Genomic DNA, 113885 nt, shown 5'->3' on the forward strand with positions numbered 1-113885 from the left:
CGTGTCTTCAACGATGATTTTGGCAGGGGGCAAGAATTCCACACGAGTGTGTTGCAGGCTAGCGAGGGCGCGTGTGAGCTCGATTAGCAACTGGTGTATAGAGTATGGAGGGGCCAAACGGCGTTGTTGTTAATAAAGATAGACTAAGACTCAAATCAAGTAGGCCTCGATTATCAGATACCAACCATTATTGAAAGTATCACTTGCTTTATCACCAGTTTCACAAACAAACTATTGGATGCTTCAGTATTTCGTTTTCAACTAGTTTGCTGGAGTCACATTTCCCTAAAGGCAAGCGCACAGACCAACCCCAGCGTACTTTCAATGTGTGGACGGGAAGAAGAAAGGGGTGTACCGAAGGGTCCAGCAGTCGTTTACCACAAGAACTTCATTTACACGCCCGTTGGTACGAAGCGGCGCGCGAAGCGAAAATTATGAAAAAATAAAATTTTTACGACTTTTCAACTCCGCGGCAGCTTCCCCCGCACCCGCGCCGGAGTTCACGCCTCCGGGCGCTCACCCGGGAGCTAGCCTCTCTCATGACTTCGCATTCTTCATGACCGGCCGCAAGACGACACTTGCGTTGTGACTGAAGTGTTTTCGTTTCCCTCCACGATGGTCTTCTGTTTCGCACCAACACACGGTCTGTTTGAGCGCTTGCGAAGGTCTGCCGATCCTATCCCGCCGAACGAAGAGGATCGTCTTGTTGTGTGTCGTTGTACGTCGTTTGTCGCGGAACAACGGTGAGGAAAAGTCGGTCCCACACACAGGCACACACATATACAGACGCATACAACAAGGGTTGATCGGATTGCATCAGCCGAGCCGTGACGCCGGATGCATGTCTGTGTGCGTCTTCGTTTAGTAAAACGATCTTCGCGCTCGAGGCATTGTGTTGCCCCTCGTACGCATGTATAGGTGCGCGGAAAAGGAACAGTCGGCAGGGGTTTTTTATCTGACGAGCTCCGACAGAACCCCACCGGTCGGCGAACGGGATCGATTAGTCGTCGGCCAAAAGCGTTTGTGACAAGACAAATCGCCGGAGGAAAGTTGAGTCTCCTTCGTTCAGTGAAGCAGTGCAGTAGTGGAGTACCGTCTTTAGAAACTGCGACAGTGGAAAATTCCATCAGAATGGCAAACCGCAGCCGATCGTATCCCGTCCAGGAGGGCGCCAACGACGAACCGGCCGGCAAAAGAGCGCGCCTCGAGTCGGAATCAGCTGACGGCGCAAATATACGCATGTTTGACTACGATCCAGACAGCATTATCGACTTCGATCCGCTCGCTCCCGGAGGTAAGGAAGAATCGATCGGAATTTTTGAACTTCCTCGTCGCATCCTGAAAAGTGCCCCCCAAGTTTCGTAGTAGGAAAATTAGTAGGTAAAAGTGAAACAGTAGGTGAGTGAAAGAATAGTCCAATTCTAGTGCAGTGTGTTGTGCGTCGTGAAATTTGAACCATTGTCTCCACATTCTTGCTCCTTCCCTCCCTTCCCCCAGTTTTTCCTTCTCTTCGCGATCGGATTTTATCGAATTTGATTGCAAAATTTGCATATCGGTATGCTTAGTTTCGAGCGTCTCGGAAGAAACGAATGGGAAGTGAGCCGCGCTGCCCTGCCCTGGTGCACATTAGAGACGTATGGCGCGAAGATCGTCGCCCCCCCCCCCTCCCCCCCCCCCCCCCCCCCCCCCATCTGATCGGTAATGGATTTTATTGCCTTCAAACGAGCGCGCGGCGTAACTAATTTGGTGTCGGTATTCCATAGCAAGGATCGGTGTTTTCGTTTTTTTTCTTTCTGATACTGCACCGGTGCAATTGTCAGTGTTTACGATGTTGTTTAAGCTGCTTAACGCAGCTGCTAGACACAGTTTGCCTTTTCCCAGAAAACCTTGAATCTTTTTGCGGCATCATTAGCGTGAGGCGGAGGCTTTTTGTAGGGAGAGTAGGGGAGACGTTTCTTTACAATTAGAAATCGGCAGATGTGCATTGTGATCGCCCTCTCCCCCCCCTCCTACTCCTCCCCCATACCTTCACCCTTCTCATCCTCCTCCTTCTGCTCCATCTCCATCAACACCTCTTCCTCTTCTTTCGCAAGGCACTGAGTCGCTTTATGACTTACTGTTGTGGCGTACTGTACTGCGGAAAAACTTTACTCGCTCAATGAAATCGCCACGCGTTTGACAGGAGATATTTTTAGCTGCGTATTTAGCTGTGCATTCATTCCAGGTTGCAGGCATTAGAACAGATTAATCAGCAGAGGGCATAATCAAATTTCAATCAACCATGTTCTATCAAACCTATCAACCGTGTTCCATCAAACATTTTTTTGCTGCGCACTGTTGTTTGTTTACGCATAGCTTTAGATTCAGCTGAGTTTAATTGATTGGTTTTGTATTCTACGTGTAGTTTTATACATCGCGTTCCGCTTGGTACTAAATTTAGGAATATTTGAGTAGCAGCAAGAAATAGATAAAGATTTTAGTTATTTTTAAGAAGACCTTGAACTGATCCGATGTAAATGTTCTCAAATAGGGTGGAAGTTCTAACGGAAATATAAAGTGGAAGTAAAGCAGTTTCGCGCGGTTAGAACAACAAAATACTTAGCGGGGGCACATCCAGGCGCCGTAAAAAAATCGTGTTGAAACTTCATCCCACTGCGAAATAAATGTATCATCAACCTCATCCGGTTTACTCACAGCTATCAACTCCCAACATTCAACTCCGGACGATGGTGAAGGCAGCAGGAAAAGGTTACAAGTTTACACCGCATACTCCACAGACATTCCTGGAGTTCAACGCATTGAGCCTGTGTCCAGCGTTCGATTGGTGTTGAACGCTAGCAACACCACAGGCGTAGCAAAGTTGTCGACGCTATTGCTCACTACTAGGAATGCTAACAGTATGTGCCAGCGGTGCCAGGCGTGCATCGCTGCCAAGCCGTTCCAGCCACCCGACACCAATCTGAATTTAAGGTCAGTTCGACACTCGGATGCACAATCAAATGGAACGGTTGGTTCCCGGATTGGCTCGAATGAAGTAAACGACGCTGCAATGTCCCCCAACACCGAACCATCGAACGATAACGAGCCTTTGAGAAACACAATCAACGGTCAGGAACCATGCGCGGAAACTTCGCACTCTTCCGCAGGTGCCGTAATCGGTGCTGATGAGGTAGAACAATCAGACCATTCGTCGCAAGATCCAGTGTATCTACCTGATGAACTCGAATCTGTCAAACTAACTTCACGTCCGCCATTAGAAACTTGTACAGGTAACGCCAGGCCAGAAGAAACAGCCATCGGTATGCAGAGGGAATTAAATGCTATTAGGGATAATAATTCTAAATTAACTGTAGATGAACAGTCGAAGAATTTCGATGGCGATAATAGGGCAGATGAAATTGCTTGCACGTCTACATTGAAGTCAATGGATATTTCCATGGGTGGAGCTGTTTCCAGTAACTCTCTCAAAAATATTCACAAAAGCCCCAAAGATGGAAGAGAAAAATCCCCTTCTGTTGCAACAGCACTTTTACAACCGATGGAAGTTGACTCAAAAAATACTACTAACTGTGAGCCTTCCCAAACTTCGGGTAATGTGAAATCATGTCCCGATATAGCCAATGCTTCAAAAACAATTATTTTTCCTGGAGGGACAAATTTTCCGAAGCCTTCGGAATCTGTAGCTTCAGCATCGAGTGGCGTAGACAAACATCCCGGTCTATATGAAAGATCTTGTGTTACTATCGCTACAAAACCACCTTTGAGCACCCTTCAGCAATCAAGCTCAAATCAGCAATCAGGATCAAAAGAGTCTGCGGTATCTCCTCAAACTTTGGAAGAAAATGAATTATCGGTAGCAGAGAACCCTGTTAGGTTAGTTATAGATCGTTCCATTCTCCATACTACAATAAGTTCTTCATTGGTCACCGAACGAGTTTTGAGTGAACCGGAAACACATGCGGTTCCGGTGCAATCTTTAGAGATTGGTGCTGAAATTGTCATCTTTCCTAACGATACGCAAGAACTTGACTTGATATCAACTTTGACCTCACAATCTAGTTTAGACGAAGGCATAAGAAGACCAGCCATACATGAAGACCATGCTTACATGGTAATGCCCAAGCCATCGAAATCTATAGAGAAAGAAGCTAACACTGCTGAATCCTTGGAGGAAACGGAGTCTGTTAAATCAATTATTTTAAGTGAACCAAAGGAACTCGATGTGATTTGTAAAACTAATCCTAGCACTGATACTGAGATCCTTTGTTCAGAGTTGCAACATACTGATACCCCCTTCACTCCTGATTTGAATTGCGTACGTGCTGAACAGAGTGAAGAATTTCATACGATCATTGATCAGAATTCCAATGCTAAATCGCCAAACCTAGAAGAACCGGGCAATTGCAACTTGGAATTTGAAAATGAAGAATCCAGTGTTGTACCTGTTTCCGACACATCTTCTTCAAAGTCTCGGGATTCTCAGGATTCTTCTGAGCTGCATTCGCAATCCGATACTCAAGATTGTTATGGTAGAGATATTTCTGACACATCTTCATCAGAAGCTCAGAATTCGGACGAGATCTGCAATGAGTTGCATTCGCCATCCAATATTTGTGATTTTTATGATGAAGTTATTTCTATCTCATCGTCATCTGATGAGCACTGCTTAAGCAATCCGTTGATTCCTCCGAAAACAGAGATTGTGTCCTCGCGAACTGCTACCAACTATGCACAGGATACTTCCTCCTCAGAGTTAAGGTCTGATACATCCGAGGCACCAATTTGCCACTCTCAAGTGCCTATACCAATGGTTCAAACCCCTTTATCTTGCTTACCAAATCATGAAAACAACCAATCTTTGGACAAAACCCAGCCTGCATCTCAACCGATGATGCGAGCTGAAGATGCTTCCTCAGATTCACACAGTTTTTCTGATGCTTCAATGGAGTCTTCAGTTCAAGCAGCAATACCACAAAAGGAAAATGTGTCCTCGCGTGTCCAAATAGAACCTGTTAGCAACTATGCACATGATACTTCTCCCTCAGAATTAAGGTCAGATACATCCGAGGCACCAATAAGCCACTCTCAAGTGCCTAAACTGATGGTTCAAATCCCTCTATCTAGCTTAACAAATTATGAAAACAACCAATCCTCGGAGAATCGGATGGACAGTTCATCTAACTTTGAAAAGGAGCCATCTCAACCGGTGATGCAAGCTGAAGATGCTTCCTCAGATTCACACAGTTTATCTGACGCTTCAATGGAGTCTTCAGTTCAAGCAGCGATACCACAAACGGAAAATGTGTCCTCGCGTGTCCAAATAGAACCTGTTAGCAACTATGCACAGGATACTTCCTCCTCAGAGTTAAGGTCTGATCCATCCGAGGCACCAATTTGCCACTCTCAAGTGCCTAAACTGATGGTTCAAATCCCTTTATCTTGCTTACCAAATTATGAAAACAACCAATCTTTGGACAATACGCAGCCTGCGTCTCAACCGATGATGCGAGCTGAAGATGCTTCCGCAGATTCACACAGTTTATCTGACGCTTCAATGGAGTCTCCAGTTCAAGCAGTGATACCGCAAACGGAAAATGTGTCCTCGCGAACGGAATCTGCTAGCAACTATACACAGAATACTTCTTCCTCAGAGTTAAGGTCTGATACATCCGAGGCACCAATTTGCCACCCTCAAGTGCCTAAACTGATGGTTCAAATCCCTTTATCTTGCTTACCAAATTATGAAAACAACCAATCTTTGGACAATACGCAGCCTGCGTCTCAACCGATGATGCGAGCTGAAGATGCTTCCGCAGATTCACACAGTTTATCTGACGCTTCAATGGAGTCTCCAGTTCAAGCAGTGATACCGCAAACGGAAAATGTGTCCTCGCGAACGGAATCTGCTAGCAACTATACACAGAATACTTCTTCCTCAGAGTTAAGGTCTGATACATCCGAGGCACCAATAAGCCACTCTCCAGTGCCTATACCAATGGTTCAAATCCCTTTATCTTGCTTAACAAATTATAAATACAGCCAATCTTTGGAGGATCTGATAGCCAGTTTATCTGACGTTACAACGCAGCCTACATCTCAAACGATGATGCGAGCTGAAGATGCTTCCTCAGATTCACACAGTTTATCTGATGCTTCAATGGAGTCTTCAGTTCAAGCAGCGATAACACAAACGGAAAATGTGTCCTCGCGTGTCCAAATAGAACCTGTTAGCAACTATGCACAGGATACTTCCTCTACAGAGTTAAGGTCTGATCCATCCGAGGCACCAATAAGCCACTCTCAAGAGCCTATACCAATGGTTCAAACCCCTTTATCTTGCTTACCTAGTTATGAAAACAGCCAATCTTTGGAGAATATGCAGCTTACATCTCAACCAGTGATGCGTGCTGAAGATGCTTTCTCAGATTCACACAGTTTATCTGATGCTTCAATGGAAACTTCAGTTCAAGCAGTGATACCACAAACGGCAAATGTGTCCTCGCGTGTCCAAATAGAACCTGTTAGCAACTATGAACAGGATACTTTCTCCTCAGAGTTAAGGTCTGATACATCCGAGGCACGAATAAGCCACTCTCAAGTGCCTATAAAGGATCAAATCCCTTTATCTTGCTTACCAAATTATGAAATCAACCAATCTTTGGAGGATCTGATAGGCAGTTCATCTGACGTTCAAACGCAGCCTACATCACAACCGGTGATGCGAGCTGAAGATGTTTCCTCAAATTCACACAGTTTTTCTGATGCTGCAATGGAGTCTTCATTTCAAGCAGTGATACCGCAATCGGAAAATGTGTCCTCGCGAACTGAACCTGCTAGCAGCTATGCACAAAATACTTCTCCCTCAGAGTTAAGGTCTGATACATCCGAGGAACCAATTTGCCACTCTCAAGCGCCTATACAAACGGTTCAAATCCCTCTATCTAGCTTAACAAATTATGAAAACAACCAATCCTCGGAGAATCGGATGGACAGTTCATCTAACTTTGAAAAGGAGCCATCTCAACCGGTGATGCGAGCTGAAGATGCTTCCGCAGATTCACACAGTTTATCTGACGCTTCAATGGAGTCTTCAGTTCAAGCAGCGATACCACAAACGGAAAATGTGTCATCGCGTGTCCAAATAGAACCTGTTAGCAACTATGCACAGGATACTTCCTCCTCAGAGTTAAGGTCTGATACATCCGAGGCACCAATAAGCCACTCTCCAGTGCCTATACCAATGGTTCAAATCCCTTTATCTTGCTTAACAAATTATAAATACAGCCAATCTTTGGAGGATCTGATAGCCAGTTTATCTGACGTTACAACGCAGCCTACATCTCAAACGATGATGCGAGCTGAAGATGCTTCCTCAGATTCACACAGTTTTTCTGATGCTTCAATGGAGTCATCAGTTCAAGCAGCGATAACACAAACGGAAAATGTGTCCTCGCGTGTCCAAATAGAACCTGTTAGCAACTATGCACAGGATACTTCCTCTACAGAGTTAAGGTCTGATACATCCGAGGCACCAATTTGCCACCCTCAAGAGCCTATACCAATGGTTCAAACTCCTTCATCTTGCTTACCGAATTATGAAAACAACCAATCTTTGGACAATACGCAGCCTGCGTTTCAACCGGTGATGCGAGCTGAAGATGCTTCCTCAGATTCACACAGTTTATCTGATGCTTTAATGGAGTCTTCAGATCAAGCAGTGATACCACAAACGGAAAATGTGTCCTCGCGAACTGAACCTGCTAGCAGCTATGCACAGAATACTTCTCCCTCAGAGTTAAGGTCTGATACATCCGAGGCACCAATATGCCACTCTCAAATGCCTAAACTGATGGTTCAAATCCCTTTATCTCGCCTATCTAAGGCAATACTGTCTCAGATAATGGAGTATCAAAACCATCACGCTTCGGAGAACCAGATGGATGGTTCATCTGATACAGAACTACCGAGAAAGGAAAATGTTAACAACGATAATTTGATCAACGCTACAGACAACATCCTCGAAGATGCTTCACCTTCGGTGGATAGGATAAGTGATCAGTCGATCGCTGAAAATAAAAGACATGTTCCAAAAGCATTGGAACTATTCCAACAACAACTACAGGAAAGGGTGGTGCCTGAAAGCATACCATTTCATATTATTGAACCCTTTAACACCCCGGAAACGCTTTCTCACGATAATGTTATGACTGAAACTAGCGAGTTGTGCAATGATGCATGTCACTGGGAAATTGAAGAACTGGTTAGGAATGAAAATGTGGCAGATAAAGTTAGCCAACCATTTTCACCAAACACTTCTGAGCAAGATCTGAATATCGCTGAAGGCAATGTGGAAGCAAATCGATTGATAGTGGATCTCCCAACCGAACAGCATGTCAACGTACCCCTCGGTTCTGAATCTTATACCGATCAAGAAGCCGCTCGCAACGATAGTAAAACGACCGAGCCTGTTGCACTTCCTGAGCCAGCGGTTAATGCAGACGAAAACGTTTGCCAATTTTCAGAGAATCAACGTGCAGAAAACGATGAATCCATTACTGTGATAGGCAAGGTGCTTGAAAATGTGAAACCTCTTCTGCACAAACCAGAAAACCAGTCGATTGCTCGACGTAATACAAAACTTGTTACCTCAAACATTCTCACACCGCGCTCAATAGCAATGCAGGATACATTTTACGCGGTGTTGTTCAATAGAACTAAATCTTCTTTCAAACCATTGGCATTTGTCTGCAAAACAGAAAGACTGGATAAATCAAAGGCACAAGCTATCTTTAAGCTGTACAAAGGACATAAACAAACTGTATTCACATCAAAAGAATTAAATCGTGCTTGTCCGAAACCTGTTAGCACTTCTAAAAACATAACAGTGAAAACAGATTCTGAAATGATTGAATGTGAAAGGGTCGCTGTGCAGCACGTGACGCAGGTTTGTGAAATCAAACCACAATGTGTAGTGGCTCCAAAAGCCGTTGATTCTATTTCGTTGGAAAATCGAAAAGGCGAGCTTCGGGAATTACGTAAGCCAGCTAACCAATTTTTTGAAGAAACTATGGAATATGAAGCGAACATTCATAGTTCCACTGTATCGCAAGGCAGTAGTCTGGAACTTTCCACCACTTCAACAAACATTCCTTCATTGAACACATGTTCGGCAGATCAGGTGATCATTCGTAGGGACCCTGAAACGGTTCAATATTCAAGAGAACCTGCGACACAGGAGACAGGCGTTCGTGAAAATGATCCACCGCATGTGGAAGCGCCTTTTGCAGCCCAAAATTCGATTCGTTTCGATAATGAGACAGATGAGATTTACGACATGCCACTTTATGAAACATTCTATCAACAACTCAACTCATTTGAACATAGCATCACGGTATCGCAAGGTAGTAATCAGGTATATCCCACAGTTCCAACAAAGGATCCTGCATTAAACGCACTTTCTGGGGATCAGTTATGGGAGATGCGTAAAGAAGTTCTTCAAGACTTCAACATTGATACACCGTCGTTTGAACCGATCCAAAATATAGCGAGCATTTCTCATGCTGCGCATACTTCTCTTTCACATGTATCCTCTAACAGTAAGACAACGGTCCCACAATGTTTTAATTCTGCCGTTCCCACCGCTTCATCAACCGTTCCTACACTGAACACTATTTCGAAAGATCAGGCGACCGTTCCATGTACAAGAGTACCTGCAGAACATTATGAAAATGAACTACAAAGCTTATCATCGAGTGAGCCAGGCCCTTCTTTACCAATGATTAGTGAGCAGGATGAGGTTTCAAACATCTCTGAACCTCTTAAGGCACCTGTTCAGTCAAGCTCTGTTAGTAGCGGGCAGCAATATCCGGCTGCATTTAGCGACGTTGTATCTAGGGGGTGCTGGTATGAAGTGAAAATTACTGATGAATTAAGCCACTATTTGGGCAGGCGGTCATTTCGGTTCCCGGCACAACTGTATGCTTCATGCAAAATACCGGAATTAAATTTCCCACCTCCCTTTTTATTCAAAACATTTAGGATACGCCGGACGAAGCTATTCCGACCGTATAATGCACTCAACCCCGATAAATAAGATGATATGATTTTATCGCCACTTTGGGTAAATACAATCGTGTTTCCGATAATCGACAGTTCTGTTTTCTGTAGACAGTTCCACCCGTAAATCATAATTATTGGTTCCATCGATGTTTCTTCTACTGGTTTTCGCAAACTGAACACGAAAATCGTAATTATTAATCCCATCGGATGCCCTTCGACTGTTTCTGTTACCTTAAAAGTATAAATTGTTATGATCGAGCTTTGTACAACCCTCATAAACTAGTAGGGATCATCATGATTCAAAATATACAAGTTTCTGATGAGGGACTGTTACATTAAAACAAAATAAATTTACAATAAATGTAGATTAAAAGCAATTCGGTAACTCTTACGCTTAGCCACGTAAGATAAACGTTTAAAGGTATGTACATGTATAAGGAAATAAACATTATTCATGTTATTTATGTTCATAAATGTATAATCTATTTCCCAACCACTTTACTGAATTTCATAATTATAGTTTCTTTTTTAGTTTAGATTCTTTCACTGGCAAAGTGAAGAATTCGAACTGGGCGTTGGTGTTTGTGACCCCGAAACTGCAAAATGGCGAATGTCCTCCCCGTGGGAGAAGGAAGAATCGCTTATCTAAGCATTAAAATTCTAATTAAATTATGGATTTTAGCATCCGCCTTATCTCGGTCTTGACCACGTACGAGAGGATCGTGCGTGAGTGTGTGTGTTTGTCGGTCAGATGCCAGAGTCTTGGTGTTCTAGTTGTTGCTAAATGCAGTAGAGCATAAGAGCGCCTGCCCTACGTCGGAACCGTAAGAAGTCGGTCAACTTTCTTAAAGGCTCATTTGCCTGCCCCCTTTTCCGATGGACCACGCCACTGTGGTGGTGTATGCTCCATTAGGTGCTAGCTGGCCGACGTTAGCATCCTGTCAAATGGGGAAGAAAATTTCACCCAGCAAAGGCGGCACCCCTTACCAACACCGGGTTGAACGTTGCCCGACGTTTATACCCTTTTCCCGTAAGACCGAAGATTAGTGGTATGTGCTAACGAAAGCGAGTCAGACAGCAGCCCTATCTCGGGCACTATCCAAGCACTTTTACTATCTACCAACATCCATCGACATTGCCCCGGACGAGCAAAGCGACGTTTAGGTAAGGTAATTCGTTCGTCTTGGGCCGTTGTTCGTCTCGAATGTGCCGCCTCGGTACGATTGTCTATGCGTTTGCTGATCTTTTCCGTTCGGGCTCGTGTAAACAAGGTCGCATTTAAACTGCCCCTTTCCATCTCCACCCACCAACCCTCTCCCATTTCGTTTCCCATTCTTACTCCCTTCGGAACTTTACCCTGAACCAGAATTAATAAGACACATCCAAGGCGATGCATGTATCGTGATCAATGTTTGCACAACTTGAAGATATCGGGATTGAATAGAGTGGGTTCGGGAGAGAAAAGACCCCCGTTTCTACTCGGGGACGACGCGGCAAGGAACAAGCCGTTCGTAATCCACTCAGCATGAACGCTCATGTGAAGACATTTGTATGATGTACCCGATTTAGTGCCGGAGGAAAAACTTTCTTATCTATGCGCCCCATTCTGCACCCCCCAAGTTTGCAGTGGAAGAGTTTGATAGGAGCGTTGGCTGGAAGGAAATGGAAGAAACTTCTGTGCGTTATCGCCGCTTGGCAATCGTACGACATAGTTCCCACCTCATTTGGGAATTTGTTTGAGGTTGTGCAGAAAAGGGCTGGCGCTGTTGTTTGCCTAGTGTTCCTCTCTGAAGCGAAATAATTGTAAAATTTTAAAAGAATAGAAAAATCTACCAACCAACCGTTTTGGAATGGTTTGGTTGAGACGCAATAATGAAGTTTTTTTAATGGAGGCGCCAAGTTGTTTGTACTCACGTTCAAGTCTCTTTGCTTTTTGTTTTCTATTTTGTCTCATAATGATTAAATTAGGGTTGTAATAATTTTTTTTCTTCTATAAATATCTTGTGTTTCCTGAAACATTTTCAATTGAGAACCATTGAGGGATTGTTTCAATTGTGTTATTTTTAATTAAACAATTTACTTAAAATTGATATAATTTATACAAGTTAAATTTCTCTGCACACAACTCATAGCTGCACGAAAATCATTTGCTATTTGGGAATAAAATACGATTAAAATCTGAAACAAAATTATCTCTTCGGTGTTTTCCCTATTTCCCAAAGTGGAGCAAGAGGCAGTCTGCAGCCGGACCCTCCTTATAAACGGCCGGTTTCTTGGCACGGAGAGATAAAGACGATAGAAAGTAAACATAATTTATATGTGAAGGAAATGGGTGGAAAGTGTTCACACATGCCCGGTGTGTGGTGGAGTGTGGGGACAGCGTCTGTGAGAAGGATCAAAGCAAAGGCGGCTGGCCCACTCATATCGCAATCTTTGCTATTACACACGCCGTTCAGGAAGACTCGCATGACACGGCCGAAGGTGATAGAAGGGGGTCCCAACCTGAGGAAGGTCGGGACATACACAGGCATCCACACAAACACTCGTTATCCTCACCAGAAAGGATATGTGGTGTTAGGAAGCGAAGGGTGGCCGGCCGCCTCTAAGTGCAGATGAGATAAGGGTTCTTTTGGTTTCGTTTCTTCAGCATAACCTTGCCTGAATCTTCTTCGGTGCCGGATGTCTTCTCTGGCTGGAAAAACCCCGCCGGGAAAGCTGTCGTTGGCCAAACCACAGACATGCTGCTGCGTTGCAGCAGACGTTGCCCAAAGGAGGACGGGTGGAACAACAACATCCATGTGTCTGCGGCCTGCAAACGCTTGCGCTTGCGATGGCAGGCTGCTGATACGCTTTGACGGCGCTCGACACACGGGGTTGCGGGTGCGAGGTGTACCTCATGCCAAAAGTATGCGGGCAAAGCAAAGCCGCACCAACGGTGCCTGGCCTCAACCTGATGGCAGGTGACAGAGAAAGAGAGAGAAAGTGCGAGACAAAGAGTGAGAGAACGTTTCTTGGGGCGCATCTTCTACGACAACCATTCATCGGCCCAAGTTCGGTGATGATTGGTGAGAGCATATTGGGCGGGACAGGGAAGGGGTAAGCATGATGACGGTAGGGGGCGAAGGGGAATGAGCATTCAAAAATATAAAATTAATGGTTTATAAAGTTTTGGAAAATATAAACCTGTAGCCGCTTATCGGTTGGGGTTTCTCCTTTTTCTAGCAAGAAGTGGAAAAGTGAGTATGCGACGGGAGGAAGGCTGGGGAAGGCGAAGAGTACCGTTATCGGTCGCCCTGCGTGATGCCAACGGTATCGTACCCAGTCACATCCCCTGCGCACACATACACACCCGCGCGCGCAGGGACCAAGCAGAATTCTGCAACCGAGGCGTACCCTTATGGTTCGTTCGTTGAAGGCAACTGTCTGGCAGAGATATGCACAACCGTTCGTCAACACCGGGACTCCTTCGAACCTCATTCGGAGGCCCCCTCTTGTGCCTTTTCCCCGTCCCACAAGCTGTTCAGTTTGGAGATCCCGTCTGGGAAGCAGTTTTCCTCGGAGGAATGGATTCTTTACGAAAATTCAACCCTTCCAAACTGACACACACGGTATACACATACACATACATCTGGGTGAACCTTAGAAGTAAATGGTTAATGAGGGGATGTGTCGACAATGCGTAATTAAGTGTGACAAAGTAGCGCACCCCCTGCTCCCCTTGTCGGCATAAAAATAGGCACAATAATTTATTATTTTCTTAACACGTTGCTTGGAAAATTTCATTCATACATACTGCCATTTTCGGAGTCCCTCGTTTTGGGGATATTTTATATTACAAATATTCGACTTCCCAAAAAGATTCAAAATATTTTCGTTGGGGATTTCCGCGCCAGTATTAAATGTTTTATTTTATGTCATAAAGGTACAGCATCATCAAAGGTATGCTACTTTATGGAGCCGCCTAGTTGGCGTCAACTGTCAGCCGACGGTGGTTCGATTTCGAAATCGACTGATTAAGGTGCACCACACCAGAGTGTTGGTGTTTGAATCCCGATTGGGAAAAATCTTTTATTATGCGAATGAATATGTTTTCTTTAAAATCGACGCTTAATACGATCCATGTAGCTATATTTCCTCACAATTTCTAATTTGTGCTATGGAACCTTGATAAAACTACGGCCTAGCGCTTTTTAAACCTTTGTTCGAGCCCGATTTCCACTTAGAACTCATAAAAAAGCATGCTTCACATCCAGTAGTATAAATTAAGTAAAATAGTAGGGTATATTGTCTCATTGTCACGAGACTTTGAATCTGGGGATTATAAAAGTAAAGAATTTCCTCCAATGCATAAGCATGGTTACAAGTGAGTAAACCCCTTCACAGAAGCGGATGGAATGTGTACTGCTTTGCCCACACGTTTTTTGTCACACGTTTTGTTTTTACTTTTGTTTCGCGTCGTTTATTTCGAGTGTACGAACACGCGGACACGCGACAACCAACTGAAGATCTTTTATTAATCATCAACAGCGTCATCAACGGCCGTTATCGACGTACGTGACGTTGTACTAAGAGGCCCGTTCATTTTTAACACCGTAGCGATAACGGGAGCAAACACGCCTCTGGGGTTACGGCGTTAGAATACCTCGCATGTTATTGCACTTTTCTTTTGCGAAGTCATCATTTCATTTAGACCCACTGCACTCGGGATTGAGAAATAGAGATAAAAAGAAAGAAAGAAAAGGGGTTGCTGAATGGATACAATATTTTATGTATTCGATGTAAGCCTAACTATGGGCGAACTAACGCACAAATTATAGTGCACATATATTTACACAGCAATCCCACCAGAAACAAATAAAAAAACACTCGATTTCACACTAAAGAACACGACAAATGAAAAGAAAGGGAACGTTATTCAACGATCAATCGGAAGACACGAACGTCGATTCCCAGTGTCTCTGTAAATGGAAATGGAATGACGTAACCACGTCCCTCTGCCATATTTTGTTAGCGATGTAGTTTTCTTCGCGATTTATCAACCACGCTATAAGAAAGCCGCACTTCTTGTTTCGGATTTTCTAGGTCAAGGTTAATATTTGTATCCAGTTTTATATTAAAAAACAATCATTTATCGACAATGTTGGTCACACCTACACATTCCTTTGGCATTGATTTTATTAAAGCCAATTTAAGTAATAACTTAGTAACAATGTAGACATTTCAGTGTCACACACCAAAAACATCGCGGCTGATCCATGGCAGCCCGGTCAAGGCCACGGTCGACATCCAACCGAGGCTCCATCTTGTGGTCCGGCGTACGCCGCCGCTAATCAACGTCGCCTCGAATAAGAAGGGGTTATGTGACTGCCTCTCTAGCGTCACACTTGCCAAAAATCCGAAGGTTGCTGTTGCCTCATCGATTTCTTCCGGGAGGCCGATGCGGCGAGTGTAGGGAACACACATTCCAACATGGTTCAATACCATGCACAGCTGATCTGGTTGGTACAGCACGGCACAGTTTGCAATGACTATTTGTGGTTCATGCCATTGCGATGCAACGCGAACAATTCCAATGAAGAATCTCTCACTCACTCGAATAAGGATCGCTTGAATAGGGACCCCGAGGAATAGATCCATTATCACGAGATCAGATAAGCGTTCTTCAACAACGAAGGCCTGTGGTTGACTGACCGCCATACTGAAGCGGTGTTCTAATCTACTCCACTAACACACTCATATCTGCCCCCGTAAGAAATCTCGTTCCACTCCACTAATACACCCCTAGTTGAGATCCTCCCTTTCCCCTACTACCCGCACAGGTGTCAACCTGTTGAATGCATGTTTACCGGTAACGTTAAGGTTAGCATAAAACATTATACTTTACAAAGTGTACACTCACAAATGTTTTGTTTCTCGCCCAATTTTCAACACCTCCTTTCGGATGAAACGTCAAAAGATATAAATGATCCTACCTAATTCAGGTATCCTGAATGACAGATCCAATGTGGGGCTGAGCTGGCTGAGTACCGCGTGAGCGGAATCGACTTAGGTGCGTTCTTTGCTGAGTACACAAAATGTCGACCTCACCAGGTTTGGGAGTTGAACATCGATCACTTCCGTTGAGTAAAAGTGGTGAGGGCAGGAAACAAGAAGAGGGGCATCACAATTATTTTTTCTAGTTCAAGTAAATTGTCGCATTCACTTTAAATTTGCTGACACCACTCACAAATGTCAGTGGTGTACATTTTATACATTTACATTTTTCATGCTTTGCGGTCACTATAACATACACGTAAAAACTAGTTTTCCTTTTCCTTGTTTAAGTTACATACGCCACACACACACATATTGAAAGCTAGAGAGGGCTGCTGAAGAGAGCTCAAAGAAAAGATGAGACGCCATCTGGAATTGCTTGAATCGATGCTGAGCCAGATTTCATCAGATTTCAGACATTTGCATAGATAATCACTCAGCTCCGGCTAATGCTGCGTCGCACAAATGTGATATAGCAAAGCACTTGTCATCCGAACAGCCCACATTTTGCACATATTTCCTGTCTTTTTCCACTCACTCATATTTCTTTCAAATACCCCATATATATATACCCCGTAAAATATTTCACATAGAAATTGTTGAACCATAATCTACTTCGATTGTAAAACACACGATTCATACATAAAAAACACACGCGGTATAACGCATCCCTAGTTATCTTTCGTGCAATGATGTAATTAGTTACGGCATCGCGAAAACTGTACCACTATTCAAATTGTGTGCTCTTTATATGATTTGTAGCACTTAGGAATAACACTTATAACATTTCTACAAATCCGGCAGAGTAAAATCAAACCGCCGACACTCTGTTCCGATGATTCCGAGCAACTGATGACTAAGGTGCGCAAAGAAAACGATTGACCATGTCTTTTGAGAGACACGTAACCGGTCCTACTTCGACCAACTAAGCGTGTTTTCGCTTAGGAATGCTGCTTCATTAATTCTTGTTGTAGCCCAGGGATTGGCATTTTTTGGGACGCAGTTTTGAATTGGCATAATTTTTATGATAAATGGCAATAACATTTTAACAACAAGATAATTGTACAATAAAGGGTTTGAAATGTAAACTTGAAACTCAACTTAATTTTCTTTCAAATCATCGTCAAAAAAGGTATACGTGCATTGGAAATGTCCCCCCTTTCATTCTATCATACACAAATGCTGTAAAACTATTTCGCCGTCTTGTTTGGACTTTGCGCTCCATCTGATGATGCAAAGCTTAACGCCGCGGTCTACAACACAACCCACGTCTCACCTGATACCGCATTATCAACGTAAAGCTGATCTCGCTTACTTATTCCTTCGTCGATATATTCACATGCTACATTAATCTATTAATTTTAATGAATTTATTTGGTATAAAAACTATTGTTTTTTTTTGGGTTAGCTCTTTGGGATGGAGATCGGTACGTTGCGCATCACCAATTTAGCTTTGGTTCAATTTTCGAACAATACCGACAGTCCTTGTCAGTTCGCGGCATTATTGATTGTATTAATTGGCCCGCTCACGTATCGTACGAAAGTTCCATCCGAATGCAAATATCATGCAAAATCCACTCATAAGCGGTCCCGTTTCGTAGTTCCAGTTCCACAATCTGCCATTTTGGCAGCTGACGGTCATTCTCCACTGTATGCGTACGTCGGGTAAGAAAAGCACGGCTTGCGCAACTACTTCGTCGTGTTGCTCTGAGGTACCACTTCCGGTCAGCCATCTTAAACCAGGATAATCGATCGCAAGCCGACCGCTCCAACGAAGCTCCAACGGTGTGACAAAATAATTTTGTTGATAGAGTTCGCGACACAGGCGAACGAGTGTTTGCAAATTATTCACACACTGTACTATATTCTCTATGAAATCCATCTTTGAAGACCAGGCTCTGTCTGGTGTCAGGCTCGTCTGAGGGCTGTGATTATACTGAAAGAGGTGCGCGACACCTTCACGGCACTTATCGAAAAATAACAATCCACCAATACCTACGTGCAGTTCGACCAAGGCCACCTTAATTTTTGAAAAAAATGCAAAAAAGAAAAAGCTGTGCGTGGAGAGATGTTGTGGAGACCAGAAAATGAATCGCCCTGAACTTGTTCTTTCGCAAACGAAAGTGAGAATGAATTCGATTGGCATTTTCATTCATTGTCTTGCTAAAAATGCTTGTGGGTTTCAATAAGCCTTTTAAAGTATTAATTTGAAATAACCTTTAGTTTTGTATAATTTACAACCAACTGAGACTTTAGCATAGCTTTGTTTGTCTTGCTTATTTGTTTTTAATGATTAAAACCCTGCAATATTTCTTGCAATATGTAATACAACATATTCCACTTGAACAAAATAATAGAACAACGCACCCACACACACACACACGACGGCGACGGCGAGAAACCTCACGCAAGTGATGTGTGCTTCGGAGGAAAAGTGGGAGGCAGTTGGTGCTGGAATGCGGGCGATTGCAACGAAGCTGCAGACCAGGTGGAGAGAGGAGCAGAGGCTGGCCCGTGTTGGAGTGGGTAAAAGCCCCACACTACCCTAGTGTGTCGGGTGTCCTGAAGATTTAATAAAAAAAAACACACACACATACACACACACACACACACACACACACACACACACACACACAGAAAAGAGAGCACACACCCATCGTTCGATCGTCGCGTGTTTCGTTATAAAAACCGATCGGTGACGCCATGCTGACGGTTTTGTGATGGTTGTTTTTGTCGATGACGCCATGCTGACGGTTTTTGTGACGGCATGGCTGCGTGCGTTGTCCGACTTTAACGCCGTTGGTTACCTGTTTGACCACCACATGTCTTTGGTCAATTTCCGTTCTCGTCTCCTGTCCACCGTCTCCTAATTCGTTACCCCTATCCCGTACCCGTTGTAACTCCTCCTAGTTTGTGTTTATCCCTCTGTTAAGTTTTTAAGTTTGGACTTTGTATAGCCTCATGGCTAACAATTTGAAAATAAATAACAATAACAATAACAATTATCGCCCTGTCAGACTGCAGGCCGGTTTGTTTTGGGTTTCAAAGATGCAAATTGTGTACACAAACATATATGGTCAACCATTCGAAAAAGACGTTACTGGTTATGTTTTCCGGTTACACGATCCGATACCGGAGTTCACAGAGGCGATCAGCATGTTCTATGCATAGAAAAGGCTGTACTGTATTCGATTAGTATAGCTGACTATTTAATAATAATTTATTAATCCATTAATGTTTGTTTTTTGTGAACAGTAACGTCTTTTTCGAATGGTTATGGTTATAGATGTATGTTTACACAATTTGCATCTAAGAAACCCAAATCAAACCGGCCTGCAATCTGACAGGGCGATAATGAAGTTTAAGGATATCATATTCGACTGTATAGAATCATTAATGAAGGTCACAAACGCGATGAAGAATTGCAAGATGTCATATTCCGTTTTCAAGGTGCGATAACGGAGTTCACAAAGGCGATCAACGCGTTTCAGCTTACGCTATCCATCGTAAAAGGCTGTAAGGCGCGCTGTGTTGCGAACTCTCGGTCAAATACCTGTTGACGGGAAACGTGATATTTATGTTTATTTAGCTATGGTGGTTCTTGCGCTTCCTCAAAATCCTAATTATATAATTTATAGATATATTTTATTTAGCCAAATTCCATTTTCTCCTTGAATTACCTTTTACTGCATGAAAGATAACTATAAAATAAATTGGAATAAAATGAAGACTATGAAAGAATTTTGAATGAGTAAATATAATAAATCCGCAAACGTAATACATCAAACCAAATTGATCTTATTCTCAAACTTCGAAGATCAAACTATCGTACGATCGTACGTTATAAGTAAATAAAGCCGTGTTAGTAGTGTTGGGTCAAGTATAGCTTTTCAGTGAGCGGAGCGAAGGCTCACGAAGGATCGATGAGCGAGGGGTAGCTCCATAGTGAGCGAATTGCGATTCGACGAGCGCGCGAGCGTAAGGAGCCCGCGAGCGCAAGGAGCCCGCGAGCGCAAGGAGCCCGCGAGCGCAAAGAGCCCGCGAGCGAAAGGAGCCCGGGCGCTTTCTGCCAAAAACATGCTGCAGACACCGGCAGTCGTGGTACCGTTATAAACTGGCGAAGTATGCGTGTATTGAGTTACTCGAGTCTTTTGTCCACCGTGTGCGCATGTATCGATCTACGCTTGGTTTTTTTTTCGTGTAACGGTAACGACGAAACAATCGAGAAAAGGAAATGCTAAAATAATGCAATGGTATTCGTGGTGATTGGTGATGAAAATGTATTTGCCCATCGCTTCGTGTACTTCATGTGCTCTTGCGCTCTTTACGCTCTCGGGCTCCTTGGGCTCGCGGGCTCCTTGCGCTCGCGGGCTCGTTGCGCTCGCGGGCTCCTTGCGCTCGCGGGCTCTTTGCGCTCGCGGGCTCCTTGCGCTCGCGGGCTCGTTTCGCTAGCGCGATATTTGAAGAGCGAATCGCTCGCTGCGGAGCTGCCTGGTTTTAAGTAAGAAGCGCACTGAGCGCGCTCAGTAAGGTGAGCGGAGCGATTAAGGTAGCTCTTTCGCTCGCGACCCAACACTACGTGTTAGTAACAAGCCTCCGATGAACCTCCCTTTCTTATATTTTCTTTTCCTATCGCGACGAAAGCATTCGGAGGGCATTCATTTCGGCAAGGGTTCGGAAGGCATTCACTCAAATGACAGTTATGAATTGATGGAAAATTTCTCCGATATGCTTATCGAACCGACCGACAACACTGAATGGTAACCGTTGGTATTTTCCTTCTCTCATCGACGTTCGTATTGGTAACGAAGACCAACTACCATTACTAATTCAGCTTGAAAACACAAACGCCTTCATTATGAAAAATAAAATGTGTAAAAAAAACATCAAATGATCGTTTACTACTGAAGGTTCCTAGGATTTTATAAAATCACAATATCTTTAGATTTATATCAAGGGAGGCCAATAACTGAAGCCTGGAAGCCAAAATAACTGAACTGAAATATATTCGAAGAACTTAATTTACATAACACCATGCCCACCAACACGTTGCACACCTCATCATTGTGAGGCCATCGGTCGCTCGTCGCATTCCGGTTTTGAGACTCTGATTCGATATGACCCACTTCTGCTCTCTGGGCTCGAACACGAATCATTTCCCTTTGATATCAGGTTTGCTAACATTGACACTAAACTTCTCGTTTTTTTTTTTCATTTTAGGTAAGTCTCACCCGGAATTTTTGGTTCATTCGTTTATGCTAATGTTGAACCTGGTAGAAACCGGTTCTGATGAAGATGATCAGTTTTATAAAATACATTGAAAAGTGAAAAACAAGCAAACGAAAGTTACAACCTCCATAAAATGCTCACGACACATGTAAAAAGGTAAACTTTCCCTGTTTTGTGGAATATTCCTTAATTTATTGATGGCTGCGATTTGCCAGCTTTTGTAAGATCGGTTCTCTGTTCTGCTTTATTCACAGGACAGGGCTTTAACCTCTTTTCTACACTACAACTGACTAAGGGGGTAGCATATGCATATTTTCATGACACACAAATAAACTATATTTATAACTAATACTTTTAAAATGCGAAACAAAAACCTTGTCCAATGAATGGCATTTAGTACTTTGGATCTGGTTGGTCCTATCTAAGATATGCTTTGTTTATCAAAGAAAATTCACAAACGGTCCGAGGTCTTAAAAAAAGAGATTGAGAGTGAGCTGATGTGGATTGAAGTATGCGAAAACACAACACACACAATTGCACAGGATCTTCATATCAAGGGAAACAAGCGATCCTACGTAAAACTCTACCATCCCGTGATTCTAATTCGATTGGACGGGGTAGAAAGTACGAATATTATTGCTGTACAGATGTTACCTGTTTCTCTGGTCATCGGAATATGTTCTTTCTGTTTTCGATGACAAGAAGCCAGACATACGAAAATGTGCACGTTTGTTCGCCCCTTACTCGCCGCGTTTAAGTTTGATTAAATTCTAGCATTTAGGTCTCCACAGCCAAAATTGTTTGTACTAAATATTTCGCAGGAAAGCAGACACAAGTTGCTTCCGTTTGTGTGGTAAAAATTGATAACATAAATTTAATACCATAACAAAGCGTAAAGAAGGAAATTTTGATTAAAAAAGTCTTTTTCCTCCTTCGAAGAACCAAACAGCATATAAATATTTACGCTTCCTTTCGACGGAAGTAAAGCACCGTTCGATGTTTATGGATCAAACGATAAGACGAATCGTAGAGCCGGGCACACAGGCACACAATCTTTCCTCGTGTTCTTTCCCAACTGCAACACGCACCCGAAACGTACCGTGCATTATGCAAAACACTTGATACCCACTCTAAAGGTGAAGAAAAATTCCCCGTGCAAGATTAACATTTCCGTTCGGGAATGCATGCGAGATCATCGTGCACGAACGAACGACTTCAAGTTCTGCAATGTTGCAACCGACAGTTGTTCAGTTTTCTCAGATGTCTGCAACCTTCTGGCGAAAATCTATCACATCCAGTTTTTTGTAAAAAATTGAAAGAATTTCGACGAATCAAGCAAGAGGAATGATATATCATTGGAGGAGAAGCATTGAGTACAAAGAATGGAAATGCCAGAATGGTCCTTATTTATCTGCACCACAAGCTCAAGATTTTGCCTTATTTTGGCAAAGACTTCTACAAACAAACAGATGATTGTTCTGGTGAGAAAATGCGGGAGGGATTTAACATCCTCCAATAAGCGTTGAAATCTCTCCTTAGATTTATATTTCTTTCTCCTTCTATTCGTAAATAAATTACTCATTTATCTAGCCTGTGGAAGGTATTGAACATCATGTGTTTTGCAATAACTTTATTTAATTGTACACACAACAGACTTTATTATCTGAAAAGATTAGCACGTCGAAAGATGCTAAGATCTTTTTCCCAAGCCAATACGTTTCTCTACATGTTTTTGCCCTGTTGGAGACCACATATAATGAGTTTTACTTTCGTAGTTGTTTTACAATGTATTGAGCTTGGTTTTCGGTTTGAAAAAATAATTTAATTTCGCAGTTGTTGCTAAATTAATAAACCTTGGTTTTCACATGCAGTGTAAAGTATTTTGCAGACGACGAACCTCAATTTCAAAAACTGAAACACCGCAACTCAAAATGCTAACACTCAATGCAGCATTTTTCCTGTTACAAGGAATCCTATTCATGTCAATGTGATATTTATTGGCCTTTAGCTTGATTCCCCGCTCGCACTCTGACCCGTTCCCGTCCCCGGAATCGAAATGAGGAACTGTCTCGAAACCGTCACCGTTTGATGGAACGACCATAAGACGAATGTTTCATTTAACCATCGACAGTCGGATCCATTCGCATTCCAGCTAAGACCGTAAGACTGCAAGAGGTTACTGAAAAGTGTTAAAAAAAAGCGAAACTTAGCGACAGAAAAAAGCGTCCACTTTCGCTCGGCTATCGGATTGATTCATTTCCATCCATCCCCGGCTGCAGCAGAAGCAGACAGTTTCTTCTCCTTTGCATCGCCAGAGCGTAGGTAAAAGGCTATCGAAATGGTTCCTCACACACACACATACGAGAGAAATAAATCGTCCCGATCGAGCAGCGGGTAGCATGTTTTACGGTGCAAGTGGCGCATTGGCCACGGTAAGGATACCGCCGTCGGCAGTCGCTTTCGATCGATTCACGAGGACGCATATTTCACAATGCATCCGAAGGTGTGCGAAAGAAACAAACCCGAAAAAGGAAGTTGGTAGGAAATGGAGGTCTGTCCGCGTTTCCTTCGTCGGAAGCTGTGTGCTGATTTCCCCGCACCACGTAGCAACTCACGACATTCATCTTTCCGTTAGAACCAATTTTCCTTTTTCACATGTTCCATGCTTACACCGAATCCGAAACGGAAAAGGATAAAGAAAACTGAAATAAAAAAAACCAATGTCGCAATGGCAGCAGCAGACTCGCATGAGGAAAATCCGTTTCACTAATTCCCGGGTGGCGTTTTTTAACACCTTTACATCGGATTGAAACTCGCTGCCCGGTCTACTTTTCTTTCGATATGGTGAATCGGTAGCATATAGGAATGCAACAAAATCTCCACCTTCTGGCAGGGTCTCGGGAGAGAATAAATTTTATTATCAAAAATAGATTTGCATACCATTCTTGTGGCTAAGGTGTGAGGCACTTCCTTTCTCCCTCAACTAGAATCGTTGAAAGTTTTCCACGCCCTAAAATGTCTCCCCCTTTCCCGCCGTCTTTGAAACGTTCGATCTATTACGGCGATCGTTGCGCAACCGTCGGAGTCCAAAAGGCAAACGCAAGTAACCGCTTTCGGAGCACCCCTTTTTTTTGAGGAAAATAGTTGGTGTTAAATTGTCGGATTTGCGCCAGGGGGTCTTTCGGGGTGGGTTGAGTGTTGAGAACGGCCGATCCGCTGACTAATGGGTCAAATCTAGGACCGACTCGTCGGATTCGATAATTTCGACGCTCTGAAACTTAATGATCGTAAATATTCGAAATGGTTTTGCCGCACCCTGGAACGATTAGGGTAATTGATGTGGGACTTTCGGAAATTCGCACGAAGCGTAGGTCAATTAATTTACGATGCCTTTTGCTCCACTCCGTCGAGATTGAGAGTGTGAGCCAGCTAATTCCGAAGCCGTTATGATCTTTGGTGATCATTGCACGGGCGTACAATGTTGCACCGAGAATCTCCGATGCAGGCGCTCGTAGAAAATCATTCCACAAAATTAAACAACCCACAAACACACACATCCTCGTGGACGCGTGTGGTCGGTAGCGTTTCCTAGAAATTGACATGCATCGACCGTCCGGAGCAATTGTTAATCCTTCTCCCGGAGCGACCCAATCTCGGCCAGGATCATGAAGGGCATTCAGGGAAGGAAAAGGAAAAAAACACGCTGAGCAACCGACACGGCGTGGGCGTATTTGGAAAAGCAAATCCCTTTCCGCGGGACCTCAAGGCTTGAAACTCTTCCACCATCCCATCACGCGAGGGGTGTGGAAAGGCCGGAAAACTTGCCCGATAAGTACATCACGATAAATCGACAACCTTCTGCCCCACGCTGCAGAAGAAAAAAAAAACCTCGAATATATGTAACCGAAAGCGACGCGGTCCAAAGACGGAGAATCGAGCGACGGGAGAATAAGATCGCGGAACGATCTTATACACCACCACCACCACCACCGGCGCGTTATTGTGGCTGCAATTTGGTTTGAGCTTCCCCGTTTCGTCGACCGGCGGAGGTGAAGAGGTGAAAGGGAAATAAAGACACACTCCCCGGCCCTTGAGGGTGGTGGTGGTGGTGGTGCTGTCCATTGAATCGCAAATCCAATCCAATCCTTTTGCATGGATCCGACCATTCATCCGGTTTTCCCGTTCCGGGGCAGTCAGTATCGATATCATTAGTTCACCCGTGCAGCGTTTGTACCGGAGGGTTGTGTTGACCAATTCGATAGTACATTTGATTATTTTAATGAGCAACAGACAACTCTGCAGCACACACCGTGTGTCGATCGCCAAGGGCCTCGCGGACAACGACGACGATGATGATGATGATGATGATTGGGATGGGGGATGATGGTGGTACGACCAGCCACACAGGCAAACATGTGCATATGCGCGCGCGATTCGATTGTGTTGTCGATTTGGAGACTCGCTTCGCGTTGCGTTATGAGTAACACACAACAGAAACACAAGACAGGAACAGACACGCGCAGCATCAAAGGGGTTTGTCGAAGCAATGGGGAATCTGAATGGTAGCAAGAAACTACGGTGCGATTTGTTCAAGACTTGGCCCGTACTTATTAGTTTTTTCGAACCAAATGGATTAATTTCATTTTTAATTACATCTTTCCCTTTTTGCAAGACATGATTCTCAAATAATCTATCAATAGTTCTGTAAACTAAGCTCAAAATGTTGGTTAGTAGTGGAAAGTTAAACGCATCAACAAGGTATCCATACTCTGTATCTTATTTGCCAAAACACAAAACTGCTCCGACAGGTCGTTTGTCTAGCAGCAAAGCAATGAGCGTACGGGTTTTTCAGCTGTATGACGAAATACCCAAATTACCTAGAAAAAGCCGATACTGCAAGCCTACGGCATACGGTGAGCACGTTGGGCGGTTTAAAAGTCGCCTTTGAGATCATAGTTGATCAACCGGTTTAAAATTCAAATCGTAGTCCAATAGAGTTTAAAGAAGCGCTAATTGGTGGCGATTTTTTTCTGGGAACAGGATTTTCTTTATTTTTCGATCAATCTATGTATCTTTACAATATTGCAGGATATCGATATGACTATTCGAAACATTTGTTTTTCGTCCCTATCACATTGAATGTTTGCAAGTTGATAGTTTTTTGAGAGAGTAAAGTATATTGTTTCGCTATGGTGCTTCAGTAATGTCATTGTGTGTGTCACGCTTTATCTTGGGAGCATATTCTTCCTTTTTTTCTATCTAATATTAAACCGAAGGCTCCCACCGAACATAGAAATAAAATCAATCGAAGTATTTCATCGCATTTGGTAGCAGCAAACCTATCATGTTCCAGTAGGACATAACCAAATCCAACATCTAAATCTCACGTTCTGCTCACCACTACAAATACACTCCCACGGCCGATAATTGTTCCGTGCTGGGTTTCTGTGGCATCGATTAATGTACAGCAAGACGTCCTGATCGCGTTCATTTTTGGCAACATCGGTGCCGCGATGATTATCAAACCGGTTGTCGAAAAACTGACGTCGACCCCGCTTGTTCGATCACTCGGTTCCAATCCGTCGGGAGTCGAGATCGGATGTTGTACAATCGGGGTGTCCCTTTGAGAAGCTCAGCTCACTGCTGTTCGATGTTGGTACACGATGTGTAAGCAGAAATACCTACAAGAACAAGCAGTTCGTGATGTGTGTCGGTTGATTACACGGTCTCGGCAAAACAGTCTCCATTTCGACAAACGGAAACGGTGAAGGTTAGGAGGGGGACTGGGGACCGCCTCGCTTCGACAGAAAGGAAGCAACGGCAGAACATGACTCCACCTATCTTCACGCTCGCCTTCTTTTCGTGGTGTCTGCTTTCGAGGCCTCCCTTCCATCCGCCGGCGGAACACGAAGCAAAACGAGGAAGCGTGCACGGAAGCGTAAAACTAGCCGCCCAACATTAATGCTTTCCTAGACTCGCTCGGTCGACGTGCGAGGAGCAGGGGGTGATATTTTTAACCCGGTCGTACGATGTTTCAACAAATCACGAGCGTTGGGCCACCGAGTGGTGGTTGACGCATGCGGCCTGCAAACGGTTGCAACGGGGGTTGTGTGGAGGGTTGATGTGCGCGCGCGCGAACCTCGGAAGGCCACAGTTATGCAGCCGCACGCATACATCCCATCCATCCGTTGTGCGGGGAGTGAAATATTTCGCCGATCACGAGGCCGACGGGCGTTGTCGAACATCGCAAAGGAAAGTCATCAATCGAGGGGACGACGCGCCACCGACGGGGAGGCGAAGCGGTGGGGAATTTATATTCAATTTTCCTTGCGAACCGCTTACCCAAACCCTTCCAAACACGAAACGACGAACCGCGATCATGCTGGTGCCCACCTGATCAATCTCGGGTTCATCGTCTGTGTCCTCCTACAACTCCAGCTGGAAGATCGGAGAAGAAAAAATTAAAACAAACCGACACGACATGGACATGCAAAGAATGTCCTGGAAAACGGTCGGATGCGGCACGGGGGTGCATGCTGCGAAGGGTGGAAAACGAAACAACGTCCAATAAGGGTAACTTGTCGCGAGGACGCGGGACCGACCTACCTGCCTGTCATCGGGCCTGTTTGTGATAGTTTCCGTCGGATTTTAACGACTTTTCTTGCAGCACATTATTCACCGATACTTTTCCATCAGCCTGCAATCAACGAAAGTATCGCAATCCGGCCGGCGAATTTATGCTTCCGATTAAAACATAAAGTTCAGCGCAATCTGCATTCCAAAGCGAATATTGGCATTGGGTTGAATGTTTCGTTCGACTTTTTCACACTTTCCTCGAACACACAAGAAACAAAATAAAGTTATGTACCCCGTTATATATCATGAAAAAATAATAAACTTATACAGAATGTATAGGAAACTTAAGCAAATAACCAATTTAAGCTAGATCCATCATAAAGCAGTGATTAATAATAAGACCTTCAAAAGCAATCATTTTCAAGGTTGAGTTCAGACTCTCCAATAGCCACATCTTCTTTGACGCCCAAGACCAACCGTGCTATCATTTTTCTATCACTCTAATATCGTCCCAACGTCACGCGAATAATAAACAGTCAACCATCGTAGCCAGTTTTACACTTTTTTTGTTTTCGTCTGAGTATTTTCTGCTCTTTTTCATCGAACGCGCGGACAAAGACGGTAAAAAAATACACTTTGTTGAGTGCTCGCATGATGTAGTGCAACATCGGCTGATGTTGCACCCGATCTTCACATGATCTTCTTTCTTTTCTTCCCCTTCGCTCTTTCCTCTCCCCACCGCCAACTACCACTCTCCTAATGCTTGATTTTATTTTGATGAATTGGAAGGGACGATGACATCATCGCTAAGTATGCATCTTTTTAAACAACAAATCGCTACTCTCGATACTGCTTGTTTGTCGTGTTCGGCTCTAAATATAACCTGCTCGCACACACAATTACTACCGAGTGCGTCGGGAAGTGGATCTTTATCTCTTCTGTGTGCCCGGCGCATACTTTCAATATTTATTCAACACAATCGTTGTGGCTCCCAGTTGGGGAAACGTGTGTGTTTGGTAAATAGGAACATGGTGTTGAGCACAATAAACATACACTGGCAGTCAATAGCGGGCCCGTAAAACTACTGTTGTCCAGGTGTGGCCTATGAGATGGGGTGTTGAAAAGTGCAAAAGTGAAAGTAATTCCATCCTAAGTTCTAAGGAAAAACCCATCTGCAGCAACCCAATAGTTTGGCACAACCGGATGCGTGAGATGGTTTCTTCATGCAAATTTTATGCATATATTATTGACGGCAACCACTTTTTACGCATCTTTCATCTCGGTCCAACTCAGTAGTTAGTTGGTTGCGTGGATGGTTCCATTAATTCATAAGATTCCTAATTCCAACGATGCGTTTCCGCTAAACATTTAACAACGTAACTCATATTTTCGTGAGCACACGCCGTTGCGCTCGATTCGCGCTTCGGTTGTTAATAAATTGTTTTACGTTGGCGAAACACATGGCATTTGAGAACAAAAGTAATCGATGTCGCCGAAACCGCCCTGTTTTACGCACACGTACGCGGCACGGATTAACTTTACCTCGATACGAACTTTGGACCGGAAACGAAATCACTCGTACGACAAACCCGTGGCAAGCGTGAACGTGGCAAGTTCTGCTAATTATTTCACGATGCACAAAAGAGTCCCCTCGGCGGTTTCGGCGGTCTCGGCGAGAACCCAACCAATGCTGACGAGAGCGCACGGACTTCATCTGCCTCCTTCCAAACTCACATCGCCAATCGCCGATATCGCTCTTCCGTTCGAGCTACCAGCTTCGAGTTCGTGGAGACGGTGTTTGTTTGGAGTAACGTCGTCAATATGGAAAATAAATTTCCCACCATCCTTCGGCGGTGTCGCGTTTCATCAGCGGAACTGGTACTGAAACGTTTGGAGAAAGGGTTCTTGCTATGGAAGTCATGAACGCTTCAGATATCCCAGGTCTTGGCGCTTACGGTTTAGCTCAGCCTTCATCCGGCGAAAGTGCAATCTTTTGTCGACAGCTCTGACGTTTCGTTCCGTCCGATGCTTCCGGCAGAGGGAAGGCCAAAGGATCCCATAACGCCGCCGGTATGCCGTATTCGCGATACTGACCAGTGATTAAAGTGAGACACTTCTGGATGCATAGAGGATTGCGGAAGTTTTAAAGGATTTTGGTAAGAGTGAATCCAGCGTCATCTTCCCTTGGAGGCTGCGCGCGTGTGTCCCCGATATTCTGAACTCCAATACAATAAGGGTAGGTGTGACCGACTGGACGCATTATTCAGCCTAGAGCAACATCACACCTAGAACGAATCTTTCAACGCGGCAACGTAGAACGTATCGAACGAAATACTATCGGGTTCCGGAGAAAACTGCACCGTGTGGTCAGTTTCGGGGGGATTGAATCTGATACCGCGCCACACCCGGTAAGTCACTGATGGACCCAGCTTTGTTAGCCGCCGTCCTTTCCTAAGCCGCGCGGTATTGTTGAGTCCATTCTTCTACTTGACGGCCTTTCTAGCGGATATGCCACGCTTGAGCAAACATCTTCCATACTTTCGAACCCACCTTGTGTCGAACCCACGCGGCGTGGAGTGAATTTAATCAGGCCCGTTTTTGGCACGGATGCTTTATAGAATGAAAAGCTTTCATTCGCGATCCTGATGTCTCAGGGGCTCAGGATGCAGCAAGCGTTATGCGAGAGATATTTGAAATATAGCACTAGTCAGAAAGCGGGATCCAAGTACGTTGTTTCATAATTGTGTTGGAACACTAAGTCAGCAGTCAATTTGACTTGGTAATACAAATCATATCTCTGAGATCTGGTAATCGGCATTTGTCATTTCCTGCAAATCCTTCCACTTGCGACAGCTCACTCAGTTGACTCCTGGCGGATGACCGCATTGCATTTGCTGCCTCTTTGGCCGTTGTTTTTACACCCATTCTCGTTACCCCTCAAAAGTCCACATACGTGTAAAAATTACCATTCCATCCTCTCTTGTGCCAGGTGCGTAAGGCGACAAAGAACCCACGACGCAACCTTTTCTGGTCTGGTAGGGAATTCCCGTTCTTCGTAGTTATATGCTATAGCGACTATAGTCGCCACTAGCAACACCTGGCTATGGAACAACTGCATTGCTCATGTGACCAGGAATAGGTTATCCATCAATCCAGTCGTAATGGCTATAAAGAAGTAAAAACGTATGAGTAAGGGGTTCTAGCAGACTTGTAAACATAAAGCCAAACAGCCAACGATTATACCACGTGACTCATTAAATTTGCAGATTCTTCCTTGGAATGTTCTGTACGTATTGAGCTTACCTATCGTACTATCTTTCATAAGAATTAGTTACTTATGTAAGTCTAAATGGTTGTCCTATCTTCAATATTCTTTTTCTTACGCACTATTTACCGACCACTTGTTGAAGTCTATTGTTATCATTATCATTTTTAATAGCATGTTAGTCTCTTTTGCTTCACTAGTTTTTCTTTTTAAATACTTAACTGATTCTTCCTTCGAAGAAATTTACCACTGCCACTGTCTAATAGGCCCATCCTCCTCAAACCGACCTGCTCGTGTCCGGTCCGGTCTAGGCAGGAATAAAACCATGCCCTCCGTCCGAGCGATGATGGCAACTAATTAAGGTACTCAGCCGACCCCGTTTGGGATCAGCCGAGATGCCGAGTCGATCGTGTCCCCACGACGATCACGCCGGGAGGGCGCAGCAGCATCCAACGGAAAGAACAAATTGCTTCGCACCTCCGCTTGCTGCCGGCCCCGGCACCGGGATGGAATCCCATTTAGCAATCCGATCCCGTCACCCGTGGCTAATTTCGCATTCCCAATCGACCTGCAACCAGATGTACCAGAAACGGAAGAGAAGAGCTGCCAAAGGGGAATGAATTTCCTTGGGGTTTGCAGCTTTGTAAGAGGGTATGTTTTTCCAGCCCGGAAAACGAACTGAGCCTCAGTTGATAAACGTTCCTTTGCGCACGGTTAGGAAAGCCCGGCCGTGGGACAATCTTTCGACCGGGAACAAACGCAAAACGACAAACGAATGCACAAAACCGATCGTGCATCAACTCATTAGTTTATTTGTTCTTCACTCATTTTTGCCTCGCTTTTGCGGCATGGTTGTTGCCATTTTCTTTGGTTTTCTTTTCACTAATTTACCATCCCTGGTTGCGATTGTCCCGCGGGAAGTGGTTGGACATAAATTGGAGCCCCGTTCGTCGTTTCTCCTTTCGGAAATCGTTATCTTCTCCTCCCCCCCGGGAGCACCGGGAACTGCGAAGCGGTGGAAAATTCCGCCCCGGTTGTAGCAAGAATAAAACAAACCCGAGTGGAAGGCTCGAGAATTGGCTTCTCCCAGGGGCAGGGAGAATCAATTCAATCTTCGGTGAAGATCGAGCTGTTCGATGTGTGCATAATTTCGTGTATGTCGGCCCGCTTCACCCGCGTTTCCCGTCGGAAGATTTTGTTTTCCTCCATAACGTGACGCTACCATTTTGCTCAGCGAAACGCGCGGCTCGTGTGACTGCTTTCGTGATCTTTGTGGAACGCTCTTCTGAGGTGGAAGAAGTAGAAGCAAACTGATGGTAGCGATTCATTTCATGAGTAAAAGAAACGTCAAAACTCGAACACAAACAAGATGGATAAAACAAAACCAAAACTCTCCCCTCTTGTGCCTTGTTATGGTTTAGCTTGATATGGTACATTTGATTTCTTCCATGTGTTGATGACTGCTGCTTCTTTGCCTTAGAATTTACGTCACGTGCGTTTGGGAATTGCCCATATATGGTCATCGTTCAAACAACGACCAGAATCGATAGAACTTCTGTATTGGTTGAGGAAAGCATCTTAGTGGCAGCTTAATATTCACTTCATCAAACTACATATTTGCATAAATCCTACAATCCTTTACTGTTGCTAGTGTTATTATTTCATCATCTTTTCTCGATCCTGTCTGGTCTAACCGGTATGTTTTAATGAAATTTTTCGGAATTGTGGAAACTTGACGATAAATAACACAATTTCTTGGAAAATGGTAAACCTACCTAGGGTTAGGAAAAAATAATGTGGGAAATGATAGGCTACTTTCAAGGAATGAAGCAACCATTGCCCACGAGATATTAAATAGAAAAAACTCGTGGTAAGTTTCATTTCGTTTTGCCTGTGAAATTAGATGCTACAGTCAAGTAGAAAATCAAGTAGTTAATCTTCCTTCGTGCATTCGATATTCTAGTAGCGCATGCGTAGCAGATGATCTAGCGTGGATTTCTTTTGTAAAGTTCATGACTGTAAGATCACCTTAAAAAGATGATGTTATTAGATGGTTGTAATCGATAATAAAATAGTTCCCGCTTACGCACTGGTCTTTTTTCACTGGTTTTTCCATGTCCGTCCACGTCGTACTGGTGTGTTTGTCGCTCAGAGATCATGTTCTAACATGATTGAACCGTGTGCTAGTAGCAACATGACCCCCTGCATCCCCTTCCGGTATGGATCCGCGGTTTGTTTCCTATGCGAATGCTGTTACACAATAACTAACACACAGGACACACGAGCCTCTTGGTTAAAAATGGTGTCCTTGAGTCACTGTCAGAGATGCGGCGCAGTTTCATAATAAACGTGCCTCCAGTTCCGCTGACGATGAGTGTTTCTGCTACTTCAACCTATGTTGAGAAGGGGGGAAACAAGTTCATCGTTTCTGTAAGGTATCCGCCCCATTAAGACGCTTACAGTGACGCTGCTGTTTTGCCCCAAGGTAGTGGGGCCTGTGAATCAGTGCCGGTGGTTGGTTCTCCACAAACGGCGATTGAAAGATCGTGCGTCTTGCATGGTTTGCAAGGGAGGAGTGGCAAATTTAGTCGGTAACATCTTTGACCCTAGATAGCTTCGAGCCGTAACGCTTGAAACGATGAGAGGGAAAGTAACGTTTCAAAAACTGACGAATGTGTCGCTAACATTGTTTGGCGTCACTGTTCCCGCAAAGTGATAAATCTCTGTGCTCGGCAGACCGTCATCTCTGTGCTCGGCAGACGCTGTGCTCGGCAGGCCGCGTCATCGCTGTGCTCGGCAGGCCGTCATCGCTGTGCTCGGAAGAAGAAAAAATCTGAAAATCTAATGACGACGCCGTTCGGTGGCTTGTTTGCGTTTGCTTAGCAAATGGAAAATCTAAAGAATTCATGACGCGACCCCGCTCGCCTAAGCGCCAAGCCAAGCCGACATAAACGGCCATCGATTATTAATTAACACATTAAGTGGACGAAGTGAACACCCCGTGAATAAGTTCACGCTGTGACCAAGAGTCACCGCGGCCTGGGACCTGCTGCGAAATGTTGACTCACAGTGATGCTCCGGGGTGGTCATGCATGTTCACGGGGCGGAGCTACGACGGCCATTACTATCCGGAATGAGCACCAGTACGCGCCTCACGGTACTTCATCATTTCGCTAACTACATCATCCACATCGTTGGAAACAACGATCGTGTGATTGACCATAATGTTCTGGCGTGTTCTTTGTCCCTATAAGAGGACAGTAATTACCATACCAAATCCCATGGATTCTATGTGTTACTTATTATAAAAACTCGCTGTATAAACTGTACAAATAAACATTATTTTACAAAAAAAAGTGTACCTGCTTCGAAAACACGTGCTTAAGTGTTTGTACACTTTTATTCATACATTTGACACAATTGAACCAATTTTTTGCATATTATCAGATCAACATTGCTGATCATAATCATAAATAACACATATACAAACTGACCATCATTCAAACAATAAAATCCAAAAATATTTTAGAAATTTTTTTTTTTTCTTGAGTTCTAGACTATATACTAAAAAACCAAAAACTATATAAAAATATAAAAAAAAACAGTGTGACAATTATTTGAGCCATTTTCTCGACTTGGCAGGACTATGATGTGGTTAAACAAGCACACCACGCTAACTTTAAACCGCGTGCGCATTGTTTCATGCATGTTGAAACTTAAAATGGCACGCCCTTAAGTTTTCTTTGTGCGTATTTTGAATTTTTGTTTGTGAGTATATTTAGGAAGGTTCCTAGCGGTTTATGTATCTAATAGATATAGATGAATAGCGCTGTATAGCTGATGTAAAACCACGCAATAGCTTCAAATGAAGTGATCTTTAGGCAAAATGATCATCATTTGTAAGTTGCCAATACTATGAATATATTATTTATGGTACCGAAACTATTATTTTTCCCATGGTGTCGGAATCGGTAAAATGAAACAAGAACAAAATAGTTATGTTGGAAAAACCTTACAAAGTTACCTACTGCATCGCTCCAATATAGCGACAATGGAAGATAAAATGAAAACATATTGAAATTTGGCTTATCGTTAAAAATATAAGCTCCTTTAATCAATCATTAAACGACATGTTCCTACCGAACAGATTGTTGCGATTCTCTTCTGAGATTCAACAATTTACTCAACTCCACCGACTCTTCTTTTACGTTCTGTTAACAAGCCAACCATCAGACCGTCATCATGTTTCCTCCATATGAAAAGAAACTACATATCCTCCAAAACCCACTCCTCAGCTGCCGTCGCTCTGCAATTCCAACCATCGCAACAATAAGAAGAAAAACGTCTTCAGCTTCTACCCCCCTTTTTGCCCATGTCGTTCGCTCCTTATTCGTGTTGAGTAAAATGTCTCATTTAGCATAAATTACCCCTGTCGATGCGATCCGATTCGCGCATTTTCATCCAGCATTCGGCTGTCCTCACTCTCCCCCCCCCCCCCCCCCCCCCCACACACACACACACACACGCGGACGGGGACGGTTGCATGTTTGATTAATCGCGTCTTTTAAGCCGCAAGTCGTTCGGGCGACGGCGTTGGTTCCGTTTTGCTGGCTATCGTTCGCTGCCGCCTAGGTTGGGGAGCATGAGAATTCCGAAGAGCATATGTTCGAAAGCCTCGATTCTCCCGGCATCTTGTGGTGCGATTGACGCGCTCGGTTTCGTTCGATTCCGGGCCCTCTCGATTCCGGGCGGGAAAATGGATGGAAGGCCATCAAATCTCATCCCTCGGAAGTACAACACCCACAAAGGGGGATACACTGCTGAAGCTGCTCCAATTAACACTCCGCGAGCGTACGATTGTCGTCATTAGCGCGAAGGGAGAACTCACCTCCTATCGCTTGCGTGGTGCACCTTCCTTTCCCCCCCGGCCTGGTAATTACACACGCGACACGCGAATACAAATTCACATACACACACTCATACCATTCAATGGTTGTTCGCGTTTGGGGTTGCCTTCGAGATGGTATTTCGATTAAGACGACATTAATTTTACCATCCGTGTTCCATTCGTCGGTGATATATGGTGACGTCCTCATCCGCGCCTCTTCCTGCAACGACCCGGTTTTCGAGTTTTGTTGTAACAAGGAGCCTGAGGGGAAAGGGCTGTAATATGTAATGTACCCTCCACCCTCTCCCACCCCGGGGGAGGACCAGTTTGGCGGAATTGGGATGATTAATGTGTCGCGTGTATATTGAAACCCCAAATGTACTTCGTACGTACGATAACAGCAGCCGCCGCCGAAAAGCCTTTGAATGCCTCCCGTTACAACGTCTCTTTATCCCCCTCCCTCTTTTGCAGGAGACGGAGATGAGGAAGCGGCCGACGAACAGCAGCAGCAGCAACAGCAGACACAGGGAGTGGCGGAGGAAAATGGTGGCCCAATGCCGGCGGATACGACAGCGCACAATAGTGATAATGGTGGTGGCACCCTAGGAGGCAACAAGGAGGAAGGTGTGCGGAGTCGGAGCAGCAGTCGGAGCAGCAGCAGTAGCCACGCAACAACAGCGGGAGGTGGTGGTGGGGTGGGCGGTATGGCCAACGAAGAAGTCAGCATGAACGGTGCCACGACAATGGAAGACGCGGAAGCGGAAGACCGAAGCCCATCGCCGGCAACCACAACATCACCCTCCCCGACGGCGTTGGCGTCCGCGACAGCGGAAGACGAAAATTGTTTGCGATCACCACCACCACCACCACCACCGCTGGCAGGATTGACCACCGGTCGGAGGGTTTCGGAAGAGATGGTTGGCGGAATGCGCGAAATCAAGCTGGAACCCAACGTCGACCGGGAAGACGACAGTCAACAGGAAGAGGAAGAAGGGTTCGGCGATTATAAGCGACCGGCGGGGGAACTGCGACCACCGTCATCCGGGTCCTCGTCCCGGGGCCCAACAACGCCGTCGCCAACCCCGCTCCCGATGCTTCGGCTCAATGTAGCGCTGGCGTCCGATCCGGCCGCCAATCCGGACGCGAAGGATCTCAAGAACATTGGCGCCAGCAGCGAGGCCGCCTACGAGGAGAAGCAATCTCAGCACCAACACCAGCACCAAGCGCTACAACAGCAGCAGCATCACGTTCTCAGCATGGCGGTTATTGGCCATCCGCCGACGGTGTCACCATCGGCGTCCGCACCGACGGCGCTACTTTCCCGCAAGCAACCCCCGACGGGGTCGCTCGGCAAGGTCCCCGATGCCATCGCACTGCCCGTCGAGCTGCCACCCCGACTGCCGATGTACATCTGCGGACCGTGCGGGATTCGATTTTCCTCGGCGTCGACGCTCGAAGCGCATCAGACCTACTACTGTTCCCATCGGAAGGACGCGGACGACGGAGGAGGTGGTGGCGGCGGTGGTGGTGGTGGTGGTGGAGCGGGTTCAGTGAGTTCGGTGACGAGCAGTGGTAGCGGATCGGCGGCCGCTGGGAGTGGTAAAAATGCCCACCCGGGTGGAGCGGAAGGAGCGTCCGGGGAACCGCCGGCAAAGGCGGCCAAGACGGGAAAGCAGTACGCCTGCTCGCAATGTTCGTACAGCGCCGACAAGAAGGTGTCGCTGAACCGACACATGCGCATGCATCAGTCATCCCCCAGCCCTTCGCCGGTCGCGGCCGCTCTCGTCAACGGTGACGACCTCGCCGGACACCACCACCATCAGCAGCAGCAACAACAACAGCAACTACAGCTCATCCAGGCGCAAGCCGTTGCTGCAGCCGCCGCCGTACTTCACCAACAACACCAGCAACAACAGCAGCAGCAGCAACAGCAACAGTCATCACAGCAGCAGCCACAGCAGCAACAGGTGCCGGTGGCGCAAGTGGATCGGTACTGCTCCGATTGTGATATTCGATTTTCTAGCACCAAGACCTATCGCGCTCATAAACAACATTACTGCAGTTCGCGTCACCGTGAAGGGTAAGTTGGAAATTCCGGCATCGGTAAGAATTAAAGAGAGAACTCATGATCCTCATTAGGATTCACAGTTTCTTAGGATAACATCAATCACGTCCTTTTGACGAGTTTAAAAGCTTAATTTATGGAAAAAGGGTTAATAATCATTTCACATAGCACTTCAACAGCACACACATACTGTAGGTCCTCGCAGTACGCTAATGATTGGGGCCGAACGCTGTAGCATATATCGAGTTAAAGCGTATTCCGCATTTCCTCTGCCATATCGTTTATACAGTTCGGGTTTCATTAAGCTGTATAATCTTGAAGCGATTAATATGGCATACAATAATAAAATGGCCACTCAGAAACGAAATGAGAAGAAATAGAACACTTATAAATGAATTGTATAGAAGATATGTTAAATAAGCGGTTTCCTCTCAGTGTCAACCCTTCAATATGAAATACAGTTGGTCCCCGCAGTACGCGAATATTTGGGACCGAACGCAGTAGCGTATATCGAATTTTCGCGTATTGCGGATTTCCTCTGCCATATCGTTTATACCTCATGTTCGCACCTACTGTACGTCCATCTCCTTCCGACATAACATTAAAAAAAAACTACTTCTACGAAACTAAGCCTAAAAAAAAATATTTCGTATCAACGTTTGTGGGATAACTTGTTATTATTTTCGTACACGTATCTTGAACGGTTTTAGTGCAAGTTTGAAATTAGCCCCGTAAGGTATGCAACCAACAGTGCGCGGATGCATTTGTACTAATTCTTTAATACCGCGTGTTTCATACACCGCAAAGGTATTCCCATCGCCTTTTCAAGCGTTATTAGAGATTTTTTTTGTTAAATACTACAGAAAAGTAACGTAACAATTAAACTTTATGATACAAATGATGGAAAAGATAGATTATTGTATGTTAGAAATATCGTGTAGGTTTCTGGTTGGAGGAAAAAAGAGATTATTGATGCAAAAGTGTAGAAACTCTACCACTAACCAACTCCTCCATTTTATTCCACCTCCAGGCACCAGTCGAACAACTCTACTCCGAAGCCGTCGGCTGGCCAAAAATCCGGTTCGCAGAGTCCACCGGATGTGCCGAAAACACCACCGGGGTCCGCTCCCCAGCAGGCGTTCCTGGCCCTTCCCACCAATCCCATCATCGTGGTACCATACTCACTGATCCGAGGTGCTAGCGTCATACCGGTACTGCTGTAAGTAGCTTTCCCGTGCCATTGACACCTATTTTACGCCTTGAGGCAGCCTTTATTCAATCGAAAATCTCCGTTCCTTTCTCGCTACAGATCATCGCTTGCCCCGGGGATCGCCAATCCAGAGTCGGCCTGTTTCATCCTGCAGAACGGAGCACTGCAGCCGATCGCGATGTCATTGGCACACGTTCAGGCGGTTACGATGGCGGCCGCCGTCGGTTCTACCGGTCTCGAGGGGCTTGGAGGAGGGGTGCCTGGTCAGCATCCTCAACCACACCAGCAGCAGCAGCAGCAACAACAGTCGTCGGGTAGCTCGCGATCGACCGGAGGAAACAATAACCAACAACAATCGCGCGGCCCAACGCCCAACATATCGAATGAAAACAGTTCTCATAGTACCAGCGGCGGCGGGGTTGGCCCATCGTCCACCGGAGAAGTCCTGAAGGCAATCAATAAGCGTGACAATACTGCTAACAAGTAGGTGTTCGAAACGAAGCACAGTGGAAGGGTTTATATCCGGATGTTGTTTATACCGATCTTTTTTTCTTTTACAGGGAATCGACTGGGTCAACTCCTCTAGATTTGTCCGTAAGGCGGCTCTCTCCCGGTGCGTTAGGTCTTCGTGAGCGATCCCTATCGTTGTCCTCAGCCGTATCGCTGGACCAGCGCCTCGACTTTGACAGTCTGATGGAGGGCAAGGAAAATCTCTCCGTAAGCGGTGACTCGCTCACCCCGGAACAAATCGTTTGCGCCCCATCACTCCCCGGTAGCCCACCGCTGACTCCTTCGCCCAAGCGCCGCTCGAATAGTCCACGCGGAGGAGGAGGTTCTACTGCTGCTGGGGCACACGCAAATGCAGCGGCCGCCGCCATTGCAGCCGCAGCTGTCGCAGGACAGCATGCCGCCCTGGGTGGAAGTGCACTGTCCCTGTCTCCACTCACCCTCCAGCAGCAGCTGATGCGGCCACTGCTTCCAGCCGACATTGCCCTTCGATTGTCGGCCGTCGGAGCCGATCCGGGCGTCAATCTTAACCTCAACATCCTTCCCAACTCACACACGCTCCTGACGAAGCAGAGCGTCGAACTCGCCCTACGCCTATCGTCCACACCCGGTTCGGCGGCATCCGCCGTTCCACCGGGCGAAACACTGACGAAACCTCAGATATCCCCCCTCCTGAACAGTATCTCCCCGACGGGTGCTACCACCGGGGCCGGTGTAGGTGCGGCGGCCGGTGTGCTCTCCGGTCCCACGCCACAGATCTTCGTCAAGCAGGGTGACTCGAAGTGCAAGGAGTGCAACATCGTGTTCTGCAAGTACGAGAACTATCTGGCACACAAGAAGCACTACTGTTCGGCGCGCAATCAGGACGACGGAGACCATCCGAAGATCAGTCCACCGATCTCTCCGCAAGCGCATACCGCGAGCACAGCCCCAGGGGCTAGTCCGGCCGGGGCGGTGTCGTCCGGTGGTCCCGCAGCTCGCAATACCGTCGGCGTTGTTGGTGGACCCGTTGCGTACCAGCAACTGATATGTGCCGCCTGTGGCATCAAGTTCACCTCGCTGGACAATCTCACCGCGCACCAGATGTACTACTGTCCGAAGCGGATCGACGCCTCAATGCCAGTGGTGAGTTGAACACCAAGACGCACGTGTTCCGTATGATCCGATAAACAAGAACCTTTCCCTTCCAGAATTCCATTCCGACAAGTGTGGTCGCACCAACGCCACACAAAGAGCGTTGCTCCAAGTGCAAGAGTATGCACGAACCGGGTCAACCGTGCACGGTCGCTGGCCACGGTGCGTACAAGTGTCCGATCTGTGAAGCTATCAGCCCGAACTCCACTGAAGCCCGCCGGCACATGGACACGCACGGTGGCGTTAAGGCGTTCCGGTGCACGATCTGCCGTTACAAAGGAAACACCCTTCGGTATGTTTTCTCCTCTAGCCCTTAAACTTGTATGAGCCATTTGTCATTTAACTTTCGTTTCCTCCTATTTCACTTTTCCAGTGGCATGCGTACCCACATCCGGATGCATTTCGATAAAAAAACGAACGAGTTCAATGAGGAAAATTACATCACCTGCATCCTGGAGGAGGATGGAATTGAAATCCCACCGGCCGGGGCACAGAACGCAGCTGCGATGGCCGCTGCCGCCGCGGCAATGGCGTCGTCGCAAAAGTTTCTCGACCAACAGTCGAGCGCAGCAGTGCACGATGCCGGTTCGTCGGGGCCACGCACTTCGCCACCGAATGGTGGTGGAAATGGAGCCACGGGCGGGGTACAGATGCGGCATCACTGCGAGTTCTGCCCGTACAGTTCGAGCTACCGGATCAATGTGGTACGTGTGTGGTGTTTTTGTACGGCGAAAGAGAGAATAGGAAAATAATTAAACCATTTCTGCCAATTTTGTTCATTAGGCTAAACATATCAAGCACGTACATGGACGAGAACGGCCTTCCACCGGCGGATCTCCGCTGATCGGCGAAGGAGGTGAATCACTGCTGTACAATGGCACTACCGGAGGCACGATAGAAATGGGCGGAAATATTCAGAGACCATCGGTTCCTAGTACTCCCGGACTGAGCGTGGGCAATAGGTAAGATATTGTTCGCAAGAAGACAATCACGTACAAGTTCTTCCTTTGCGAGTCCGTCCTACTAAATTGAAACAGTTTTCTTAAAATCAGAAAAATATCTCGAAAACAACTGAATAGTTTATCTGAAATAAATTTTAAGTTGAAAAATTCATAAATTCATATCCCTTAGTATATGGGGAGTCCGCAAAAGCCAAACGCCGGTCAGCAAATCGGCCCTTGCCCTTGAGAGCCCTTGAGCGCTTGTGCTCTCGCCACCTCAACGGCGTGGGTTCGAATCCCAACCGGAACCCTCCCCTATACGGGAGGATTGATTGTCTTCGTACAGAAAGGGTAAACGTCTAGTAAGCCAGACATGTGGCAGGCATGACCGAAGATGCGCTCGTTACGCCAAATAAGAAGAACAAGAAGCATCAAATAAGGCTTTCATTAACCGTTCTTTTTTTTGTTCTTGTTTGATTTAGTCACATCAAAACGGAACCGGAAGATGAACCTACCGTCGGCGGCGGCGGATGTGACGAGCAGGACACGATCGACATTAACGTGGACGTCGTGATGGAGGAACCGCCGTTGGCGGAAGGACCACCGATGGCCATCAAAACCGAAACCATCGATCCGCACATGCCCTCGCTGCACTCACCACCCGCCACCATCAGTACTCCTACACCCCCACCACCTCCACCACCACCAGCACCGGCAACATCATCGACGACGCCGGTCGGCGTTTCCTTGAATCTGAAACCGAAATCTCATCCCGCCACCAACCGTTCGTCACCGTCTCCGCTTCTCTCGCTGAAAACGCCCTCACCGCCGACCAGCGAACCGATCACCCTGCAAACACTCCCGCCCGGGCCCAAGTACTGCGACACGTGCAACATCACCTTCAACTACACCAACACGTACATTGCGCACAAGAAGTTCTACTGCAAGGCAGCGACGGCCGCGGCCGGCTCTTCGGCGATCGGTGGAACCGGTGGTAGCGGTGGTGGGCGCAGTGCATCCGCTTCCCCTAGTCGGTCGGCGACCGGTGGAGCAACTAGTCCAGCCGTGGCGGTCGCAGTCAATCGAGCGACGGAAACATCCGTCTAAAAGGCTGCGGTGCTCGGTGCACATACACTGAAATGTATACGTTTAAGCTTATCTCGTGCGAACGGATGGCCAAGAGAGGAAGAGAATCTTACAGCAGCCGAAGAAAGCGTGAAGAAACACTTGGATCGCGAAAACATTTCACAGAACCTACATTGGCATTTATATCGATAGAAGGCTGAAAGGGCGAAAACTGGTCGCTTTAACGTTATTTTGCCACGGTCAATATGTTGTATGCATTTAAAAACAAAACCAAGCTCCACAAGAATGAAACACATTTCCCCTCTCCGTGAATGATCAAAGATCATTAAAATCTGTTTGAATGTTGCCCTAAGATGGTGATGTGTTTTCCATAACCTACTAGATTCTCGTTGCTCCACGTGTTCGCATGTGGCGATGTTGTTCCTTTTCCGGTTTTTCTTGTTCCACTGCACGAGAAACGGGCCAACAAAACAAAAACTGAGTTTACCAAAGTGTTTATCGTTTTTTTTACTTTATTTCTCTTTAAAAAAAACAACCACCACTAGACCACACTAGGTTTAACTAGGCAAGTTATGTTCTGTGTATCGTTTTTTTTTATTTTAAATTTTATGTAAAGATAGATTTATTCGCTTTAGCCTTACGCGCCCTCCCGCTTAGTTTACGTTTTCTATTAAGCGATACGCATACGTGATTGAAAAGTCTGGTTTAAAACGTAGTAAAAAGAACGAAGGATGGCGTAAATGGTTCGCATTCCGTGTTTTTCCCCTTAATTCCACAATATCATCTCCTCCCATTGCAAGTAAAAGTAGTAAGCAGGCAATTGGAAGCCAATCGAAGCGTACGGCCATCATGGAACACATACTGTATACAGTTTTCTAGACACTAAGTGTAAAGGGGAAGAGCGCCTGCAAAGGGAAGCAGGATGTGATTAGCGCTCGAGGTGGCGCGAAGGATAATATTGTACGATTTGGGGCGAGTTCCAAACCAACATCCAGCAAAACCAATATCAAAATACACATAATCGTGTCGTAGTTCAGCGTACTAAATTAGTAACGGTAGAAACTGTACTCGTACCCGTAACTATAGTAATCTAACAATCGGTAGGACGTTAATATGTAAGCTCGAATGCAACCACTTAGCTCCGACTTTCGCATGCATAAAAGGACAAATTCAACTGGGCACTAACCTATAACCTGTAAGCGGGCGGGCAAATAAATGGAAACATATACTATATCGCGAACCGTAAATACCGCGAAAAAGGGAACGATCTTTTCCACAAGACATGATATGATTAGAACAGCATAATAGGTCAATCGGTTCGATTGCGACGCATCTCAAACGGTGAATTTCAATAACAGTTACAGACGTGTGTAGTTTTAATCCTACCCTATCCTACCAGAAACTTCAAATAGTTGGACGTTGAAACTCCTACTTCAGAGAATCGTTTTTTTTTTTTTTCAAAGAAAAATTAATCTTTCCTTTCACGCAAAAGTATGTGGAAAACTCTTGTCGTTCGTAGGAAGCAAAAGAAAACTGAAAATGCTAACGGTGTAAAGTAAAATTTAAGAGAAACTACTGTAATAAGCAAGGCAGGGAGGCCGGAAAGTTGGGTACGGTGTGTGCTAAGAATAAGCTGTAAACCCAATTAAAAGCAACCTTAGAAGCAAATGACAATAAATTATTTATTGAACACTAGTAATTGTGCAAGCGAATAAACCAAGCATTATGCCGGTAATAGGAGGAGAAAGTGATGGAAAAGAAGGAAACGAAGAAGTGAGTTGCGAGAGATCCACTAAAGGAGAAATAGATTTAAAACTGGTTAACTTAAATAATGTCGGAACATCTACAAATGCCATCATCAAGACACTAAGCATTCGTTCTTGCGAGAAAAGCCATAGAAAACGGAGGGGAATAGAAATGGTAGAATCTAACGCCCGCAATATCAGCTGCATGTTAATCGATAAAAATTGTCCCTTGCAGAGCTGCTAGTAGCAGCAAACCATACATTAACCGTATCCAATTCCACTCGGGCACTCGATGGCGAGTACCAATTTCTCGGAGATTGAAATGAAAGCAAGAAAAGGAAGGAATAAATAAATTCTACTCTGAATAATGTCTAACCAGCCGGTTTCTTTTTTTCTTTGCATAGTGTTCCACCGTGAGAGATATGGCGGGATGTGCAACAGGTAGGATTTTCCATTTTCCAGCGACGTGGTTTGTCTTTTGGAAAATGCGCATGCGCTAGCATGCCCCTCCAAAAACCGCCTTTTGAAGCAAATCATATTTTCTTCTCATGGCTACTCCGTTCTTTCCCCTTTTAGCAATGAATGAACGTACCTTCGTCTAATGCATTTTCCCCTGCAGGAACTCTGCTCTGCCTACGATGATCGATGGCGTTCAATTGTAGCTGGCCATTGTTTTAAAATCTTTATTTGAAAGTTTTCCAAAATATCAAGATATCGGTTTTATCAAACAAAAAAAAACAAGGTGCTGGGGTTGAAGAAATGTGGTTGAGTGACTTATGCTGTTGTAGTACTGGAGTCAGATTTGGTGGAAACATTATTTTACGGTATGCTAGATCTTTTTTCTCAGTGGAAGTCAAGGATACTAATGATAGAAAGTCCACTGTTCGTCGTTCAAATTAATCCGTTCCGACATCGATGGCGGCAGCAACAAAAAAAAACTTTGCTGGGAGGAGAAAAAATGTAGTCTAGTGATTTGTCTTGGTATATAGTGCGAGTCAGATTTGGTAGAAACATCTGCCCGCGTGGAATTCGACTTTTCTTTACCTTGCCGTTGACCAACTGAAATCATGGAATGATTAAAATTGAACACGATATTTAGCAAGGATACCAGGAGAGGCAGGGAAAAGCGAAAAGGAACTCTGATAAAACTTTTCACAATCCTACCCTGGGTTTCGAACCAGCGAACGGCTCGAAAGAAACATCTACGAACGCACGCGCTCTGCTGAGAGAGCTGTTTTGTCATTGATGCCGGGACGCTCTCAAATCCCAATAAAACGTTTGCACGAGTGGCGGAATCTATTTTTAGATTATCTGCTTTGGCATCAAAACAAAACTGAAGTAAGAAAAAAGACTCTAAAATAGGTTGTCTCCAATCTCCTAACCATTAAGCATTGATCAACAAACTTTTAGTAAGAATGGAAAATTTGAAGGTTTATTAATACCTTAGACGTGACAATTACAGCGTAAAATTTAAATTGCCTGTGAACAGTGCAATAAAAGTTCACTGCTCGTAGTCCAAATTACATCATGCCGACATCGATAGCGGAAGCCACCAAAAAGAGGCTTTGCAGGGCTACGAAAAAAATGTAGCCGAGCCATGATTGCGGAAGACAGATATAGAGAAAACCATCTGTTCTGCGTGGAACTCGACTTTTCTTTACCTTGCCTTTGACCAACTGAAATCATGGAACGATTAAAGTTGAACACTAATTTAGCAAGGGGAAAACAAGGGAGGAAAGAGTAAAGAGAGTTGTGGATTAAACTACTTTCCATATTCCTTTGCACCGGGATTCGAACCAACGAACGTGCCCGAACGAAACAATCACACGGGCACGCACTCACCAGAGAGAGTTATTTCGTTATGGTTCCCAAGACGCTCTCAAATCCCAATAAAAGTTTGGTCAAATGTTGTGTTTGTATGAGTGACGGAATCTATTTTTAGATCATCTGGCATGACGTCAAAACAACATTGAGCTGACGGACAAAAAGAAAAAAGTTTGTCCCCAAATTTAGAATCACGGATTGAAATTAATTTCCAATCTACAATGGAAGTTTGGAGTAATTTAATCTACCTTTGACACTATTCGTAACACAGACACATTAAATGCGCCTGCCCAGGAAAGTCAAGGAATTAGAGAAAAGAAGCACCTCAGTGTCGTTCCAGTGAGGGGATCGAACTGAGGACCTTTGTGGTAACGTGTATGAACGCTAACGAGGACGTTATGCGCGCAAGTGTTTGAAGCCAATCTATATTCGGCACAAAAGCCAAACCCGATTTCAGATAAATCATATATTTATTTGTTGCTATTTAATGCAAGTCAATTAGTGGATTCGAATCCCAACTGAGACCGGGACCCTGCCCTAAAAGAAGTAAGAAGAAGAAGATTTCACAGGTTTTGATAGTTTATTTGTAAGAATCCTGTTGACGATTTTAGTCATAAAGATCAAAGTTTTCTTCCGAGCTGGAGGTACTGCTTCCATCAACGCCACGGGCATCCTCGCGAAGAATGCGCGCCTTATACCGGGCGTACGCCGTACCGTACCGGCGCACATCCTCCCGATCCACGCCCTCCGCGTCACTGTCCGAGTCTTCCTCCTCGTCCGTGTAGAGAACTCCATCGTCCCGCGGATAGGCAAACCCGTTCTCCTCGCCATCCACGTCGTATCGTACATAATCATCGTCTGACGAAAGCTCTCGCTCACCATCTGGAAGTACAGTCGCATCCGTGTTGTACTATCGCATTCGCGTGGTGTAAGTGGACCAAATCCCACCCCGCCTAAACCTACCCAAATCGAGTTCTTCGACCGCCCGCAGCATATCGTCCTCTCCGATGCTCTGGTCGTCTGCGGGATTTTCCTCATCCGGATAGTCGTTCCGCCAGTTGTCCTCCGCGTTCGAGTCCTCCGAATCGGCATCGCTCGAATCGTCCGAATCGAGGCCACGGTGCGACGAGTACAGTGGGTCGTCACATGCCATGATGCTGAAATGAATCACGCGAGTTATGCGAGCGATTAAGCTGCGAACTAACGCCATAGGAGCAAACACATACGCGGTCGGCAGCGAGAAAAGGGTGAAGAACCGCCCCGGAAAAACAAAAACTTTGTTGTAACAAAAACAGAACCCAGAAATGAATCAAACCACACACAGAGCTGTTACTGGGAAAGCAAACGGAAAACTGATTCACCATACAGGCGAAACAGATGTACCGCAGTACGTCGCTTCAGGTTATATTTTATCGTATATAAGAGAGTTTACTGTTTTGTTCTACCTTAAATGCTAATATGATTCAGTGGGGCAAAATGACAAAATTTGTGTATGTTGTTCTACGGATGGCGATGATTCCCAGGCAAGCATGGGAATCCCTCCACCCCTTCTCGTCTAGCCGGCCTGCCCGGATGGGCATGCAACCATTCAAATGAACGAATAGAACGCAAAGTAGGCGTCCTCTATCAGCACCAACCTGAGCTCGTCCAGATTGCCGCTGAAGTAGGGAATGTGCGTGACATTCTGGCTCGTGTCCGCCACGTACAGATCGTACACGTAATGCACACCGTTTTCATACGAATACTGTCCTTCTCCAAACGGCTCTTGTGGCTGTTCTTGTGCGGCCTGCCTGTTGACCATCGAGGCGGGTTGTGGCGCAGCTGGTGTGATCAATGCTTGCTGCTCTGACTCGGTGCCGGCTGTAACTACGACCTCCTCCAGCCCGACATCGTCCCGCTCGACGTCGACGATCGTGGTTGGGATGGCCGTTTCGGTCAGTTCGTTCTCAGCATTCGTGATCGAGCGGGTGCAGTTGACGATTTTGAATCGACTGTTTTGTGCGTTCTGCTTCGTAGCCAGCCGATTGCGGGGCGTAATGTTCGGTCGATGCACACGCGAAACCGCATCCTTTGCTTGATCTTTGTGAATGTTTTGTAGGTGCGATGCGATTCCTTCCGCCTGCAACGAAGAGAATCATATCAAGTAAGAAATTACTAAAATCAAAATGAAAACACAGCCACAGAACGGTTTGCGCATACCTTTGTGAATGTGCCTGCAAACTTCAGAATAGTCGATGAACCTTCCTCCGCGGTTGCATTCGATTCCTGATCCACCGTAGAACCTTCCACTCGTTGCCGTTTACAGTTCAGCACGAACGCGTTCAACGGATCTTCATCAACTCTTCTCTTCAGGCGTATTACGGTGGCCATGCTGGTGGACTTGCTTCGTTCGGGTATTCTGTGAGGCAGATGGAGGAAAAACACTTGACTAGATGCGGTGAACGGACCGCTGTTTTTCTCGCAGCTTTTTTCAAGGTTAGGTAGTGTCCGGAATGGCACCTTTAAATCCCAATGATGCCTTCCCTAGATAGCTTTACAATGAAAGAGTCAAAGATTAAAATGTTGAACTGACTAAGAAGGAAGAGCTCACTTACCAATTGATGGCAATATGTGGGGATTAAAAGTCGGAAAATGCGATCACAAAGAGATGGACAATCTTTAGAATGATGCTGCTTGCAGTAGTCAAGAGTTTTCACCAAGGTTGGTGAGGTTTTGAGGTTGATGCATGCTCTTTTCTGCTTGTCCAGTATTTTGACAGTTCAAAAGTGAGGAGATGTTTTCAAACAAAGTTGCCGCAAGTTTATCCGATCACCCAACGTAAAGTGTGCATTGAAAATTTATGGGAGTTATTACAAATTCAAAGAATTTATGGATCACATTTTTATATCAATAAATGTTTGTTTTGCTAACTGTCAAAAATATTTCAATCACCTTTTGCTCTTTTAAGCATATGTATAAACCTCTCTCTTCCACAGATCGTGGACAAAAGATAAACACTACTCGCTGTCAAACTGTGCAAACATATACAGACCACACTGCAAACAGCAACAAGAAGGAGAAGGGAGAAGACGAGTTCTAGTTCGGTGGTGCATCAGAGCGGATGTTAGCAGTGCATAAGTTTCCTGAAAGGGTTAGCGGAAAAGTAAGGTTACGGCACGACCGCGTGGTCACCCCGAGCTGGAGCTCAGGTCAGAAAAATCCTAGCTGCCGCACATCTCGTTCTGTTTGAGTCAATCAAGCGGACCACGAGTTCTTGTGTCCTGACAACGGAAGGAATTATCCCTCCCGTGGCCGGCGGGTGGACATATGGCTATTATTAGCCGGTCCTAAAGGACGAGCCCCTTCATAGGAGTTCGGACAGAGTCGGTACGCCTCTGATTACGAGTAAGGGAACAAACGTTCGACTTAGCGTAGGAGGATATACCCCGACTCGCATAGCGAAAGAAGAAGAAGAAGAAGGGAGAAGAAAAAATATCCGTATCATGTCGAAAACATAACGAGGCGGATGTAATAGAAAAAGTCCAGTCCCCTTCGTGCTCCGGAGTTGTGCGCTGAAAGATGTGTCTGGAAACTGAAAGCGTGTAACTAAAGTGAAGTACGGACGAATAATACTTTTAGGTCTGGTGTCGAATTGGCAACGGCACCAGCGAAACATCCTGCGGTCGCCTCCTCAACACGGGTACGGGGCGCGGCAGCTCGGAGGAAAGTGGGCGCCAACAGCATCCGATAAGAACGGAAATGATTACAACCAAATACTTTTTCCTGCTAACGTTGATCACCGCCGGCTTTGTGTTCATTTTACTGTACCATTGGTTCTCGACAAAGGTTATTCTCGCTGATAAGCTTGCGGTACATATCGGCGATGGTAAGTATGTGGGCCAACGGTCAAAAACATGTAACACTATCAATCGAGGTTATCTTTGTGATTTTCTAACGCTCGGAATTGCAGGCAACGATGAGCACCTGATACATAGCAGCGTAAATCATTGGCAAACCTCCACCGGCAAAGTGGATGATCAGACGACCTACCGAAACTTCGATGAAAAGTTTGTGATAATCTACAACCGGGTACCGAAAACGGGCAGCACTAGCTTCGTCAACCTAACGTACGATCTGTGCAAGAAAAATGCATTCCACGTACTGCACATTAACATTACCGCCAACATGCACGTACTATCGCTACCGAATCAGGTAAGGGTGGCGAATGCGAAAACACCGAAGCGTGCCTTGAATGCTTATAACGACGCCGCTGCCTACTTTAACCTGTCCTTTGCTTTTCCTCCCCAACCCAGCTCAAGTTTGTGCGCAACATTACCGCGTGGGATAGTATGAAACCTGCCTTCTACCATGGACACATGGCTTTCTTAGATTTCTCAAAGTAAGCTGCTTTTTCTAGCGCCATGCAAAAAACTACATGGTTATCATACCAACCCTCGTACTGTTCTTTTCAGATTCGGTATGCCATCGAAACCGCTGTATATAAACCTAATCCGGCAACCGCTGGATCGGCTGGTTTCGTACTACTACTTCCTGCGTTACGGTGACGACTATCGGCCGTACCTGGTGCGGCATCGGGCCGGCGATACGATGACATTCGACGAGTGCGTTTCCCGCCAGAAACCCGACTGCGATCCGACGAACATGTGGCTACAAATCCCGTTCTTCTGCGGACATCACGCCGAATGCTGGAAGCCCGGCAGCAGCTGGGCACTCGAGCAGGCCAAACGGAATCTCGTCAACGAGTACTTCCTGGTCGGGCTGACGGAGGAAATGGACGAGTTCATCGAGCTACTGGAGCTGTCACTCCCACGGTTGTACCGTGGAGCCGTTGCCCACTTCCAGAAGTCCAACAAATCGCACCTGCGCAAAACGAAATCGAAGGTCGAACCAGCCCTTGAAACGGTGGCCAAGATCAAGGAGTCCACCATCTGGCAGATGGAGAATGAGCTGTACGAGTTCGCCCGGGATCAGTTCCATTTCGTGCAGAAAAAACTGCGCACTCCCGGCCGCAGCATGATGCAGGACTTTCTGTACGAGAAAATTAAACCAAACCAAAATGGGCCCTCGAAGAACTGATACCGGAATCGGGATCCCCTTCAAGGGAAGGCTCTCAAGCGACAACGCAAGCGAGGCTTTAGGAGGGACCCAGGGCATGTGGCATGAATGTTGTTTGTGATACTCTTGAATGCAAATCCGTGCATGCGTGAATGTCTGTATGTGTGCGTATGTGTGTGTGTATGTATAAGTTTGAGATCTGTAATGGTGCCACTCGGTGTGCCGCTTTCGAAACGTTTGAAAGACATTACTTTACAAATAATGAAGCGGTGGAAGAAAGAAGCTCATAAAGTCAGGATCGATGATAAGGCTGGAAAATTGTTGATTAATTGTAAATGTTCCTCTACCGATAGTTACTTACCATCTTAAAATCGCATTTTTTCTCATTGTCGCAGTAGAATAAGACGATTTCACCATCATTCATTTTTCTAATGGTTTTGACTTTTGCTTGGTGTAACATCCACCTATTATCATCGTTGGTCTCGAAACGGTGGTCTTTAGTTTATCTTAAAGCGTTCCTTTGCTAGTTAAAGACATTTTTTTTCAATTTGCCCACTTCATAGTAAAATACAAGGGCAGGCAGCTTATCGGGATAAAAAGTGAAAAACAAACCAATCGCTAATCGACCGCAACTTACAATAAAGCACTAAACCAAGAATAATGAAACAACAAAAATTGCAAGACACATACAATAAGTAATCTAATAAAAGACATATTTTTCATAAGCACTCTAATATTCTTCTATCACGTTACTTAATGTTAACCTCTACCAAAATCATATTAGACATTCTCTGGGAAATATAGTTTTCCCTTACAAATAATTTGCAAGTGTAAACTTGAGCAACCCCCATGGGATCATAAGAAATACATTAGCTCTCCGATAGTTGATCGTACGAACGATCGAATAGAAGAACCATATTTACGTTTTTCTATTTTCACTATTTTTCTACCCAAAGCCGGTACGCATAAAACGTAGGAGTATCTAATGGGCGACAATAATGTTCTTGTCTAATGAGCTGTTGCCCTCTCTGACCAACCAACCCACAGGGCGCCAACTATCTCGCAATCTGACCACAAGTCAATCATCCGCTCGTTTGCAGCATGCAACTTTGCGATAACGATTGTAGGGAGAAAAACAATGCGCAGTCTTATTTGAGCGATCTAATCTCTTCGACCACCGATGGTCGGTGATGATGTGCATCCGGGTTGGTTTGAGGCGGTGAACAAGAAGGTGCGCGCTCACCTTTCCCTGGCCGGTTCAACGCTTCCGCGTTCACGGAAATACTTACTATTGTGTCCCGGTGAACCCGATGTAATGGAAGAACGCGCTGGGTGCATCTGATTAACCTACAAATAAAAGTGTAAATCCCTGCTAAGGTGCACTTTGGTCCGTACCACGATTGATAGCGGTTGGAAGTTTGGATGATACGGATGTTTAATAATTTACGGTCCGTTGAACAAAAGCGTGATCGAACGCAACGAAATAATCACATTTATTCCAGTTTTTTTTTCTTATCTGGTATGGAAAAATGCCTCCTGCTTCGTGAAAATAAGCATTTATGAAACTAATCTTCAAATCATATTATCTACTGATCAAATATTGTTTCGTCAACATTCAAACACGTTCTATTCTATTGAATAAGTTACACAAAAGCCGATGGTTCCGAAATTGCTTCCACAAACTTAAGTACATTTGTCAAGGTTGAGACTAATGGAGTAAATACTTATGAAAGGTTACCTTTGAAGAGGAACGATGAAGTTAATCACGTGCTTTCTGTTTGGAAAGACTAAGCGAGAAAACAGCAAAGCGACGTTACACAAATGTTGTGGTAGACGTAAGCGCCTTGCTTTCCGCTTTTCTGTGGATTGTTTCCGATTTCCGGTCCGACATTCGATCGGCACGATAAACACTTCCATGCTGACCGATAAAACCCGCTGATATAACTTCCATCTTCGGAAAAGCTCTCCTCTGTTTCAATCTTCCGCTTCTCACAGGGGCTCTTTTGATTTTGAAATAGTAATTTTATCCAATTATTTCTAGTCTTACGTAGTTGCTTTCAATAATTCGTAAGCTATTGCGTGCGCGAAGTGGCGAAGCTCCCCGAGATTCAATTACTTACGGCGTGCATGGTGCAAAAAATTCAACTACAATGAAAAGAGCGCATCTCAACAAATTTTTTCTAGTGGGGAGCAATTTATGAATCAAATCATCGATTACTCAACCCAATGCAAAAGCTCATGCTCAAATCACCTGAGCCTGATCTCGAATGCCGTTGAATCATCTTTTCATCTCTTCACGGCATAAAGAAGCCGGTTGGCCAATGTCATCCCCGTTGAAGCACAACAAATCATGCTTGAGTTGAAAACATAATACCCCCCGACCGGTTGGGCTGGACTGTGTTTATCCAGCACTTATGCTTTCTGTATTCCGGCGTGTGCGCAGCTCGTCAGCTGTGGAGCAACGCCATGACAAAAACCGATCACTACGCCCAGACACGATTTGCCAATGGTGGCCAGCTTGGTAATGGGGCACAGCATGTTTGTGATCCGCGTTTGCTGAAAATAATTACCACCAGTAATGCCGAAGTCGAGAAGCATAAATACAGGTAGGTCCATAAATATACACATGGGTGGAAAAACTAATGATCATAAAAAGGAATCATGACGTCGCTGTTCTGTTAGTTTTTGTTTTTCATAAACAGTTCATAAATAACTAATATTTCAAAATCATTTACCACCATATGCATGGAGCATTAAATGGAGTTTAAATAAACTTCTCACTTCGTTATATGTTACCAACGTTTTAGAAGCGGCATTCAGCCTTTCTGCCCGAGTAGTTAAAGAGTTATGAGCAGAACTGTTAAAATCTTGTGCGTTCCGATCTTACCAACATTACTAACCCGACGATCATTCCCCTTTCGCGTTGCCCGTAGCAAGTTCAAACTCTGCAACCGAGTCCAAGCAGGCCGAGTTGAGCGTTGATTGTTGCACCACGTTGCCGAGCACGTTGCTTTTACGGCCGTTGGGCGCAACCCCCGGAAAGAGGTTCGTGGCGCACCAAACGGCCCCAAGCTTCCGGTATCTCTTTCTGTCCCACATCGGCACCATTTCTCTGACCGATAACCCGACCTTTTCTAGCCACGAGAAACGGGTGGGGGCTCAAAATTTGAATACACCACCTTGGTCGAGTGGCGAGGTTAAACATACGGATATTTCCTTCAGGTACGCAACGCGCGTGGTTTTTCTTCGGTCTGCCAATGCTACCGAGGGTTTTGCCAGTCTGCGCAACATTTCTGCCACGAACGGTAGCATACAGTTTCCACTGTGCTTTTCTCCGGGCCGGCGATCGTACGATGATCTAATTGATTCTTCTCGCCACGTCTTGAGGATGCGTTTTTCCTCTTTTTCATTCGAAAAGATTCAAATACATCATTGTGAATAGTGCAATAGTACGCGAATAATTAACAGGAGAAACTAAACAATGGGCACGAAAAAACGAAACTCCGCCGTTATGTTGTAATGGCGTTCATTTGAGCTCTCCGGAAGCGGCTAGGTACATCCTTCACTACTCGCCGTGGGTTTTCAAACGCACAGTTAATTAGTGTAAGTTTCTCAAAACGGTTTGGAACGATACCGTTTTAGATTGTTTTCTTGAAGGAGCCTTTTTACCTGGTGGCGTGACCAAGCACAGTGACTAGATCGTACCAACAAACGGTGGAAGTGTGGTTGGCGATGTGACTAGTTAAAATTAGCATTTTCCATAGTGAAACCTTTGCACCGAACGTCCGACAGTTCCGATTGTGCAATGTCATTGAATTGTGGTCATGGAGTGGATATGGGGTGCATCATTTTTCAGCCAGCAGTCCTTTGTTAGTGAAGAACAGCGAGTCACGGTTATCCTGACCTATGTGGTTGATGCGCCAGTATAGAAAGAGCCGAGACTGATAAAGAAATGTGATAAAACAAGTGTCTCTAAAGTGAATCTGACGAATTTCTGTAACAGTTGAATGGAATATTTTCTATGATGGACATTGTAAAGGTAACAGTTGTGGAAAATATTTTTCAACTAGACGTGTTAAAATTTTCATATTAAATTAGCATATCTTTTTTCCTATAGTTTGGTAGCATTTATAACTACGTCCCATTAAAGTGTGATGTTTGAATGGTACGAATTTTCTATTTATTTACGTACCTTTTTAAATATTTTGATTTTATTTCAAGCGATTTTGCCTGCACAAAAGATGTTTTGTTTGTTTTATCCTAAACCTTTGAATTTGTAAGTGGTTCCACCTAATTACTCGTTTGTGATTCTTTAAACTTATCAAGTAAGGTTTTATCTTTCACATCGCACAGTTACTTGTGACTTCATAATGTAGACTAATTTAAGGAACTTCCTCAGTTCGCTTGGAAAAGGTTAAATGTTAACTACACCCGTTCACCAACATTTCAAGCCTCTTAGAGGAACGAATGGATTTGTCGGTGCAAAGTTAGAGTTCAATTATCTTAAAACACACCAGAAACACCAGAAACCGTTACAACTGGCAACACCTTTTGGCCGCACGAAGATGCTGCCGGGCTGGGAGTAATGAACGCAAAAAGTGCAACAAAGTGCATCACAGGGTGAAATCGGTCAGCTCCACCCCCTTCAGAGAAGGGTGCGTTCTATCGCCACCTCGCACCCTATTATCAACGCCAGTGCTATATTTTTGCCGACTTCGCGAGTCAGATCGGTTCGCATTGTTACTAACGTACCGGAAGGGACCGGACTTGAGAGGCGGGACGCCAGCGAAACTGAGGAAAACTCGATTGGGGTTAGGAGAAGAAACGCACAAAGCGCCCACCAGTAGTAATCAGCACAGCTGAGTGCTTCCTCTCTGCGCTGACCCCGCGCGGGTCGTTCCGGCTTTCGCATCCCTTCCCTCGCAAAGCGAAGAAAGTGTACACAATGAAAAACGCACCCTCGGTCGGTGCAAGTGCAAGTGTTATATAGCGATAGTGCACCGTCGCTGGCAGCTTCAGTTGCAAGTTTAGTAGTGGCCAGCAGGGACCGAGAATCGCATCAACTTCAGAGTAATAGCAACCCACAGAAGTAGGTAGGTTCTAGTGGGACAGCTTACACAAAAAACGGTACACATCATGGTTTCCTTTCGGAAGTCAGCTGTTTTTGGCAGAGGAAATAATGCGCATGGCGCAGGAAAACGCCGCGAAAACTCTCATCTGTGTGAGAGAGCGTGCGGGTTGCCAGTGGCAACGCCATTTCGCGTGTTAGTCTATGTCCTGTGCAAACAAAACAGAAGACGATGCGGATGCGTCATCAGCAGTACGCCGTACTCCCTAACATTCCATGCAAGCGCATCTCTGGCCGAACTGAAGTGTCATTTGGCGTGGTGTGATAACTCTCACTCTTTCTCAACGTTTTGAACATCCGTGTGGTAACCGGAGATATTCTGCGGCATCCCTGCGACAACTCCCGCTGGTAGTGACGTGTCGACCCGTATGTGACCCCAACCACGTGTTTCTTCAGTGCTTGCATGTGGAGATCGATTTGGAAGAAAACGACCTACGATTGGGTTGGGTCTAATATTGTGCCAAACCGTTTCAATCGTTCTGAGCTTCACTTACCCTAGTGCGTGCACGTTCGTGCCTGCATGGCATGCGTTTTCTACGGCCTAATCGTAGGTCCAACTCCCAGCCATCTCTCTCGCGGTAGCGTCCAAGGGTCGCCAGTGTTTGTACTCACAGCGTGGGTTCGCCGCATGGCAAAGCAGAAATAGCGAGCGCCTGATTCTTTGTGTTTGCGGAACGTCCGCTGCCTTTAGGTCGACTTTAACTATCGCGCACTATCGCAACTCAATTACTCATCCACAACGAGCAGGCGACGTCTTATTTCCATCTCGGACTGCATGGCATGGACGATAAATAGTCTCGTCAGTCGTTCGGTGACACACAGAATGGCAGCAACGCCCCGGCAGATGCAATCGATGTGTGCCACAAACTAGTGAAAGTGTCGAGCGATTGTAAGTTGCCATTCTAACTCCGACGGAACAAGCACACCCATCCAGTTCAGAGTGTTCAGATTAAACTTGTGGGTGGACTTGTGATCAGATCAAACTATTGTGACCTAAACAACATAGTTGTTGTGTCGTTTGTTTGCTTGTGCAAAGAATCCATGCTCAAACGGGATTCAAAAACCGATTATTCTAATTTCGTGCCACAGAACCTACTCGAAACATCCGACTCTCCAGCTAATACCGGAAACACGTTTGTTTACCGCACACTTTCCAGCGTAGAGGCCGACACACAAAGCTGCGCGATCGACCTCCACTCTAACCTTAGTATCGCGTATTCAACAAATCGATTCGCAAAGTAACGGAGCTTAGAAGTGGTGCAGAACAGCAAAACAGCGGTAAGTTTTAGATTATGGAAGATAATCAAAACAAGATCTTTGGGATTTTTGGGGAATTCGCCAACCTCTGCAGCGTAAGAAAACTGTCTAACATGCATTGTACTAAGCCTTAGATTTTTAGTTACAAACTAGAAAAGAATGTCCATTGGTAACGAAAGATCATTCGATGGTAATATATTCTCTTCCAGATAGGATGAAAATCTTATTCAGAAAGCTAAGGGATAAAAATATTCTGCCTATAGGGACTAATGAAGGCTATATTAAAGTGCACTTAAAAAGCAATTTGAAAACATTCAACCGCACATCGAAGTAAATCCAGAAACCTTAATTGAGCACACCCAACAGTTCTCAAAGTGCGCATCACCACCGACTCGGGTGTCGGCTTGTGTGTTCCGGTTTGCGCTCGGACTGTTATTAACTCCTTCGTTCGCCAGCGTCGAGCAAACAACAGTCGAACATGGGTTGGTTTTCCTGTCGGATGACGACAGGCCGGGCGAGGAGCATTGTGTCATAGTAGCAACCTTTGACCCAACGTCGCCAACCCGGTAAACCCGGCGATCGTACGACCGGGGAACACCTCCGTAGCGGAACCGGTGGGGATGTTTGCTGGCTACTTAAAACCGGCATCGTTCGATTACCTCACATTGGCACGTTAAATGTATGCAGGTACGGACTCTGTGCGACGGCCTAATGACGCTGTTGACGTTTAGTTACAGCCGTTGCCGTTGCGACAACTCCCGTTGTCCACCGCTGATCACCGGACACGCGACGCACCATGTGCAGCTCCATCTCTGAACTAGACGCTTGCAGTGGTGACTAGTCACAACATCTCACAGTGCACTACGAACGATCATTGAGTTTTTCTAAACGATCAGCGTTTACACCACATTGCCAATCTGAAGGGGTGACTTTGTGTATGAATTTTTCATTAACCAGTTTGCCTTTCGGCGGGGGCGTCTTTTCCGCCGACACACGGGTACTTCAACTTCCTTCGAACAATCCGTCAAACTCCACCGAGGCAGGAAGTGTCTGTTTGCGAACGGAATGGAAGGCTCTAGACAGCCTGCAAGTGCACTCGACCGTACGAATGATCGGTAGAACAGGAAATATGTTCGTATTCTTAGAGGAAAACGAAGCATAATGGATGGTTAGATCATTTCTAAGTAAACCGTAACCTGTTTCATGGGTTTTGTTTGTTTCTTTGCTGTTGCTGATGTCGGCAATTACTTGTTGTACACGAACAAATTTGAGTGATAACAAAACTGGCCTTAAATACGGGCACATAACACGTCCGGAAAGATTCTCCCAGCATTGATAAGTCCCGCCGATAAGTATATCCTATGAAACAGGATCAGCAGGGCAGAAAGTAGGGAAATTTTTGGATTTTGAATTTTGATCAATTACTAATTTTAGATCCCCAAAATCCCAATGTAAAAGGGTTCACGACCATAAAATACAAACATTAGTTGTAAAAGAAAGAGCGGATTAGGGTTAACGAGTTCGAAAAAAGATAATTTGAGTAAAATCCTAATTATTTTCCTGCAAACCGAGCGCCAAAACCTTACAGCATACTTTAAAGGCCTTAATTTGAACCAGTTAGTGAGCAATAACTTTGATGAGACTGGTTAAACCCCCTAATTAAAGGCTACATGGAGCATCACATTTTGATATCTTTGATTGTTGATTCCGGAACAATTTAACGGTAGAGTGGCTTTTAAAGGTGTGGTGTTAAACATTACATCATAAGTAGGTGATAAAAATCACACTTGCCAGTTCAATTTGAACAGTTCGGTTCAATTTTAGGGAGGATCGGGGAGATACGATCGGGATGTCTTCTATTCAGACATTTTGTATAATATGTCCAAAAATGAAAAATCAGTTAGATTGACATTTTTTCCAAGTTTTCTACTTCATACCTTGTTTGCATCATTTGTTTGATGAAGCAGCGACAAATTTGCTCGACACTTCAGTGATGATCGATCTTCACAATCGCTCCCCAAGTACAAGTGGTACAATTACCTCCTCCAACCTCGATGACACCAAATCTCATTATCGAAACGATCTTAACCGGTATGACGTTAATTCATGATGCCACAAATTTACCTAAATTGCGCGTGTCACTGTCGTCGGCGAAGTCACTGTCGTCGTCGGCAGGTACTCGAAGGCATGGAACAGACGGGATGGAACAACAATCTGTCAACTCAGGTTGACCGGCCGTGATCTTGGGATGCGGTTCATGGCATCAGTCGCACTTCCTCCCACGAATGCCACGCTAAAGTGGTTCCCTGGACGTCCTTCTAACCCGGATAAGATCCTGGTGACTTTATCTTTCTTTGTCGTTACAATATTTCCTGAAGAATGCCGAGGATGAAGCCGACTTCTTGCATAGGGTTGCGTTATATCTGAAGGCTGACTACTTTTCGTTTCGAACACTCCACTGTCCGTAGCAGACTTTGTGAATGCATGTTTTCAACGATACCGAAAAGACTAAACCCTACGTACAAAATCCTCTCCAATCTGCAAGAGACCGCGCCGATATCGTTGCCTTGAGGGAGCGCAATTGCATTACCTGATTCCGATCCCCCACCTCATTTGTAGCATGAGATTATTTCCTAGCTGGCTGTGTGGTTGTGAATCTTTTTTTTTTTTTTTACGTTTACATTGCATTTTGTGCATCCGATGCAGTTTCTTTCTCATCAGCTGCATCTCTGGCGTTTCACGTTTCAGTGAGCAAGCGAGCGAATTCGGTTTAAACCGCGCTTCTCACCCGACTCATCTCACCGCTCACTCCGCTTCGCTCGTTCGTGTCCGTCCAACACGGCTCGTGCTTCCTCCAACCCTAGCCTTCTACCACTACTACCCCCTACCCCACGGGCGCAAATTTCAATCCGCGCGCACAGGTGCTGGCTCACCGCCTTCGATCGATGGGCGCGCGTCCATTCGCGAAGTTCAGAATTTTTATATAGCGGCTCCAACGGGCGCCACTTCTCGCTAGTAGACGAAGAGCGCTGGCCGGCATCGGTACTCGTTTCGACTCCGTTTTCATTCGCACCGCACCACAGCATCCGTGAAAAGTAGTGAATTATATCCAGCGGTCCTAAGTTGTTAAAAACTTGTTAGTGCTTAACGTTTCCCCTGCGAAATGATCGAAACACGCAATCGTTAGACCAAAGGCTAGATCCTCCCGTCTTTAAGTAGACATTCAGTTTAGCGTGGTGTTGCGTTGCCGAAAAGAAGTTAAACATCTGCCATCTGTAAAGTGTGTGAAGTGCTTCCTCAAACATGGTCCATGTGGAACATGGCAAACCTGTGCACAGCAAGAAACATAGTTTCAAGGCCGCTACCATTACCACACTCGCTGAACACAACGACCCCTTGCGGGTTGGGAGCGGGCGCATGCAGTTTTCCCCCAGCTCAAATGCGCCACATGCGAACGGAAAGTAAAGCCGCTACACTTTTCCTTGCACGCCGCGCTGGAGCCCGCATGATTTATGGTGCTGGAGGGCGAGTTCGCTTATGCTTTTTCTGAACTCTCCCTCGGACGGTCAAGGATTGCCAGTGATATTGAGTAGGGCGCGCAATCAGCAAGCATCGGTTTGGTTGGAGAGCCGATACAAGAAAAGAAGCAAGCTTAAAACAAAATCGATCGAGTCCGGTTTAACTGGACGATTTACGGAGGTTGCACTTTAAAAAAACATGGTGCGCAAAAAGTAACCTTTGCTTGAATAGCATTTTTGAAAAGAGGGTCAACTGAAGTGAGCATAAATGAGCAGTTCTTGCCACTCGTTATAGCCGGTTATATTGCGTGTTTGTTTGATTTATTTGCCCGTTCTCATTTTTGCCTTAACTGTAGATTAAATGAATTAACAAAAATGGAACGATTTCGTAAGAGCATGTGGTCATTATTTTAGCCAACATCTAGTCATGGTTTAATCTACGGTTTGTTGGGGGTTGGGCTTCGTTGTTTAGTTTGTGAGATTCAAAACTTTTAACAAAACTTTGTATTTTAATTTTGATTTTATTCATCTAAAGATCTTTTGGTTGACTAACAACTGCTTTTTTAGTTTATCCTTATTACAATTTTAAAATGATACACACCTGATAAACAAAGGTTCAATTCAACAGAAGCATTCTGAACAAATCCAGCAAATAAGCCACAGAGTTTCAAAAATGATGGGTCTATTCTAGATGTGACGCGATAATTTTACCCAGATGATTTCACCTACAAGTCCTCAACAACCGATTGCTTACGCAAATCAGTCGGGGCAAAGGGGAATCGCAAAGTCCCGATCAAGTTCAGGTATCACAATGTACCGGCGCAAATTGCTCACAAATTACCAATGCCTCCTACCTGCCCCCTCCTTTCCTTGTGGGCAAACAATAAGCAGTTGGGTCAATTAAGACAGCACCTGCACTGATATGGCTATCGATAACGGGTTTACGTAAGAAGCTTTCATCTCTGACACGAACAACCACGCCGATATGTAAGCGAGATCCGTAGGGTGAGAAACCGTTTCTCGGCAGATGCACAGAGGTGCATCGATGCGCCTGTGGGAGATGTATTTTTTAACCAAAGCAATTGATAATGATCGAACAAGTTAAATCCGCTACCCAAGCCATCCCTAATGGCCGAAGGTGATGGATTAGAGCATCGTTTTAATTACGGTACCGAGCAAGATTAGCGAGAGGTTTTGTTAGTAGCGTTGACCTGACGCAGTAAGCGTCACGTCGAGTTCCAAGGCGTGCTCCCGATCACGCAATTCCTTCGTTCAAAGCATGCAACGAATGTTAGGCCGTTTGGTTCAAGGGTGCATGTGGCTGCCGATGCTTCCGGATGAGCCTTTGAGGGCACAACAAATTAGTGCCAGCAAATGGTGCAACCGCAGCTCGATCTTGTAGTTTCTTTTTGCTAAAAAATTCGCATTTTTTAAACTTTTTCTAAAAAAAATCTGAAAAGCAGTCCAATCAAAAATCTCTTATATTCACAACGAAGCCTGACGGTTCCAAAGTCTGCTCAAACTTGCAGAAGGTCTATCATAAAAGCAAAGGCGTTAGCACCAAGCTCATGCTCCACCAATAACTGGTTTCCGTGCTTCCGCCCAAGAAGCATCCAAAACCTTTTCCCTGTTTTTATAGAATCGCTTACTGGAAACAATATCCGTAGCATTGCAATGCAGCGGGAGGAACAATGCCTTTAAGCTATCCGATTGTTGTTAGGATTTGGTTTCTAGTCAGCAGTAAACATTGGAAAAAAAACTTTTCGCTTTATTTTCACGGTTCAGTTTCAGCGGTTTACGCAAGTATCCATTTCCTGAGACAGACACGTTATTTCGTCATCATGAGTAAGTACATTTGTGGAAACTTTTTCTTACGCAACGAGGAGGCGAATTTTACAATCAATTACAATCCCACCCAATTCCCTTTGGCGGAGGGTTCAAAACGGTCCACACTAATCACTTCGTTCGACGGTGATTTAATTCTCCTTCCCATTGTCCAGGGGTTCCTACGATGCTGTCCGAAGTGGAGGAGCTGCCCTCGGTGCAGCTTGGCGATTACGTGCTGCGCTTCGAGCTGGAAGATTTGACACCGTTCGGCAAGGAGGTGGCCCAGAATGAGCTACGGGAGACACCCGAAACACGTGTTGCCGCCATCGAGGAGCTGCGGACGTTACTCAAAGGTAAGTTGCTGATGGTTGGAAGTCCGATTTCGATGCCACGTGCGACGTACCATTGAAACCACAGTGTGCGCAAACCTCAACCGTGGGAAGGCCAAGGGCAAAGCCTTCGCCAGTTAACCCATCTCACAAATCGAATCATCAATCATAAGGCGGTAACTTGTATGGTTTTGCAAATTACCTCCGAGACTTCATTAAACCGATCGTCGTTACATGACGCTAGGAAAAACATTGATCTTCGCTTATAGAAGCTTTTCCTACCATCTTCTATATGACCTTTCAGGCTGATTTATGCCATCTCTACTTCAATTTCGGCCTATTTTTATGTGCCATGACTTGCTGAAACAAAGTTTGCAGAACACGTCACGCGCACCAATTTTTTCATTTTTTTTTTTGTGTCTAGAGTCAAGCGAGGAAAATGTTTAATTTGCGTTATTTGCAAGCAGACAGACAGAGTCCTGATAAAAACAGTTTGGATAGTCATGATGACTCGAATAAGACAACTGGTCGACATATAAGAAAGGAAGAAAGTGTTTCCTGGGTTCCGGTTCCGATTGGACTTTTTTCAATTGCTATTATTTAAGTCAATTGATAGAGAGTAGCCTTCCTTCTAAAGCGTTGAATCAATGTTTTCAGCCTTTTCTTAGTTTTCTTCATACGTGTTTTAAAATTAATCTAATTTGGAATTAACGCAACAAGATCGAAGAATGAAAGCCAACGATCAAATTTAGCGACCCAGCTCAAAAAACTAGAGCCTCAATGAATCAGAGTCGCTACTCGAGACACGCTTGAGAATCGATAATTATCATTAGTCATGCCTCACCAATGAAACGGGGAGTTTTGTGTTGCCCACCCTTAAGATCGTTTGGGGTCGGAACGAATGATTGTTGTCGGACGGACGCGAATGGCACGAGACACAGTGGAAAGTTTGCGTACATCCCGCGTCTAGACTTTCCGCATTCACCTTTGCGTGCCACTTGCGAGCCAACCGCCGTCGCTGACGATCGCCGATCGCGAGCACAATTATGACGAAACGCAATGAGCCATCGGTTATTTGTACACCTTGGCACGATGACTGTTCAAATTTATTACACGATGATATTCACGGTTGTGTTTTGAGGAACTGGTTGCGGATCGGATCGGAAGAGATGGATTTGCAATTTTGGTGGGCATACAATCTTAATTAAAATAAGACAATTAACTGGTTTGGATAAGGGTTTAAGCCAACACACTGAATTACATTGCCTTCCTCTGTTTTTTTTCTGTTACTTTTAGGAGTTGAAGGTCTGGTAGTCCCGCTCGACAATGACGACTGGATGATTCGCTTCCTTCGTCCTTGCAAGTTCTACGCCAAGAGTGCATGTGAACTGGTAAGCCTTCTTTTCTCAATTCCTCTCACTTCCTGCATGGCAAACGACCTGTATCGTCTGACCTCATTGTTTCTTCCAGATTCAGCGATACTATCAATTCAAGATCAAGCACTGGGACATGTACAACGAACTAATGCCATCGAAGGAGGCCAACATCTTCAAGCAGAACATCCTGGCTGTGTTTCCCAACCGTGACCAGCTTGGACGCCGTGTGCTACTGCTGGAGCTGGGCAAAAACTGGAAGCACAAGGAAGTGTCGCTAGACGAGGTGTTTAAGGGGTGCGTGCTGTTCCTGGAAGCGGCTATGCTCGAGCCCGAGACGCAAGTGCACGGTGCGGTAGTTATCTTCGACATGGACGGACTAACGCTCCAGCAAGCCTGGCAGTTTACGCCTCCGTTCGCCAAACGTATCGTCGACTGGCTGCAGGACGCCGTCCCGCTACGGATCAAGGGAATCCACATCATTAACCAGCCAAAGATCTTCAACATGGTGTTCGCCCTGTTCAAGCCGATCCTGCGTGAGAAGCTGCGCAGTCGCATCATCTTCCACGGCACCGACCGGGAGTCGCTGTATAAGCACATCTCCAAGGAATGCCTACCGGCGGCGTACGGCGGAACTGTGGATGCACCGCGAGTGCAAGGCGAACAGTGGTACGAACTGCTGCTGAAGTGCGACAACGAGTACAAGGAGATCAACAACTATGGCTACACGCAGCAGATCGAGGAATTGCGCAACAAGAAGAACAAGAAAAAATGAATGTAGAAACGGGAGCATACTCAAGTTAACCAATGGGAGGATTATCCTTCAGCTTACCGTGACAGAAGCGTGCACATTCACCATGTGATGCAGAATTATTCCATCGACACCACATGTTCACAAAAAGGCACCACCGCTTTAACAAAACCAAGTGCTCAAAAGCTCCCAATTTCCCACAGGGATCTCGCATTACACTCGACGTGGTTTCTGCCAATAATCAACCCGCCGAAACATTGTTTAAAGGGTTCAGGTTTTCACAATCGCCGGAATGCACATTCCGCCCTAGAGCACACAGACATTAATGTAAAGCGTAATCACCGTAAGCTACATATTGGGTACAAACGTGAACTTTTTAGCAAGATAGCATGCACACAGAGGGCTCGATTGGTGTAATAGTATAGTTTTTCGATTAATGGGCGGCGTTTCGATGCTGCACAGACTCTCTTCGCTTTAGCGTACAGTCGTGAACGGAAGACTGTTTGTGGTTCGTTCATGTGAGTAAATCTACTGTTAAGCATATTGTAGCTAAGAATAGATGGTTAAGAGAGCAAGTAAATAAACATGAAAAATAACGGTAACTCTAGAGAAAACATTAATTTTCGCACAGATTTGAGCAACGGATATTTTGAAATTGAGTTAAGTTACGTAGTTTTTAGAATTACTGGCAGCACTGCATCTTCAAGCTTTGAGCAAGATTCATACAACAAAACTTTTTGCCCTATAAACCTTGGGTGTATGTCATTTTTGCCGGTTGTTTGTAATCAAAACACTGCTGTACTTTTTACAAGTTCTCTAGTAAAAATATACTTCTTCGGTTAACATCATGGCGTCCGAAAAACAAATAGCTGCAAGTGATGATAGTAAGGATAAAACGAACGTGAACAAAGGTCGGCACCGAAAGAAGCACAAGTATAATGCCATACGAACGCAAATAGAGTTTTATTTTTCCGACGCAAATCTCAGCAAGGACCGCTACATGGGGCAGTTGATGCAAAATGATCCGTGTAAGTATTCCATTCTACTCAACGTTCTCCAATGTTGACTGATTGTCGGCTATTGTAGGTATACCGCTGGAAGAGTTTCTAAAGTTCAACAAAATCAAAGCTCTGGCGTCAAATGTGGAGGAAATTGCGACGTCGTTGAAAAGTTCCACCTTTCTTACCCTGTCGGACGATCAGTCCAAGGTCCGACGCACCACAAATCCTTCGATAGCACGGGACAACGAACCGTGTACCTTGTACGTGGAAAGCCTGCCTCCGAAAGCAAACCATGATTGGGTTCGAAATGTTTTTTCCGCCTATGGTAAGGTGGCGTATGTATCGCTGCCAACGTTTAAACACTCGAAAAAGATCAAAGAGTTCGGCTTCGTTGAGTTCGAAGAGGAAGCGAGCGTCCAGAAAGCCCTGAAAGCGTTTCAAACATTTGGCGGGGTGTTGGCGTTTGAGACTACCGATCCGGCAAAAATGGCTAGCATTAAAACGTTCGATCAAGAGAAGCGAGAGTTGGAGCAACAATCAACCGGGGGTCTGCTATCCATGACGGAAGGCAAATCAGAAGATGAGATACATGTAGGCTCACCGGGAATTAAGGAAGAGGAACAATTTGTTGTTAAACAAGAAAACGAAACAGACCCTCAACCTGGCGAGGAATCCTTGGAACCTCCTGCAAAGAAAATTAAAACTGATACGAGTGAAGGTGAAGACACGCAAGATGAATCCCACACTGATCTGGAGGACCCAACCGAGGAAGAAGAAAATGAAACGGAGAAGGAAGCGGAAAAGGATGAATCAGCCCCGAGTACCAAACAGGTTTCCACGGCACAAGAAGGGAAGAAAAAATGTCGCCAAAGGAAGGGCTGTAGTACGATAAAGAAAGAACTGCAGTTGGATGATAAGATGTACGAGTTAAAAATAATGACCAAGTAAGTGAGACGATCTACTGCAATTAGGGCTGTTGTAAGTACATTTTTTTTTTTCATTTTTATATTTCTAGACAAGAATGGCGACGGCTGAGAAACAAGTATCTCAACCTACAGCGTAACGAAGCAAAGAAATTGAAAAAGCTATTCGCCCATTCCGACAAACATCCCCAACGGGGTCATCCTAAGACCAACGCTTCTAACGTGGTCGGTGGAATCGCTATGAAATCTATTAAATCTTCCCCAAGAGTCAACTTCTACGGTGCTATGCCGATCGAAGACGATCAATCTGAGATGGAAGAGGCAGTCCATCAGCCAGAAATGGCAGACGAAAGCGTCGCCCTTACGAAACAACCACTGTTTTCCTTCGAACCGGGGCTGATAGTGAGCGTTAAGTTTCGCGAACCATGCGTGGATGTGAAAGATTTTCGGGCCGAACTACGGCAGTACCCTTACGTAAAGTATATAGACGTTAAGGAGGGCGCATTTGAGGCATTTGTGCGTGTCGACAAACCGGCTTCGGCGAACGCGCTTGTGAAGGAGTACAGCTCGGCTGAACATAGTGCCCAAATACTGAGCGGGGAGCTGGAACAGCAGTACTGGAATAAGATGATGCGTGATCGGGACGATAAACTGAACAAGCGCGTTAAACCGGAGAAAGTGCGGGGCCGTACGAAGCTGATTCGTAAAATTGCCAGCCACATTAAATTTGATGACGATGATGACTGATAGGTGGAAAGTGAAACTGGGGAAAGAATAAAGAATGAATTACGATTATCTTTCAATTTTTAAATCACAAGATCTTTTAGAGACGTATTACCCAAGTAATTATCTGTAGATACATTAAAGATACCGTGATGTAGTATTTCTCAAATTAATCGGCGGAATATAAACACGTGTTTTATATGTAGAATGTCTTATTTTTATTCATTATCTGTATATGATTTAAACTGCAAAAACTGCGCCAAATATACTTTGTACTAGGAAGATACGTATATCCTCCCCCAAACAGAATGACTCAGTTAGCACACACCTTGCCCAGGTCATTCAAACGAGCAAGCGTTCGATTTCTTGCTGGATGGTCACGATCTGAGATTTGAGTTGGGAACCCTCGTCAATGGTAACCGAGCAGGCAACGATTGGGCGCGACACACCACAAGCACGGCCGAGCGCCTGCTTGGAACGGACGAATACGTACGGCACGTTCTTATCCTCGCACAGCAGCGGTAGATGGAGAATGATCTCAATCGGCTCGGCATCCGCAGCCATCACGATGAACTCCGACAGGCCACGGTTCAACGTTTTAGTTGCCTCGTTCGCTCCACGGCGGAGTTGCTTATAGTTGACCGCTTGCTGAATGAGGGCCATGATTTTCGCGGTCAGTGCCTGCTCAGCCAGCGGGTAGGCCTTTGGGTTTACCTCTTCAGTCTGAAAACAAAGAAATTAAATTGAACGGATCGATTAGTTCTCGTCAAGAAAACCAATAGGTTAGGATGCATAGCCCCGCCATGCGGCCATGCGTGCAATATCCAGCGAGAATTCCTAACTCATGAAGGTAGTTGCACAGTAACTTACCATTTTGAAGATTGTTGAGGTGATTGTTTTCAGAAAATAGGGTGAGATGTTACCGTAATAATAAGATTTTAGTCACTTTAGTTCAAAGCCTCGGCTAGCTGCTTCATCGGCTGGTGGAAAAATGTGTTTAAAGAAATGACAGGCCGCACGAAGCACGCGTTTTTTAAATGACAGTTCTTATCACAGCAGATTTACCAATTTCTAAAGCCAGTGCCACAGTTGCTTCATTTACGAAAAAGACATCAACAAAATGTAGAATTTCTATGATTTTTAAAGATGGAATAATCGTACACGAAGGGTATTAAGTATTATTCATGTTTCAGCAATATTGGCGTTTAGAACTGTATGCAAAACTTAAATATTTGGCCAACTCCCTGTGAAAAAAAGATGCCTTTCTTTTTGTACCGAAACTGAAGTTGTCAAAGATTGTTTTTCCTTCGCGTAAACAATAGAACTAGAAAAAAGTGTGTCTTCTGAAAGGTTTTCCGGAAAAAACATACTATTGTGCGCACAGATATGGCCGACGACCATTCCGATAGCTCGCTAACATCCATCGACGATGAAGAACGTACGGACAACACAGAAAACCTATGCGAAAACCCCACCAGGGACATTCTAACCGAAGGATTTTTTCGGCTGTTCAAACCAGTTATCGACGATCTCGAGAACAACATTCGTGGAGCGAGCAAAACCCAGGATGATTTGCGGCAACAGCTCGATGAATTATCCGGAGAAATGAAGAATCTTAATTTCGAAAACGATCCTGTGCTTCACGAATACTTCAAACGTATGGTTCGCGTGAAACAGAAGGTGGTAGTAATAATGAATATTCTTCAGGGGGCCCAAGAACGACTAGTCATGCTTTGCCAACAACAAGAGCAACAAAATGTTTCGGCCGAACCTCCCGCATCATAATCGATACACAAATGACAATGCTGTGCTAACAATATTTAAGCTTTAATTGAACAACTCATTCCAAAATTGTTGCTTTTATTAAACAGTGAAACTCTAACGAACATAAAATGTGTTATTTCTTGAAAAAACTAGAAATGCTCTTCGATCCGCTGGCTGCCTTGGCAAGCGCTTTGGCTTTCGCGGATACCTTTTTCTCTGCGGCCGGTAGTTTGATGGGTGTTGTTTCGTGTATGTCCTCTTTTTTAATTTTCTTTAACACTGCGGATTCCAAATCGACAGCAGACTTACGTTTTTTGGAAATATTCTCATCTTCGGGAAAACCGAGCGCTACCGACAATTTGCGGCAAACTTCGAGCGAGACGTAATCGCTGACGATTCCGTAGGCCGTCTGAAGAGCGACGCACGCATTTTCCTCCAGTTCATTCTCCTTCTCCTCCTTGATTAAGTTCATAGAGCGTGCCGCTGGTCCATCCTGCTTACTTACGACTCTGCTTAATCGCTTGCATTTGGCTACCAGCCACGCCAGAGCCTTCGTTTCATTGTACTTGTAGGCAACGATATTTCCAGCTCTTTTTTCATCCGCTATTAAGCTTATCCTAGAGGATTCCAAAACCTCCACGAGGACTGAGGTGGTGAGGGGAAACTTATCATCTACGAAAACTTGATCCAATGGTACCGCCTTTTCGCTGCAGTGCTCTTCTAGATACGGCAGCGCGAGGAACAGCGGATCGATTGGTGTGGGAATAAATATTTTTCCATTGGAACAAACGGTCTCATCGATGAACCATGATCGATGCTGCTCGTTGAAACAATTCACTTCATACAAGACACTTGGTGTTTCTTTGGAGTCGTTACGTCGCAACAAATATTTCGAAGGATTCTTCGTGGCTGGATTCCTCAATGTTAAAATCTTTAAACTGGAGTCACCGTTATCGATTAATGTGTCTGAAAGGAAATAATAAATGGCATTATTTTGGACATAGCACATTGTAAGGAGTCATTTTAATTGCCTTTAAATACAAAAAAGAACTTGTTAGACGACATGATCGTACACAAACCGCAGAAAATCAAAACAACACAACAAAACGCCGGAATTTGGCGGAATGCCTTGTCCTATGAAGAGAGAATTGAGAATTGAAAATTCTCTCGCAACATCGCAAAATCTCTCTTTCGAAGAGAGAGATTGCGCTTCCGAACCTTTCGAACTGGGTTTTCCAGGGATTATGTGAAAATGACATTTTGCCTTGTCCTATGAAAAAAATATCGCTATCGTTCTTGATCGAAAAGGCAGGGAATTCGAACAACAATTTTCGAATCAGATGCGAGATTCGAACTCGATGCGAGTTTAGTTCTGATCCGATGATTATATCGAAGAATGATAAAAAAACCTAGACCTTTGAGAAATTTACCTTTCTGGAAATTAGACTCCATATTACTTTCTGAATTAAAAAAATTGAACAGAATTGATGCGTTAGCAAGCTATTCCATTTGCAATATGGTACCACATTTTCAGTAGTTTTACGAATGCATTGATCAAACTGAGAACCCCGTTTTTAACGCTCGTACATAAAAGCAACAGTGTTAGCCTTGTAAGTAGGATTCCATGTGCAATGATAAACCATATGAAGCAATAAAATAGTCTTTCATGCCGTGTATTGTGAATTATTCCGTTTTTTCAACCGGTTACTCAAATTCAAACCTACATTTTTCGATGGGTTCATTTTGAGCTTGGTGGGTTCAGAAAGATACGTACACCGCTTGCACTTTTCAGCTGTCAGAAAAATTGAATAGCGAAAACGGTCCGCAAACGCGTAACGACTAGGACGTTCCCTAGTATTCAATATTTTAAGCATTTATTTTTTATCTACCGTATTAGATTCTATCGGAAGTGTACTCATAGTCGATACGTGGACTCGGTCGAGAATGCAGCAGACCGCGCTAGATGTGCTGTAGATTGCACCCAAAATACGCCATTGCCATCAAAGGAAGCGGAATGGTGGCATCGCTGATTGCTTTCCCATCTGCCGATCTGCGTGAGGTGTAACTTGAGGTGTGTACCGTTCTTCGCTATTATACACCGGTAAAGCATTCCGTATCGCGCTCGGGGGATGAAACTGGTTACTGATACCGATGGGAAAGGTTAAGCATCAAGCTATTTCGTGATATATCCTGCTCCGTGTTTCTACTTTTGATAGTGAATGTTTACTTGTTCATGTCCCTCGTGCACCGCGTGCCATCTAGTCCAACTAGCGCATTGGAGTATATAGCTTAGAAATTGGATTGTTTACCTTCCGGAAGAGCAGTTAGGCGGCCCCAAACCGTTCGAATCGTTGTGGATTGCCATCATCGGCGAAGCCAGTGTTATTGTAGCAGGCTTGCGCAATTGTGCATTTTACCACATCCCGCGAAGGAGTGAAAGAGCACGAGCTAGTAGACATATCTGGTTTGATAAGCCCAAGGAAGACCGCTTAAAATCGCACTTGCCATCGGAAGTGCGTAATACTGGACGGCTTGAGCTACAAGTAGCACCATCCGGGAAATTGAAACCCCTGCCGAACGAGCGCACAAGGGGACAAACGTAAACAGTGCAGCAAGCGGACCAAAAGGCGCAGCGCAGCGAATGATTCTAAGACAACCCCCTGGGTTTGAATGAGGGGAACGATATTTTCATTCAACGTCCACCCGTTTGCACTGGTGAAGGCCGGATAAAAAGAAAAAAAAAACAGCCCAACTTTACCCGGCAGAACAAGGGACACAGCACAAACGGTGCGACCCTCTTCAGCTTTGAGCGTCGTTTTACCACACCGAATATAAAATCGGACCCCGGGACGACGATTCCCGTTTGCTTTTTGAATCGTGAAAAGTGCGCGGTGCAAAAAGTATTAACCAAAATCGGGAACCATACTTTGTTGTATGTTTACGTGATTGCGTCCGTGTATGAATGCGAAAGTGTCTCATCGCGCTAAAGGACATCCAGTAGTAGTCGGTGGGTACTAGTTGCTCCGATTGCTAACATTTGACGCGGAGGTGTTATGCATGCGCCAAGCACTTTCAAAAGTCGTGACTGCTTCACCGACATTCGTGTAATCGAGTTGTGAAGGACGATCGAGCGATTGGTGACGGAAAGTTAAGTAACACTCAGGAAATTGAAAAATCCTAGCAGGCATTATCTCCATACAGTGCACGTGTGTGAGTCTACTCCTGCGGCAAAAGGAGAGATAATCACCGAAGGAGTAAAAGCGATCGAGCACGAGCTGCACGTGCGAGCAGTAGGCGATCAAGTCGTCCTTTTTGTGTTCGAGTGTGCGTGAGCGGCACAAACGGGTGGAAGAGTAGAGAGCGAGAAAGAGGAAAGGATAGATAGCACCCTCGACGAGGAACAAGCGGACCCCGCATAGCCTAGTTCTGGTACAGTTTATATGTGTATGTGTGTGTTTGTGCCAGTGTAAAAGAACTAGGACGAAACGGGAAGAAGACAAGCGGGACGCAAAACAACAGGCGCAACATAAGGGACAGGCGCCCATAGGAAGTGGTGCAGACGGGGGCAAGGCAAGGGGTGAGGTGTATGCGCGCGCGGAAACAAAACATCTGCCGTGTGGTGGAAATAATAATTAAGCACACGGCATTATGATATTATATGTACGTACGTACGTATGCTAGCGCTGTCCCGCATGAAGTGTTACTAACGAAGAGCAGAAAGGAAGGAAGGATACGGAACCGACGTGTGCGGGAGGGTGAAAGCGTGTTGTGTTGCGTGGAGGACGAGCAAAGGGTCCCGGGGACAAGAACGCTAGGGGCGCATCTTCAAGCACCGTGCGCATAATCGACTACTTTGCGCGGCGCAGGGGGAAACACGTTCTCACTACGGTAGGGTGCTGAAATAGGGACGCCCTAGCGAGCGAGGACCCTCGCTCCGGAACTGGCACAAGGTAGCCCAGGGGTGTGCGTCGGGCAGCGGCGTTCACGACGTGTTCAATCTTGCAGCTCGCTTGTGTGTACAGAGCGTCATCGTGTACGTTTGCGTGTGTGTGTCTGTGTATGTACATGTGTTGTTGTTGACAAGCAAAGGACGAAAGTGCAGCCCTGAAAGTGTTTTGCGTTGGGTTAGAAAGTTGATTGAACTTTGCGCACATCCTCGAGGAAGACGTTTCTTTTGAATAGGAGATCGTAGCATAAAACAAAATGTACGCGACCATGGAGAGCTCGGAGGATGATAACTCCGATCACTCGCAGGGTGATAAGTCTAACAAATCCCGCTGGACCAAGCACGAGGTAAGAGACACGACATTAGGTGCAAAAGATCCTCGCTACATACACTTAACGTAAAAAACGTTTTCTTATCTTTACCTCCTTTCCACGCACACACACACTCAGGATGCCGCCCTCAAGCAGTTGGTCGAGCAGTACGGGGAACGGTGGGAAATTATCTCCAAACTGATGCGGGAGCGCAACGATGTTCAATGTCAGCAGCGATGGACGAAGGTGGTCAACCCGGATCTGATCAAAGGTCCTTGGACAAAGGAGGTTAGTGTGTTGTGTATGTGTGGGCTGCGAAAGCTTGCAAAAACTTTATACATCAGTTGGTAAAGGACATCAAATCTTAAAATATGATTCAACATTGGAGACCAATGGGTTGGGCTGTACCCGATATCGTACAAGAAATATAGTCGATCGGTACTAAATTAAAACAAATACAACAATCCATTTGTTCACGAATGATCTTCTCCGATCAATATCAAGGAAAACATAACATGTAAGGAACTTTTTATGTAAATTATCATTAGTATTGTAAAGCATGAACATGATTGAATAGGTCAGGTTTTATTTCTTCTTATACCCAATGGTTTTCCCCTATGGTTAATTTTTCTAGAAAATTCGATACTCACACGGAGGAAAGGTCCTAGCAGAGACATTATTCGAAACAACCAAGCGTAGAAAAACAATACGATCCTTCGCATCACAGCACAAGGGGGAGAAATTGCACAATAATAGAAATTTTCTTACAGCAACGCATTGCCATAACTCTTTCCCGCAGACGAGTTCTTTTCTTGGCACCCCTTCGAATATTTTCTTGTTTCATTCCTCCTTTCGTTGCGCGATCTTATTTTATTTGTTTCCGGTTGTCTTCTGCCTGTACCTTGGTGACTTGTGCCGTAAGCACAGGTTTTTAGATCGTCGATTAAGGTGTAGAAGAGTCTCGGTAATGTGTCCCCCTTTCGCCTTAGGAGACCCGTAGCCGGAAGCTGTTCGTTATAAAATGCGGGAGTGTACCGCGCGGCTGAAAATATGGTTTGTCACAGAAAACCACAAAAGCACAGAAACTTTTAACAAAGTCCTCAACCAGGGGAAAGGTATCCATGCATAAATGAGGGTACGCAGCGAGAACTTTCTTTTTAAATTTTCAAGTAGAATGGGCACCGAATTGTGACGATTTCGTGGCCAGAATCAAACCCAAACAACATTAGACTTATAAGACTAACATAAAAAAACGTCTTAAATCTTTACGCCAGGGTAGTCGAAGGTAACGAATTGGACCACATGACCAAACTTTTTTTAAATATGTACATTCGTGTTTGGCGCTACGAGAAAGAACAAGAAAATTAGCGGAAGTGGATCATTATTGTGAAGAACAAACGGAATGGAAGATTACTTTCGTCCGATCCTCCGACCATCCATAGAACGATCGTGGAAGCGATTATTTCTATCCTGTTTCCGATGACGCAGCGATAAAAAGCGTTCAAAATAGCCTGTACATGGGTTTCCTCGATCAGGGATCGGCAAAGTCTGGCCCGTCTGTGTACTTGAATTTCAGTCAAGTTCCCTTTCTTCGAGTGTTTTAGCTTTTTTTTACAACTTTACAAAGTTTGTTAACAAGACTACTCACTTAATATTCTTAAGATGATCGCTTTAGTTAGATAAAGAAATGGTAGAGCTAAAAGTAAAAAGTACTACAGTCATCTGTATGAAATTTCTTTCTTGGTAACTATTTTAGGAGGATGACAAAGTCGTGGCACTGGTTGAGAAATATGGTCCAAAAAAGTGGACCTTGATCGCACGCCATCTGCGCGGTCGTATCGGCAAGCAGTGTCGCGAGCGCTGGCACAACCACCTGAACCCGAACATCAAGAAGTCGGCATGGACCGAGGAAGAAGATCGAACGATCTACCAGGCGCACCAGAAGTGGGGCAACCAGTGGGCAAAGATAGCGAAGCTGCTGCCCGGCCGAACGGACAATGCGATCAAGAACCACTGGAACTCGACGATGCGCCGCAAGTACGAGGGCCCCGAAACAACGCGCCGGCGAGTGAAATCGTCCATCCCGCTGCCGCTCGTGCATCCACCAGCGTTACACCCACACAACTCGTCCGCACCGGCCGAGCTGACCGAGGGAAGTGGCGCGAGTCGCGACTCACACCACCAGCACGTGGCCAAGGAAAGCCTGCAGAACATCATTCGTAAGAATCGCAAGAAACCTTCGCTGGACGAGAATATGTTCGCCGAGGAGTACCCGATCGAAGAGGGTCACATCGAGGATAAGGTGGCCGTTTCGACCGAGCACGGTGACTTCCTGATCAGCCCCATCCCGCACCGGGAGAAGCAATACCTCATCGAGCCGGTGATGCCAACGAAGCAAAGTGCAAAGCTGCTTGCCGATAGTGTCGTCGGTGGCGACAGCAACAAATTGGTGGCATCGTTCGCGTTGAACAACAATAATAACAATAACACCATCGCGCACTCAACGGCACCGGGAGGTGGGTTTGGGTTGGCGGGGCAGCAATATTTGCCGGCCAATATCGATCTGCACGAGCTCATCAATGCATCCCGGAGTGACGAGACGAGTGGCGTGGGTTTGGAGAAAAAGTCCACACCGAACATCCTGCGAAGAAAACGGAAGCTGCTTGACGAAAACGATGCGGTAAGGACAGGTTTTTCTTCATTTTTTTGTCATCTTCATCTTGTAACTGAGAAGGTGCCCGCCGGTTTGGTGTATGATTTAGGATTTGTTATTATTTCGAACTATTCTCTTTCATTTTTTTCGATCATCAACAATCGTTGAATTTAATTGTAAAATTGGGTAGAATCAAATTCGTAACCGTTTCATTTTACCGAAAGTTCCGATCGAAACAATCTTCAATTTCCATGGATTGTTGCGATTTGAAAGATCATTTATTTTGACCCAAACGATGGACAAATGAATCCCATTCGCCAAAAATGAACGCTAGACTTATTCCTGTTTTGATCCGTTTTTTTAACCTAAACTCTCCTTCACTTAAATAGAACGAGCTTCGCAGTATGCAATCGGTCTATCCATCGGACAAGGACAGTGAGAACGTCCATGGTGGCAGCGATTCCCGTGCAGCGACCGGTGGCCCCCGAGGCGATGGTACCGAAAAAATGCACCTCCTTTCGCCGTCCATCACGCCGATCAAGCCGTTGCCGTTCTCGCCGAGCCAGTTCCTGAACTCGCCCAGCTTGAATTTGTCCTTCGATCAGCTTCCCGCCAGCACGCCCGTCAAACGAGCCGCAGTGAAAGTACGTGTTGCATTTAAAGTATTTATCTTTCTTTGACCAACACTCGTTTTTTTTGTTTATGTTCCTATAAGTTACTTTTTTTACTCAAAATATGTGTATGATTTGTTCATGCGAATTCCATTTTTCATTTATTGAATCATTTCAAACATTCGTTTTCGTGGCCACAGAATGACACTAGTCTCCTGAGCACACCAATCCCAGCAAAGGACAGTCAAATGGTGCAAGTTAAGAAGGAGGCACCATCACCATCGACCGAACCCCCGAAACCTGGCACCAACAATGAGGAGGATGGTAAAATCAAAACCCCACTGAAGGACGGTGCAAAGGGTTCGACCCTAGAGCCGCGCACTCCAACGCCATTCAAGAACGCCATGGCCGAGCTCGGAAAACGGCGCTCGGAAGTGTGAGTGTTGGATCTTTCTTTTTTGTTAATGGGCTTCATGTGTTTATCGACAACGACATTTGATTTGTCATTTCTTTTTTCTCTTCCCTTTAACATAACAGTTATGTGCCACCAAGTCCTGCTGGGCTTGGAGAGGATATTGCCGAAATTATGAACCAGGAGCAGGCGAAGGAAAATTCTGCCGATTCGTCGTTGGCCGGTAGCGATACGTCCACCGGTAACAAGACCCAGGCCACCAATGGATCCCAGGAGGAGAACAAAGAATTGGCGAAGGACAACACAACCAATACTAAAGTTCGCCCGAAACCCGTGTCGCCATCTGCACTCGAGAAGAGAATGCGGTCAACCTCCACCCATGTTAACAAGTGGAACAATTCAGAGATGAGTTTGTTTACGGAAACACCGGTGTGTAAAACATTGTGATGTTTTTTTTTTCATTATTTATAATATGCGTAACATTTATTCTTCATTCTTTTCTCTTTCGTAATTCTATTCTCGGTGATTACAGAGTAAATCGCTTATGTCTGATTCTGGCGATACCCTTTCACCGTCATTTCGAGATCCGATAAGGGAGGCGGAAATGCTGCTGGAAGCGAACGAGGACATAAAGGATACAATTTCAAACAGCTCCTCGAAGCAATCCAATCCGGCTAATAGCACCACCGTGGTAAGTGCACACATTTTCGCGTACAAGTGGGAGGAAAACATGTGTCTCCTTAACTTAATCCTCATTCTTGTTCTTCCACCAACAGCCGATCGATTTGAAGTGGGAAAAGTACGCCTGTGGCAAAACGCGCGACCACATACAGTTGTCCCACCAGGCACATAACATCCTCAGCAAAAAATCGCTTCAGCCGAGATCGTTGAACTTTTACAAGTAAGAGTGATGCTGAGCCGAGGCAAACGGGAGAACCTCTTTTGCGCTCCTAGGCTCGCAGAAAGCAATCGTAGCTGCAATTTGAATTTGTATCAAAATATGATTTAAGGTTACAAAGTACCCCTTTGCAAAGTTTCGCATATTCGCATGCATACAGAATGGAGGCTTGATTGTCGCTTCAAATTTGGATTATATGTTCAGTGTTTGGTTGGTTTTAAAATTAAGCATAAGCAGACGACGCACTACCATACAGTGGGGCGATAAGCAAAGAATTCAAGAGTTTTTTCCCCCGACAAAGTGTGAGGAGTGTGTTTATGTGGCGTCTTATATTAACTCTTTACCTTAGAGTTTATATAAAGACGAAAGAATAGGTTTTAAGAAGACGTAACTAAACTAACCAAAAACCTCATCATAGTTTTAAACCTACCAACATTTCCAGCAAGAGTGTTAGTACGGTTGAATGAACCGGTCAAGTCAGATGGTAGGTAAGCGTACTAGAAAGGCACATAAAATATTCATCGTTATATATTTTCCAATGTCATTTAAAACATGCCTAACTTTTCTTTGCGGTTCCGTATAGGTTCCTTTTAACAGTCAAGAATCTATTAAAATCTACAGTAGGCTTTATAGAGCAGACAGAAGTCCATAAAGGACAAGGGTCAGATTTCCGGTTCACATAAACGGACGTAGAAAAAGATTTTAAGAACTAAAAATTTATTGTATTTCATTTTAGATGTATACGCATATTTTGTTAGATTTTTTTTTTGTAAGCTCGTTTTTGGTTATTTATGTCTTACTTTACACACTTTTGGACTTCTTTTTTTCTGTTTCTTTCAAAAAGCTTGAAACAATAGAGACCACTTGAGCAAAGCTATGTAAATTGTGCGCCCTGGAAAATTGTGCGCTAATTAAAATTATAATTTTTAAAATTTTTAAGCACATGCCCAATGTTACGCATATTTTTTTTAATTGTAAAACGGTGTTGTAGGGAAACGCTTCATGTCAGGAAGCAGTAAATCTATAAGCACGAGATAGGGTATCGAAGCGTGGGGCATAATTTGTAAGTTCAAATACAAAAAGATTTATTCTTCTATGGAAATACATTAAAGACCCTCATTTTGGGCGTAGTTCTTACCACCTTAAAGTGCACAAACATGGGACATAAATATGTCGTTCATTATACATACAACAATGTAGCAATAAAGATGGTATTGGTTCATATAAATGAATATTCGGCTATTGTTTTCTGCAAGATCCACCAGAGTTTCTTTTATTCAGCGGAAAGAATATTTTTCTATCTCAATTCTTCCATTTTTCTCTACACAGTTGATCAAAATCTCAGTTCATTTGCTACTCATGCATATTTTTTCCATACCTTGCAATACAAGCTATCTTCATATATATGAACCTTGGTTGTCATGGAGGATAGTTGACATGTTTACAACGTGCTTCATCGTTTTATATCGTGCATCACGCATGTAGTCGGTGTTCTCTGTTGTTGGCGCAGAAATAACCAAATCAATGTCCGAAAATGCTCGTGACCGATATAAACAACGTTAAAATTTACAACCTCAGCGGTGGCAAGTCCGTCCCAGAAGTAAGTACAATGCCCCACCATGTCGAAGTGTGATACACTTGTCTAATGTCCACGTTATTGCTCGATTTGTAGTGGCTATCAAATAGGAAACAAAAAAATGCCTCAAAGAAACACGCGGACAACGACCGGCGTATCGAGCTGATCCAAGACTTCGATATGCCCGGTGTGGCGTCCTGCATTGCGGTCTCCCCAGATGGGCAGTACATCTTGGCCACCGGAACATACAAACCGCGCGTCAAGTGCTTCGAAGTTTGCAATTTGTCGCAGAAGTTCGAGCGCTGCTTCGATTCGGAGGTGGAAAAGTTTGCCATTCTCTCCGATGACTACGGCAAGGTGGTCTTCCTGCATGCGGACCGATACGTAGAGATACATGCTGCCCACGGTCGACATTATCGGTTGCGTGTGCCTTGTTTCGGACGAGACCTGGTGTACCACAAGCCGTCATGCGATTTGCTGGTTGTCGGAGCATCGCCCGACATTTACAGGTTAAATCTGGAGCGGGGCCAGTTTCTGCTACCCTACACGAACTCCTCGGCTAGCGCAATCGACTCCATCACCGTGAACCCTGAGCATCAACTGATCTGCGCGGGCACTCAGGAAGGTACACTGGAAGCGTGGGACCATCGGGATAGGAGTTGCGTTGGCACGTTGGATGTGGCGGCTGGTTTACAAAATACGAAAGAGGTAGCATCAGTGACGGCGCTCGAGTTCAAGAACGGGCTCACCATAGCGGCCGGAACGTCAACCGGACACGTCTTGCTGTACGACATTCGAGCTCGAAATCCGCTCGCTGTGAAGGATCATCTAAACCAGTTGCCGATAAAAAAGATACGATTCCAGCCGGAACAAAAGTCCGTCTACTCGCTCGATAGTGCTATGCTGAAGATTTGGGACGAAACGACCCTCAAGCAGAAGGCTTGCATCGAGGCCGTTAGCAATTTCAACGACTTTGCGCACTATCCGGGCAGTGGGTTGTTTCTGTTCGCCCAAGAGGACACCAAGATGCTACCGTATTACGTCCCCATCGAAGGGCCAGCACCCAAGTGGTGTTCATTCTTGGACAATCTGGTGGAGGAAATGGATTCGGAAGCGGTCCAGAATGTGTACGATGACTACAAGTTCATCACCAAGCAGGAGCTTGCAGAACTTAAGCTGGACCATTTGGAGGGAACCCGAATGCTGCGTGCCTACATGCATGGGTATGTTTTCAACGTGAATTCCTTTCACTTGTGGTTTGTTGGCTCTATTAATTCGGGTTTTGTGTCAATTTTTGTAGCTTCTTCATCGACATTCGACTTTACAACAAAGCGAAATCCGTCTCGGAGACGTTTGTCTTTGATGGGTTCCGCAAGGAGAAAATTCGCAAGCATATTGAAGCGGCTCGTCCTGCTCGTATCCAGCTGAAGACGGCCCTACCGGAGGTAAACAAGGAGCTAGCTCAGCAGCTGATGGAAGAGGAGCATATGAGCAACGCCAAGCGAAGTGCAATTGCGAAGGGTGTGCTCAGTGACGAACGCTTCAAAACCATGTTCGAGAATCCGGACTTTGAGATCGACAAGGAGGCGAACGAGTATCGTATCCTGAGTATGGTACTGAAGCGTGTGGAGCGTGATAAAGCTCGACGAAAGGAAAACGTGGTCCTAGAAGGGCCCGGAGATGACGATGAAAAGCAACAGAGCACCGATGATGATCTGTACAGTGAGAAGAGTGAGAGTGAATCGGAGGACGAGAAAAAAGAATCGGACGAAGAAATCGATAATGTAGAGCCGCCGGTTAGTAGCAAGAACGGTGGTAGTAAAAAGGTAACTAGCGAAAGTTTTGTGCGGAAACCATCGGCGCCCCCAATGCAGCAGGATGATAAAAGCAATGGAGAGTTCTCGTTGTCGGTAGAGGAAGGGGCCAACTTTAACATCATGCAACCATCGAGGCAAATTCAATCGTATGTATACTAATGGATGTACTTTTCCTCACGAAAACATTAACGTAATAACATCTTTTCTTTTGCAGTGTGTCACTTGGCAAACGGGTGACCAAACTGGAGCATAATACGACAAGCGTCCAGTTCGACAATGGCATTGGCAGACGGGAAATAACCTTTACGTTGCCCGACCGAAAGAAGGGTAACAAAACTGATCAGGAACGGGACCGTTCGCGCCAACAGATGCTGAAAAAGCACAAAGAAGAACGGCGCCAGGTCATCCGTTCGGCGAAGGGAGTCATCAAAAAGATGGTGACGAAAAAACCTTATGGTCGTTAAGAATTGCGGACGTGTTAGTAGGAATAAAAACTACATATATTTAATTTCGATAGTACCAGGTGTTTTATTGCCAAAAAAAAAACTGTGTGCTGTTTCAGTGTCACAATAAATAAGGTGGATTGGTCAATCCGGGTGATGTAGCATTTTAAAGAGAACTTAGCCAAATTCAAATGCCCCCACCATGCCCATTCCTCGTCACGTCACCCTTCTGTGGGGTTGCCGGTAGTTGATTCAAGCTGTCCCAGTCGATCTCCGTAAAATCAATCACTATCCGACTATGCCGGGGTTTGTACTGGGTGTACTTTACTCCGGCGGCATCGAACATTCTTTTCGCAGCGATCGTGTGATCTTTGTGGGCATGCTTATCGCTCATGTACACCACCTCTCGGATGGCGGACTGTATGATTATTTTGGCACACTCGTTGCACGGAAATAGGGCCACGTACATGGTGCAGTTCTTTACGTCGCTGCTGTTTTTGTTGAGAATTGCGTTCACCTCGGCGTGGCATACGTACAGGTACTTCGTTTCAAGCGGATCGGTCGATGATTTTGACCATGGGAATTCATCATCACTGCAGCCAGTGGGAAACCCATTGTAGCCTATGCCAACGACACGTTTGTCCTCGTTGACGATGCAGGCACCGACCTGGGTCGAGGGATCTTTGCTTCGCTTTGCAGCCAAAAAAGCCATCGCCATGAAATACTCCGTCCAGTCGATTGTGTCTCTGCGTTTTTCGCCACCCAGCTGAAAAGTTTCTGATCTCGTGCTATTGGCCATTTTTCGACCGTAACTACAACAAACTTTTATAAAAATTACAGAATCACAATTAGGTCAAATGAAACAAAATAAACATGTGAAACCTTGCGCCGGAAGAGTTTTAATTCCCCGCCAATATTTCTGTCTTCCGTTTTTGACGGTACAAAACGTCACTTGTTTTAGTGACATTTGCGACAACCATCAACAGGCGTTGTTGGTGTTGCTGTTTTTGCCATTACCTTTCCACACAGTTGCTTCCTCTTTGGTTGCATCGATTGGATAATGGTGGTGCAGCACTGATTTGCACAAAAAAGATCGGGCATCCCGTTCGATTTCTGCCCGTTTCGAAGAACAGCCCTCTGCCCCTAGGGCTCAGCTCAAGATGCCGAAGAAAAAGACGGGTCAACGGAAGAAGGCAGAGAAGCAGAAGCTGCGCCAGAAGGAGATCCGGAACCGCGAGTCGCAGCTACCGGAGCAACCGTGCAATGTTGCTATGGATTGCGAGAAATGTGGCAAGTACGTATCGTAGCAGCTAAAAGGGTAAATAAGCCTTTCCAGGTTTAATCTGTTCTTGTACTTTCGTTCCCATCACAATAGGAAGCAGAAATCTCGCGCATTCTGTTATTTCTGTCAGAGTGTCCAACGGCTGCCGATCTGTGCACAGTGCGGCAAGCAGAAGTGCATGCTGAAGACGGGCGACTGTGTGGTGAAGCATCCGGGCGTATTTACCACCGGGCTGCAGATGGTTGGTGCCATCTGTGATCACTGCGAGGCGTGGATCTGCCATGGCCGAAAGTGTTTGCAGTCGCATGCCTGCGTATGTCCACTGATGGATGCAGTTTGCATCGAGTGCGAGCGAGGCGTTTGGGATCACGGGGGGCGTATGTATAAGTGCAGCTTCTGCAATAACTTCCTGTGCGAGGACGATCAGTTCGAACATCAGGCTTCGTGTCAGGTGCTGGAGTCAGAATCGTACAAGTGCCAGTCGTGCAACAAGTTGGGCCAGTACTCGTGCCTACGCTGCAAGACCTGCTACTGTGATGATCATATCCGCCGGAAAGGGTTTAAGTACGAGAAGAATAAGCCGATTCCGTGCCCCAAGTGCAACTACGAGACGAGTCAAACGAAGGACCTCAGCATGTCGGGTAAGTTATCGTTAGAACAAAGCGCAAAAATGGTGCTCTGTAACATAATTTGCTTTTGTCATTTTAGTTCGTAGCCACAAGTATGGTCGCAAGCGCCTGGATGACGAAGGAGAAGATGAGGATTACGTGTACGACGATGAATACACGGCTTACCGCAGTAGGCACGACGATCAGTACAACGAAGATTCGGATAGCTCCTCCGACGATGATTACGATGATGATGACGACGACGATGATGATGATGAGGAGGACGACGATGAAGAAGGCGAAGATAAAGCCGCTGGTGCGTCGGTGACGAGGAAGTAGGAGCCCGTCGAGATCCCGAGCCTGAGGTTTTCTTTCCTTTCAAGACCCAACTACGATCTGCAAAGAGTGGCTTTAAACTCAAAAAGTTTTTATTTAACCACGCTGCGATCACTGTTCGCGTTCAGTTTTGGGAGCAAGTTTGTAATAAAACGAAAGATTGAAGGGAACATAAAAACAGTTGGGTAATTCAAGACAGTAGAGTGTGATAGACGAGAAAGGTCCGTTGCTGTTGATCGGCGGGATAGCTTAGAAGAAAATACCCCGCAAACGTCGGCCCATTCCTTGGCGATCGTACAGGACGTTGAACTTATTCACCAACTGGTTCATGTCGTTCGAAACTTTTGTCAGTGCCCCAAGGTAAGTGATCAGTCCGACATCGTTCGATTGCTGAAAGTTGTAAGGAACACGAAAAAAAGGAGCGTTATATTTGTTTAACTCATTTTATCACTAACCAGTTCTCTTACCGTGTAAAACTCCTCCTTAAACGACGGATTCTGTACGACGGGTAAGCGGCGGCTCAGGGAGTAGGCCATACGCAATATTTCCTGGTTCGGTTCAAGCTGTCCACTTTCAACGGCCTTCATGTACGCCAACACGATCTTTACTCGTGAATTTAGCATCTTAATCGCACTGTACTGGGCTAGCAAATGTTCGGCTACGGTGGAGTTTTCGTCCGAATCGTTCGTCGACATGCGAGCCACATGGTCGACGCCGATGCGTTCCGCTTCCTCCGTCGCGAGTGTGTAGCTGAGCGGCACAAACAGCATCATAGCTTCACCCTGCACTATGTCGATCACAGACTCGTACAGTGAAATTGGCAGTTGCTGCAAAAGAAGAAAACAAGCTAACATGCAGTGTGGGGAGCGGTAGATCATAGCAAAGATGGTTACTTACGTTCATATTCCTACTAATCGGGTCTAAAAGGAGCATAATAGGACATTCGTTGATTTCACATATCTGCTTATGAATGCTGATATGTTTTTCCGTCGGACGTGCATCGGTGGTATACCATCCAAGAAAATCTAGATCACTGAAAACCTGCTTGTCTGTACGCGCAAAGAGAGGAAAGGCAAAAGTAAATCAGGCAAATGACCAGGGCACCGCAACAATATTAGCGAACTTACATTGTTCTTCCTTAACGCGGTAGTAGTCCTTCATGATAATCACATCGTCGTCGAGTGTGTGATACTTGAGCTCAAACGAATTCATCACCTCAATATTGCGCCCCTTTTGCTTACCGATGAGCGCCCCTAAAGCCAGCGGTTTGTTTCCGCTCTGCGCCCGAGTGCGCGTCCAGTGGTCGGAAATATTCATGATAACTAGTGGATGCAGTGAGCATGTTACCGACGGCACCGTGGCACTGCTGGCCATCACATTTTTGCCTTCATGAGCAGGTTTGCCCCCCAGGCCACTGTTCCCAGCGACAGCCGGCACGGCCGATGGTGTCGGAGATGCGGATGCTTTTGATGTTGATGGGGCCACCGTTGGTACCGCAGCCAATGTTGACGATGAGGATGTGCTAGCGGTTGCCGACACTCCATCACTATCGACATCCATCTTTTCTTCGGCGGGTTGACTCATTTCGTGGCGGAACTAGTTGTGCCGATCAAGTTGAATTACTGCCCTCGGCCGGTATGCGTTTCGCGAACGATTCTTTCTGTAGATTTCGTGATGATGTTTTCAGTAGTTTGATGGCGAAACGATAACTGCAAATAGGCTTCGGAAAGCACCTTGTTTTGATCCTTTGTTTGACAGCACAAGGTTTATATAGAGCGGCTAAAGATGTAGAGCTGTCAAAAACTGGTCGCACTATGGATTTCCTAGTGGAATCCCAGAGATTACAAAAAATAATTAAACCATTATTGAAAGGAAAACAACTAAAAAAACCAAACTCCTGAATTTTAGTAAAACTCGCCACTGTTCGAACTCGGCTATTAAAACGATAAACACTTCACAATGGTGCTATGAGGTACGTGTTGTTAGCTACGCACTTTTTGCCAAGGCAGTATCCATCCGGATGGTCGACCGGAAAATCCTTTGTGAAAGATTGCAACCGATGCCGGCGCTTTTTTCATTTGTGGACCTGCTCCGATAATCCAGATGAATAATTAATGGTTGATGCGAAGCACAAGTGTAAACAAACGATGGTGTAGCATTAGCGACCGGATTATGTGACTGTGGAGACGTTGCAGTTCAAACCTTGCCACATGCATTGGGATGCGAAGCAGCTAAAAGTGCATCTGCGAGCCGAGCATCATGAGGTGAGTTCTGTTTATTTCCGCCCGTAATCCTTTTGTCCACAAAGAATCGGTCCTTCGAGCGTGTTGGCAAAAAGGCACCATTTCATCTTCTACCCGCCAACAGCGAATCAAAAGCGGGTGCTTATAATCAACAAGCGAAAGTGGTCCCGGAAAGGACGAGAGTATTGATGGCAACAATGAAGTGGCGCACTCCACTGCACACGCGGGGATTGTGCAGCAAGTGTGCGGAGATATTTCACGGATTATCATCGTCATTACCATGGGACACCCATGCTTGAGCACGGTGAATATTTACGGGATTGATGTTTACTATTCGGAAAAGGATTTCGACGGTACCATTTGGTTGCAATAGTCGGTTTTACTGCTGAACGATCGAAATGACAAATTACTTTTCATCCTCATAGCTCAACGGTCTATTCGGGTCCTGCTGATCTTGAATTATTCAAATCCCTTCGTGGTGATATATCGGGCCACATTTTGAGCAGGGGTGCGAATAGACCAAAACAATTTATTGCGGTTTGTTGGTGGTTGATAAGTATCAGGCTGGTGGCGCGGAGGTATATTAATAAGGATAAACTTGCAATATGTTGCAGCCTACATTTTGTCTATTAAGGCATGATAAGTCAATTGCAGATTAGCGGCAGCTGCAACATATTGTATGGATGGTTTTTTGGTAAAAGTTTTGGGTTATTTGGTTGTATTCAGAACGTTAGTATTAGATTATTTGTGGTACGAATGTTTTTTTCTCATATCAAAATAAATGATTATTCGTTTGACATAATGTTGTTTCTCTGTTTGCTGGAAAAACAATGAAATATATATTTTTTTTTTAATTTTAGAGATTTTGACCTGTTCGGTTATCTCTCCGAACAATGAAATATCTTTCATCAAAATATTATAATCTCAAATCTTATTAAGTTTTTTACTACATACATTTCCTATGTGCTCTTCTAAGCTTTCAATGCCTTTAAAAATTAACAATTAATGTATTTTTAATACAATTATGTAAGTTTACAAGGTTAGTTCAATCTGCAATCTCCATAACTCCGTAGCATGTTTTCTATAATAGAGAGACATAGGACATCAAAGATGTCACTGAAACCGGCAGGAGTGTTCAAGGATTAGGTGAATAACCGAGATAAAAAAGAAGGCCCAGAAAACCGAAAGCAACCACAGGGCGGAAGACCCTGTCGATAATGGCGTAATCCGTATCCGCATTGAGCTGAACTGAGGCACGGCGATAGGAAAAATATTTTGATCTGCAGTCGAGCGTTTAATTGAAGTGTAATTTAAATAACAATCAAGTTTTACGCTCACGTTGCACTCCCGCCTCTCAATCGACAGGGGCATTGGATGATACCAAAGGAGGGATTATAGAATTATTTGGAAAAGGGTCGTCAGGATGATATTGGTCGTGGAAGCAATAGTCACCACGGGGTTCGCGGAGCACCCAAACGGACCGTTTCCTTGACAAACGTTGCTTGCTTCCGTCAACTTTCGGGCTATGGTTGCGGGTTTGCGTCATTATCCCGGTGTTATTTAGCTCCACTCCATTCGCAGTCGGTGGTCGGTCGGTTTCACTTAATCCGAATCGACCACGGATAGTAGCAAGCACCGGTGGATTCGTCTTTTGTCCATCTATCGCGACGTCTGACAGTGGGTTCTGGTGAGATTTGATTGTTCGCTGCAGGGTGCATTTGCATGCACGATATGCAATAATCTTTACTCCGAGCTATTGTTCTCCACTTTGAACCTTCGTGAAAATATTGTGTTGGAGAGCAATCATGTTGTAATATCACCCTATACTAGATGCTTGTATTTTTATTCGACTTTGCTCAAAAACTGCTAGGTTTCATTCTTAGCTTGTTTTCATAACGACAATGAGTGAAAGTGAAAAGTAGGCAATGGAACAATAAAAAAAACTCCGTTTGACAGATTTAAACGTGCTGAAAATGGGTTCTTCGAACGAAGATGGTGTCGTTTCCGCTCTGGAGTTAAAAAATCAACTAAAGGCATCGTTTGGATGTGCTGGAAAAGGATCTATGAATATAGCGGAGTTATACAAACTGTTGGAAAACTTCATCGCTATCTATGCACGTTATGAAGACGACCGGAAGGACAAAGGTATTGCTTCGGATTTTTCATATCCATGTTCCAAGAGGACCGCTTCCGAACAATATTCCAGTTCATCATCAATTGAAAAGACAAACAAGCAGTCTGAAGATTCGTTGAGTGGGAAAACTGAAACCGAGGGAACTAGATTTCTAGAGTGTAGTAAAAACACATCGTGTGACGAAATTTCTGCAGATATCAAGGATATTGAGCTTCCTACATCCCACATCTCGAAGGAAGATGTTGAAAGAATTGATAAACGATTTCACGATGAGGACTCATCTGGTAAAGGCCAAGAACGGGAAATGTCACCGAGAAATGATAAAATTGAGTCTTCCAAAAGAGTGGATGCTGGCCCACGTATCAGTATTCCTAGCAGCTCAACGAGTACATCACAACGAAGCTCAGATTTTAACGTGAAATCAACTTCTTCGATGTCGACAAGTTCCTCCTTACGAAAGTGTAACGAAGAGTACTGTGGTGATACGGAAACAATAAAACACATAGAAACAAGTGTGAATCAAAATGTAGACAACCCAGTTTCTGATCATACTCTGGATGGTTCCCAGAAGAATGACTGCTCAAAGAAACTCAACTTACCTCTTGAAACAACTGAAATTTCACCTAAAGACGGTTTTCGCTATTCACTGCCTGATTTGGTTGCAATAATGGAAGGCTGCAAAAAACACTTAGAAACCGTCAAACTGGAAGTGCTTGCATTGAAGATACGCTGCCAAAACCAATATGATGACACTCTGAAGCTAGCCGGCGCTTTGGATGACCTTGCGAAGCGTTTTCGTGACCAAGAACCAAAGGTTAGTAAACTCGAAAAGGATATGCACTGCCTTGGAATGCTCGTTTCCGATTACGAGTGGAACTTCTCCAGCATAAAGAAAGGGATCGATCGAAACGACGCCAAAGCAAAAGATTTTGAGAGACTGCTTCAGCGGAGTGATAAAGCACTGAACGTCATCAGCGGCGAGTTGCGAACCGTCTCCGACAAAATGAACTATCTATCAAATGAAAAAGCGGATAAATTAGTCGTTCAGATGGGGCTGGATCATCGAGCGTTAATAACGGATCTTCTCAAGCACGTCACGTACGAAGAATTCAACAGTGGCTTTCGCGAGTTGACCAACTTCGTAACCCAGGTGCGGGAAGAGCAGTACGCGCTGGAGGAAACCATGAAAACGGTCCAATACGAGCTGGTGAAAGGGTTGGAAGCGAAAGCGTCCACCCAGGACGTCTGCCAGATACGGAATCAACTGGTCGGTGCACTTGGCCGTTGGCAGAAGGCCCAGTCATCGGCGATAGGCGACTCGACGACCCAGCTGGTCCGAGGAAACTTCCGCTCGGCGGCGGTGACCTTACCCGGTTCGATGAGTCAAAACTCAGCTTCCACCACGTGTCTTACATGTGGCGTACAGACTATACTAGAGGGAGATAACAGTGTCGTCCCGGTGGGGGTGAAGCTCATTCCTGCATGGAAGGTTAAAAATTATACCCGAAATGCTGGCGGTTTCCATACGACAAATGTCCCTCCGGAGAGGGTTTTTCGTAACGGAAATTTAAGCATGGCTCAAAAGATGTTTGCGAAGAACAACAGCAGGAAAACAGGCGTCTAAATTGGAAGATAGTTAAAGGCAAAATATTCAAAAATTACCAACATTGATTAGGAAGAGAAAAGAATTACGCATGGTTTGTAACAAAACATATAATTATGGAATCGTTTTTGTTGCATACAATTTTCGGGACACATTAAGGACACTACATGAAGCTTGTCAAGAGGAGCGTTTGTTGGAAAAAATGAGTATCTGATTTACCGCACATGAAATTTATAAAATAAATGATTTCGTAGGATTTCGTCAGACTACCATTCTTGGACTTCAAGATCCAAAGTATTAAAATAGACTGCAGTTTTATTTAGACACGCGTAGGACTTTCTTGCCTCATGTTGCTAGTTTTGGTTTCCACGAACGTAAAGACCATAGATTTGTCGGTCTCTCGTGTGGTTTGTAAAACTTTACCTAATAACTAAAAACAAACGATACGCCTAATTTCTACATTAGAGCGTCCCTGCGGTCTGCTAATCGTTACCCACATCTACTATTTACACATGATTTAAGCACGGGGATCGGATTCTTTGGTTTGTTTTCTTCTGTCTTTACATCGCGGAGCGTATTGCGAGTCACCGTCCACTTCCATTCATCTGTCCTCCACGTTACACCCAATGAGGTTCTCTATGCTGAAACCCTTCGTGTTGCCATATTTGCGTTTCCGTGCCGTAAAGCCACCGACCTCGATGCTATCGAAGAGTTTCGTTGTTTCGCCACCGAATCCGGACGGAGGGCGGTCCGCTTCCGGTGCATTGCCTGGGCCGGTCGACATCTCCTGATGTGCTGCCCCTTGGTGGTCGCCGTAGAGTTGTCGCTGAAATTCCTTAGTTGGCCCCCGGGACTCCTCCGGCAGAGAGCCACCACTGCTGCTTGCCATATCGGACTGCTCGTCCTCTTCGATGTAGTAATCGTCGGAATCTCGAATTGGCCGTGAAGGGCTGCAGTGTGGTGAAGAGTAGTCACCCGCGGGACCGTTTGTCGATGGTACACGCAGCGGTGGTGGTCCAAGAGGAGCAGAAGCAGGTACAACGGGAGGAGGAGAGGCGGACGATGGAGCATGATGAGGATGAGCCGTCACTGGCGTCGGGATAGACCTCCGACCATCCAAAAGCAGCTCGTGGTAGCGTTCCGTGGAGGATTTGTAGTCGTCCTCGCTCTCGACGTCGATCCGATCGTCGCTGGAGAGGTCAAGGTCTCCATTGATCTGTTCTCCATCGTGATAGTCGGCCGTCCTTCGGTCACCATTGGGTGCGTCGTCCTGGTTGGAATGCAACGTAATCCCTCCCGAACCCTTGTGACTACCGTATGGTCCATAGGACTCTCGTCCAAGCGACCCATTACACGGATGTATACTAAGCCCGGACGGGGTGTGCGTTGCCTCGTCGTAGATGTCCACCGACATCGGCCCAACATTCCCTGTACCAACTCCCTGCCCTTGGTGGTATCCGTGGAAAAACTTGTTCATGGCGCTTGAGATCTTCAGGCTGTCTACATTGCGCTGCAGAAAGTCGCTGTTCTCCATCATGGCCACATTCAGGTCGTCCATCTTGACGGCACCGAACAGGTTCAGTTTACTGTCGAGAAGAAAGTCGCCTCCACGGCCACCCGGTCCCAGTCCCGCCAGCGGTCCTCCACCATTGTCAATCGTACCAAATCCAGCCGACACGGCGGCGGAAGCAGCAGCTGCGTGGGCTGGACCAAACTGGTGCATTGGTATCACCGGGACCGGCTTTCGGATCCAGAAGGGGGCAAACGGTCCAAAGACCCCCGGGAAGGCCATGCTCTGGGCGAGCGTCGTGCGTTTGTAGCGCTTCCGGCGCCGCAGAAAGCTCCCGTTGTCGAACATGTCCTCGGCAAGGGGGTCCAGTGTCCAGAAGTTGCCCTTGCCCGGGTTGCCTGGTTCGCGCGGGATCTTGATAAAGCAATCGTTCAGGCTGAGATTATGCCGGATCGAGTTTTGCCAAGCGGGGAATTTTTCCTTGTAGTAAGGGAACCTACCGTGAAAGGGAGAGGAGAACACGGGATGATATTATTAAAAAAAAATCATATTTCACATTTAAGATTTCTATAAGTAGCAGAAATCCGCAATCAAGATATTATCGTCACAATCGTTGGAAAACCCCGTCAGCGTCGTGAGTTTGAATCACAATAGCCGTCTACTAAGCCCTAAAAGACATGACCCACGACATTCATAACACCAAAGATGAAGAGTTGCCAAATATTTCAATTCAAGAAACAAAGCACCTTGAAGTACGGTAGTCATTTTTCCATTCGGAGTTAAAGATCAGTAGCGCTAATGGCATCGATGATCAAACTGACTCAAACAGAGATCACACTTTGAACACTTTCACTGTCACAACTCCTGATATGTAAGACGCTTTACGCTTTGTTGTTTATAAGTACTCCAATATTTCTAGTGTCCGTTGTTACTAAATTGTAGTTTTTGTCTGGGAATACAGAACCCCCTTTAGCCTTTTTCCTGAAGAATGGTGGTAGTTCATCCTTTCCCTGTTCGAACTCTATAACATTAACTTTAAGTTATAGATGCCCAGTTCCTAATGCCCAGGACTCGAGCCATCATCCCATGTAACGCTCATCAACAACCAACCTTGTCATAATGAACTCGCAAATTCCACTTAGTGTGAGCTTTTTCTGGGGAGACTGTAGGATGGCCATCGTGATCAGCGCAATATAGGAGTAGGGTGGCTTCACCAGACTTTGCGACCGATGGTTCCCGGATTTCCCTCCGGTGGGTCCGCCGTTTCCGCCACCTGCGCTGCCAACCGACGGGGTTCCCGCACGGTTATCCGTCGACTCCGTCGGGTTCTGGTGGCCGGTTTCCGAGCCGGAGCTGCTGCGGCTTCGATGTCGTGCCCGCGAACCAGAACTGGATCGATTCGACGACGACGATGATGAAGGGCCACCCGACTGGGTATGGGGGTGCTGCTGCTGGTGGTGATGGTGGTGATGATGATGATGATGCTGCTGGTACAGCTGAGGTGGTCCCGACGGTTCGTTCATTGGCCCGTGTGGGTTGGGACCACCGTTCGCGGATGCACTGCTGCTACTGCTCATGGAAAGTAATCCCGATGGTCGGAGGTCCAACGGGGTGGCCAAAGCAGGGTGCATCATTTTTCACACTTTGGGCTTTTTCTTTTTACTTTTACAAAAGGGGTTTCACTTAAAATATGTATAACGTTCAAGCAGTATTATACATCACATCATTAAAAAAAATAGTTTCTGGTATATCCTCGTGGCACACCCAAGATTTTGTTAAGAACGGTCCCTTCTGACTTGCACAAAATTATCCCGGATTGTCACAAATATGTGTACACTTAGTTTCGGTAAGTCGTGAATTACATTTTCACTCACTAAATAGATGTATTGCAGTTGCAGTTAAAAATTCGAGTACAACTATTTTCAATTCACTAATAAAACTTCTTTCATTTTTCCTTTGCTTCACTAGATTAATACAAAGCTTCTTGTACACATAGTTTACACTTATGAATTTCCTGCACAATCCGAAGGGCAAGAAAGATCGAAATCATCAACTTTTATACTCCGATGCCGACGAAACGGCAAAAAGGATAACGACACCGTGATAAAAGTAGTAGTAATACGGACGGCTGTCGAGGACGACGGCGACAAGCGACCGACTTCAGCCGTACGTCTGCGACCGGCACCGACGAAAGCAAGAATGAAAATGTTATTTTAACTTTGTGGAAAATTGTGAAAATTTTGCACGCGCTACACACTTCCTTCCGTTCTGCCCGACGGTTGCGACCCGCGTACTACCCGCCCCCTTCGGGCCTATGTTCACTCTATCCCCGGTTCGGCAGGATGGAACGGGATTGGCGGAAACATGCAAAATCACTCCAATGCACCCTTGCCTTCCCTTTGTCCAGGTGGCCTTTCTCGAGCCCTTCTCCACTCGGGAAGCAAGGATGTGGAAACAAAAAATGGCGTCAGCTTGTTCACAGCTCATGTTCTATTTCACTCGCACTTCGGAACGGCCACCTATATGTGCGCAGCACCAATGCCAGCGCATGGAAAATGGCCGGCGGTAGCATGCAAGGGAGCAAGCTCCTTCCGCTCCGGTGCCCGAGTCCTGTCCTCTCTGGCTGTAATGGAATAATCAGGTCTCTCCTGCTCGAGTGCGTCATACACAACATCGTCATCGTAGACTCCCGTTTCCTCACACACTTCTCGTCCTTTTGGCGGTCGGCGGAAGAAACCCCCACTAACATCGTTCCCCTACACGCTTGATCCCCCCTTCATGTACACGCACACACATTAAAGGCGCGTACAATCGTAAGAAAGTAATTTTTACTTACCCGCCAGGAGGAATGGAGCCGGGGAAAAAAAGTTATACAAACTGTGTTCCTTGGCAAGTAAAACATTTATTTTAGGAAAACCACGCTACGCCAGCCGTACGAATGAAAGTGAGAGCGATATCGGCGCGCGTGCCTGTGTGTGTGTGTGTTGTCTATGAGTGGCATGCTTATTTGTGGCTGTGTAGAAGTCCTTTCCGATCGAATAGAGGGGTGTGTCCTTACGTTTTTCCAGTGTTCCTCAGCCACCTTTGGAAGGAGTGAAACAGATTCTGTTAAATGAAAGAGATCACTATAAGGTCCTTGGAAAGCGATTGGGAGTGTTTGTGTGCGTTCTGATCCTTATAATCGGCGACAAGTACATAAGGATTCGATTCTTTCTTTCGTCCGCGTATCCACGAGGCTAGTCGAGCCATTTTTACTCCTGTGCTTTGCCGGTTCCATCATCCCGGCGTACCGGAGTCACACAAAACATGAATCGGCGTTTCGTTAGCGGAGTGCCGTTGATTTGTTTGCTCCCGTTACAGCCGTTGCTTGAAACCTGGGTAAGGATGGGACCAGGACGCGACACAACCCCCCCCTGGCACCTTGGAAGGATGTAAAGGACTACTCCTAGCTTTTACACTATTCAACAAACGGTACACCACAACGGAGACAGCGAACGGACGGCACTCGGGAATTGGCATCGTCATAGGATAGGTAAAGTTATAGCGCGTCCTGCCGGCCATCCAGGCAAGTGGCCTTCTGTAGGGAGCCCGAAGGTATGGGCGGCCGAGAGCGGAACACTAGAGCGGTTGCACGTTGTTGGAAGTAATTCAATTTGACGACATGTGATAATTTGTACGCTGGGAAATGAAAAGGGCTTTGTTCTTCTGTTCGGCAATGGGAGCTCTACTTGCAGGCCGTATGCACGGGATCTAACCGTCGGCAATAGTGTACCGGACCAGGACGACGTGCATTGTACTGTGCCTAGGATGAAACAATGTACCACCATTCGGCTGGTGGATACAGTGATGGTGGCAGGATGTATTGGGTGGGATCCGGGACAGAAAAGTTCTGTGGCAACCGTGAGCAAATGCCCAATTACACCATTGTGTACTTGGCAGTAGTGCATTCGGTTTTATTTTTCGGTTCGGTTAAGCGAAAAAAGCTTTGGTTGAAATGTTTTCACAAACATTCGAGGGGGATAAATAAGTTTAAAATCATGAGAATTAGTAAAGTATTTTAGTTAAATCGTTCCATATTGTATATGGAAAATAAATTTGGTCTTATTCATGCTTTATAATTTGTTCTCTAGCTTTGAGCATTTATTGAAAATTATGACAATTTTTCACAGCTTTCACAGCTTTAACAGCAAGAACCTCATTTGTAACAATACTAGTGTTACTTAAAAGAAAACTTGTTTTCACTTCTTTTTGTATGACATTATTTACTTCCTTTTGATTATCGTTGTACAACATAGACGTTGATATTTATGGTGGATTTTAAATTCATTGTTTTTTATATTTTGTTATTCATATTTTCCAAATTCTGCCACTGTTTTGAAGTGAAACGAAAGTCCAAAAAACTAAAAGATGTAAATATAAAAAATAATAAAAATGAAAATGCAACGCTATAATTAATAAAATAAGGCACACCTACTAGTGCATATGGTCAACCAATTGGAACACAAAATTTATATTCCTCCCAATAGTAATCTAAATTGAATTCACCAAGTTCTCATTCAAGGTATGAACCATTATAATTTTATGTTATACTTTATATCGTGATACCCCATAACATTTTCTTTTCGACAGATTTCACCAGAAATTTGATTTTATTACATTCGTAGCACTAAAGTGAAGCAAATTAATAAAGGCAAATAAAATGAAATCAAATACACAAGTAGCTTAAGCAAGACAGATAGTTTCTATTGAAACGAGCAAATGGAATCAAAATGATCAAATATGCCATGTTAGTCAACAAGAACGTCCTTCCAACAAAAGGATATTTCCTTCTTGAGCATCATTCATTAATTTTCGGACGCTTTCCAAACGATAGGGGGAATCCCGGCAAAGATGGAAGGCGAGCTTCAGTTGGACATGATTGAATTGTTGTGAAGAATAAACTCCTTCGGCAGTCCAAAGGGGCTGAAACGAAGAATGCGACGTAATTGTTCGAATGGCAATAAGAAGCAGGCTTTTTGGAGTAGATTTTCCGAAAAACGACACCATTGAGGGGGAAAATAATATCTACCAATGATGTCATGGTTACCGTGAGCTCCCGGCCTCCCGTTTTGCTCAGTCATTTTCTTTGGACATTGTTGCGTACAAAAGGAGATTCAGCCTAAATGAAGGGGGACGACGATTTATGCTGCCATAAGAAGGAAACACTTGCTGGTTCGAGGAAAGTCAAGGACTAGAGATAGTTAAGGGATTTGGCGAAAACGGGCGGAGCTAAGGGTTGTTCGAACAACAATCAACGAGCGTAGGAAGGACATATAAAGTAGTGTCAGATAATACGATGAACTCTGGATTGATTGAAATCGTTGATTGGAGCATGTGTGTTGGGATTATCTCATGATTGAAATTCAGAAAATTTTTTGAAAGAGGCTACTTTTGTTGTTAAAAGTATCATATAATAAATGATTTTTCAAACAACAATCGAAACTCCATGATAGGTAAAAAAAGGTATAAATTTCAAGATTAATGATACTTTTGGAAATAATACATACCTTCATTGAGTATGACAAATAACATAGGGCGAACAAATAGAACGATTTAATTATTATTCATATCCTTTTGCGGGCAACTTAAAGTTAATAAGAAAACAAATGAAATGCTCTAACACACACTCAACGCATCAGTCCTGGATGGTAACCGGGAGAGGGGACAGTAGAACGCATATGCTGAAGATATGTTGCTGCGAAAGAGTTGAGTGGATGATGAGCGGGCTGATGTGTACCTTGTAAATAACAAAACATTGTAAGACGATAAAAGGATCGTACCGTTTCGCCCTCGGACTGTTGGCACACGCGCGCCGGATACGGATAGGGGCATTAACATTTTGCTCGGATTATGAATCTGTCACATAACATCCGGAGGCTATTTGCTTGTACTTGAGTGCGCCACGGAGCGCCGATTCCGTTTCGGATTGTGCCCGTGATCCGTTGGGCAAATAAATCCCGAAGCTCGCTGGCTTGTAATTTCGTTTTCCCGGAAAATGTCACTGTAGAAGGGATGCTATTTGTATGAGAGAAGATTTATATTTATTTAAATTGTATCCACTCCGTGTGCCCCTTGACTAATCGGATCGATGCCGTAAAGTGGAAAATCATATCAAACGCAATAGCTTGAGGCTTGCAATTGTTGTAGAAGAGCAAACTTTCGGTGAGAAGCGCATCAGACCCAGCCCGTGGGAAAGGTGAATCTGTCTGGCACGAATGAAGCCGACAAATCATCACCATGCAATCGTTAAAGCAGCTGTTGTACATCTCAACAGACCTTTTTAAACTTATACTCCAACTGCATAACGGACATCGAAAAGAACAAATTCTGAGCACTTATTTGGATAGATTTAGCTTGATAAAGAGCAGTTTTTTTTAGCGTCGCCAAACAAACATGTACTGTCGCGATGATAAATGATGAAGATTTAACTGGGGCAGACAGACGGCTTTTGTTGGGTCCGAACACAAACATTATAAAACGACCATCATGGAGAGTAAACGCTCTGGCACTTTTTCGGCAGCAAATATGGACGGAACAAACATTCGCTTCAAAACGGGCGGGTGGTTGCGGTTCACTTTCGTATTTTGAAATTTTAACGAAAAGTCATGAAAGAGACTGCACCGACAAGAAGGTGCCAAAGTGGTAGGCAAAGTAAATCAAACAAGAACGCGCAACGGCAGTAGTTTAGTCAGCTGAGCGCACGGGGGATTGTTGTTATTAATTTTGAGTTTAGCATTCCACCGTCATTCGTGACTATTTAAATCGCCAGGCTGCCCCTGTTAATTGTTTGACAATTTTTTATCCCTTCATTACTCTCTTTTCCTTTATCTTTTCAGAATAAAACTTTTGTGACCAACTGACGAATCTTCAAAAACCCTAGCTGAAGATGAACTGTGTTTCTATGCTAGAAGGTAATCCTTTTTGCGGTGGACACGGTGTACTCGCTTAATTCTGGCGGTAAAGTCAAGACTGTTCCTTTGCTTTCAACAGTCCTTTCCAGTGGTCCAATGTTTCATGGCTAAGTGTATTGTCTGAGAATTTAAGCAGCTGGTCACGTAGCGTTCGCCTGGGTCGTTCTATGGAGTAGTAAATGGCACAAATGGTGGGATAGTTTGCCACACTTTTTCGACCCAATGAACCTTGCGACTGCGCCATTTACGCAGGTACTGAGTTCTAAAAAGAAAAATCAATGCGAAGAGAAAAAGGCAAAACGGTAAATCGACATGGTAAATCAATTTACAGCGTTTACATAATTTATCGAGTTCTAGCGTCAGAAGACTTCTCATTGTGAAGGGATTTTTAGAAGCGACAAATTTGTGTACTGAACAATGTATTTTACACTAGTATCAATAAGAACAATATGTTAAAAGTACAATGACAACCAAAACGGGATCATACTTAAAGAAAACATTTCTAATGTAAAACTAGAGAAACTAGACTCACCTCCACGCTTATTGTAAGTAGGTAACAATCGGCATTCGGAAACCCGTTTTTCGCGGTTTTCGCGGACTATACTTTATGCACCTCATTCCATACACTGAACACCGATTGCAAAAGTTTTCCAATACCATCAATACAGCAGCCAGTCCAGTGGCAACACTCGCCCCAGAGGCGAAGGGTCCTCAAACTCCGACCGACAACCTTCACAAAGTTATTGGTTTTCGTGGCCAACCCATGGTTCGAATGGCGTTCCAGTCGATCCGCCGGGGCCAAAGAATGGTGTTGATTGCCCGTTCCTTGTTTGCAAGCATTCAGCACCGTACACCACATTGGGTAAAATATTGTAAAATGTGCACGATCCTATCCTGCCATCCGCCCTAGAGTATAATCCGGGCTCGAGACGTGTGGCACAAGCAGGATGCTGGAAAGTGTGGTAGAAGCTGTTTCGGTTTCCCCTTCCCCGAAAAACTGGCCGGAAGGTACTGCCCCGATAGGTCCGGGGTTCGTTCGGTTTGCGCCGGAATTCGATTCGATCCGCCGACGTCAACATGCTATTGCTATCCTGGCCCAGAGTGATATGGACTTCGCATACAATTTCGAAACGAACTTTATATTGTGCCCTACAGTTGTTAGTTCAATCGTTGGGGATTGGCGGAAGAAGATGTAGCATAACCGGAGTTCCCGAGTTTCGAGTTTCTATTACTGTTGATACAAACAACATCAATATTAACAGAGGCCACAGTTGAATGAATGCTGCGGGGACGTGAAAACGTGCCTTGGTTTGGAGGCAGGAAGATCGTGAGGGGGTTAAAAAGGAGGGGATCAAAAGGAAATGGGATTTCAAATATTCCGATTTTGATTGACGGTGTAAGTCGTTGAAAGGTACTATGGAATCGACTCTACCGTACGCTACGGTACGATATGTAACGCAACATCTACAGTATGCGATACAAAAAGGCTACTTTTTATGGGCTGTTTACGTATTCGATAGATGTTAATATGGTATGATGCAGTAAATGAAGTACGATGTTATCAGTCTTGTTCCGTACCTTCTCCAGAGTCAGAAAGTTTCACCAATAGTTAGTTCCTAAATAAATTTAGTCTGTAAAGTTTCTATTAGGGGTAAAGTGATACAGTTTATTTGTACCAGAAAACGATCTATCTTTTCGTTTGAAGTTGAACAGAACTATTTTAATTATATGAAAATTTTATCATCATTCTCTGGGTTGAATTCAAAGGAGGTTATTCTTGAAGTTGTCACATATATTATGTTAGGTTGAATTGAAGCGAAAAGATTTTCAAATGGAACGTCTCTAGCCAATCCTTTCTAGCATTCGCAAACTCTATTCGTTCTTCGCTTGGCAGGTTAACTAACTCTTTTTTGCCTTAACTCTTACTGGGTCCTTGCAGATCCCAAACTTGAGTGTCACGTGGCCGACGAACGTAACTGGAGACTGCGAAGCACCGTTTGGTCGTGTACTGGAAGCTTCCGTCGGAATTTGGTGTTGGAAGGGGAATGGGGAAATTTTAAACGGGCAGGAGATTGGAGACAAAAGCAGTCCAGCGTCACGGCAGAATCTTCCCCCGGCATCCTGATCCTTAGCTTGCTCTTTGTCTTGATCTTCAATGCACACAGCGCGCTGGTCATTTTCCTTCGACGATTCCTTCTCAAGAACGTCTACAATGGACATGACGAACCGTTCGATGTCGAATACGAGTGAAACTCGGCGGAGCCCTTCGCGAGGATAAAACGGAACGAGCTGGTCGCGCCCGGCTGGTAGCTGGCTCATAGTAGAAAAGCACAGCCAAGGAAAGTTGCAGTACAGCTCCATGGCACGTCCGGTGCCGGCGTGAATGAGCCGGGCAGCGAAACCTTCCTGCGATGCGTTGTTCACGGTGTAGATGCCGCAGAGTGTTTCCATTTGGCTTCCTCGAGATGCATTCCGTGCGTTGTAGAGGATCAAACCGAGGTGTTGGGCGATCCGCAAATCGGCAAGGTTCTCCGAAACATGGCGGAGGAAGCGTTTGTTGTCGATGTACCGGTCCGAGTTCAGTTGCACTACATGCTCGTAAGTGCCCGCCGGTCCTGCATCCCTTCCGGCGAGGTTTATCAAAAATCTATGTGCTAAGCGGCAGAGGCCACCGGTTGCACAAGAGGTACGGTACTGGATGCGTACCACGTTCATCGCTTCGACGGTGATCGTCACCGTAGCAATGATGCTCTGCTCGAGGCTCAAATGCAGACGTGTGCCATCAACGAACGGATGCCAGACACGCGTTCGGTCAACCACACCTGGCTTTAGTGGCTGGTTTTCCTGCGCTGTACGATCGCGAACCGAACCCTCGAATCGAGCCGCACACATCAGCGTCGGATCCAATTGTAGATACTCTTCAAGGGTGTCCACCCCAAGAAGAATGTTTTCCGATCGATCGAGTTGCAATGTGCGATCTGGGATGCAGAGTTCGATTATTGCTGCATCGAGGTTGATCACCGACAGCTTCAATCCGGCCTGTGTTTTCCACGTAAACCGCTGCACTGATACTTTTTGCCCGGCGTCATCCAGCAGCTCGCCGAACTCTTTTATTTCCAAAATAACACCACTGGACATCCTTGCAGATTTTTGTTTATAATCAAACTAAAACACCAAAAACACAGAATTCAAACAAACAACGTGAAAAATATGCAATGCCCACTGAGTTGCGTCGCGCAAAATGCAAGGGAAACAACTGAAAGCAGTGCTGCCAACTGTCATAGTCGGAAATTGTCAGTCAGTCAAGGACAATTAACCAGTCGAGTTGGTAAAATAGTGCGTATTGAAAAACACCACATTTTTCAGTTTAAATAACGCAGATATGTTTCAGAGTGGAATATAGTGAATCAAATCCAACAACGAATCCATCGAAATCGGTGAAATGTATCGGTGGCAAGGTGATACACAAATTGAAATCCACGTTTGTTGTTATGGTAAGTAGAGCTTCATGTTTGTTTTGGATGTTTGTTGTGCACGAATGTTAGGTAATAAATAAGATTATCATTAAGGATAACTCTTCAATTTGTTGTATTTACCCAAGAAACAAGAAAAGTTGTTAATTTCGGATGTTGCTTTGATGTCATCCTCACGCGAAAAGAACGCGTCGTGATGCGTGTTTGTTTACTTTAGTTCTTTAGTTACAACCGAGGAACAAACAACTAATCACCGCGGATGAAAGTAAGAGGGATCTCCGGTCGTACTGCTTGGGCGGAAAATGTGGGTTCTAAATAAATAAATTCTCGGCTTGTACATGGCTCGTAAGATGGATAAGGAAAAACGCAATAACAATCATCGACACGATCTCTTGGCAATTGCACACATCACCACGTGTCAAAGTCAAGCGTACCGTGACCTTCGTGCAGCGCCGGACGTGTCGACCTGTTATCCTGCCACTTCCGCCACACGCCCACGTGCCGTTGCTTGAGATAATGTTTTGCCCAAACAACCGGCAACAATCTACACTTGAACGCGCGCGCGAAGAAGGATGTTATTTCATTTTTTCCAACCCTTCGAGTCGGTTGTTTTGTGGCAGAAACTTGTACAAGGTTGTCGCAAATATTCCCGTTCCACGGCAACCGTCGGAGATGAGCCTCACCGGGGGTTACAATGTTTGGTGTAGAACGTTACAATTTGTCAGCAAAGCGAAGGACAAACGCCGGAAATATTGGGTGTGAAAATAAACATATTATTTCACGCAACAGCTCGTCCGCCACGTGACCGCGCCACTAAACATTTCCCTATTCATCTCCTGCTTGGTTGGCAATGGTTCTCGTCGTTTTTGATTGTGCGGTGTAAAAAGGTAATCATCTCAATTTGAGCGTTATTGCTTTTTCCCTGCTAAGGAGGTTATATTAAATTCTTGTCCGATAAAACGTGTTAATGTTGCGAAGGATCCACGGAGAAGGGCAATGAATACAGACAACTCATAACCTATGGTTTGAAGGAAAAAAAGGATCGATCTTTTTCGCCGATGGAAAGTGAAAGCCAAAGGTTGGTGTTTCCTTGTGGGACGTTCGGGGATTGTGCGCACTCCTGGTGTGCGCTCCTAGAACCAGTGGGTGGTGGGCTTTTCCTTTTCCGGTGACATAAGCGCAACATGATACACCCCGGCTCAGTTCGGTGTGAAGGGTTGGCCCTCGCTTTTCCGGTTGACGGTAGGGAGAAACGTAAACTCGCGGTAACGAGCTACGAATTGAATCAATTGAATGTGATTCGCGAAAGACTCCGCGGGGGGTATCATGATTACGGGTTTCATCGTCGTAAATCGAATTTGCTGCGAAGAGAATCCAAATCGCACTTAATTAAATAACTATTCCGATGGTGGTTGTGGTGGTGCTGCTGCTACTGACAGTCACGGCTGGAGGTCTATGAGTAGGTTAGCACCAAATTCTTACCACTCTTCAGCACCTGCTTGGAAGGATTTCGAGCACTTTTGAAAATGAAACGTTCATTGCCTACTTGAGCTGTTGCTTTGTCAATTCTAAACATGAGGCCGATATTTAAATGTCTCAATTAATCGCCACCAAACGGACCAGTTTCTCCCTGCTGATCAAATTATCCAACAACATTTTCGAAGGGGGAATAGCGTACGCCAATAATACGAAACGATATGAGTGTTGCCCGTGATTTGAATTTAGAATGGCTGAAGGATTTATTTTTATCTCACGTCGAGAACGTACGGTACGGAGAAAATGCACCATTACGGGGTTTTTGAGTGGAGTGGCCCTAAATCAATCGTAACACGGCTCCGGATAGCGAATCCAAGGTGGCCTCAGTTGTCGATTGCCGCTTTGAGCGGTACGCAGAAGTGTCTGATTTGAATTCCCTTCCCGGTCCACACTTATTTACTCCCTTCTCATCCTTAAAGGACCTTCCGTGCAGAAGCATTCTTGTACGCCACGATTCGATTTCGATTGTTGTGGTGAACAAATATACAAATATTCGGGCGCCCGGGCGTTTCTTCGTTGGCAGATTTGGCGAACCGTTTGATTCCGGCTGAAGTTTTGGGCGAGGACGGTACGAACATTCTGCATCCCCTCTACCACTCAACCTATCTTCCAGAGCTGTCTGTTGTGGCCCGATCAGCAAATGCTGATGGTGTGACCGACGCACGTCGTATCGCTTTTCCAACGGGGCAAACGTGCGCCGGTACACAGGCGGTGAAATTTAGTCTGATTGGACAAATGATTGCACGTCTAGGCGCTGGCGTTTGCGAAGCGCCGGCTCGATTGCGGATTTGTCTAAATTGAATCGAAACTAATAGTTAGGTTTTTGCGCGTGGCTCGTTTTTCCGGACTGCATCTATTTGCACACCAGCTTCTGGCGTGGGTCTCAGCGAACAAGTTAGATGAAAGGACAAATGGGTGCGTCGCTATGAAATGGAAAACTGCTGGGGGCAAAGGGTGTGGGCACGGAATCAAACGCGAATCAAACGCGTTCCCGATAACCAAAGCCCTGAAGACGCGAGGGTGGATTGGAAAGGGGGGGGGGGGGGGGGGGGGTACTATTGGTTTTCGGTTCGAAATTGTCAAATAATCCTGCGTATAGTTTGCGTCGCGTTCTATCGCGAGATCCGCCAAATATCTATAACGTCGATCGAGTGGGGTCTCTGTGGATATTAGAACGGGGAAATCAATCAAACGGATATGAACGGTTGTGGTCTTGGTTTTGGAAAAGTTCTCGTTCTCATTATGAGTGTTTCGAGCACGTTTGATCTGGAAATCATTTAAATTCCTTTTGTCGAGATTATCACGAACCGGTGGAACCGTTTTGCAGTGCAATCTTATCTATTGAAAATTTAGTAAATGAATAATTCTTGTTTGTTTTTTTTTATCTGTTTTTCTATATGTTTTCAAGAGAAACACGGCTGAAAACTTCAATTTACTTTCTACGTTTGTTAACATTTCTAACATCAAACCAATACTGCAATTAAGGCTCCAAATATGGTTCAAAATGTCAGCTTACCGTCTTTTTGCATGATACAAAAATGACCATCAATAGAAAACGGCAAACAATTGCCTTCAATATCCCTAATCCCATGCTCGGCTAAAGTTGTGGAAGTTAATCCCTGCGCGCATGTTTACGCAATAAAAAAGCGAAAATAACCTGTTCAGCCCAAAATTACCGGTCATTTGCTGACCCAAAATCCTACAAACAGCAAAGCGGAAAACCCCCGAAAGAATCCTGCCAAAGAAAAAAAAGGAACCAATGTGTCCTGCCTTTTCCAGTCTTCACTTCTTTTTTTATTTGTTATGCCTAGCGCCTTCCCTTCGCTACGGCAACAACAATCATCAACAGCAACAAAGGCAACCATATCCTCATCCAGCCGATCCCGAAAGCCCTTGTGTCCCGTCCTCTGATGGCCTGCGTTTCATCCCCGTTGTTCGGGTCGTCCCTTCGAAGGAAAATTTTCACGCTCGATTTCGGTTTACCGCTCGATCCTTTCCCGTGTCCTTTGATTCGCAGTTGGCTTTTCCTGCCTCGCAATCCCGGACCGGATGCTGAATTGGTTGGTGCGCCGTTCGCAACAGGCAAACGCGTTCCCGCCCTTCGCCGGTCCCCTCGCCGCGTCCCCTCGAGTGGAATAAAAGCGATAATCCTATCCTACTTAAAAACGCACAAGAGGACCGGCAGTCGAATGTGAAAAATTTTCATTCATCGCTTGCGCTGGGTGTGGGTCACCGGTTTTCGGGAGGGGTTCCCGTGAATCTAAAGCCAAAACCGATGCTGCCGAGAATGCACGCTGTATTAATGCACTCCCTGTCGTCGTGAGTCTGTTGGACGAGAGAGAAATACAGGATGTTTGCACAAGCTGTAAGGGAAATTTTTATGTTTGCAGTCAGTACCTAAATGGTCCATTTAAAAAGAGTTTATCTTTATTCTGACAAAACTTGCTGTAAAATGATACATGTCCAGTTTTAAATTAAAACCTTCAAATAAAGGCCAAAGGATAGACGAAAACGTTATATACCCTGCACCTATAAATATAATGTATTTTAACAATTTTGTAGCTGTGTTGCAAAAGAAAATCCCTACTTGTTCGACCTTCTAGGATATTGAACGCTGCATTTCAGTAAAACTGTAGCTCTTCTTCATCCATTATCCGTCTGAAGCCTTTTTTTCACCGGCTCACAACAACACAATGGTGGTAGTTAAAAGAGGAACACTTGAAAAATTTGCACCCCCATACAGAACCGACGAACGTGGCTTTCCGCGGGATTAGGGATTGCGCTGAAGTTTGGCGCACTTGCTTGCACTCCCTGCAACGGTTTACCTACGGTTGAATAATATTTCCTTTTTTATTTCACCCACCCAACTGTGGCTGGCCGCGTCTTGCATCCAGACACAACACTTCCGCCTGGTTTTTTTTATTTCCCTTGCTATTTTTTGCCGTCACCGGTAGGAGCTACGCCAAAGTATAACAGTTGGTTTAGGAGCTGAGATTGAGGCGCGTTCCTTTCGAGAGGTTCGAGGTTCGCGCGATTCGTTTTGAATTATTTCAATTATGCACCGCAAACGGAATCGTCAAGTGCTGTGCAACGCGATATGGCATATAAAAATATCTACGTCGTGTGCTGTGTATTTGCTTAAGCGAATCTCTTAACGGGACACTTAAGAACAAAGGATGCAGTGGATATGTTTTTCCTGCTTTTGTAGTGGTTTGTTTTTCGCGTTTGCTGTTGCGGAAAAGCACAATCGAAGGGCCCTCGCAGCGGACTTTACGAGATGGAATTGAAAACTATAAAGTGTTGACGGTGTTCTACCAAAAAGGGCAGCATTTTCTATATAAAGTGTTTGAACATCTTTTGTGCGCCATTTGGTGTGATTTTCCATCCATTTTGGGTAATATGGTTGTTTAGTTTTCATTCTCCGAACCTTGCTTCCTAAAAAATGAGCTGAGAGTGCAAGAGCATACTTCCACTAAAGCAATTTAAAGTTTGTCTTTAGGCTTTTACCAAAGGTATGTTTACAATGCGACTTAACGGAACGTTCTAAAACCTCTGATCGCACACAGGGATCGGAAAATCCACTTGTACGTTCGCAACTGGCGCGCAAGCGGTGCAAAACATACACCATTTTTCGATAACAATACATTTCACGACGGGAGCACAGAGTTGGCAGAGTCCCGCTTTCAATCTGTATAGAGCCGTCCTTAAGTACTGAGCAAACGATCGTAACAACCTTTAAATTACACCGCAAGGTATTTACGGGGAAATCTGCTTGCTCGAGGGAGCCCCTGTTGGGGGTTATGGAAGTTTTCCCGCATCAGGAGGGGGAAAACCTATTGATCGGCGTTTCGATGGTAAACAGAGTCGCGTCAAGTAGGGGGCTGTAAGGTCAAACAAATCTTCTTCAGCGAAACGCACGGTCGGTACTGTTCATATAATTTGTGCGGCAAGTAGTGTTTCGAGTTTGATTGTCGTATCAATTCTTAGAAAAACATGCAACATTTACCTCTTCCTTATGGCATGTATCAATATGTCTTGTGTAACCTAGAAGGAATGTTTGCATAAAAGGGAACAAATGGTATCCTTCGGTTTTTAGCATCAGCAGCAAGCACCATGTGCTTAACGGGAGGTTACATAATGAAATACAACATGCCATCACGTTGAACTTTCACCGGATTACGATTTTGTCTTTTGATTTTCTTCTTCGCACACAGAAAAGTATCTCCTTTTTTTAACTCTCCACTTTTGCGTTGTTGTTCGCCGGGACATAATCTTAAGCGCTGTAGAAAGTTTCTCGTCCCCGACTGATGATGACACATGCTACGCTTCTGCACCCTCCCCCCGGGGCACAACATCCTTCCTCCCCCAATCCGGCACTCAACATCTTGTTGACGAAGAATGGAAGAACAATAAAACTCTCGTAAGATCTCTAAGCTGCTCCCCATGCTCTTGACGGAGTCGCGCAGGAAGGTATTCTTGTGGATGCGGACGGAAAACTGTTTTGATCAACTTTATTTTTCTTCCGCCCGTCGCTGGTAGAAGATTAGTGGTGTTGATTTTTTGGATCCGTACGCTCTGAACGATCGAGTTTGAGCAATGTGGGTAATGTGCTTCAAAGATACGAACACAAATACGGCTCCTGTTGCAAACATTGGGAGTAAATTTATCAATTCAAAAACAATTTTCGCTCGTTTCGAAGGGAAAAGCGATACAAAAAATATTTAGATGGAATTTAGAACAGGTACAATTTTGGTTTTTACGCTGTTTCATTTGAAGTGATTAAGTGTTCTGTTTGTTTTTGCACTATTTGCTTAATATTTCGAATAGTAATTAATCACTTCAATTCGCACATAATCCTTAAAATATAGCATATTTGATGATGACCAAAAGCAGTACACACCTGTTGGCTTTGTAAATAGAATTTATTTCAAAAGATTTTCAACGTAATCGCACATTTTCATTCATTCCCATTCCAACATCACTGATCCGATGAAGATTAACAGGACTTTCCTACCGAAAACCATCACCTGAGCAATCGAATCCATATGGCAATGTTCTCAAACAAGAAAAGCCCTACGGCAACGAAATCTTCTCGCAATATGTTCATCAACACTCCACCACTCCATTTGTATTCGCCGTGAGGAGAATGAATATTTGCTCTACGTGATGAATATTTGCTACAACTATCAATAAAAACCGCCGACCCTTCTGCGACCTCTCAAAAATGGGGCCCACCCTCCCAATTTCCGGCGGTTCCGACTACTATTTGTCAGCGGGATTACCGACGATTAGGAAATTTAATAAAGCGGCATAAATCATTAACCACTTGCGGGAGGGATGATGATCACCCGTAATGCCGGGTGCATCCCGGAAAATCTGTCCACCCTCGGGTCGGGTAGCAGCGCACCATCCGTGACAGTCATAACCATTAAGGCATAAAACCGGTATCAAAAAGCGAGCATCACCGTTTAATCCCTTTGGCCGCTCTCTCACCCCTATTCCTTTCAGTTTTCACAATTCGTTATGTTGGAGGGAAACCCACCCTCTCCCTTCGGGACAGCCCGGCCTCGGTCGAGCTGCAGTGTGCAAAGTGTCATAAAACAAATATGAAAATAAAGTATTAAGTATTTAATTACAAACATGTCCTTGCGGGCCGTGGCTGAAATCATTTTCTCACTTCACTACCCATGCTCGCGGAGCGCTGTTTCCTTTATGGTAAAGTCCGGGTGGATGCAGGACTCCCGACGACTCCTGGTTTCCCGACACTTAAACCCATCATAACAACACCGGCACGCCCGCCCAATAGACATCATCCATCATTCAAGCGTTACCGAGTAAACATGCGAAAGGAAAACGGGATAGCTAAATAATACTCTAGAGTTCTTCTTTTTCCCCCTGCCGTCTGCTTGTAATATAGTTGAAGTAAGAATCCTCCTGCTCAAGAAGCAAATGATTAAAACTATTAAAATAAACGCTGGTGTTAGTGTTCTCTGCATTGTCTTCCCTCGCAGGCTGGTGTAGTGAGGCTCTTTTCTACAATTTTCTTTGATAATCAGCTTTCTCTGCTCGCCATGCTCGGGAAAACGGGTTGCTAGCGACATCAAACGAATTCTTTTCGAAAACGCAACGCCTGTTGACGATGAATGGTGAGAAAGAAGTGTGGCTCAAAATCAACCCTCGTATATAAGCTGATTGCTTTGCACAGTATATGCTAAGGCGGACAAAAGTGTACTGTAGTTAGAATGCACTAAAACATATCATGCACATGAGGTAAAAATTGTAGTTCGTAGTTATTACAAGTCTACATCCGTTGTTCATAAAATAGCAAGATGGCTAGTATTCAATTGATAGTTTCCAAATCATACAGTCAAATAGCAATTATAAGTGGACTTGTAAAAACTGGCAAAACGGTGATTTATCTGACGTTCTTAGAAACTCTTTGACTTTGTGAATTGAATGATCTCTTTTACTACTATCTACTTTCACAGTTTCAGACACAGTTTAAGTAAAGTGCTTTAGTGGTTCAGTGCTTGAGTGTGGCTCGTTTGTTTTTCGTATTGTAAATCAAGAATGCTTTACACAATTGTTTCTATGCTTTAGACCATAAAATGCACAAAAAAATAAATTAAAAATATTATGACCATTATTTGATATATTTTCTTCAAAATTCTGAGACTATAAAAGGCTACTAACTGTAATGGGTATGGAAGCTATCATATAATTTTTGTGATTCTAGATTCTGTTTTAGGTATCTTTAATTCGCAACACCATTTATAGAAACGGTATAAACTTTATTTTCTTTCTTTGTGGCGTTGCTGTCCAAACAAGTGACATCAAGAAGTAGAGGACGCTTTTTTGCCTATTACTTGTACGAAAGTGTTCATAGTGCAATAATAGTGGGTGACACGAAGAACCACGAGTCGTTTCGGCGTCATATCTCAGCGCATCGCGGCAAATAACCGTCGCAAGATTGAAGACGAAATGGTGCGAATAATTATTGCTTGTTTTGTGAAGCTCGGTGGGTGAATTTTTCCGTGTCGGCATTACTGTGTCCAGTTGCCATCCCTACCGTGGTAAACTGTCTATCGGCGGTAACCAGGACTGGGTGGGCACGTTGAACGCGAACATAAAGGCTACTCAATAAAGCAAGTCAAGCGTGCGGAACGGCGTGACAGTATTCCGCTCATAATCGATTCCGGCACGTGCCAGATCACCCCTTCAACGCCGTTGGCCGCGCCGAGTTCGCCGGTTGTTCGGGGAAAATATTTTGCCACAGCGAAATCCATCCTTCCGAAAGCCATTTCTGTTCAGTACGGAAATGGCGACGAACTGTCGATCCGAGAGGACGATCCGATGGTTGTGAGCTTCCCGGTGGAAGGAATTTGATTAGATTTTCGGTGCGCCGATTGGATGCAGGTATGCCGGGCGTGTCGGACAGATGGAGCTCGGGATTGCTGTTGTTCAGCAGGAAATTACATAAGATTGCGCTTGTTCAGTGTGGAGTGCTGTAACGGGAAGCAAACAATATTTTGATTTATTTGTAATAATATGTAATATAGCTGTACTGGAGTAAACTTAGTACAATAAGGCATGGTCAAAAGAATGAAATAGTTCCATTCGGTGACCCCAAAAATGTAAATTTATAATGTTAAAAGCTGAGTTTAGTCAGAAATAATCAATCACATGCATAGTTTACAATAGTTTGTGTAAGTTTGAAAATTGTTTCTAGAATATAACTTCAAAGTACATTCAATGCAAGGATAACTTTCAAAGTCGGAGAAAAATTTAATATCTACGAAACAACTCGATAGAGAAATCGCTACCCGCACTGCCGGATGCCAAAAATGGACATTCGCACTGGTGAGTTTCTTTACCGCTGTTAGCTTCCACAACGTTTGCCTAGCCAAATTAAATTAAATGCATCTGGTGTGCAGCATGCAAGAATGCAATTCACCGTGGCTCCTTAATCCATGCACTCGGTGTGATTATCTTTTTAAGCATCAGCGGTGAGTTTTCACTTCTATCCTTGTTTTGCTCCAATATAAATATTTTGAAATGAAACATGAAACTTTTCCGCTTGGCAAATTATTTGCCTTTTCCTTGTATAATGCAACGCGTCACCTGGTCAGTCCGACGGGTTGATTAACAGAGGACACTGAACATCGTCCGCTTCAGAGGACATTTTGTGTGATTATCCTTTCTTTTCCCATTTTTTTTAAATTTGTTTTTCGGCTAAGCTCCAAAGAATTTTGCCATCCCCACACGGTGGATGTATGTACCGACATTCCCGTGCGCGCATCGTTCCATCTGTTCGGGTGACCGGTGTTTTCGCAAGCCAGAAAGCTGCTTTTCCGTCGGTTCACGTTCTCCTTCGGAGGTGGTGGGGCAGAAATAAGGTAGTAAGTGCCACGTCAACAGACAAGGGTAGAAAATTTGTGCAAGCGAAAAATTTTGTTATTATTTCTACCATCGCTTCGCCAGCATGTTCAACTCGATTTGTCAGCTTCTTCGAGATTCGTGTCCATAAACCAAGGCAACTCTCTTTCTTTCTCCTTCCGAGGAAAATGGCGAGGGGGGCGGCCGAGACACCGGTGGTCACGGATTCCGTCCATCGCGCGGCCAGCATCTGAGCAGCAAATGTAGTCTCCTTTCTTTTCGTGACCGAATAGCTTTAATCATATACCATCTTTTCTGCCCGTTCCTTCCTGCAGCCAACAACGGACGGGGCGGGAGTTTGCAGAGTGAGTGAGAAAGAAAGCGCACCGGAAACGGCACACGCGAAGACCGGCTTCCGTTCCGCTCGTACTCGCACTAACCCACACTTGAGCCATGACGAACCATCCATCCGTAATGTGTGTTACAAGAGAGCTCCTTATTGGCTGGCTACTTTTGCCCCAAACCGGGGCCCAGAAAGGATGTCGTCCTTTCGCGTGTGTTCGCACGCACACCAGCGCAGCCCACCACTACATGCAATCGAACACGGACACTCTCCGGTGGCTTTGGCCAAGGGAAAATGGTTGGAATATTGCACGACTCGTCGTCCTTCATCCAACGTTGTTAGTGGTGGTAACGGCGGTGTAACGCTTATGTACTTTCACTTACATACCACCCGGTGGAGGGGGGCAGCGTGGTGTGGCGCAGTGTGTGTAACGCGCGGCCCGAGGATGTAATGAAATTTGTTGTGAAAATGTTCGCATAAAACCCAACACAATGTCTGCACATACAAGCGGAGTAATAGAATTGATTTGTAGGTTATCTTATTTACCTTGCTATACAACGCTGCCAAAGCTGAGGGTGGCCAAACAGGGGGCGACCCATGGATCCCCTTATCC

At 45.1% G+C, this 113885-nt stretch overlaps 15 protein-coding genes across 16 annotated transcripts; 8 read left to right on the forward strand and 7 right to left on the reverse strand.

Annotated features, from left to right (window-relative positions):
* The first annotated feature begins 1131 nt into the window (after positions 1-1131).
* Positions 1132-43014, forward strand: LOC131293036 (zinc finger protein ush). The gene is made up of 9 exons (XM_058321115.1): positions 1132-1294; positions 36522-38130; positions 39146-39334; positions 39425-39808; positions 39886-40957; positions 41023-41258; positions 41340-41670; positions 41750-41928; positions 42390-43014. Exons 1-9 carry the CDS (start codon positions 1132-1134, stop codon positions 43012-43014), a joined length of 4788 nt encoding a protein of 1595 aa, XP_058177098.1.
* Positions 43015-47169: 4155 nt separating this feature from the next.
* On the reverse strand, positions 47170-49083 carry LOC131289898 (probable RNA polymerase II nuclear localization protein SLC7A6OS). The gene is made up of 4 exons (XM_058319241.1): positions 48762-49083; positions 48200-48681; positions 47526-47719; positions 47170-47444 (listed from the first exon to the last, which is right to left on the reverse strand). The coding sequence occupies exons 1-4, from the start codon at positions 48930-48932 to the stop codon at positions 47170-47172; spliced, it is 1122 nt and encodes a 373-aa protein (XP_058175224.1). The 5' UTR covers positions 48933-49083.
* A 1217-nt stretch (positions 49084-50300) lies between these two features.
* LOC131281056 (heparin sulfate O-sulfotransferase) lies at positions 50301-51975 on the forward strand. Its single transcript, XM_058310307.1, has 4 exons — positions 50301-50427; positions 50512-50753; positions 50855-50940; positions 51014-51975. Exons 1-4 carry the CDS (start codon positions 50301-50303, stop codon positions 51636-51638), a joined length of 1080 nt encoding a protein of 359 aa, XP_058166290.1. The 3' UTR covers positions 51639-51975.
* Positions 51976-63528: 11553 nt separating this feature from the next.
* LOC131294838 (alpha-tocopherol transfer protein-like) lies at positions 63529-65824 on the forward strand. Its single transcript, XM_058322886.1, has 3 exons — positions 63529-63700; positions 64973-65067; positions 65147-65824. Exons 1-3 carry the CDS (start codon positions 63532-63534, stop codon positions 65822-65824), a joined length of 942 nt encoding a protein of 313 aa, XP_058178869.1. The 5' UTR covers positions 63529-63531.
* An 803-nt stretch (positions 65825-66627) lies between these two features.
* Positions 66628-68510, forward strand: LOC131291249 (la-related protein 7). Its single transcript, XM_058320441.1, has 3 exons — positions 66628-66828; positions 66887-67745; positions 67817-68510. Exons 1-3 carry the CDS (start codon positions 66648-66650, stop codon positions 68469-68471), a joined length of 1695 nt encoding a protein of 564 aa, XP_058176424.1. The 5' UTR covers positions 66628-66647; the 3' UTR covers positions 68472-68510.
* Positions 68511-68650: 140 nt separating this feature from the next.
* LOC131293038 (NHP2-like protein 1 homolog) lies at positions 68651-69241 on the reverse strand. Its single transcript, XM_058321117.1, has 2 exons — positions 69224-69241; positions 68651-69170 (listed from the first exon to the last, which is right to left on the reverse strand). Exons 1-2 carry the CDS (start codon positions 69239-69241, stop codon positions 68790-68792), a joined length of 399 nt encoding a protein of 132 aa, XP_058177100.1. The 3' UTR covers positions 68651-68789.
* A 571-nt stretch (positions 69242-69812) lies between these two features.
* On the forward strand, positions 69813-70333 carry LOC131289408 (SNAPIN protein homolog). The gene has a single exon (XM_058318660.1). The coding sequence runs from the start codon at positions 69834-69836 to the stop codon at positions 70230-70232; it is 399 nt and encodes a 132-aa protein (XP_058174643.1). The 5' UTR covers positions 69813-69833; the 3' UTR covers positions 70233-70333.
* Positions 70154-71276, reverse strand: LOC131289397 (ribonuclease H2 subunit B). The gene is made up of 2 exons (XM_058318649.1): positions 71243-71276; positions 70154-71177 (listed from the first exon to the last, which is right to left on the reverse strand). Exons 1-2 carry the CDS (start codon positions 71274-71276, stop codon positions 70345-70347), a joined length of 867 nt encoding a protein of 288 aa, XP_058174632.1. The 3' UTR covers positions 70154-70344.
* Positions 71277-73581: 2305 nt separating this feature from the next.
* On the forward strand, positions 73582-79144 carry LOC131285019 (transcriptional activator Myb). The gene is made up of 8 exons (XM_058313883.1): positions 73582-74504; positions 74607-74756; positions 76225-77148; positions 77511-77771; positions 77933-78168; positions 78270-78573; positions 78677-78832; positions 78921-79144. Exons 1-8 carry the CDS (start codon positions 74415-74417, stop codon positions 79047-79049), a joined length of 2250 nt encoding a protein of 749 aa, XP_058169866.1. The 5' UTR covers positions 73582-74414; the 3' UTR covers positions 79050-79144.
* Positions 79145-80518: 1374 nt separating this feature from the next.
* Positions 80519-82942, forward strand: LOC131289824 (nucleolar protein 10). Its single transcript, XM_058319160.1, has 4 exons — positions 80519-80642; positions 80715-81841; positions 81919-82581; positions 82650-82942. The coding sequence occupies exons 1-4, from the start codon at positions 80577-80579 to the stop codon at positions 82897-82899; spliced, it is 2106 nt and encodes a 701-aa protein (XP_058175143.1). The 5' UTR covers positions 80519-80576; the 3' UTR covers positions 82900-82942.
* An 81-nt stretch (positions 82943-83023) lies between these two features.
* On the reverse strand, positions 83024-83804 carry LOC131294911 (deoxycytidylate deaminase). Its single transcript, XM_058322966.1, has one exon. It carries the CDS (start codon positions 83675-83677, stop codon positions 83066-83068), a length of 612 nt encoding a protein of 203 aa, XP_058178949.1. The 5' UTR covers positions 83678-83804; the 3' UTR covers positions 83024-83065.
* A 232-nt stretch (positions 83805-84036) lies between these two features.
* Positions 84037-85276, forward strand: LOC131282122 (zinc finger protein 330 homolog). Its single transcript, XM_058311521.1, has 3 exons — positions 84037-84172; positions 84254-84801; positions 84869-85276. The coding sequence occupies exons 1-3, from the start codon at positions 84039-84041 to the stop codon at positions 85105-85107; spliced, it is 921 nt and encodes a 306-aa protein (XP_058167504.1). The 5' UTR covers positions 84037-84038; the 3' UTR covers positions 85108-85276.
* A 36-nt stretch (positions 85277-85312) lies between these two features.
* Positions 85313-86841, reverse strand: LOC131282104 (COP9 signalosome complex subunit 6). Of its 2 annotated transcripts, XM_058311510.1 has the most exons (5): positions 86615-86841; positions 86232-86518; positions 86002-86153; positions 85572-85931; positions 85313-85494 (listed from the first exon to the last, which is right to left on the reverse strand). In XM_058311510.1, exons 1-5 carry the CDS (start codon positions 86686-86688, stop codon positions 85354-85356), a joined length of 1014 nt encoding a protein of 337 aa, XP_058167493.1. In that variant the 5' UTR covers positions 86689-86841; the 3' UTR covers positions 85313-85353. The 2 variants fall into 2 exon arrangements, with proteins under 2 accessions (XP_058167493.1, XP_058167486.1); XM_058311503.1 differs by having other exon boundaries at positions 86232-86841.
* Positions 86842-91685: 4844 nt separating this feature from the next.
* LOC131281702 (fork head domain-containing protein FD3-like) lies at positions 91686-94225 on the reverse strand. Its single transcript, XM_058311050.1, has 2 exons — positions 93705-94225; positions 91686-93090 (listed from the first exon to the last, which is right to left on the reverse strand). The coding sequence occupies exons 1-2, from the start codon at positions 94223-94225 to the stop codon at positions 91686-91688; spliced, it is 1926 nt and encodes a 641-aa protein (XP_058167033.1).
* A 7218-nt stretch (positions 94226-101443) lies between these two features.
* LOC131293040 (uncharacterized) lies at positions 101444-102682 on the reverse strand. The gene has a single exon (XM_058321118.1). It carries the CDS (start codon positions 102680-102682, stop codon positions 101444-101446), a length of 1239 nt encoding a protein of 412 aa, XP_058177101.1.
* Positions 102683-113885: the final 11203 nt, after the last annotated feature.

The sequence above is a fragment of the Anopheles ziemanni genome, chromosome 2 (assembly GCF_943734765.1).
Source record: "Anopheles ziemanni chromosome 2, idAnoZiCoDA_A2_x.2, whole genome shotgun sequence".
In the NCBI taxonomy this organism is placed as follows: Eukaryota; Metazoa; Arthropoda; class Insecta; order Diptera; family Culicidae; genus Anopheles; species Anopheles ziemanni.

Bases quoted from the DNA above. Each gene is read 5' to 3' on its own strand.
- LOC131293036 (XM_058321115.1), top strand. From the start codon at position 1,132: ATGGCAAACCGCAGCCGATCGTATCCCGTCCAGGAGGGCGCCAACGAC. The intron at 39,335-39,424 runs GTAAGTAGCTTT...TTCTCGCTACAG, and splicing joins AGCGTCATACCGGTACTGCT to ATCATCGCTTGCCCCGGGGA. The intron at 41,929-42,389 runs GTAAGATATTGT...TGTTTGATTTAG, and splicing joins GGACTGAGCGTGGGCAATAG to TCACATCAAAACGGAACCGG.
- LOC131289898 (XM_058319241.1), bottom strand. From the start codon at position 48,932: ATGGCCACCGTAATACGCCTGAAGAGAAGAGTTGATGAAGATCCGTTG. The intron at 48,682-48,761 runs GTATGCGCAAAC...TCTTCGTTGCAG, and splicing joins TTGCAGGCACATTCACAAAG to GCGGAAGGAATCGCATCGCA. The intron at 47,720-48,199 runs GTTGGTGCTGAT...GATTCATTTCAG, and splicing joins GGCAATCTGGACGAGCTCAG to CATCATGGCATGTGACGACC.
- LOC131281056 (XM_058310307.1), top strand. From the start codon at position 50,301: ATGATTACAACCAAATACTTTTTCCTGCTAACGTTGATCACCGCCGGC. The intron at 50,428-50,511 runs GTAAGTATGTGG...TCGGAATTGCAG, and splicing joins TGCGGTACATATCGGCGATG to GCAACGATGAGCACCTGATA. The intron at 50,941-51,013 runs GTAAGCTGCTTT...TGTTCTTTTCAG, and splicing joins GCTTTCTTAGATTTCTCAAA to ATTCGGTATGCCATCGAAAC.
- LOC131294838 (XM_058322886.1), top strand. From the start codon at position 63,532: ATGCTGTCCGAAGTGGAGGAGCTGCCCTCGGTGCAGCTTGGCGATTAC. The intron at 63,701-64,972 runs GTAAGTTGCTGA...TGTTACTTTTAG, and splicing joins GCTGCGGACGTTACTCAAAG to GAGTTGAAGGTCTGGTAGTC. The intron at 65,068-65,146 runs GTAAGCCTTCTT...TGTTTCTTCCAG, and splicing joins CCAAGAGTGCATGTGAACTG to ATTCAGCGATACTATCAATT.
- LOC131291249 (XM_058320441.1), top strand. From the start codon at position 66,648: ATGGCGTCCGAAAAACAAATAGCTGCAAGTGATGATAGTAAGGATAAA. The intron at 66,829-66,886 runs GTAAGTATTCCA...CGGCTATTGTAG, and splicing joins GTTGATGCAAAATGATCCGT to GTATACCGCTGGAAGAGTTT. The intron at 67,746-67,816 runs GTAAGTGAGACG...TTATATTTCTAG, and splicing joins GAGTTAAAAATAATGACCAA to ACAAGAATGGCGACGGCTGA.
- LOC131289408 (XM_058318660.1), top strand. From the start codon at position 69,834: ATGGCCGACGACCATTCCGATAGCTCGCTAACATCCATCGACGATGAA.
- LOC131289397 (XM_058318649.1), bottom strand. From the start codon at position 71,276: ATGTCGTCTAACAAGTTCTTTTTTGTATTTAAAG. The intron at 71,178-71,242 runs GCAATTAAAATG...ATTTCCTTTCAG, and splicing joins GTTCTTTTTTGTATTTAAAG to ACACATTAATCGATAACGGT.
- LOC131285019 (XM_058313883.1), top strand. From the start codon at position 74,415: ATGTACGCGACCATGGAGAGCTCGGAGGATGATAACTCCGATCACTCG. The intron at 77,772-77,932 runs GTTGCATTTAAA...TCGTGGCCACAG, and splicing joins GAGCCGCAGTGAAAGTACGT to AATGACACTAGTCTCCTGAG. The intron at 78,833-78,920 runs GTGGTAAGTGCA...TTCCACCAACAG, and splicing joins ATCCGGCTAATAGCACCACC to CCGATCGATTTGAAGTGGGA.
- LOC131289824 (XM_058319160.1), top strand. From the start codon at position 80,577: ATGCTCGTGACCGATATAAACAACGTTAAAATTTACAACCTCAGCGGT. The intron at 81,842-81,918 runs GTATGTTTTCAA...CAATTTTTGTAG, and splicing joins CTGCGTGCCTACATGCATGG to CTTCTTCATCGACATTCGAC. The intron at 82,582-82,649 runs GTATGTATACTA...TTTCTTTTGCAG, and splicing joins CCATCGAGGCAAATTCAATC to TGTGTCACTTGGCAAACGGG.
- LOC131294911 (XM_058322966.1), bottom strand. From the start codon at position 83,677: ATGGCCAATAGCACGAGATCAGAAACTTTTCAGCTGGGTGGCGAAAAA.
- LOC131282122 (XM_058311521.1), top strand. From the start codon at position 84,039: ATGCCGAAGAAAAAGACGGGTCAACGGAAGAAGGCAGAGAAGCAGAAG. The intron at 84,173-84,253 runs GTACGTATCGTA...CCATCACAATAG, and splicing joins GATTGCGAGAAATGTGGCAA to GAAGCAGAAATCTCGCGCAT. The intron at 84,802-84,868 runs GTAAGTTATCGT...TTGTCATTTTAG, and splicing joins GAAGGACCTCAGCATGTCGG to TTCGTAGCCACAAGTATGGT.
- LOC131282104 (XM_058311503.1), bottom strand. From the start codon at position 86,688: ATGAGTCAACCCGCCGAAGAAAAGATGGATGTCGATAGTGATGGAGTG. The intron at 86,154-86,231 runs GTAAGTTCGCTA...TTGCGCGTACAG, and splicing joins CCGCGTTAAGGAAGAACAAT to ACAAGCAGGTTTTCAGTGAT. The intron at 85,932-86,001 runs GTAAGTAACCAT...CTTCTTTTGCAG, and splicing joins CGATTAGTAGGAATATGAAC to CAACTGCCAATTTCACTGTA.
- LOC131281702 (XM_058311050.1), bottom strand. From the start codon at position 94,225: ATGCACCCTGCTTTGGCCACCCCGTTGGACCTCCGACCATCGGGATTA. The intron at 93,091-93,704 runs GTTGGTTGTTGA...CTTTCACGGTAG, and splicing joins TGCGAGTTCATTATGACAAG to GTTCCCTTACTACAAGGAAA.
- LOC131293040 (XM_058321118.1), bottom strand. From the start codon at position 102,682: ATGTCCAGTGGTGTTATTTTGGAAATAAAAGAGTTCGGCGAGCTGCTG.